The 131,058-nt window shown below is 48.2% G+C and overlaps 5 protein-coding genes and 1 long non-coding RNA gene across 9 annotated transcripts in view; 3 read left to right on the top strand and 3 right to left on the bottom strand.

The window, feature by feature from the left end:
* The window catches only part of MSLN (mesothelin), a 16,139-nt gene extending 1,285 nt beyond the window's left edge, over positions 1-14,854 (top strand). The window contains exons 2-20 of the mRNA XM_044981084.1: positions 75-196; positions 736-907; positions 1,947-2,162; positions 2,272-2,442; positions 3,622-3,768; positions 3,925-3,974; positions 4,431-4,551; positions 4,845-4,930; positions 5,610-5,739; positions 6,963-7,153; positions 7,884-7,974; positions 8,616-8,727; positions 9,418-9,602; positions 9,958-10,104; positions 10,352-10,485; positions 10,872-11,005; positions 11,705-11,799; positions 12,328-12,514; positions 14,787-14,854. Of these exons, the coding sequence (XP_044837019.1) occupies positions 75-196; positions 736-907; positions 1,947-2,162; positions 2,272-2,442; positions 3,622-3,768; positions 3,925-3,974; positions 4,431-4,551; positions 4,845-4,930; positions 5,610-5,739; positions 6,963-7,153; positions 7,884-7,974; positions 8,616-8,727; positions 9,418-9,602; positions 9,958-10,104; positions 10,352-10,485; positions 10,872-11,005; positions 11,705-11,799; positions 12,328-12,514; positions 14,787-14,854 (2,559 nt within the window). The remainder of the gene's footprint in view (positions 1-74; positions 197-735; positions 908-1,946; positions 2,163-2,271; positions 2,443-3,621; positions 3,769-3,924; positions 3,975-4,430; positions 4,552-4,844; positions 4,931-5,609; positions 5,740-6,962; positions 7,154-7,883; positions 7,975-8,615; positions 8,728-9,417; positions 9,603-9,957; positions 10,105-10,351; positions 10,486-10,871; positions 11,006-11,704; positions 11,800-12,327; positions 12,515-14,786) is intronic.
* Positions 14,855-16,898: 2,044 nt separating this feature from the next.
* Positions 16,899-19,817, bottom strand: LOC123343629 (salivary glue protein Sgs-3-like). Its single transcript, XM_044978850.1, has 2 exons — positions 19,169-19,817; positions 16,899-17,468 (listed from the first exon to the last, which is right to left on the bottom strand). The coding sequence occupies exons 1-2, from the start codon at positions 19,794-19,796 to the stop codon at positions 17,386-17,388; spliced, it is 711 nt and encodes a 236-aa protein (XP_044834785.1). The 5' UTR covers positions 19,797-19,817; the 3' UTR covers positions 16,899-17,385.
* Positions 19,818-65,363: 45,546 nt separating this feature from the next.
* On the bottom strand, positions 65,364-76,342 carry RPUSD1 (RNA pseudouridine synthase domain containing 1). 2 transcript variants are annotated; one of them, XM_044978668.1, is made up of 6 exons: positions 76,265-76,342; positions 74,356-74,597; positions 73,167-73,290; positions 70,377-70,479; positions 70,153-70,254; positions 65,364-69,677 (listed from the first exon to the last, which is right to left on the bottom strand). In XM_044978668.1, exons 2-6 carry the CDS (start codon positions 74,535-74,537, stop codon positions 69,277-69,279), a joined length of 912 nt encoding a protein of 303 aa, XP_044834603.1. In that variant the 5' UTR covers positions 74,538-74,597; positions 76,265-76,342; the 3' UTR covers positions 65,364-69,276. The 2 variants fall into 2 exon arrangements, with proteins under 2 accessions (XP_044834603.1, XP_044834604.1); XM_044978669.1 differs by lacking the exon at positions 76,265-76,342 and adding an exon at positions 75,938-76,060.
* A 113-nt stretch (positions 76,343-76,455) lies between these two features.
* On the top strand, positions 76,456-115,721 carry CHTF18 (chromosome transmission fidelity factor 18). The gene is made up of 22 exons (XM_044980749.1): positions 76,456-76,630; positions 77,292-77,567; positions 78,148-78,292; positions 79,059-79,257; positions 79,408-79,497; positions 80,930-80,982; positions 82,853-82,997; positions 83,748-83,960; positions 85,534-85,631; positions 85,739-85,862; positions 86,768-86,913; positions 88,053-88,146; positions 88,241-88,339; positions 88,745-88,875; positions 89,308-89,476; positions 89,820-90,044; positions 90,468-90,617; positions 93,719-93,849; positions 104,035-104,179; positions 108,018-108,146; positions 114,325-114,382; positions 115,396-115,721. The coding sequence occupies exons 1-22, from the start codon at positions 76,546-76,548 to the stop codon at positions 115,530-115,532; spliced, it is 3,042 nt and encodes a 1,013-aa protein (XP_044836684.1). The 5' UTR covers positions 76,456-76,545; the 3' UTR covers positions 115,533-115,721.
* Positions 115,713-128,342, bottom strand: GNG13 (G protein subunit gamma 13). Of its 3 annotated transcripts, none has more exons than XM_044980750.1 (3): positions 127,902-128,342; positions 121,476-121,621; positions 115,713-116,337 (listed from the first exon to the last, which is right to left on the bottom strand). In XM_044980750.1, exons 2-3 carry the CDS (start codon positions 121,571-121,573, stop codon positions 116,232-116,234), a joined length of 204 nt encoding a protein of 67 aa, XP_044836685.1. In that variant the 5' UTR covers positions 121,574-121,621; positions 127,902-128,342; the 3' UTR covers positions 115,713-116,231. The 3 variants fall into 3 exon arrangements, with proteins under 3 accessions (XP_044836685.1, XP_044836686.1, XP_044836687.1); XM_044980751.1 differs by lacking the exon at positions 127,902-128,342 and adding an exon at positions 125,321-125,350 and having other exon boundaries at positions 115,878-116,337; XM_044980752.1 differs by lacking the exon at positions 127,902-128,342 and adding an exon at positions 124,194-124,281 and having other exon boundaries at positions 115,878-116,337.
* On the top strand, positions 117,594-123,765 carry LOC123344480. The gene is made up of 3 exons (XR_006572565.1): positions 117,594-117,686; positions 119,360-119,461; positions 122,689-123,765. It is a non-coding gene; the product is annotated as an uncharacterized LOC123344480 (long non-coding RNA).
* Positions 128,343-131,058: the final 2,716 nt, after the last annotated feature.

Genomic DNA, 131,058 nt, shown 5'->3' with positions numbered 1-131,058 from the left:
CACATAGGGCCATAAGGAATATGATTAAAATGCCCATTCAAACTGTTTCTGCTTTTGCATGTCAACCCTCTCAGCTTCAGAAATTTGCCCAAGATCCAGTCAACTTACAACTGATCAGTAACCTCAGTTTACCCAGGGAGACGGCTGTGTATTACACCTCATTCCTTACCTCTGCACCTGGCTTCCAACTAGCAAGGTAAAATACCACTACTTGCTTCTACAGCTCAACTGTGGCGTACCTTGGTGCCTTGATATAGCTATATCTTTGCTGTCTGCTGATTTTGAGTGGTTACTTCTGATGCATCTGAAAAAGTGGGTTTTTTACCCACGAAAGCTTATGCCCAAATAAATCTGTTAGACTTTAAGGTGCCACCGGACTCCTTGTTGTTACGTCTAAATGATATTTAAAGCGTAATTCTGATCCTCAGATGAACACTGTAAAATTGACCTCTTTGTGGGTCAGACAGAGCCCTCAGCGAATCAGGGGAAATCTGCTTTGTCATGCAGTGCCCTCTGCCAACTCAAAACTGGGAGCACGCAGGGTTATTCTGGGAAATCCACGTTGTGCCCCAGCACTCTGCGGAGATTGGAAGAGCAGAAAAGCCAATAGAGATTGTGGGAAATCTACATTGGCATATAGAACCCCCTGCAGAATCTCACAAGAAACACATTTGCCTTTCATTGGTGGCTGGAACAGACCCTCCTTTAACACGTCTAACTTTTCCCCACTTCCAGCCTCCCGGACAGATTGGTTTGCTACCTCAGCCCCTCTGCCGTGAGCGACCTTGACAGACAGGACGCTTTAAATCTGGCTCGGAGGATCACTAAAACCTGTGTCCCAGGTCCGATGCGCAGAGGCACCAGCGAGGAGAGGCCTGCACCTTCTCTGACCACCGAGGAGCGGCAGGTAGAGCCCTTGGCTAGTGACCTGGAGCTCACAGCCCTGCTGAGGTGTGAGCCATTCTCCAGAGCTTGTGAAAGAACAAAGCTCCCAATGGCTACACCCACATCGCCATGCCCCTGCTTTGCTCTTTGTAAGGGGAGAGCTCAACCCTGCACCATGTTAATAATACTTAGCACCACAGGTAACATTTTGCAAACATTACCCCCCCCCACACACACACCCGAGATGGGGAAGTGCTATTATCCCCATCCTACCAGTGAAGAAACAGAGCCACAGAGACGTTAAGTGACTTGTCCGATCAGTGACTGAGCAAGATGCAGTGTTCCCCACAGACTGTGGACCTAGCTAGACAGAGAGCAGGGATTACATCTTCCTGTCTAGTCGCACGCTCATTCCTTTAGACCAGTGGTTCTCAACCTTTCCCGACTCTGGATCCCTTTCAGGAGTCTGATTTGTCTTGCATACCCCAAGTTTCACCTCACTTTAAAACTACTTGCTTCCAAAATCAGCCATAAATATACAGAAATGTCACTGCCACTCTTACGGAACGATCTCTGACTTTCTCATTTTTACCATTATAAAATATTTTATTATTTTATCATTATAAAATAAATCGATTGGAAAATAAATATTGTCCTTACATTTCAGTGTACGGTCTATAGAGCCGTATAAGCAAGTCATCGGATGACATTTTAGTTTGTACTGAATTCACTAGTGCTTTTTATGCAGCCTGTTGTAAAAGTAGGCCAATATCTAGAGGCGTTGATGGCCTGGAAGACCTCTGCATAGCCCAGGGGTACGAGTCCCCCTGGTTGAGAACGACTGCTTTAGAACACACTGCCTCTTTAACATTAGTGTTTGACTAATCTTCCTGGGAAAGTCCATGGACATGCTACTGGGGCCGTCACTGACGTCTTCTCTGTAAAATTCCAGTGATTAAGACTTCCAAAGACAAGGGAACTGAAATGACCCTCCCCCGGGAGCTGGGTTCACTATCTCGGATATTCTGAATTGCTCCTCTGTCACTGTGGGCTCTTTGCAGGTTGCAACCTTGCTGGTGAACAAATTTGAACAATTCCCTCCTGAAACCCTGAATGCCTTGGGTCAGGCTGCAGTCGGGCTGTCCGTGTCGCAGATTGAGACTGGCATCAGCGACAGAGACCTCAAAGCATCTCTTCCTTCCCTGAGTGAAGTTTATGGCTGGAATGCTGAACAGTCCAGCACTATCGTTAACAAATTATTCAACTCTGGCTATCAGGTACAAAGAGCGCAAGCCATGTGTGCATACTGCATCTGGTCTATCTGTCTTGTAGCTCTAACCCATTGATGGCCAATTGTTTGCCCTTGTCTTTATGATTATGCTGCAGATCTTGGATGCACAAAACCTGGCAGCACTAGGGAGTTTGGTGGCCGGCTTAAGCAGCAGCAGACTTCAAAGTCTGCCTCCAAAAGTGATCTTGGAAGCTGTTAAGATCCCTGGGTTTGTGAAGCAGATAGTGACCGTGCCCTCTGCTCTGAAAACGGCACTTGTGGAAAAGGTGAGGTCACTTTTCTTTTCAAGGTGGTGTCATGTGTAGGAAGAGCCTGAGGAGAGTAGTGACTTTTCCTGCTTGAGAACACCCTGTGTTGTGAATACACAGAAGCGTGACCAGACATGCAAACCTGCAGAGACAATTTTCTGCCTGGCTTATTTATGCACTTACAGCAGGGGCAGGGCTTTGCAATGTGTGTGGTTGGGATGGTCCTGGCTTCCTGCCACGATAGCTCATAATAAAACCTGATATCGCTCTGGGATGGGTCTCGTTTTAGGCCTAGGCCACTGCTCTATCAGAAGGGAGTAAAAACTGAACTAAGCTGGTTCGTGGAGAATTCCACTCCCAGGGAAAGAGTCTGAGATGGATGGAAGGTTTAGGCTTCTAGCATGTGAACAGTTGTGAGGGCCATTCAGAGACCCTCCCCAGGGCGGAGTGATATTCCAGTTTGCTATGAGCTCTGCTGAGCTCCTTCTCCATACGCTGACTAATGGAGATTGGTATATGTGCCACTGTTGTTGTAATTGCAGGGAATCAGCCCATCTGCTGACCCTTTCTGCTGGCCACAATTTTACACCTCAAGTTCACGTGAGAATTATTCCAGACAAAGATGAAAGAGACCGCTGTTAATTCCACACTGTTAAGTGCCCGTCAGGAGAGGCTATGACTTTCGACTGGCATTCAAAGCCAGCTGCTGGACTCCTGAAAGACTGACTTACAGCAACATTCTAGTTTGTGCTGTTCTAATTTGCCAATGCTGTGTGTGAAGAGTTAGGAAATTGTCATGTCTTTGGGCACAATATCACTCATGAACTGTGCCTTCTGGCAGGCTGAGAGATTATCTATGTTGACTCCGATTTCTAGCCTGCCGAACAGCGTTAAGGCACAAAGCCAGGCATTGCAAGAAACTCTTCTTTGCTCTGTCTGCCTGGGCCTCACTGATAGATACACATCGCCCTAGGCCACTGTTCTTTGAGAGAACTTTCAGATTCACCTGTACCACTGCATCGACTCATAGCAGCTTGCACAGTCAGATAGATACGCCAAGCAGAAAACGTTCCTTGGCATTAATTCTCTGGCGAATACCCAGATGATCAGAGGGAAAACTACCTGCCTCCAACCTGTAATTCCCTTCCCAGTGATTGCTGTTTTTAACCTCCACGTGGGGGTGGTTATATTTTTCAGATTGCTTCAGCTGCAGGGAGCCCCGTCAATCTGGTTAAATATGTCCCAGACAGTCTGGCTAGCTACATCCCGAAATCACTGCTGGCTTTTGGTAACGAAACGCCCAGCATTCAGGAGCTCAACCAGAAACTGTGGAGCCGAGAACAAGTAAGCCGTCTCGCCATTGCCGTCAGCTGCAGCTGTGGGCCTGTGTGGTAGTTCAGCTCTGCCCCCAGGAGCTGTCTAAGAATGAAGCTGAATGTAACGAGATGATGTGAACGCGTTGAGTAACACGCTAACATTCTCTTTGGCTTGGTTCTACAGGCCGCCATGTTTTTCAACGATGTAATAAAGACAGCGTCCGACTTCAGCAGGTAGCATTTCTTTTTCTGCCTTTGCTTTTCCATGTGTGCTGAGCCATTGTCCCGATTTGCAGGTGCTCCTCAAGTTCATCCACAGTAAGAGAAAGGAAAGGCCTGGAAAACCCAACAGAATGGGTTTCGCCACAGCGGGCCACTTACAGGTGGTTTGCAACATTTGTCCGTAACCTAGTCTTATTTCCTAAAATGAAGTTCCTGGCCCAGGCCCACTGCCTCTCGAAGGCCTGACCACGGCCTCCTGGACTGCAATAGATATGGAGCAGCATGGAGCCTTTGGCTAGACCTGTTCCCCCACCCCTGCACTTATTCTTGATGACCCCGAGTATGGGGCATTTTAGGGCTTGAAGGAGAGCTGGGAGGGGCATGTTAATTCTAGAAGATCAGTACGAACTCTCTTCTCTTCTGAAGGACTCCCTCACTGCACCTAATTTGCTTCCTTTGGATTTTCAGACTTTCCCCTTCTGTCCTCCAAGGCTTCACCTGCGCAGCAGCCAATGAGATGGAAACAGAGAGATTTCAGCAGCTTGCCAAAACCATGAAGCAGAAGAATGTCAAGCTAGGAGAAGACCAGGTCAGTCCCCACGTGCACCGAGTGCCACGTTGCTGTTGTCATGAAGATGTTCCAAGGCTGAGCCCGTTTACCAAGAACCCTCCTGCTTTAGGCGGGATGTGTCCTAGCTCTGAACCACGTGTTAATCTGAATCGCTGCCATTACTTTGGCAAGGTCAAAACCTGGCTAACAAGGTTTTGCAAGAACCTAAACCTCTTCAAACCTAGCACCATGCTCTCTAGGTTTTTTTTTTTACCCCAGAAAAGATATTTGTTGTTTTTCCTTCTTTCATCTGAACTCTGGTTTACTTTCAGCTGAGTTGTTTGGCTAAGAGGGTGACGCTCAACGGCATTCCCAAGGATTTAGACAACTATCCTAAAGACATGCTGCTGTTTTTAAGGTAACTTCACAAAGGCTTTCATCTTGCTGCCTTATTCCAGCCAAGGAAGGAAGGAAGGAAGAGAATCACTGAATTCCATAAAATACCTAGCGATGCATCAGTCTATATCCATTTATAATGCACACATCCCCATCGTATCTGGGCAGCATCAGCCAAGTAGAATGAAATGCAAGAAGAAAACAAACTGCAGAAAAGATAAAAACTGAATTAGATTTAAAACTTTTTAGTTGTAATAATCTGGGGGGGATGTTAGTAATCAAGGTACAGATTGCTTTGCACAATGTATTTTTGTCTTGATAGTGTCCTTTTTAGAGCACACACTGGATTTTTATTCCTTCCTGGCTCTGTGAATATTTTCACATGCAACATCTAGTGAACTGAAAAGCCAGACTGTGCAGCCGAATTTCTCTACGCTGCCAATATCCTGCTGGGCTTCTGTATCCAGAGCATCAGACGTGAACAACACTAGCTTGGGTTACAAAGCACATTTCCCAGGGAGAAAAATAATTGAAAAGAGACACATTCAGGTCTCTGGGGAGAACAATTGCAAAGTGTTTGGGATGTGAAATACTCTGTAGAATATGGATGATGGGACAGGGGGAGTGTTTCAGCTTAAGTGAATTTGAACTTAACAAATGTGTTGTTTAGTAAGATGCTCATGGAGTGTTTGCCTTTCCAGCCCTTCAGATTACGCAGGGACCGGAAGCTGTCAACAGTACTTCAGTAACATTGGGGAAGCAAACATTGATCTGCTGCAGAGAGATTCCCCACAGCGGAAACAGCTGCTAGTGGAAGCCTTAGCTTGTTTGGTATGCATTCAGTAGCCTGGACGAACAAGCCAGGGTCCCCGGAACTGAATGCTGGGCTGAGAACAATGATTGTATATCTGCAAACAGGAAAAAGGGCTGAGATTTCATTCTTAACCTTTGACGGAAATGAATGTTGCAAATCAACAAAACCCGAACGCTGGATTGTAGGCTCCATGGCGTTTTCCCCAGGTCATAGTCTCCAAGGCTGTCGGCTCACACAAATTGCTCCAGCCACCAGGGCTGTGTGGCTGCAGAGGACAATGTACATTTCTCCTGTACGGAACCCAAGAGCCGTATGGGATTCAGAATGTAACTGTAATGAGACTAGTGTGAAAGTGTCACCACTGCCTGGGGGGGGCGGACTCAGAACTGTTTACCTGTGTGGCATAATACTGCTCAGAGCTAATAGACAATGTCCTTTAGCTCTGTGGTTTTGGAGCAGAGGGATCTGAACTCTGTACCCCGAGGGATGCGGTTCTGAGCGGCCAGACTATAGCAAAGAGACACCTGTGGAATTCTGCTTTAAGTGGCCATGAATTTGGGATAATGCTACAGAAAGGAAGTGCTCTGGCCCATGTCTTTTAACATGTAAATCTCAGATGCTTTGAGAATGTAGAAGAAATGTCACCTGAAAAAAAGGGCTGTAGGAACCATTCTGGATCAGCCCATTTGTCCACCTGGTCCAGTATCCTCTCCTGCCATTGGTCCTGGTAGTCCAGTACCAGAGGAAGGGGTGAGGGAGTAAGTCACCAGCAGGAGGGGAGAACAAGGAAAGGATCAGGAAAGGTGCTTCCACAAGAAGGCAGGCTTGTTACACCAACAAAACTGCCCCACCCCCAGATGCACTTAGCTCAGTGTGCAGTGCTGAACAGGGGAGGGGAAATTCCTTCCTGACCTCTGCAGAACTGAGTCTGTGCCTGGAGGCATGAGGGTTGATTTCCCATATTAGATCCTTAGCCTGCACAGCAAGAAACTCTGCAGAAAGTCTAGAGAGGCCCAAGCCACATCTATCCACAAACTCTGGGGAAGCACAGATCCAAATGCACACATCACACGCCTGGCCTCTGTATCAAAGGCCTGGGGATGAAATTCAAGCCACAATCCAGACCCAAACTCTGTGTCTAGGACGCCCCTCTAAGGAATAAGAATGTCAGCAGCCCTGTGAATTCTCCAGAGCTAGCATTCTTCCCTTTTTACTGACCACATCTATTTTCTGAACCTAGAAAATTCCTGGCACCACGGTGAGCGAAGAAAACGCAGAGATTCTGGGCCACTTGGTTTGTGACCTCGGTGAAGAATACATCAGAAGTTCCAGTGGGAGTTTGCTGCCGCAGTTAAATGAATGTGAATCCTTCATGCCCAGTCAAGAAGAGGCTATCAGAAATGTCCTCAGCAGCGGAAGCACTCAGTTCGGGTAGGATTGCCATTGGATTCGCTTCCTTTGGGGTTTAGCGAGCCGATCAGGTCAGATGAAGCTTCTGGGAACAAGCTTTCCGACCTGGTTCTAGTCAGATCAGAAATATAGTTTGAGCAGCCATTTCTCTTAACAGCCCTTCTGAACCTGCCCAACACCTGGAAAGGCAGATGCAGGACAAACTTGGGGTGGGGAGAAATAAGTTAACCAAACTTTTCGGAACCTCGGCGGTTTTGACTCAGATTCAGGTGGCAGTCTGGATCTAGGCTGGATGGGCTAATAGCTAAGCAGCAACCCGTGAGCTAGGGAGACCTGCAGTTCTAGTCCTGGCTATGACCCTGCCTGCTGTACGGGAAGTCACTGAATCTCTCTGTGCCTTCCCCCATCTAATGGGAAGAAGCAGTAATTTCTCTGCCTGCAGAAAGTGCTTTGTGATCCTTGCATGGAATGATCAACTATAAACATTCAGAGTTCTTCGCTATTCATTCTTTGTATTAATTTAATTATTAAAACTGGCTCGCCGATCCTGGAGTTCATGTCCCCAGTGATGACGATTAGCCATGCCCTGTTGGAGAAAAGTGGGGAGAGGATTATATGATGCAAACATTTCCATTTTTTTTTCAATCAAAATGTTACAAGGGTATAAGCTCTGCAGCTCCTAGTATGAAAAGGATCCCAAAGGAGTTCTCCCTCTTCTGGAAGCTGATCAGGCATGATTTTGTGTTTTCAGGCCCCCTTCAGAGTGGTCAGCTTCCACCCTGAATGAGCTCAGTGGACTATTCCGTCTATTTGATCGTAATATCCTGCAAAAGATCCCTCAGGTATGTTACAAACGGGCATCTTGCTGCTTCCTGAAGTGTCCAGGATGTATGCGCGAGGCCTGATTTTGCTCCCAGTAAAATCGATGGCAAAAGTCCCATTGATGTTACCAGTGCAAAAGCAAGCCCCCGTTGCAAATAGCTTTATTAATGAGGCTAATTAGTGGCCAGGCTTGGCTTTATAGCCCCAGTCTGTGTGTGTCGCGAGTGATGTTACTGCCGCAACAGGTACCAGCTTTCCAGTGAAATTGGCAAGAATAGAGATCTAGATGATTATCACACTGTAGATTGAACACTTTAAAGTAATGCTGTAGGTGGTGATTGGGAAAGTTCATGCAACGTTATTTAAATAGAACAGGAAGTACAGGGGGTAGCGATGCTTTGGTGAGTGGCTTGTGTGTGTGTGTGTGTGTGTGCACCACTGCCCGGCCCCTATAGTGGACAGAACACACCAGACCTGCTTGAGCCTTTGAAAGTCTCCAAAGAAGGGTCGTTAGCTCTGGAGCAGGCGGTGGTGATTTCTAGTCTCCATAGTACTTGTAAACACTTAGCTGAGTAACAAGGTTCCTGGCTATGTAAGTGGCCACAGAAAAACACACAGGAGCTGCAAACCTCACACCCCTGTTGATTTATTTTCTTTGCAGAACGTTTTAACCCCTTGGCTGAAAAGCTTTATGCATGATTCACCATTGCCGAGAGAGCAGCTGGCCTCCATTGTTAAAAACCTCCTGCCTTCCAGGTGGAAACGCGCTGCCGGTACGTGAGATGCTACCTGGGCACATCAATTTCAGCCTGACGCTCGTTTGCGTTTAGTTATCCTTGGCCCTAGTGACAGGGCTCAGGCTTGGTCTTGTGGGGCCTCCTGGGAACATCTAAACAGAGCTTCTCCTTGCACCTGCCACAACCCTGGGAAAACCCACAGCCACCTGATGACCCAGTTCCATGGAAGGGCCTAGTGGGCTGGGGGGCTCCTGGCTATTAATAATACCCTGAGTTAGACCTTGGCATGTAAAACTGAAGAAGTTGTGCCTGGCTTCGGGTAGGTACACCAGGAGATTGAGAGGGCCAAAAGAGGCCTTTTCATCCACAGCGTTCGTACCCCATGGCAGAGCTGGGCATATGCCCACAACTTGGAAGGGCTACTTGTGTCAGGTCCCATGGCTGGTGCTAGACTCCTCAGAAGGAACGGGGAAGGGAAGATCCTTCATCCACCCCCGCCCTTCACTCATTCAAGGGCAGTCTCCTTCTACATTCCTGGAGGGTTTGTGCAACGGCTGCTGGATTGGTGATCCGCAGCGCCCCCTAGAGGCACTGTTTAGCTCTAATTGTCTTATCCCGTCTTGGGTTTTGGGGTAGCCGATAATGCAGGATTATGAGGCTGTAATTATTCAGTGCTTAAAGCAAAAGCCCTGTAACGCTGGAGATGTCTGATACTTGCTTCCACAGGGTGCCCGGAGGGTAAGAATATAACAGAGGAGATGGTAAAGGATGAACTCATGCCTATTTACTATACCCCTGAGGAATTACAGGCCTGTTTGCAGGGTGTCACCCTGGCGGACCACCTGGACCAAATGGCGCAATACCCCTTCACTGATCAGCAATTGGCTGTGCTGAAGAAGAAGCTGGATGAGGTAATGCACTGCAGAAGGCCATCAAAGCATCTACTCACGCATTTGTTTATAAGCTCTAGCTGTCAGGGAAGAGATCCAGAGAACGTGTCCAGCTCTCTTCTTCCCAAGACGGCTGGTGTGATCGAGGGGACGGAGCAAGCTTGTGTCTGAACATGACCAGATGGCGAGTGTGGGTGTGGGTGATGCAGAGAGCATGTGTGGCCATGGGTGGGGTGCTGGGGAATGTGCAGGGAAAGAGAACACATCTATTCATCTGTCGACCTGTTGGTCCTGCTTCTCCATTGCCCTACAGCCCTCTTACACCATCAGAAAAATATAGCGAGTTACCATGATTATAATATCTGTTTGTCCACAGCTGTATCCCAATGGATACCCTGAGAAGATAATTCCCAACCTTGGGGCCATCTCTTCCTTTGTCACCACCGATGACATTAAAAAATGGAATATAACCTCAGCACATACACTTGCCTTCCTGCTAAGCAATGAGCCTCCTGATGAGCAGGTAATTAGCTGGCATCTCAGTGCTTACCTGTTTCTTTGGGTTTGCTCCATGGTTTAGGAGATCCTTATTTTCGTGGGAGCCGCTTATTTTATTCAAAGTTGGGTGGCCCATCCTGGATCACTGGACCAACCTTTTTTATTTTGGTTTTGGTTTTGTGTGTCGTGTACATTTGCTTCGCTCTGGGGGGCAGGGGCGGGCGGGAGGAATGCTTCCAGGTGATTCAACTTCTTTTTAAAAACATTTGTAGGCTGCTCTGTTTATCACAAAATACACTGACTTGGGAAACCCACTGAACATCACTGCTCTGAATGCAATCGGTACAAGATATATATGCCTTCTGAAGGAGCCCCAGTTGAAAATGATAGAGCCCAGCAACCTCAAGTGAGTGAAGGATCTGATCTTTTTTGTTTCTATTTTCCCAGCCAGCCAATGCAGGTTCCTTTTCTCTTCATCTAACACAACCTAATCCAGGAAGCAGTGTTAACCACAATGGCGGTTAGTGCCCAAGCCTAGATGTCAGGAACTGCACTCCCAACTCTGCCACTTAGCTGATGTATGACCTTTGGGCATGTCACTTGTCTTAACTTCTCTCTGACTATTAGCTTATTTGTGTCTATACGACCCTTGACTTACTTCAGTGGGTATTGGGGCATAGGGTTCTCAGGTACAGCAAAAAGAAACTCAGATCATTGTTCATGATGGTGCAAGATTTCCAAAGGGAGAAGTGATGCAAGCTTTTATCTCCCCAAATCTTCACTTTTCTGCAGAATGGCCAAGTCGCTGGACCCTTCAGCCTGCCCTCAGTCTACAAAAGACATCCTGTACCCCAAAGCTAAGCAAGCTTTCTCCGACCAACGCAGCCAGTTCCCGGCTTATTACAACCTCATCAAGCCATATCTAAGTAAGCAGAAGGACTCCATGACCAACATAAAGCAGTACTGACAGTCGAGATGGGCTGAGCCTTCCGGTTGAGTCCAGATCAGAACTTCTGCAGAGTTTGAGGGTGTTTGGATCTGGGGAGTGAAGGTTCGGGAGGGCTGGATCAGAGGCTTTGGTTTCAGGCCCTTTTCTATTTTACAGCTGTGCAAAACTTTCACAAGAGATTGGGGGGCGGGGTGCAAACCTGCCTGATTTGAAATCCCCCCGAAATTTGTACATCAAACCCTGATGGACCCAAACTTACATCTCTGCTGGGCTCCATGTGGATGGGATCGGTCTGTATTCAGTCTGATGGGGCAACTGGAAGCAGGACTAGCACTAGGCGTTGACCCAATGGGTTAGTCTCCATCTCTATGGGAGAGTTGTGCTGCGGGCCCCAGCGCACGAAGGCTGCCTACACCGTGAAGGTGTAAATACCAAGTCTGGGCCACATGATCCACACGACCTGGCTAATAAGGTCTATGCAGACTACGAACTGTTGGCCCTTCATGGCCTCACAGTTATTCACACGCTGCACAATCACTGAACATCTGGGGCCAAAGTCATCCTTGGAACGACCCCGTTGATTTCCAAGGGATTGCCAGAGAATCCCTGTGGGTTTGTCTCAGAACGTCAGCCGTGCTTTCTGGGTTTGCTTCATTTTGTTTCTTTCCCACCCCAGCCGGTGCTCCTGGAGAGGACCTAAGAGCTCTCAGCAAAGATAACGTGAACATGGATATCGGAACTTTCATGAGCTTGAAAAAAGACTCCGTGCTGGTGAGTCTGACCGTACTGTGAAAAGTTGCTCCCTGACTCACATCTGAGACGCATTGGCTGGCTGATTCTGATCCCGCTTACACTGGTGTCTATCAGGAGTCACTCCACCACACTCAGAGGATTGACTCCAGTGTAAAACCATTGTGAGATTGGAGTCAGGCCAGAGTGAGTCACTCCATCAGTGGAGTGACACCAGCGTAAGTGAGATCTGAATTGAGCCTGGGGGATGCTGCCTCCTAAGGGATGCAGATTTGGTTTGGAGCTTCATTTTGGATGTTTATCCAGATGTCAGGAATCTCCCAAGATCAGGCTCTCTAGCAGTAGTAGCAGCGGTAGAGACCCCATTGTGCTAAACACTCTACAAACACTTATTTTAAAGTTAATGCCTGCCCCCAAAAGGGTACTTCCCAAGCCTTCTAGCTTTGGGCTGGGCCAGAAATATTATTGGTAATTTTACATTTTATTTATAATACAGAAGCCCCTTTCGAAAATCTTGCCCTCAACTGTTCTAATTTGCTTTTCCCCTAGAATCTAACAGCTGACGATATCAAGGGCTTGCTGGGACTAAATCTTGAAGATCTGAAAAAACAACAATACAATTCACCTGTAAAGGACTGGATCCGACTACAGAGACAGTCTGAGCTGGATAAACTGGGCATTGGGCTCACTGGGGGAATACCAGATGGATATATCAGTATTCCACCCAAGTTTGAAAGTATGAAATACACGGCTTTTGGTTTCCATCAACTGTGCTTAGATGCCCCTTTTTCTGATAAAGTGGGGAACAATCGTGATCATTTCTGGTTCAGAAGTTTCACAGTTGTGTAACACCGACAGACCCCAGTCGTCGTCAGGCAGGATTGAACCTGGGGTCTCTGGAGCTAAATGCATGAGCCTCTACTGCATGAGCTAAAAGCCATATGGCCCTTAGCTAAGGCTGTACAGCAGATGCATTAATCTCTCTGTAAGTGGTCTCGGGGCCAGTAGAAGGGACAGAGCACCACACCCAGGAGGCATGTAGGTTACAGTTACATGTCAGTAAAGCGTATGTGACTGCATGATGCTGTGCCATAATTTACCAGGACTTTGAATCTATGCAGTAAGGCCCCGTATTAAGATAAATAATCCAACAGCTTTATTGAAAACATCCATTCTGTCTGGAGAACTCAATAGAACCAGCTAAACACTTCAAAAATGTGTTGGATGTTCGGTGAAACCTGGGATGGATAATCTGGGAGGGATATTTCAGTTGTCCCAAAGTCCTAGTCAGGGGGTTGCAGATCTTCCCTGGATGTTACCAGAGAGGACAGGAAATGATGGCAGCTGAGTGTTCAGTTCCTTGGCAGTTACATTTTGTCTCGTTTCTCTAGATCCAACATCAGCCTCTCTGAGGACCAGCGTCAGCATGTTCCACCTACTGCCTGCATTGCTCCTAAGTGTTCTCCTGACTTCATTCCTGTCGTGAAAAGCTTCACCCCAGCAAACAGGAAAGGGGAACTAAATCTTGGTTTCTCTACGGTGTGTCACAGGAAGACCCAGAAACATACAACTGCAGGGAAAACCCTATATCAGCAGGCAGCATGTGTGGGAGCAGGAGCCAACTTAGCTGCTTTCCTTTTTTTATTAATTCAGTTTGAAAACAAGATTGTGAGCTCTTCCGGGCAGGGACCCTCTGCTTGCTCTGCATTTGTACAGCACCTAGCGCCACGAAATCCTGGTCCATGACTGGGGCCCATAGGTCCTACCACACAAAGCAAATAATAAATAATTGTAATCTTACTACATACATGGTATTAGCCCAGTAGGCCAAGGGGTTCGAGGATGGGCTGGTATTGGGATATCGTGCATGCTTAAGAATTTATTGAAAGCTTGCTATTTGCCCGCTGCAAGGCTCTGTGGACAGGGCATGGAAATCATTGGGTGGTTTTTAAAAAAATATAAAGGAACTGGGTTGAAAATTGCTGAAGCAAGACGGCAGGATTAATAGCGCCATGCTCCGTTCTGTGATGCACAGACCAGGGTCTACATTGTACTGTGAGTATTGGCCAAAATAAACAGTCAGGAATCCCAAACGTGTCGGCTACTCTTCTCTCTCGCCTTGCTGGCGAAAGCTGAAGTTTTTCAGCCCTGGTCTCTTTCCGGCTGGGGAGAGTTTAATCCTCTTCTCAACACTCAGCTATTTTGCACCTCAGTGAGCACTGAAAAGGTGGTATTGTCCCTACCAGCCTCAATGAGTCACCTAAGCGTGTCCGACCGGCTTTCCCAGGAGAGGAAGAATGCGCTCAGGAACCTCTGCTTGGCATGAGCCTGAGACGTGCACTGACTGACTAATTATCATGCCCTGAGCCTTTTGCCTTAAATCACACACACCTTTATTTAACAAGACAATATTATTATTTTGCCATGCCCGGAGCATGCCAGTGCCTGCTGGAAGGGGAAAGGAGATGCAGAGCCCATCCTACCAACCTCAGAGTCTAAATAAGGCCACGGCTCAATGAGTGATTGTGACGAACCCTGGGGCTGGAATAGGACGAGAGGGCAAATGTAAGATCGGGTTGTTGTGTGCACACCCGGATGGTCCTTGTAAACACAGACCTGTGGCTATAACCAGGCCTCACTGCACGCTGCATGTTCTATAACCCGAGAGAGATGTGACAGACGTTAGCCATGTTTTCCTCTTCTTTATGGGCAGCAGGTGTGGAATATAGAGTACCTGGGAGCCATTGAGATCTGGTGTCACTGACTAGTTTCCCTTGGCTTGGTTGGGGGCACAGAGATGGTAAGAAAGTCAGACAGCCCCTGGCCTCCTACTCTGCTGCTCATGCGCTCAGAGGATCAGGATGGGTAGTTGGTGGCCAGCCAGGATGCTGTCATGAGGATGCCACTCACTTCCTGTGGCCCCAGCCAGGGTCCCCTAGCCCGAGTGGTGGTGGAGTGGAAAGAAGCTCAGTTGCCCCTACTTCTCCGGTGGCTGATGTCACTTGCAGGGGAGCTGAGGACAGTCCAGATGTTCAGGAAGCAGTCAAGGGTCTTCCTCACCAGGCACAGCCTCTGAAGCCGGGCTGCAGGGTTAAAAGCAGAGCTGGCTGGGGAATGTTCAGTGCATCAGCTTTTCATCAGAAAACATTGATTTTTGTCGAAACAGAAACTTCATGGCATGTACCAGGTTCAACAAAACTCTCAGTGGGAAGGTTTCTCAGGTCCAAGATGGAATTTCTGGTTAAAACCAGAGAGAGGAAGAAAAAATTTAAGGCATTCCAGAGGGATATACCAATTTATTTCATCCAAGCATATAGCTGTGCAGGCTAGACCTTTTGCTTCCCATTAATGTTGTTTAAATGCCTCGTTTTTCTGATAACATAGGAGGAAATGCTCATGGGTCAGTGAGAATTTCCAGCTTGGAAGTGTCACCGTTTACACATTTGTAGGGTTTCACTGAGTATGAGAGACAGTGCTGTGCCACAGGTCACCACAACTTTGAATACAAAGGATCTCAGCAGTAAGGTAAATAATTTTGCAGGTTTATTGAAATGGTCAGTCCTAGCTGGAGATCTCTATAGAACTGACGAACAGCTCCAAAATGGCTTGTTCCAGCATGAACTGGACATTGTGCAAAACCTGGGATGGAGTGGTGGTGATAGACAGCTATCACACTCACACCCACGTGTTTTGCCTCTGACCACTTCACTTGCACATTTAATGAAAGCCCTATGAGTCACTGCTCACTTCTGGCTACACTGTGCAACCTTTCCTCACATGGAAGAGCACTCGCTCAGTCTACTAGCCCCATTGACTTGCCCTCAGGAAGAAGATGTATAAGAATCTCTTCAACCCATGATGTAAGAAACCATGAAGGTAGAGGACCTGGCGGGAAGAGACCAACTCTGAGGTTCCCTTCCCAATTTTTCCCCTCTGTTCACTTCACTGGGGAGAATTTATAGGAGAGTTATTGGAATATAAGACTGAGAATTCAAGCCTGGTTGGAGGAGATATACAGAAATAGCAACTGCATTTCTAAACAGGTGGAGGAACTCAAAACAATCTCTGAAAGGAACTGGTATATTTTATTAAAACTACGCAGCAAGACAGCTTAAACTGAAAGCATTGTACACATCGGGACATCTATGGTTAGGAAAAAGTAAAATACTTTGCCTGACGTTGCCTATACAGCAGTAAAATGATAATCCATATACACTCTTTTTCATAAATGTTCCCACCCAAGTGGCTTTGGCATGGCTTGAACAAATCCTGATCAAAGATCTCTCATAAGTCCAAACTAAAAAAATTAAACACATCTATAGGATTTCTGGCAGAGCTATCAGATGGACACATGACACTACTGTGTTTATAGCACAAGAATAATAGACACAATTCTGCGCCTCTTACAGTGGGCAGTGACTTACTCCATGAGTTTCAATTGTGTTTCCAATGGGACTACTTGTGGGCTCAAGTACTACTCCATGTAAGTAAGGGTGGCAGAGTGGAGCCCCTTGTCAGATCAATATGGAGCCCAACCCAACCACAATACAACTGATCATAGTATTATGACTAGTATTTATCTAGTAGGAATGTGTGTCTTCCAGGCTCATGCCTGCCTCGCAGCCTGAAATCCTAAAGATTTCGGAACTGAAGCCAGATAGGTTCCTGTTAGCCATATGGTGACACTGATGCCCAGCGGATCAAAGACCCCAGCATGGTGGAGAGGTCCAGGTTGTTGTAATGGGAGACTAGAACTCGCAGTCATCTGACTTTATTTTGACTTGTATTTTTTGGCTGGAAAAATGGTGATTCCCTGTGCCCACCCCCGATAACATTATTCACTGGTGGTGTAAATTCCTGCAGCTCCCTTAACTTCAATGGCAGTGCGGCAATTTACACCAGCCAAGGACTTGGCCCGATCGGTTTTATTTGTAACCATGCTTCGTTAACGTGTCGTGCACAGAACAGTGGGTCAAATTCATCGCTCGCTTCACTCTGTTGAAACCAGTGGAGTTACATCAGCAAAGCATCTGCCCACCATAGCCCCCTGTTTATTTCAAACTGAATCAGTATTTCAGCCTGTGTCCGTTACCTCCTGCAACCTTCCCCATAACTGGACTTTCCTCCAGGTAACCCTGTGGGCTGGCTTCACCCTTGCTGACCAAGGAGATGCAGAGTAGGCATTGGGTGCTGCTCCTGAGGAGGGCTTGGCCTTGGGAGTTCAGCTGGAGAAGGCTTTGCATACCCGGATGGGGCAAAGTGAGTCGATATGAAGGGTCCTTTGGGGCTTTTCAGCATGCTGCTGCTCCTGGTCCTGGTGTGAGATTCTTGTACTGCTCTCCTCTCCGAACAGCTGAGCGACAACACCCACAGTGTGCTGTTTGGCGTAGCGCTAATGTGCTTTCCCTTTTCTCAGGGATGATTGCATTGCCCCAGGGAATCAGAGTGACGGTGCTTGATATACTGTGCGTCTTTGCTTTTCATGGCATCACTGCTTCCCTTGGGGGGGGATATGAAATGTCTGCAGCTGCCCTCTCAGCTAGTTTGGGTCAGGGAGGAATTAAAGGCAGAGGGAACATGGTGGAGGCAGAGCCTGTGGCGGTGGCATTAGAGAAACCTGCTCAACAAGGAGATTCCGATGGTAACGGGGAAGGCATGCAGCAAATGGAAAGCTGGTTTGGATCCTGATGCTGGATGATGGAAAGAATAAAAATCAGAATTACTTGGCTTGTCCATATGATCAGCGTGGTCAGACCCAAATGCCCAAAGGGGTGATGGGAGCGGCATTGTGTTTGGCATTCAGACACTCCTGGCGGGATTTTATGTAGCCAGAGAGGAGTTGCCTTTTGGCCTACATCCCCTATTGTCCCTACAGGCCCCTAAGGACACCCAGCTGTGCAACAGCACCCCACAGCTGGTAACAGGTGGGGAGCGTGGTGGAATAGAACTTATGCTACATGAAAGGACGGGTTTTCCTCTCACACTAGGCCACGGCAGCTGGGGTGGTGGTATTACAGATGTAAGGCAGGAGTAAACCCACTGAACTCAGTGGAGCCACACCAGTCTATACTGTTGAGAGAAGCCGTCTCTTTGTACTATATGACAGCAGAGCATTTTCAAACAAAAGCCATTTAAGAATTTGTCCGTGTAATTCCCCACCTGTGCTCCAGCCCGGGTGTGACGAGGCTAGCTCCAGTTCAGCTCCCGTGGCTTCACCTCCCAACCCCGTATATTATACACCCGCTCCATAATGACCAACAATACTGTCTGATTCAGTGGGCCATGTGCAATGAGTCTGGGGTATCAGTCAGGCGGGTATATTTGAGCGAACAATATTATAATGTGTCATTCGTGGATCCCGTTGCAGGCGGCCTTAGCAAAAAGGCCACGGGCTGCCGGTCAGTGGACACTGATCTCCCCTCTGTCTCAGAGAGCGTTTCTTCAGCTCAGGGATGGGCCCTTGGCTGGGTCAGTATGAGGACGCTGCCCTACAGCAGCTTCAGCCTTTGATATACTTGGTGTGTGGTTAGGAGACCCTAAGGGCTTCAGGAGCACTAAATACACCAAAAACATGGTCAGCAGGTGTAACTAGGAACAGCTCCACTAAGGTCAGTTAAGCGATACCAGCTCACATCGGCAGAGGCTGGGGCCCCAATATACATCTATGTCTGCACTGCACAATTACCCTGGCACCCTGCTCAGCCCAGCCCAGGCGTGAGCATCCCCACTGCAAAGCCCTACACGCATTCCCGCTTCCTCACTCGCCCGTGTGGGCCTGGGGGAATGGCACTGCGGCGCGCTAGGATTCTTTCCCAGTCAACTGTGTCAATTGCAGAAGGCTTTGTCTGTCCTTCCAGGGGGGTTGTGGGAAAGCATTGGGGGACTACCAACATTCAAATAATTATTCTGGAGCCTCACTGCAAAGTGGGTGGATTCCAGCCCATGTGAACCTGCAGCCTAGGCTCAAATCCCCACTCCCCCAGCCGTGTCAGCCAATCTCAGCTCAAAGCACGTCCAGACCCTGGTGTGAGGTTTTTCGGTGTGGATGGCAGGGGAGTTTGCACTTGCTAAGAGCCCATGGGAACTGTGCAGTGAAGACATACCCAGAGCATGTGTAAATATGTCTAAGACGTGCCTGACTGGACTGCAATGCACGCGGTATCTGGTGGCAGCACGTTTCATACTGTGAAATGATAGCACTCCCCAGTGAGGTGTCATTGCTTCATTTGCCAACAGCTCTAATGAGTGCCCTTACTAATAACAGAACGCATATTCTGGTGCTGGTCATCAAGAGACTCAAATGACCGTTAGTCACGGGGTATTTTTTCACCGGGATTGTTTCCTGAGACTTTCCTTCTTCCTAACTTCCATGCATTGTACAGATACATACCGGTGACCGGTTCAAGAATGATGTATCCTGGTGGTAGTGGCTTTGGTGGCCATGTCGTATTGGTAGCTGGTTTTTTAGTGGCTGTCTTGGGGGTGATCATGGTTGTGGAAGACACGGTGGTGGCCGGTGCAGGAGGAACAGCCGTCTTGCCAGGGCTTGTGGGAGTGGTAGCTGTTGAGGTAGGGGTTGACTTGCTAGTGAATGTTGTGGTGCTGCCAGCTGGGGTGAGGACAGTCTTTTGGGTGGATGTGGAGGTGATGGGAGATGGGGTGGTGGAGTTTGGGGTGGGCTGGTGTGGAGTGACAGGCTTCTTGGGGGAGGTGATGAAGGTGGTGTTGTGGGTGGGGCCAGGTAGGGAGGTAGCAGGTAGGGCTGTGGTATTGTGGGTGATGCTAGTTGGGGTGATAATAGCAGTTGGGGACATGGTAGTGTGGATAGTAGCAGGTAGGATGGTGATATGGGTGGTAGCAGGCGGGGAAGTGGTGTTGTGGGTAGTAGTGGTATTGTGGATGGTAGCAGGTGGGGAAGTGGTGTTGTAGGGGGTAATGACATTGTAGGTGGTAGCAGGTGGGGAAGTGGTGTTGTGGGTAGTAGTGGTATTGTAAATGGCAGAAAGTGGGGTGATCATAACAGGTAGGGAAGTGGTGTTGTGGGGGATGGTGTCATTGTAGGTGGTAGCAGGTAGGGAGGTGGTGTTGTGGATAGTAGTGGTATTGTGGATGGTAGAAAGTGGGGTGATAATAGCAGGTAGGGAAGTGGTGTTCTGGGGCATGGTGTCATTGTAGGTGATAGCAGGTGGGGAAGTGGTGTCGTGGGGAGTGGTGTCATTGTAGGTGGTAGCAGGTAAGGAAGTGGTGTCATTGTAGGTGGTAGCAGGTGGGGAGGTGGTGTTGTGGGTAGTAGTGGTACTGTGGATGGTAGCAAGTGGGGTGATGATAGCAGGTAGGAGGGTGGTGTTGAGGGTGGTGGTGTCATTGTAGGTGGTAGCAGGTGGGGAAGTGGTATTGTGGGGGATGGTGTCATTGTAGGTGGTAGCAGGTAGGGAGGTGGTGTTGTGGGTAGTAGTGGTATTGTGGATGGTAGGAAGTGGGGTGATGATAGCAGGTAGGGAAGTGGTGTTGAGGGTGGTGGTGTCATTGTAGGTAGTAGCAGGTAAGGAAGTGGTGTCATGGGGGGTGGTGTCATTGTAGGTGGTAGCAGGTAGGGAGGTGGTGTTGTGGGTAGTAGTGGTACTGTGGATGGTAGCAAGTGGGGTGATGATAGCAGGTAGGAGGGTGGTGGTGTCATTGTAGGTGGTAGCAGGTGGGGCGGTGGTGGTGGTATTTTGGATGGTAGCAAGTGGGGTGATGATAGCAGGTAGGGAAGCGGTTTTGAGGGGGATGGTGACATTGTAGGTGGTAGCAAGTGGGGAAGCGGTTTCGTGGGGGATGGTGACATTGTAGGTGGTAGCAGCTGGGGAAGTGGTGTTGTGGGTAGTAGTGGTATTGTGGATGGTAGCAAGTGGGGTGATGATAGCAGGTAGGGAAGTGGTGTTGAGGGTGGTGGTGTCATTGTAGGTGGTAGCAGGTGGGGCGGTGGTGTTGTGGGTAGTAGTGGTATTGTGGATGGTAGCAAGTGGGGTGATGATAGCAGGTAGGAGGGTGGTGTTGAGGGTGGTGGTGTCATTGTAGGTGGTAGCAGGTGGGGCGGTGGTGGTGGTATTGTGGATGGTAGCAAGCGGGGCAATGATAGCAGGTGGGGAGGTGGTTTCGTGGGGGATGGTGACATTGTAGGTGGTGGCAGGTAGGGAAGTGGTGTTGTGGGGGATGGTGACATTGTAGGTGGTGGCAGGTAGGGAGGTGGTGTTGTGGGTGGTGGTGGTATTGGTGGTGGTAGCAGGTGGGGAAGTGGTGATGTGTATAGTAGTATTGTGGATGGTAGCAAGCGGGGCAATGATAGCAGGTGGGGAGGTGGTTTCGTGGGAGATGGTGACATTGTAGGTGGTGGCAGGTGGGATGGTGCTGGTATCAGGGGTAGCGGAAGTCCCAATGCTAGCTGTTGCCATTGAGACTGGCTCTGACATTCCCCCGTGCAGACCGATGCCCAGGACGCTGTCCAGTTCCGACTGATAGTGCCTCTGGATCCAGCTGGTCACGGATGGATGATTTTCAGCTCGTTTTAGATCAGGGAGGTTTACACCAAGCAAATTTTTCACATTCTGGACACTGAGGGTCTGCAATGCATTTGTGAAAACAGTTCAGCTTCACAAACAGGCAGTGTTACTAGAGGCTACTTTTTCTAATATGATCACTGACAAAATAATAACATTTAAAAAAATATGTATTAAAGATACAGCATCCCAAATCCCTCCCATTCAGTTCTGATTGGGCAATAGCCTTGACGTTAACACGTGCTAAACACAATTGTGCGGCCTCTTTCCTGTGAAGTTACATTTTCGATCTACTTAGATCGTCAGCACCTCAGGACAGTGAACGTGTAAAGCTTTCTACACTCGTCAGTGGTGCTACCGGCATAATAGATAATACAAACCCCCTTCTCTGTGGATCCCTCACTCCACTGGCTGTTCTGTAGCATTGCATTGATGGACATTCCTCTAGAGATTCTGACCATAGCAAGACAGCTGGAAGAGTCTCTAGCAATGGAATTGGGGTCTTCTACGAGGCATTAGCCAGCAGTTTGAGGAGCATGCAATGAATGCATGTAACATACCTGCAGTTCGCTGGGTTTTAAGGAAGTAAATGTGTCAATATCCATGGCAATATTTGATCTTGCTAAGTGTTCCAGGTCCTTTATTGGAGCTCCACCTTAATAAAAATAGGTAGGGTTTCTAATAAACTTGCAGACGCAGTAGCATTTTCCAAGCAGGGAGCAGGGTTGTTATTACATGTTTTTTATAAACACCAATCCTGTGTTTAAAAAGCTCCCCCATCTCTGCTAGTTATGGCAATCTATGGAGGGGGCAGGGGAGGACCAGTCCTGCATCAACTGCACTAGAATAAAAGAAGGGAAAAGTTTAATACCTACCTAAATATGGCTGAATTAAAGGGTAGTAAGCACTGGTTCCAGTTTGGCTAGCAAATGCATCACGGGCTTTTGCATACAGCCGGTCCTTCTTGCTTTGGGAACAAGAAGAAATGTCTAATTTCCCAGCAGTCCTAGGTGAAGAGAAAGTCGCATGTTACAATCTGTGGCGCCTGCCCAGAATGAGAGCAAACAAAGGCCCAATCCTGTGACCATATGAACCCTCCCAAGATCCATAGCTAACTGAACAGATGATTGACTCCTTGATCCTAAATATGGCAAGTGACCTAACCCTGTGAATATGGGCTAATAAACTGAGAATGGTGGCAGGGCCAGCGGCTCCCGGTGGCCACTCTGCAGAGTATGAACTCAGCACAGCAAGCAATCTGGCCCATGATGTTTCTGCATGAACAGCCCAAAATCGCATGGCTTTTTTTTGCTACCATATCAGAGTGCAAGCACGTATCTCATTAATTTTTTGGCATCACCCCAAGACTCCCTCAGAACGACTGTTTGCCAGTTAGCTCACGCCCATTGTTTTTTGGCATTTTCTCTCCAGGTTTATTGCAATTTTTCGTTCCTACCCATAGTTCTAACCTCTGAGCAGGGCTGTCACTACCGGTGGAGAAGGTGGGGCAAAGGGGACATTCCCCCCAAAAAAATATCTTCAAGAGGCCCCAAATTATCAGAAAGTCCAAAATATGTACAAGGGTATCCAGTGTTAAGCAGTGGAACAGCAGCAGATTGGAGAGTCCTCGTCCATTATAGAAATGATGAATCATCGCAAATACCGACGCAGTATCCACATTTTACTTTTTAAAGCCCTGAAAATACCAGATTTTGTAGGGGTCCAACTAGCCTCTGGACTCGGAATGTTGTTTGTTTTTTAAATAGCTACACACAGGCCCCAAAGTACCCACAGCGCCCCCCTCCCCCGTAATGGGATCCTACAACCAGCCCTGCTCCATAGCACGCAAATCTTGCAACTCTTACTAGCACCAGTATTCCTTACTCCAAGGGATCAGTTCCTTGGCAAGGGTTACTTGTGTGAAGGCACAGAGAGGTTAAGTGATTTGCCAATGGTCACACAGTGAGTCAGTGGTAGAATCACACCTAAAACCCAGGCTGCCGGACTCCCATGACCTCTCCAGCCCAGCTTTGTAGACCCAAGAGGTGTCCAGAATCTGGAGGGTTTTCAGGAGCCCTTGTTACAACACACCCTGAAAGAGTGGAGTTTTGTCCAACACTACTCAGCACTAACGTGAGTCGTGAAATTAAAGTGCCCCTTCCATTTCTAAAGGTGATTTACCCAATTGCTTCTGGGCTTATTTTATTAATCTGATCATCGTCCAGACCACACAGATCTCTACCACCAATTTTCTGAAGTAAGGGTCCAGTTAAGGTGCCCCCCAGGTCCGTGTATCTAGTGATCAGTTGCTTGGCCTGGAAAACAAAATGAAAGAAGGTGAATTTATTTAGGGAATACAAACCCTCTCTATAAAAACACACAAGAGTAGTATAGTAACGGCTACAAATACTGTATCCTTTCAATGATCAAAGCTGTGGCTGTCAGGAACAGAGAAACTGACTCATTCTAGCCCATGCAGCCAAGATGAAAAGAGGAGGAATGTAAATCCAGACTCTTCCCCATCTACGCCTGTTGGCCAATGCCCCTGGGAGAGTCTCCTTGGCCCTCTACAAGTTGTAGCTGCATCCCCTCCATCAAATACCTCTCCCCAAAACTCACCTTTCACACCAGGCCTGTTAAATCGAATCCTGTGTTGTAACCATCTTTCTAAATATTGGATTCTTGGATTCTCTATTCCTGTTCCGGTTACTTTGCTCTGCTGCGTCAGAACAAGATGGTAGAATCTGGCCCTAACCGGGCAGTTGAAGGTTCTCCTTGTGTAAAGGAAACCAGCACATCTGGCTCCTACTTCCATTGCCCCTCTGCAGCCTGGTCTAGGGTGCAGTGGGGGGCGGGGGAGTGTGCCCGTGCTACATCAATTCTCAATGGGGGCAGAGTCGCATGGAGGCAATAGCCAGCTGGAGTAAGGTAGAGCAGCCCGTAAGCTGCTCTAAAGCACGCTGATAGGCCGGGGCTGGTGAAAATGTGCCATGAGAATCCGTGCGTGGAGCAGGAGAGAATTGGTGCCATTGTATTTAAGAGACTGAAACTAGCAAGAAAGCAACAAGGCCAAAACTTTCACTTCTGTCAGCAAAGGACACTGCACCCCTTAGACTTGCAAACCCCTCCATATACTTAATGCCATCCTCTCCCTTCTCCCGTGTCTATCATCTGCTGACTGTGGGATCACACTCTCTTGCTCTAGCACATCAATAGCTATGGTAACAGCCACTGGCATTTTTACCCCGGCTGCCTTCCAGCGTCCGCCTGCCGGATCCAGTAAGGCTAATAGTGTGTCACTGGACGTCACTCTCCACGTGCTGATCTCGTTCCCATCGTAGCGGCGTGATAACTGACCAAACAGCTTTAACTGGTCCTCTGGGATCCCAGCGGGGTAAATCTGGAAGGTCCAGGGCGACTCATTAGCAAAAGGAATATTACTGAATGTGCTGAACAGCTAGATGTCTGTGAAACATGGATATCTAGAGCAGGAGACTAATTCCCACTGGTTTAAAGTGTAACAAGAAATCCTGTTTCTCTCTCTCTCGCTCACCCCCGGACACAGCATCCTCTTGGCTTCTATCCCCGCCTTACTTTTACCACTGCCTTCCTGCTCCCCCCGGGGTGCTGTCTCCTTGTGATCGCTTTGGCTTGATTTCTGATGGTGAATCCCTGTGGATACTGAGCTGAGGTGCTCTAGTCATATGGGCAGCAAACCTCCCGAAATCAGACACGGGAGTAACATTGCAGACTACCAACATCTACCCAGTTAGACACCCAGAGCAGGCTCCTCTGGACCACTCTGTGCTCATTCTGGCCCATTCTCCAGCTCTGATTTTCCATTCGACTCTCACTTCCCTTGGTTCAGCTCCTCGCTTCACCTCCCAACCATTCGACTTCCTCTCCATGAGACCCTCTTCCTCCTCCAGTGCTAATCACCATTCTCTCTTCCTTCCCCTTCTCCCACTGATCTCCACAGCCCTCCTCGCTTCTCTCCAGAACTCTCCCCCACACGACTGCCCCCGGCCCAACCCCACCCCCCTACAGCGAATGATGCCCAAAGAACTACGGATGATAAATGTAGACCACAACGTTGTTTAACAAGAGATGGACCCGAGCTGCAAAGTTCAGCCTGGATCCCTCTTTGAGCTCAGACATGCTGCTTTTGAATGATTTCTGCATCATCCCCCTGGCAGTTTTCATCATCGCTCAAATTGTGCGACAGCACCGAGGGGGCAGGAGAACTTGGCCCGAACCGGACTCTCTTCATGTTCCTTACAGTGAGGAGTGAACTCATCCCTGAGGGAGCAGGTCAAAAAATTGTGCCTCCAGACAAGGTGCCTGGAGTAGCTTTCAGCAACTGCTTCTCCTCCAGCATCATGACTCCAAGGGCCGCAGAAGAGACAGTGACACAGAGGATGCACTCTGGTTATGTGACCTCGTGATCTGTTTAGTAGGGGTTAGCACAGGAGGGCAGAGTCCCCGCAATAAAGACATAGGCCTGAGTTCAGTAAACAATAAAACCACGTCTATGTATTAGTGGGAGAGAGGACAGAAGCACCTCCCTTTATGCTTCTGGTGTTACTATTTTCTTTCTCCCAGAGGCAGGAAGCACAGAGAGCCCTGAACCTACTCCCAGAGTTACTTCCTCAGGCAGTGGTCCTCCCCATCCTTGTAAGGGCTGGGTATGGATGTGCTCAGAAACACCCGCTCCCCCAGCCAGCACATTGACTGTTATAGTCCTTCAGGATGTAGAAATGAGCATCCCAACACCCCCCACCCAACATGCACGTACTCTGCTCTTGTCAGAAATCTTTCCCCACAACACTTATTCCCAAGGATGAAAATCACCTACAAACTGAGCTCTCCCTGCCTGGAAAGGCCGTGTATTAACTTGGAGCTCAGCTGCCTGTTATTGTCTTATTTCGTGATAGTCTTTGTTACCTCACTGAGTTTTCTTTTCATGATATCAAGGTACTCGTCTGTGAGAGGGTGCTCCAGCAACGGAACCAGGTTGGCTTTCAAAACCTCGTTACTCAAGCATGCATCAAACTGCCCCTTAGTGTCATAATACACAATGAAGAGGGGGTCTTGGATGGTGCTGGCGGTGATAGGTTCAGACTTGCATTCTGTTGATAGAATTAGTAGACAGAGACAGGTTTCACAGATTCATAGATTCTAAGACCAGAAGACAGGGCCATTGCGATCATGTAGTCTGACCTCCTGTATAACCCAGGCCAGAGAATTTCCCCCAAATAATACCTGGAGCAGATCTGTTAGAAAAACATCCACTCTTGATTGAAAAATTGCCAGTGACTCAGAATCCGCCCTGACGTGGTAAATTGTTCCAATGGTTAATTACCATCACTCTCAAAACTTTATTTCCAGTCTGAATTTCTCTAGTTTCAACTTCCATGCATTGGATCGTGTTAGATCTTTCTCTGCTAGACTAAAGAGCCCATTATTAGAGATGTGTTCCCCATGTAGGTACTTACAGGCTGTGATTAATTCACCCCTGAACCTCCTCTTTGTTAAGCTAAATAGTTTGAGCTCTTTGAGTCTGTCACTATAAGGCAGGTTTTCTGATCCTTTAATCATTCTCGTGGCTCGTCTCTGACCCCTCTGCAATTTATCATCCATCATCCTTTTTGAACCAAGGGCACCAGAACTGGACCCAGTGCTCTAGCGGTGGTCGCTCCAGTGCCAAATGCCGAGGTAAAACAACCTCTCTGCTCCTACTTGAGATTCCTCTGTTTATGCATCCCAGGATCACAATAGTTCCCGTTACGGAACACTGCAGTTTTCCTTCCTCCATCCCCCACAAGTCCTATTATGAGATCTCATAGCCCTGGTAGAAAAATCTTATAGAATTTAACAGGGAATGACAACAGTTCTATGTGGGTTTTTTGAACCATCCTACAGAAGTGGATAGAGAATTATCTCCCTGCTGCAGAAACCATATGGGAATCCTAGTTCATAAAAATGCTTTATTCTCTGTTTCATTCTAGAGCTTTTGTCATTATTTCTATAGACGTCCTACTACATTTCTACAGAACCTTGATGGTTTTTCTCCCTGTTGAATTCAATAAGATTTTTCCCAAGAGGGAGAGATTCTTCCCCACCCTATGCCCGCAAATGACCTTGGGGTGTGGTCTGCCCCCCAGGCAGGGTCTGAAGGAGTTCAATGCAGGCCTGAGAGGCCAATTGTGCTACTTAGTGCCAGCTGGGGGTGGGGAGATACAGGCTTAATTAGAGATGAAGCTCAGGTGGGGAGGGGCTGGGTGGTGGTTATAAAGGACTTGGGTCCTAGGTCATGTAGAAGCTTTTGAAAATGCTACCCCCAGACCACTGAGCGATTATCCGATCTGAGCCAAACCCGCGATTGGCCCATTGCTCATTTTAACGCCCCTCCACTTACGTTCAGTGGCACGCTTAGATCTGGGAGAGGAAGCTGATGCGGATCCAATAGATTTTAAGAGGAGCATGGTTTTCTCCTTCTGGGACGCACTTTGGGTTTGGTACCCAGCTACAAGACTTCTGAAGAAGGCCTTTCTCACAGCCTGGGGAAAAGGAAGAGAAAGAGTTCCTAAGTCACTGATGAAGCTGGGCAATAGCCCAGAGGTCTGCTGGCGTTAGCTCACAAGAAGCATAATCAATTGCCCACTGAAGTCCATGGGAGTCTATCCATTGACTTCTTTGGATCAGACCCAAGCAGAGAGGAATTAAAAACGATCAGGGTTTGCCAAAGAGGGAAGGATGGAGGCCCAGATGGCAAGACTGGTAGAGGAGAAAGCTCAGCTGACAGAACAATGGTAAGATCTGTGAAGGGAGAGAAGAGGTTGGTGATAGAGGAACGGAGGAAGCAGGGAGAGGAAGAGAGAAAGGCCAAGTGCATGAGTATCTGCTGCTCACAAAAGGATTTCACAGTGTGGAACCTAGCTCACAGCTATAATATACAATAACATACACTCTTATGCAACCCAGTGCATCTCAGAAGCAAGCCCCTGTTTCCCAAAGAGTGAACTCAGCACATCTATCTCCCTAACAAGCTGCCTAGGTGGGTAACCTACCTCCTTGACTGACCTCCAAGTTGTCCGGTTCAGATACAAAGTGAGCGATCCAAGCCTCTGCAAGCTCCCTAAATCCCAAGATAAAGGAGCCCTGCACCACACAGGAAAAGGCAGAGTTTAGATAAGTCACAAACAGTATTCTGTAGTCAAACCCATACACAAATAACCCTCCATTTCAGGGCTGATTTTGTTCTTTCCAGAACAGCCCAAGGGGAAGCGCCTACCCGTCCTGGCTTTCCCCACTGCTGAGGAGAGCGTTGAGAGCAGCTTTCTGTGCCCCTGCTAGATCTGGACAGAGCTTCAGATTCTCCAGGATCTGAGGGTCGGAGTCTGTGATGGCTGCTGGATCCATGTCACACACCAACCCACCGAGGCTGCTAAGCTGCTCCTTGCTGAGTGTGTTATTCATCCTGCCCTGGGGGAAAGGGCAACACAGCAGGTGTCAGAATTCTCTTATAAACCAGGCAACTCCCCAGAGCCGGGCGAGTGAGATCCCTCAACTCGGTCAATATGTTTTGCAATATTTCTGAGCGAACTATTCAAACTTGTTTTCCTTCAGTATTCACCTGGCTTACAAGCAAAAGGCTGTATCTGACCACTCTATCTTACAACAAATAGTAACTTACTCAATTACTCAGTGAGTAAGTTATAACTCAACATTAAAGTAGCAGGATCTGGCCCCAAATATTAGCAACTAATATTTGCAAAGAAAGGAAACTAACTGGACTAAGTTTACTCTGGGACGCTGATGTCGTGCGAATAGATGCTACCGCTAAAGCACTGAACTGATCATTAGAGCACTGAGAAGGTGCACTTGAAAGGTAGATTGTAACTTACCAGGCACACTAATGCATTATTCAGGAGTTGTGTCCTTTGGGCCGATCCATTTGGCAGCAGGTTTAGATTCCCTTGGGAAGCCAGACTGTAAAACTCTTTGCAGGTGTGATTCTGCACTTGGGTGAAACTGTAAGGAATGGAAATTGTGTAAACTACGGGGGGGGAACAGACCTCAGAAGTGACAAATGTGGTTTGCGGCATGTGCGCCTTCTTCAGCAACTTGTCCCGGAGGAGGTCCCTGGCACGTCGGGACAGTAATACCAGCGGCTTTCCTGAGCAATGAGCTAATGCTGCTCTGAGCGGGATGGGCCAGAATCTAAACCCTGGGGATCCTCTGGTGTGACTTAGAGAGGAATCGGGCCCATCAACTTCTGCTCCATGCTCTGCTCTCCCCATGGAGAAGGCACGTAGTGCATCAGGGCTGGTGCCATTGCATCCTATGTTCTCCCAGCTCCTAGACATGCTCTCATTGCCAATGGCCTCGCATTGCCACAGAGTGAGGCAGTGCCAAATGCCCACCTGGCTTTCTAACAGATAGCCAGAACTAGCATTTATTACCAGCCACTTGTGGCCAGCGACCCTCACAGCTCTACATTAAAACAAAAACCCAACTTTACTCCTGGACTTTGAGGATTAAGGCCTCAGTTCATGGAAGCATTTAAACATGTGCTTAACTTTAAGCATGGGAGTACTTCTAGTGACTTCAATGGGACATTTGTGCTTAAAGTTAAGCACGTGCTTAAATACTTTGCTGACTTGGGTCTGAAGTTCTCCATCTTGCTGTCCTTATTCAGAAAAAGCTCCCACTGAAACCAATGGGCAGGGCTTAAATTCTCACCATGTATTTCCTGGAGCTTGGGGCTTCAGCCTCGCAGATGTGCCGGGGCTCCCACGGGTTTAAAAATATTTACTAGAGCTCTGCTCCAGATGGCTCCAGCTGAATTTACGCCCCACGGATGGGGATTTTTAATGAGTAAGGGCTGCAGGATTGGATCTGAGAGCCCAATTCTGCAAACCTTCCCTCACATGAGTAATCCTTAGACACATGAGGACATAATTGGCCTTGAATCGGGGCTATTCTCATGACTGAATGCTACTGCCTCAGGACTTCTGTTTTCTCACATGGGAAACGAGCCCTTATGCCCCTCTGAGATACTCACTCAAAGAAGAGCAGCACGTCTGGTGGGTAGCTGGTGAAGTTTGCTGTCAGGTTCTTTGCAGCTAGTATTTTGGCCATGCAGGATAACTGATGGAAAGAAACAGGCAGACGACTGTCAATATTACCTGCTTCTCATAAAACATTTCAGTACATTAACTAGAACTTATCTTGGGCCGTAGAGTCAGAGAAAAAATGAAAATAACCCTGTTTACTTAAGTGGGAATACTGGGCAGCTCTTGTTTTTAAATGAAATGATTCATGCCTCCTGCTGCTTCCCAGACACATATTCATCAGTCTGGTTTTGCTTTCGCCATTGCTTTTCTTCCCCACGTTGGTTTGGTCCTCTGTGTGTATGGTTCAAATCCATCCCCAGCTGAACTCCGCTTGGAGTGAAGGGAATTACACTGAGGCGATCAACTGATCCTGGTGCCGTGTTCCCTCAGTCGTCCCTTACGCCAGTGCCAGCTGGACATACAGTGCTATCATTCTGGTAATGCCCACTTGGAACTGGGGTAAATGACTTTGCCTGGGTGCAGGGCATGGGAGAATCAGGACAATTATTTTTAAAATCTCTGCTGGTGGGAGGTGCGAGGTAAGTCCCATTTCAGCCAGCTCCCTTTGTGAGGTGTGCAGTACCACTCAGGGTCAGGGCCACTGTGCTTTTCGGGGTAACCCAGCTGCATTGTTACTCATTCCACAGAAGCATGCCCCAGGGGGATTAGTTAGGAAACAGGTTCCTAGCAAATCGAGGACCATAAGCTTAGGAATGACTCTGTATTTCTGCAGTGCCGATGAAGCTTGACAGGCAAGTAAAAGGAGCATGTGAGCACATGACAACCTTTAATGGCTGAGCTCTTATGTGGCCTGTCTTAGGGTGGGATGTCTCTTTAAGAGGACTGGGTTTAGCCCCCACTTGTGACTGATCAGCTGCCTCCCAGCTGCTGAGATAAAAGGCCAGCGAGCAGGTCACATAAGGGAGAGTGAGGTGCAGAGTGCAGGGAGGTTTCTGCAGCAAACTCTGGATCAGAGAAGGGGCTGGAAAGGGGCTTATCAGACCAGTTCGATGGATCCTGACTGGGGATAGGTGCAGTGTCGGGAGCAGTAGTGGGAGTTCAGAGGTGGCAGGACCTGGCTGACCTGTCCTGACTGATGTTGAGCTGTGTTTGAACAATAAATGCATCCCTCAGAAAAGAGAATGAAACAGTGACTCTGCTGGGAGTTTCACTGATGCACTGGCCTGCCGGCTAACACGAGAGTAGGGAAACTGAGGCAGAGGAAGGTTCTGGATGCTGGGCTTGGGAAAACCCTATGACAGGATTCATTTCAACCAGAGTCAGGCTGAAATCCAGGCCCACCTCCTGGGGCACTGCCATTGCAGGACAATGCAGTGTTTTGCGGGGGGCTTTGTGCATTTCTACCTACACTTTAAAAAATATAGCCTGTGACTTTCCGTGTAGTGATTCCCTGGAATGTGTGGCGCATCTACCAGACAGCAACATGTTACACACATGTTAATAACATGCTCTCCTGGCTTTCTACCCCAGCCAGCGTTAAGACAAGGAACCTCCTACCTGGTGAGCGCTCAGCACTGCGTTTTTGTTTTTCACATGTTCCACCAGCGACGAGATCTTGTCAGGCGACAGTCTGCTGGCTGCGCCGCACTGGAAACCTTGGAGCACTGCTGCTGAAAGGCTAAATTCAGGGTGGGTTAGTTCTTCATGGGCACAGGGCCTTTGAAATGAGATTTTACTCACAGAGGAAGCTTGCTCACAAGCCAGTGGAAATTCCAGGCTGCCTCTAGCCCCTACGATCAATGGCTGTGGGTTTGTCTATATGCAAGAGACCGTGACCATAAGCTGTCACAATTGGAGGGGAATTATACAAAACATACCCTAGGCCATGTGCTGCCTTCTGTCCTGACATGAGCCACCCTTCAGGCCTTTGCTTTAACCTAGGGTGAGGCAAACAGCCTACACCTGGATTTTGGCTGAGGGAAGCCCTTGTATTTGTGTTTGGATTTAAAGGGAGAGGGCCTTCTTTACACTTCCGTTTTTGTTCTACAATAAAATACTACACAGAGGTATTTAAACTCCACGTAGGCATCCAGGACCACATGTGCAAAGGCATTTAGGTGCGTACGTACCTTTGAAATCTGGCCCACATCCAAGCAGCCTGTCACACTGATCCTTAGCAGTGTCAGAAGCACATACGATATGGCACCATATAAGCCATCTACTGAGATTATTTTACCTACCCACAAAGCTTGGAGTTCTGAAAACATAGTACTTACTCAGCGTAACTATTGGTAGCATTCAATACATCCACAAAAAACACAGCTGCCTGTGAGGGAGAACGATACACACTCAGACAGACAAGACATGGGGGAGACAAGCCAAGAGCCATGCGCAACCAACCCCACAGAGAAAAGAAGAAAGCTAACATTACTGTGTGATTACATGTCTTGTTGAGGGCTCTGACCGCTCCATAATCATTTTTATAAGTGGCAAACAACTCTCTTAACGTTCACATCACTCAGATTTGTGCAGGTCACCGAGATGTCTGAGAAACCACGGGTAGTTAAAAGCAGAGCATGTAGATAAAATAATAATACACATTTATACAGTGCCTCTCACAAAATGTCCCCGGGGCCTTCACCTCCCACATGTAGTTAAATGCAGCCTTAAACCTAATAGACTCATCTCTGAATGCAGAGCCCAGCCCTCACTCAGGTCAACCCTCCACTGATTTAACATATAACCAATTCTAGCATCAGCCTTAAACACCCTTCTGGGAATGAAGAGAATGAGACAAGCCCTTAACGGCACCTGCTCTGGTGACCATTGTTTCTCGTTGATTTTGCGAAGATCTAGGAGCTCGTCTCGAAACACCAACAATGGAATTGGAACCTGGTCCACCAAATCGTCTGGCACGTTATTTAAAATGTCATTCAGCGATGAGGAATTGGAGATGATCTGCAAGGGATACCGTCAACTTATCAAAATACATGGCTTTGTCTTCCTGAGTGACTTGCCCCAGAAATGCTTTTAATGCATTGGGATGAAAGAATCAGGCCAGTAATAGCCAGATGCCCAAATTTTCTGATGGGATCTCCACATTTTGCAATTCCAGTCCCAGAAAATTCAATGGCTTGGGCTGCGGACCTGGGTTTCTGGCTAATCTAGACTACATTTTGCTTGCCATAGAAATGTAGGACTCAAAGGGACTTTGAGAAGTCATCTAGTCCAGACCCTTGCATTGAGGCATGACCAAATAAATCCCTACACTATACTTGACAGGTAAAAACCTCCAGTGATGGGGATTCCACAATGTCTCTTGGAAACCTATTCCAGAGTTTAGCTACTCATACTTAGAAAGTTTTTCCTAATATCTAACCTAAATGCAGATTAAGCCTATGCCTTCTTGTCCTACCTCCAATGGACATGGAGAACAACTGATCACAGTCCTTTTGATAACAGCCCATAACATAGTTGAAGACTGTTATCAGGTTCCCCTCAGTCTTCTTTTCTCAGGACTAAGCATGCCCAGTTTTTTTAACCTTTCCTCACTGGTTGGGTCTTCTAAACCTTTTATCTTTTTTGTCACTCTCCTCTGACTCTCTCCAATTTGTCCACAACTTTCCTAAAGCGCGGCCCCCAGAACTGGACACAGTGCTCCAGCTGAGGCTTCACCAGCGCTGAGTAGAGTAGAGGGAAATTTCCTCCTGTTAATACACCCCCGAATGATATTAGCCTTTCTCACAACTGCATCACAATGTTGACTCATATTCAATTTGTAATACACTATAACCCCCAGAACCTTTTCAGCAGCTCTGCCATCTTGCCAGTTATTCCCCATTTTGTAGTTGTGCTTTTGATTTTTCCTTCCTAAGAACACTACTTTGCACTTGTCTTTACTGCAGTTCAACTGGTTGAATTTCGACCAATTCTTCAATTTCTCAAGGTCATTTTTAATTCTCATCCTGTCATCCATGGTGTTTGCAACCCCTCCCAGCTTGGTGTCATCCGCAAATGTTATAAGCACTCTCTCCACATTGCATACACTTCATTCCATTATCCAAGTCATTAATGAGAATATTGAATAGTACCAGACCCAGGACGGAACCCTGTAGGACCCTGCTAGATATGTCCTTCCTGTTTGACAGTGAATCATTGACAACTACTCTTTGAGTACAGTTGTGCACCCACCTTATAGACTCATAGACTTTAAGGTCAGAAGGGACCATTATGATCATCTAGTCTGACCTCCTGCACAACGCAGGCCACAGAATCTCACCCACCCAGTCCTGTAACAAACCCCTAACCTGTGTCTGAGTTATTGAAGTCCTCAGATTGTGGTTTGAGGACCTCAAGCTGCAGAGAATCCTCCAGCAAGTGACCCCTGCCCTATGCTGCAGAGGAAGGCGAAAAACCTCCAGGGCCTCTGCCAATCTGCCCTGGAGGAAAATTCCTTCCCGACCCCAAATATGGCGATCAGCTAAACCCTGAGCATGTGGGCAAGACTCACCAGCCAGCACCCAGGAAAGAATTCTCTGTAGTAACTCAGATCCCACCCCACCTAACATCCCATCACAGACCATTGGGCATACTTACCTGTTGATAATCAAAGATCAATTGCTAAATTAATTGCCAAAATTCGGCTATCCCATCATACCATCCCCTCCAATTACCTTATAGTAATTTCATCTAGACCATGCTTTCCTTATAAGAATAATCTGCTCCCAGCTGTCAGAGGGACCCAGGTGCTCAGTAATAAGAAAGAAGGCAGGTTCTCACCTAGCAGTTTTGCTTACCTTGTCCACAAAAGCTCTCTTTAAATAGCCAGGAGCCTTCTTGATGGCTGTATGGAAATGGGCATTCTTAGCCATCTTCATCGCAGTGTCTGCTGTGATGTTACTGAAGATGCGACTGGGGAGGCCTGGCACCAACGTTCCGAGTCTCTGAAATGCCTCTGCCGTATCAAACTGCGATGAGAAGAAAACACAGAGCAGACCCGACTAGAACTCTAAGGTGCAGCGTTTAGTGGAGACTTCCCCATCCCGAACCCTCTGCTCAACCCCATAGAAACTGACTTTTCAGCTAAAAGCCAAGTCAACGGGGAGTGCGCCAACTCCACTAATGATGAATGTGCAATCAAAATATATGTGCACTAGATACAAAATGGGCAAAATAACATCAGCAAGAGATGCTCTGTTCAGACCCACTTAACAAGATGACAAATTCCTACCGTGAAATTACTGCTGATTAACTTATTCATCAGCCCTTGAGATTGTCCCCTATCCCAGCCGTTGACTTGTCCAAGCGACTGCAAGGCCAGTGGATCTGCTATATCCTGTGCTCTGAGTTCTAAAATCTGCCCAGAGGTCAGCCCCACGGCTTGCTGCCCCAAAGCAGCCAGGGTCCTTGCATCAAAAGTAGTGATCTGAGCTACGAGCATAGTTGCAAGCTGGAAGGAAAGGGAGATGAAAATTGTAAATAATAATTGACAAATCGCTAATAACTAAGTCCACCTAGAAAATTCTGTGGAACATTCACCTGAGACAAAATTCTGTTCAGGAATGTTGGGGTTTTTTTACACTATGGCCTAGAAGCCAATCTCCAGATGATCAACCTACATTCAGACTCTGGGTCTGGATCTAAACTTTATAACTAAATTAAGGGTCAAACCAAAACCACACAGATGACTGGTTCCAAAGCCAAACTTCCCTGAAATTTTGGAGTGTTGGGATTCAGCCTTTTCAGAGAGAGGTTTGAGCTGCAAACTCCGATTCAACACTTCCCCAGAGCCTTGCACCTGACCTCCCCCTAGAGTTACACTCTGATGGGATGTCCCTCTGGTTCTGAAAAGCTAAGAAACATCACACAGACCTCTGGATACTTACCTGGTGGTCAGTGGTAAAGGGGTCTTTGAGTTCTGATGCGTTTGAAGGGCCACAATGGAGGTTTATCCTAGCAATGATGCTCAGTGAAGCACTGGAGTTGAGCAGGCGTATTGTAGTAGAACGTCTGGCAAAGCAGAGGAGCTGGTCTGGAAGGCTTTGAGCAAAGTGAAATGAAAAACATGTTAGTAGGGTAGGTGGGTGGGTGAGACAGAGAGAGTGTCTGCAATTGGCTATTATTTATACAGCTGGTCAATATTTCTCATTTGAAACTTTTTTTCCTATTAAAATGGACTTTTTTTTAAAAATGAAAATGTTCATATAGAATCTTTCTGGTTTCTTTTCAAAAATTTCTAATTTTTCAACCAAAAAACCCCAATTTGATTTTTTTTCAGTTTTAAGGTTTCATTTTGTTTTCCTCTTTCTTCCCCACCATCCTTCTTCAGAGGAGGGGGGGGGAAAAAGGGAAGGGGGGACAAAAAACTGAAAAACGAGAAAAAAAAAATAAAAAATCAAAAACATTAAAAAAAATTCACAAAAAAATCAATAAAACAAAAGATTTGTGTGGTGGGGTTTTTTTCATGAAACTTGCCATTTTTCACCCCACTCTCATAAATATAATGAGCATGTGTATAAATTTAAATGAACAATAGATGCTCTTCTATAAACGTTTGCACAGTACATGGAAGCAAACTCACCATCTTAATTCCTTTCCTGCAAATTTTCTTTGTTTTTAGTGCTAATAAATATTTCTTACTCACTTGACAAGACTGAAGTTTGAATTCTTGGCAAACAGCGCTGTGGCATACAGCTCTGCTACGTCCTTATGGATTCTTGTGTGGCTGATGAGTCTCAGATTGTCTGGGTTTACGGCTAGATCCTGGAGCTAGGAAAGGGTGAATGTGTAGTCTCAGTCCACACTCAGTGTGATTTTCAAAGATGCTGAGCATCTGCTGCTTCTGTAGACTTCAGCAGGAACTGACAGCACTCAGCAACTCTGAGATTAAGCCAATAATTTTTTTAAAGCCCGCTAGTGTAGGTCCAAATACAGTACTTCTTAGCACAGGAAACACCTGTTGGAGTATGCGACCCAGAATACTTCTCAGGAAGTTGGGCTGGGTGTCTGCTTGGAGTGGGAGAAGTAAAGCGTGTGGATTGTTGGCAGCAAAGATCTTTGTCTTTTCCCTACAGGAACCCGCAAAGCTAAATCTCACATGTGCACAGGTGGATTCAAGGCAGATACAGACTGTGTCACTGAGTTCTTTTCATGGTATATAGTGCAGGGGGCCCCAGTGAGCACATGGGGAGTAAGTCTGGGTAGGATGCTGAGTTTATTTTCCATGCCTGCCAAGGCTCCGTGAATGTACCTGTCCTTGTCAAAAAAAACCTTCCCTCCCACCCAGGGAACTGGAGTCCCAGAAGAACCTGGCTCTTGGACTGCACCTTAACTACGTAAGTGGAGACCTTCCCACTTTGAAGGATGTCAACTCTCATAAAAGCAACAAAGAGTCCTGTGGCACCTTATAGACTAACAGACGTATTGCAGCGTAAGCGTGCGTCTGACGAAGTGGGTATTCACCCACGAAAGCTCATGCTCCAATACTTCTGTTAGTCTATAAGGTGCCATAGGACTCTTTGCTGCTTTTTACAGATCCAGACTAACACGGCTACCCCTCTGATACTTACCTCTCGTAAACTCAACTCTATAGGAGTTGTGCTTTCTCCCCATGCTAACAGGTTCTGCCACTGTCTGAGGTCCAGCTGTGGTTGGCAGAGCTGTTTTGGAGCCTGGTAGCTGCCTTGACCATGCCACCAGGGGGAGCTCACAAGCCTGTGCTCCTCTTCTCAATGGTCCCGCTCCACACCCATTGAATTCAATGCGAGTTTTACCCCTAACTTCAGTTGGAGCCGGATCCAGGCCTAGAATCTCATGCTGTGGTAATGTCCATGTTGGCTTGCATCGCACTATCACTATCACACTGAAGCCCCCAGCCAGCATACTTACAAGTGTTGCGTTGTGGTTGATGAATGATCTTACATCGTCCGCACTGCTGTAGTGGATGGAACGCCCAAGGTAAGCAGCAAACCAGTTTGCTGTGCGTGGGTCACTGGCATTGTAACATCTGGGCCTAGCACTTGTTGCTGCATAATAAATGACAGTTAAATCATAAACCAGGTGACGCAGCTAGAGATAAAGCTCTGTGGCTATAGATGTCTGCGCTGTCATGAGAGTTCTACTGCTCAAAGTTAAAATCTCTTGCAAATACTTATTGCAATTCCACCACTGCAGAATCCAAACTCAAACCCAGCCCAGATTCTGCCTTGAACCTGACCTCTGAATTTCAGCCTAAACCAGATCCAGGGCAGGGTTCAAACATTAACTTCTCACTATCACGTGAGAAGAGAATACAGGCTATTCTCTAGCAGACCATCTGCTCCTAGGCCGGACGTTGAGACTTACCGGTGAGATAGGCTTTGGTGAAATTATAGATCTCTTGCTGGCTGACCTTGAAAGCTGTAATGTTATTGCTCAGTTTGCCCATGCTGTATGGAGAAACGGAAACAAAGGAGTAGTGAAGATTAGACAGCAAAAGCAAACACATCCTAGAAACGGGGAAAGGAACAGGTATGCAGCTAAGCAACAGGATGGCTTCCTCATATAGACCGGGAAGCTGGTACTCGAAACAAAGATGGAACAAGGAAATGTTAAGAAATGTTCTGCGACTCTGAGTATTTTGTGTTACAGACCCGTAAATGTCAAGAAATTTGTTCAGATAAGGATCAGAAATACTTGTGACACCTGTGCTCTGCTGAGGGTGCTTACATCTTGCGGAACGCTGTGCAGCTGGCGTTCTGGGTCCCGCTGAAGTTCAGTATGTTGCCTTGGATAAAACTGAAATATTGCGACAGACGTGCGCTGAGCCACATGTCCACCACTGTCTCATTGTCACTCCTCAACACCGCAGGCCACACGCCAGCCAGCACGGCCGTCCTGGTTTCATTTGGGAGGGTGTCCTAGAGAGAAGGCAAAGGAAAATGGCAGCAATATACCCTTCTTTACTTTAGTCTGTGCTAGATTATTCAGATTGCACCTTGGAAGATATTAATGGAGCTCTTGGTCCCACAGTCATTTTTAGTTGTAGATGTAATTTTTTCTCCTTTTTTGTCCTTCCTATATTATAAAACCCAATAAAATACTGTCAATTTCCAAAAACACTGTGCAAGATCCAATATATCCCAAAGACAAAGAGTTTTCTGATTTTTTAGTACTTGCAGTGTCCAGACACATTTTCAATATCCCTTCCCTGCCTCTGGAACTCATTGAATTCTCTTGATTTGGACCCCTGTTAATTCAAGTCACTGGTGGGTGTTTCTGTGCAAAACCCATTACAGTATGGAGGTTCATTTGGACTTATGGAAAGTGAGAAGCAAATATCTGACCTACCACAATGCTCCTCTTGTTAAATAGGTCAATGAAGGCCCCTCTCCTTTTATAGTTCTTCAGAAGAACAGTCAGGAAGTTGTTGTCATTGAGAAAGTCGGAACTGGATAACAAATCAGCCAGTGCAGCTGGGGCCATTGTATTCACAATCTGGGATGAAGAGATAAGGATTAGGCTGCAGAAGGCTGATGGTAGCGACTCTTAGACAACAGGAACTGTTTGCTGTGACTGTTGTATGAGTGATGGGTGCTGGATTGACAACCCTGAAGCCTGTTCATGTACAGAATGGGTATAAACCACAGAGCTGGTAACTTCCCTCTGCTCTCTCCTGCCAATGTGCCCGACGCTGAACTGGAATGGATCACCCCTAGCAATGAAAGTGGAGTTCAGACTCAGTGGCCAGTTAGCCCTTGGCCTCTCGGCTGAGATTGTCAACAATGGAGTCAATTAGTGCCACTTGAAGTGGTGGTTTTGGTAGTGTGGACTGGACAACTTGTCCACTAAGAACCAGATTCAGATCTATCCATTTAGGGTCCAGCTCTGTAAAGTTACTCATAGGAGAGATCACTTGAATCGCCCCAATGTGAGTACAGGTAGAACTTTCCAAGGCCAGCCTCTTATTTCACCTGTGTGACAACAGGCTGTGTAAAGCGCAACAGAAACTTTCAAGAGACTTAATTAAACATAGGTCAACGATGAACAGAGGAGTGGAATGGGGCAGTTGGCTCAGATACAACTGTGATTGGTCCCCTGTAAATACGAGAGAGAGAGAGAGAGAGACGTGCCACTAGCAATTGGACTAGTAACTGAGGAGAAACTCTAAAAGAAGGAGGTACGTCTGGAGGCAGAATGCCCCCTCCTGCATTAGGCAAAAAATAAATGTGGAGACCACGCTCCGAATACGTGTACAAATTCACAGGATTGTTCAGGTGGGCTGTGTGTGTAAATGGGGGTTGTAGCAAGATTGCGAACACATTTCCTAGCTATTCCAGTACCTTTGGGATTTCAGATGCTGGAACGATTGAGGCGAGATCTCTCAGATTCAGAAAAGCAGCAAAGCCCTGAAATGTCTTTCTTAGATACATGGCGAAGCTAGTGTTTGTGGCGTAGCACCGTAGGGAGGAACCTGAAATAACCAGAGGGAAAAGGACAATGGCTTAAAAATAATGCATGGGAGTGGGGCTCAGAGGAGTGGAAAGAACCAGTTACGATGAAAGGTAAACGTTTTGTCAAAGTTGAATCGTTCAGTGAAACCTTTTCGTGAACAATGCTCCTTACCGGCTGTCACGTTCAGTATCCCGTGGTAAATGCTCTGTCGCGTGGTGTTGCTGAAGTCGGTGATGGAGCTATTAAGCACAGTTACTCTGTAACACAGCAGATACATCACTTAACTCATTCCAGTTAAGCATCTTAGCAACCCCCTCCTGGTACTCAAAGGCCTAATCAAACTCCTGTTGAAGTTCCCATCAAGAGTCTGAACTGACCTCAGTGGGATTTGGATAGGAGCCCCGGTAAACTCAGCTCGGGTACAGTGTATTCTTGGGAGGTTTTTCACTCCACTCTCCAGCTGGGTTGACTGAGGCATGAAGCCCAGTGACTTGGCTGGGAAACTCCACCAGGAGCCAGGGGTTTGGACCCTGGGACCAGATTAAGGTTAACCCCTGTTTGGATGGACCAAAAATATCAATATGCCAATCTGCTTGTGTATTTCATGGGAGATAGAGATGAAAAATTGGGAGGCCCCTTGGAAACAGGGAACTCTGAACCTGTTCATGCTTTCGGGAACGAAGGGGGGAGGGGGTTGGCTGGAGATTCAAAAGATGCACATCTCTACATGGCAACAGTCTGGAATAGCCAGTGCATTTAATCTAGGCTAGAATCCACCAGTTGCTTGTGTCCATAATATAACACCATCATCATCATCACAATATTCTAATGCCCAGACCCTGTGTTATTAACAGTGCTGTATTTTAGCAGCCGTGCAGGGTTCACAGAAATAAACTGCTTTCATTACATGTAGATCTGGCTTCAGTGTAATCTATACAATTTAATATAACCCCCTTCCTCCATAAAAAAACAAATCAGAACAATGTAACAGCTCTTCAGGGCAGGAACTGCGTCCTTATATACCTGCACCTAGCAGTGGGCAGCACGGTAAGAAATAATACGCATATAATCAACAGAGGATGTAAAATGATGTCCTGGTTAGATCATAGGAACAGGAGTCAGGGCTCCTGAGTTTTATGCTTAGCTCTGTCACTGCCTCGCTGCATCTGCTTCTCCCTCTGAAAAATGGGAATCATAATAGCCACTCATCTTTGTAAGGTGCTACTTGAGGTCCTTGTCTGAAAGGTCTGCACGTGAAAAGTGTTGATAATAGGGGTGGTCAGAAGTTTTCTGTCAAAACTGTTTTTTGACAGAAAATTGGGTTTTTGAGGAACCATTGTCTACACTATGACCAAGGACACCCATGATGTACCACACTGGCTCACCAAGAGGGCAGTCCAATGTGCATCAAGGGAGATGTAGTCCAACCAGGGAGCCTGGCGCATAGAGGAGAATGGGAGTGCGAGGAACCTGAACTACAGCTCCCATGAAGCACTGCAGCAGCATTTCAGAATCAAAGTATGTCAGGGTTTGGCTGACACCTTTTGGACTTAGATGTTTTGCTGAAAGATCAAAACTTTCCATGGGGGAGCGGGGAATAACCTTTTCCAACCCAGCTTTAATTGATGATAACAATAGTCTGAGCCAGTCCTATGATAAACAGGGGAAGGAAATAGCTCCTACACAGCGTTGATGGCAGAGCAGTTTCTAGATTCTAGACCGCTGAAAATGAGTGGGACATGGGTGCTGTTCAGTCCTGAGATCAAGCCTGCAAGGCGAGGATCCATCCAGTGCACGAATTCAGCATCATCTGCCTTCTGGAATATTGGCTGGGCTGCAGCTAGGACGTGCTGTAGCATCGTGGCTCTGATGTCTCCCTTCAGACTCAGGCTGGCCTGGAGCAAATGGAACCAGAAATGGAGAGCTGTAGGGGGCAGGTCCTCCGCTGATGTGAATTGACATAGCGCTGCTGAAGGCAAAGGAGCTAAGCAGGACACCAGCGGCAGATGTGGCCCAAGGTGTCTTGGATTCGAAGCCGCTGGGAAGGGAGCTGGTTATCTCATTCCAATAGGTCTCTAGTCTCTGGAGAGCCCGGCTTGCTTTTAGAGTCCCCCTCTGCCTCTTTTCCACTCCCATCCTCACACCCTCGCCCAGGTGCCCAAGGGAGACACACACTACTTTGAAAATAAAAGCACAGTTCTCCCGCTCCCAAATTCCTCCCAGCTGCAGTGTCTCACCCCAAGCCTCATCTTCCCTCTCCGTATCCACATGTTCCTTATGGAGAAATAGGGAACGTGTCACCCATGGATGCGCACGCAGAACAGATACCGTATTGTACCTACCCTCCCATAAAAGTACCCCAACGTTTTTGAGGAAGTTGAGCCTATCGGGGCTATGAATCCTGCCATGGGTTTTTGCATAAAAGTTCCACTGCCTTCAATGACAATTCCTCCAGTGGCAGGCTATGGCCTGGACACTGGAATGACTCTCACCAGCCTGACCTGTCTGTTCAATTCATCGATGTACTCGGTTACTGTAGAGGTGGTCACAAAACTCATCAGTCTCTGAACATCTTCGGGGGTCCGCAAGGTCCCCTGGGTGGCTGATAACTGCGCACGCTGCTTCACTGTCAAACCACTGAGCACATCAAGCTAAGAGAGAGGCAGAGTGAAAGGAGAAGGGATAGGAATGAAACATCTGCTTTAGGTAGGGAGGATGCCCAGGGCAGCAATTTTAGTGACTCAAGGCAAAACACACATTGCTCTAGTTTTCAGAAAACCCTCCGTGCTGGTGAAGGATGGGGTTGAGTTGATTTTCTGCAGAGCTTTTGATGTCTGCAGGCTCACGGCTTGTATTTATCCACACAACAGGCACCACATGGACAGTAACAGGGTAAGTGTCCCCCACACTCGCTGATACCGATGTGTTTCAGCCATCGGCCCCAGGAACGACTCCTAGAGTAGTTCATTCTCCAGGGCACAATCAAGCACTGACCTCTCTGCTGGGACCTCCACCAGGGAGCCGTTCAGCGCTGGCAGTGACAACGAGGTTTCTGATTATTAGCACCCGTCTGACTAGGAAGCAGCCTGAAGCCAGCAACTCATTTAGAACAGGGTCCTACCCCCAAAATATAACCACGCCTGACTCTATATGTAGGAATAATCATAGCCACTACTTACCCCATTAAATCTGGAGTTCAGAGAGAGCAAGTCGTGATATGCGGCGTGTCTGCTGAAGTTTCTAAAGTTGGCCGTTAGCCAAGCAGTGCTGGTGTTAAGGCCATCAACACATGCTGATCCTGCAAGAGAACAATGCACAGCCATGGGGGTGCCTCCAGCAGCTCAAATGAAATGTGATGCTGAAAAAATGATGCTTCACTAGAAATTGCCATGAGATCAGACGCTGCTGAGGCTATTCAAAAGGCCAGGATCTGCAGGCAGGAGGTGCTAAAACTCCCCCCGCCCCAGCACCACTCAATAAAACTTGAAGAGGCTTCAGCAAAAATATCCAAGTTCTAAGTCAGCATTGAAAAATGCGCTGGTTTCTGGGCTGCCCATGCTTGTATTCCAGGGCATTCGCAGCCTCTTTGCCAGGCAGCTCTCTGCATAAACTGAGCTCTCCAGCAGGAATCACTGCCTACCTGGCACTCCAAGTGTCAGAGCCAATCCACCAGTAAAATCTCCTGAAAACATCCAGCGTTTGCCTTCCCTTACCTGCAACGTTTAACCCTTTCAGGTAAGGAAGCTGGAAAGCACCGTAGACTTCCTCTTGGGTACTGTGGCTCATCTTTTTAAATTCCAGATCCAGGCCTTTAACTCTGGAACAGGGAATGATACATCACAGAGAGAGAGGGGGCAGATTAGTTCTCACAGGCAAGATGTCCCATTCAGCTTTTTGCCTCCCAGTCTTTGATCTCAATACGGCTGTTTATCACAGATTCCACTTAAAGGAGAGGTCACAGAATCTCCTCGCCTGGCCGTGAATGTTGTACACAGGATCAGTACACGCTGCTCTCCCACTGTGGGTACCATGCCCACACACCAGGCTCTGAACCGCTGTCTTACGTAGCTCTCACTCCACCCTTCCCTAACATTCTTCTCTCTCTCTCTCTCTTTCCCTGATTAATCTCTCCAACTCGCTCATCAAAGAAGCAGATGTTACCAAATCTAAGGTATCAGTCATTTCTATAGATACAGTATCTATCTATCCTGCATCCATAACCCAGGAAGGTGTCGAACTCAGATCCTGATCCAGCCTGATGCTCAGCACTTACTACTTGGTGCTAAGCACTTCCAGCTCGCACCGATATAAACGGCAGCAGACAGCACTCAGTCCCCCATAAGCTCAGGCCCTCAGGAACACTATTTGAATTGAATCCAAGTCACGGATCCATTTCTAACACAGAGAGTTGGGAGACGGGAGATATTTACTAATGAGACTAGATATAACCAGTGAAACATACATTGCTTGATACTGCGCGCATCCCAAGGTCTCATTCTGAAGGCACTGGAGTATGTTGATAGAGACTGCAGCTAAAAAAGGCCTTAACCTCTTCAGGAACCATGGCTCCACAAACTCTGTCTTGTTATAAAGGTCTTCATTTCTCAGCTTCCCATCCCATAATGCCTCCAGTGCAAAGCCTTTCCATTCTGATGGGATCTGTGAGGAGTTAACAACCTGCAACATAAATATTTTATCTTTGATATTGGGTAACAAGCAGCATCCCGTACATCACCCGGCTATAGCTCCAGTCAGCCAGGGATCCCGAGGAGTTTCACAAATGCTAATTCTTTAGGCCTCACAACCAGAGATGGACAAACGATTTGTCACTAGTAATACTAGTTATGAATTTAGCTGTTTTTTGTGCTAGGAAACCATTTGTGAGCTGAAGTTGGCTTATCAATCTGTCATCATATTTTCTTTCTATTCAACCAGCTTTACTGACAGCTCCCTGCACCCCATGAGAGAGGGCAACATTTTATTCCTACTTTACACATGAGGAAAATGGGACACCAAGAAACACAGTGATTTGCCCCAAGCCAGAAAGCAAGTCAGGGGGAGGAACACAACCTAAGCGTCCTGGCTCACAGTCTTGGGTTACATCATTCTCTAGACTGCACTGCATCCTGTTATAGCGATGGCTGCTTTCTTACCATTCAGGTAACAAAAGTATTGGCACTCTGCAGAGGGTAGAATATAAGAAGAGTATCTGTAGTTTAACAGCCAACACAGAACAATAACACAAGGGCAAGAAAGGAGGGAGAAGGTGATGTTCCTTCTCAAAGTGCTAGAGTAAGACGTGTCCTTTAAACAAATCCTGCACTTTCTTCATGGAGCCTAACTCAAAGTGCTAGTTTACCTTGTCATTAAATTCTTCCAGTGCTTCCTCCAGCTCTTTCCCATTCACTTTGCTGACAAGGAGCTTCAGAACACCTAGCTGTAAATCAATGTCTTTCTTCAGCAGGAACTCAAATGCTTCACTGATAAAGGAACTGTTCCATGTTGACAAGTTGTGTAGCTGGAGAAGAAACAAATCCATTGACCTAGACAATAAATCATTTTCTTTCTTTCTTTCTCCAAAATGACATCATCACTTCCTGCTTGACATGATAGCAATTAACCCCAAGTTATTCATAGAGTTTAAGGCCAGAAAGGACCATTTGATAATCTATCTGACCTTCTGTATGACAGACCCTCATTGGCCACTCAGTTATCCCTGTATTGAGCCCACTAGCTTGTGTTTAACTAAGGTAAATCTTCCAGAAAAGGCCCCAGTCTTGATTTGAAGACACCACCACTTCCCTTGCTAATTTGTTCCAGTGATTAATCACTCTCCCTGTTAAAAAACTGTGCCTTATTTCTTATTGGAATGTGTCTGGCTTCAGCTTCCAGCTATTGGTCTTCGTACGTCTTGCTCCGCTAGATTAAAGGACCAGGCATTTTCTCCCAGTGAAGGTATTTACACCCTGAACCTGGCATGGTTCTGGTATGGCTATTACCTAAATTTATGCTACTACTCTGGGAGAGTAAGGGAGAGCAGGGCCGCTCCTAGCTCCCTTGTATGGCCTATGGGCATCCCACGTCACTTCCATGGGGCTGCGCTCCCCCCTCCTTCTGCTCAGGGGCGTGAGGAGAAGTGCAACGGTGGGTAGCCTTGTCTCTGCCCCACCAGTGCACTGGCCAGTATGGAGGGGAAAGTTCTGATAAAGACTCTCCCTTTGGAGCAGGGGGTGGACCAAGCAGAGGACTGTGACTCTTAGAATCATCATTTCCTTGTTATCAATGCCCATAACGTCCTAGCAAACTCAACCAGTTTGAAATTATGGAAGCTAGCAAGATGTTAACATTGCAGTGAAATAAGGTAGACTGGAATAGGAAGGATATTTGCAACCTCTTGACTAGCACTTTGTGATACTCACATTGTCACAGATTAAATGAGTGAAATACGAGGCCCCTCCAACATCATTACTGTGAAAAGAGAGGAAGAAACTGCAATGTACTCCACAAGAGAAAACACATGAGTGGAACGAATGTTAATTCAGTGTCTTTAGTGACTGGCTAACGAGCTGCTTCTTTTTCAGCTCAGAACATATGGTATGTGAGTTCAGCTTCCACCGAAATCAATGACAAAGTATCAGTGTGTGCAGACAGTCTTTAAATACATGTTTTCTAACTACTAATATAGGCTGCGCATTGAGTGTAAACTGGTCAGAGAAAGGCTGTAAGAGGCAGAGTGCAGGGGCGGCTCTAGACATTTCGCTGCCCCAAGCATGGTGGCATGCCGCGGGGGGCGCTCTGCCTGTTGCTGGGAGGGTGGCAGGTGGCTCCGGTGGACCTCCCGCAGGCGTGCCTGCGGATGGTCCACTTGTCCCGCGGTCCGCTGGTCCCGCGGCTTTGGTGGACCTCCCGCAGGCATGTCTGCGGATGCTCTACCGAAGCCGCGGGACCAGCAGACCCTCCGCAGGCACGCCTGCGGGAGGTCCACCGGAGCCGCCTGCCGCCCTCCCAGCGACTGGCAGAGCACCCCTCGCGGCATGCCGCCCCAAGCACGCGCTTGGCGTGCTGGGGCCTGGAGCCGCCCCTGCCAGGGTGGCATAACTTGTCCCAGGCTGGTTGAACAAATTCATCTTTGGCATAAGCAGGTGCAGCTCCCATTGTGATCTGTGGTTGTATCTGGCACCATTAGGGCAGAGCTGAATCTGAGTGTTGGGGATGGTGGGGAATATATAGTGTGAGAATATCCTGCTTCCTCTCACAATCTCCCGTTTGTTGCTTTCCCTGATACATTCTCTTGGCGTGCAAGTTACACTCAGTATGTGAAATTGGTGCAAATACGTCCATATTCTGACCAATTTACACCCAGTGTGTAACTTACCCCTCTGTTTAGGTCACCACTGAATATGGCTCAGGGACTTTAATGGGAGTTGCACCCACTTACTGCAGCTTGATTTTGCTTGCTAGCCTTCTCCAAGCCCAATACATCAGACCTTGGTGATGCTGGAAGGACTCGTTCAATCAGTCTTTGCAAACAAGGGCTTCACCAATGCGATGAACCTGGATTTTGCCTAGCCTTGGGCTGGCTCATCCTGAGATCATAGTCCTCCCATACTAACTCTGAGCACCCAATGAGCCAGATAGGTTTCCCATTTGAGAGTTATCATAATCCAGAGCTGAACCTTTAAAATAGGGGTTGATTATGGACCTGTCTATGATTCCAAAGTGTAGGGGCAGGAAGATAATCTCCTCCCACCTCTGATTAAGCTGACTTTGAACCTACTCTGGGAAAGCATGCAGCAGCTAAACTATGCTTCCAAAAAAGATTTTTCCAGTTATTTTCTGCAAATACCTGGTTATGTTCTCGCAAACTTCTGTTGCTGATAAAAGAGGAAGAAAAAGAAAAAATTAACAATGTTTCCTCCCCACAAGAAACCTTAAGGCTTATCACAAAATACAATGATAGACTGAACACGGCAATGACATACCATTTATCTGAATGCCAGGAGCAGGACACTAGAGTGGGAGGGGGAAAAAAGGCAAACAAAGAAATTTAATCTTTCACTTTCTTGCATGAGTGATTGACATGGTCCTACCACAGACTTGATTATGGTTACAATCCCATATCTTAATATAATACCAAGAGTATCTTATATTGTAGAACTTCTTTCCTCCTTCAAGGCGGCAAGTCATTTCACAGACGGTGGGCTGGATGTTCTGGGCTGTGACACGGGAGCAGTGCAGGGGAGATTGGAAAGCTGCTGGCTCTGACAGAAGGGGTGTGGCCGGAGTGTCACTGCTATCAGCATTCTACAACAGCTGGAATGGCCCCTTGAGGCTGTGGCCAGCTGAGAAGAAATCACAGCCGCTCTGGGGCTGTTCAAAGTTACAACAAGGGCCAAGCAGAAGCCCAGACGCAGCATTGGGGACCTGCAAAGGTGGCAGAAAGTTACTTTTTCTATCCTCCTTGGGTGCTGCATGTGTTGGCACTCAGCCAGACCCAGGCCCTCGCTATACAGAACTAACTGTCACCCACCACCAGAATGCAGCAACACCTTGTTCTCAGCATGTTCCTCCATTGCAGTTCTCACATGGCATTCCTCAGCCATGACACATCCAGATCGTGGTCCTCACTCCACTTACTTAGAGACAGAATATGCTGTGGGACATGAACCCACAACAGAGGCACAAGACAAACTAGTGGGCTGGATTCAGGATGCAAATATCTGTACAAAATAATTGTTTATTTTCTTCATGCAATTACTATGATTGCATATGCAAATTAGCTAATTACACACGATCTACTTTAGTACAGCGTCTAGCACAATGGGGTCCTGGTCCATGACTCAGGCTCGGAGACACCTTGGTAATGCAAACAAATAATAATAATTATAATAATTAATAATTCTCTCACCATAACTGCACCTACTTTAGATGTGCAACTGGGTGTTCGTTTATGTACCTACATTTTTTTTAAATGTCAGGTCCAATGCAGCTCTTTTCCTTCTACTTTATAGAGCCTTAGAATTATCTTTGGTTTCTATTGCATGGGCCAGTTTCAACATCTTATCATCCTAATTTCTTATTGCCCTGTTTTCACCCTTCTTTTGGAGGTCTCTGCTGATCTCTCTAGCATTGGACTATCTGGTAGGGTTTGCTGAGCTACCTGAAATACCTCATTGTTAGCATTCCTTAGGAGCTGCGTTAGTGTCTTGATGATATTTAAGCAGATGGCAAAACAACTTACTGATGCAGCTTTCACCAGGTCCATTGAAAATCCTGCAGCAAATTGGAATAAAGTTAAAAATAGCCCATAGTTATTTATACAAGATGAAATAAAAATTCTAAAACTCCCAGAGGAGTCTTGTAAAGCATCCCTTAATTTATAGTCTGTGACAAGGAGTCTTTTCTTCACCTCCTTATTGCTAAGTCATTTTGATAAGCTAATACAGCTACTATACTCAGGAAAATACTATTTGAAGGATCAAAAGAGCATATTCTAAAAATGCAGCAGCCTAGAAGGCTAAAGTCACTTTCAAGGAAGCAGGACTCAAATAATCTAACCCATCTATTGATTGTGTGTTGGCCAGTTGAAAAGAGAGTGAGCCGAGTGTCTATAGGGACAGGGTGGGTATACTCTCCTCTGGAAGAGTGTGAATAGTGCAATAAATTTCCTGTCCAGTGCCCATTTAGTCGATGGAAAGATGCCCCTGGACTTCAATAGGGTAGTGGAACGAGCCCTTAGACAGAACTCTTCGACAGTTTCAGTGAACTTGGGAGCAATATGGATTTGTAAATTAAAAGTCATTGTAACCTAAGGCTGTGTGGAATAAAGCAGACGACATACTATTTAAATCCATGTTTGAGAGCCTGCTCTTCTGACAGTTTGCTCTAGCGAATGGATGCACTGATTATACATTGAGAAAACAAATAAACTCACCCAGGCAAAGGGCAAAAGCCAATATGTAGGAAATGCAGCTCATCTTGGCTGTGAAATGTCTTTCTTCTCAAATTAGGTCTGGAAAACAGAATATACACAGAGCACGTATTGAATAAGCTTCTATCACACTGAAGCTCTTTAATTCCCGTGGGATGAATGCACCATTCATGTAAACTAGCAACACTACTGACAACTAATTTGTGTCCCATACCTTAGCCAGGGAATATGTGCAAAACCAAGACCCAAATCAGTTTGCTTTACATAAAAGTAATTTGTCTTACACGGGAGCTGATGATATCCCAGACACATTAGTGGCTTAGAGCAAACCTGCCGCCAGCAATGAATCACGCCGCTAGACTGTCGCACAAGGACCCAGCCTGTCGTTAGGTGGTGCACTGTTGTGCTGCCCCAGGAGAATCTCCAACTAAGAAACTGGGTCTCCAGCAGCCACAATTCACATCTTGTTTCCCCCTGGCTCTAGGCAGTGGTAATTTGCAACTGGCCTATCCTAGCTACAAATTCCCACCCCATTCCCTGCACTGACTCAGCACTCCGGGCTGGCATGGTGCAGTGCGAAGAGGGGCCACCCACCTCCAGGAAGGGAGTAACAGGCAGCGCCGACTTACTGCTGATCACCCAGCTCCAGCACATGGTCCTGATTCTCCTCTACCCCAGTGTACCAGGAGGAACGCCACTGAAACCAGTGGAGCCCCAGTGCTGCATGAGGGCAGAATCAGACCCATTCTCTCCACTCAGTGAGTACGACCTACCAGAAAGCAAACCAGCGTGCCTTTCACATGGAAAGCAAGGCAGAGTGAGCACTGTGTCAAGCTTTTGGTGCTGTAGGGAGGAGAGGAGGCTGGTGTCTCCCCAGGCCTTCATTGGGGTGTCAGCCTGGAGAATATTAATGTAGTAAAGGGTGACATTCCTTTAGCATCAGATGAGAGTATATCTGGCCTAGCTACTGAGTCTGTGCAGTCAGTGGCATGACCCCTAAAGTAACTGACAATAATGAGGTAAAGCAAATCATTTGCCGCCTTAAAGTCAAACACCCAGTGCTAATTGATATATCTGAGAGAAAGAAAGCAGGGCACAATCATTGATTTCAGGGCTTCATGACCCCTGATTTGAATCTGGGATTCAGACGAATGCCAGAACCCAAAGGACCACTTAGCTGAACTCGAGTTTTTCCTGTGTTCTACCCAAGCCATAAATCTGCCCAGGTTCACACAAAGCTGGGAGCGTGTGGAATATTGGTAACAAAATGCAAAATAACTTGAAATCAAAGGTTTTCACATTTTGGTAGGAACTCGGACGATGTGGAGATTTTTCACGGCAAAGTGGGTCTATTGCAGGCAAAAATGGGATTGTTTTTTGAGTGAAGTTGGTGACCTTCCCATTGCAAATGTGATCGTTTGTGTTTTCCTGGGGTTTATATGAGAAAATTGGCCTTTTGCCTGCCCTGCCAATACAGGGAAGGAGGGAATTTGTGCAAATGAAGTGGGAACAATTTGAATGCAAAATCTACAAAACAAATATTGTGAGATATTTTGTGGCTTGTAGCAGCTCAGTCTCTTGGACAATTGGCTTTTTTGTGAGCCTCCGGGAAACCTTGAATGAATCTGAGATTCTGAGCAAGTTACGGACGGTAACGCAACCAAAAACCGGACAGGTTCTGATGTTTTTGTGCTGTTTTCATTCCAAAAGGTTTGCACAACTCTAGTCTGAGCCTTTCAAAATGATTATTATTTATACCACAGTGTGCTGGTATTGTGCAAACATAGAGGAAGAGACAGTCCCTGCCTCAAACAGTTTGCAGTCTAAGACAAGACACAACCAGGGTGTGTAAGAAGTAGAATGAGATAAGAAACCTGTGGTTATGTAGACACACTATGAGCACTCTGGTATTGTGGCTGGAGTCACTGGCACACTTCAGTTGCTTTGTGCTGCTCTGACAGTACAACACAGATGTAAACCCTCTAGAGTTGGCCAGTTATGTTGGGTTTAAGACTGTTTTGTATTGCTGGAGGGCTGCAAAGCAGCCAGAGTATATTGCTTAATCTGGCCCCTCAAGCCAAAGGTTATTTAGATAGAAATAAAATAAAAATATTCAATTCACAGATTTTAAAACCAGAAGAGACCTGATGATGATACAGGCTGACCTGCTGTATAACACAGGGTGTAGAACTTCACTCAGTGATTTCTGCATCAAGCCTATAATTACTAGCTGAGCTAGTGCATATCTTTGAGCTGGCAACAGGAATGACAAGGAATCACTCCTGTTAGATATTACCCCTGACTTTACATGCCTTTTGCCGGCTTTTGCGTAATAGCAGCATCATCTTTCAAACCTATTTGTTCCCCTTGGATATAAATGGAGAAAACATCCCTGTGCCTTGTGTGTTAAGCGAGGAAAGCTGGGTGGTGAATCATGCAAAGAGTAGTTAAAAAAATAATCCCTTTGAGCTGGGAGCCAGACTCACATCCACTCTCTCTCTCTCTCTCTGTCACACACATATAGCAACCTGTATGTAACTTGGAGGGAGGAGCACAGATTGCAGGAGGGAAGAGTTTGGAGGATGCACCAGGAAGTCAGTCTGTGAGCACATGGCTGGAATGTCAGCTACAGCTGCAGCACTTCTGTAAACAGTTCTTTCTTTAATATACTGGGACTGACATGGCTACCACAACAATGCATACTCTTAATAAAGAGACAGTTTAGTTTAGAAATGTGGAGTCCTCTCATGTAATTACCTCAGGACATGGTCGATGAAACATGGTGGGAGCAGGGTAGAGAGAACCATAGCAAGGAAGAGGGTGTAATTAACAGGAAGACAAAGCAGCGCCTAGAAATAGAGCAAACAGGCAGCATGGGGGGATGCAGAGCACCAGGAATGCTGGATTTCCAGGCAAAAGCTTGTGCATCCATGTATGCAGGGGAAGCAAGAATTGGATCTGGAGACATATATGACAGTGGGGGATAAAGACCAAAAAACGAAAGTAAAACTGTTTTACAGTGTCACTGGGGAGAAAAGATGAGAAGTGAGTAAGACCCTGTTGCCAGGAATAATACCTGAAACACTGAAACAGCTGATAAAAGTGTCTGATGAGTACTGAACAGAATGAGACTGTAGACAGATACTGTTTCTTTACCCAAAACCAAGAAGCAGAAGAGAAAATAGATACTTCCATCACAGAGCTGAGAACTCCAGCATCCACATGTAACTTTGGAGCCTTAAAAGATTCCCTAACCTGAGACAGGATCATCTGTGGGACCTGGGATTCCGGCTTATGGGACAGTGTGCCGGAGTAGGGAGCGGGGTGGATTGACCTGGGAATGTTGCGTGGGAGTTTTATTGAGATTGTCTGCACTGGTGATGGGATACCAGGGTGACAATACCTGAGCATGTAACCTGACCCCAGGAGGGGGGTTGGGGCCAGGTGACACCTTTTGCCTGGTAAACTGGACAAAGGCCGGGGGAGGAGGCGGGGGCAGTGGCTGGAGGAGACTGCTGGAGGGGTTTCAGTTCAGAACTGGCTGGGGAAGCAGAGGGAGCCCCAAAGCTGAGGGATAAGCTCCCTTCCCCCCTGGGGACCTGATTGAGGGGTCCTGGATGTACCTACAAGCTCTGTTTGGGACTGTGTTCCTGTCGTCTAATAAACCTTCCGTTTTACTGGCTGGCTGAGAGTCCCGGTGAATCGCAGGAATTGGGGGTGCAGGGCCCTGACTTCCCCACACTCTGTGACAGACAGATTGTTGAGACAATCAGATCTAACCCTAGAGAAATGCCTCCAAATAGCAAGAGCACCTGAACTGCCTAGGCGGGACAGGATCAAAACAATGGCCACTCGTGCAGAACAAGTACAGGGGCTCAAGCTAAAGGAACTCAGAAAGCAGGACAGAGACAGACTGGCCAAGAACGCAGGCGTCAGGGTCCAGCGTCTACACTGTGGAAAGCAACACGCAGGGCAGAAAGAAAAATGCCCAGCCTATGGGCAACGGTGTAACAGGCTGGGAAACGGACCCACTTTGCGCTGCAGCTACCCCCGGAAGACAAGGGCAGCGGTACATGCAGTGAATGAGAATGTAAAGACATCCAGTGAAGAGGAGCATATCTGCAGTGTGACTTTAGCAGCTCCAAAGACTATTCTCAATGTGCATGCACTGCAGAAGGCTTCCAGCCATTCAAATGCCATTGTTCACAGCCAGGTTATTCAATCAATCACCAATTTGATTCCAACTGGATTTCAGAGCCCTCTGTAATGTAATCCCGGCAACATGGACAAGCAGCAATATTAGACTGTAGAAATGTGACCAGGTGCTGGTGTTGTACAATAAAAACCATTCTGAGGACAGTGGGCAGATGGAGGCTGTCAATAAGAAACCCACAAAACCAGGGACACGATTGCTTGGGAGATCATAGTAGTTGACACACAGACAGGGTCATGGCCAGGACAAGGAGGACAAAGAAAGAACCTCAGCCATCAGCTGGCCGGAGTAGGGGAGTCAGAAGCAACTAGGAACATGAGCAATACAGAGGACCAACAGGCTGCCACCAAACAGAACAGGCAGCAACAGGGTTGACGCAAGTCCGCCCACCCCCAAGCGATAATGCAATCGAGAACTGGGAGACTGGTTTGACGACCAACACACTTGAAAGACTGAGCCCTGAGAGACTGCAATGGAGTGGCAGTCCAGGCCATGTTCATAGGATGGGATATGTACTAGTAACCTCTGGTTCCTGCGGGTCAGCAAACACAAACGACACAACATCAATTGTTAAAAGGAAAGATGTAGCAACCTGCATGGAACTTGGAGAGAGGAACACAGGTTGCAGGAGGAAAGAAGTTTGAGGAGGCACCAGGAAGCCAGTCCATGTGCACATGGTAGAATGCTCCCTGAGGTTTCATATCCCTTCCAAAAAGAATAAAATAATAATAATAATAATAATAATAATAATTAATAAAAGCATTATTGCTTCTAACTCTAGACAGTCTTGTTATCCATATCAATGTCAGTCCCTCTTGGAATCATGCTAAGTTTTGGCTTCAGTGACTTCCTGTGGCAGTGAGTTCCACAGTCTACTTACAAGCTGAGTGAAAAGCATTTCCTTTTATCAGTTTTGAATGTGACCTTTGCTCTTGTGTATTATGAGCCAGGGAGAACAGAAGCTCCCAACCATCCTGAACCGTTCATTATTGTATATACTTTCATCATGTCACTTCTTACATGTCTCCCTTCTCAGGTAAACAATCCAAGTCTTTTCAATCTCTCCTTAGAGCAGCGTTTTCCCATGCCCTTAGACACTCCTGGCACCTGTCTCACTGGTCCCACTGAAGATGCTCAGGACTCTCTGGCTTGTTAAAGGGTGGTCTGTGAGACGGGATAGGATTACACCGCCTTTCAGTGGAGTTCATGCATTCCTGCCCACTCACTCAGCTGCAGGAGCCTGTGCCTTTCAGAGCTTTCCAAACCACACCAGAGGTGTTTGTCATGGCCCCCAAAAAGTCATCCTGCTTTTAGCACACAGCGAGAAGGCCCAAGAATTCCAGCCAAACCCCACAAACAGGTTAAGCACCTGGGGTTGTTACACTATGAACCTCGCTAAAGAGATCCCAAGGCAGATGCTCCACTGAACTCAGTGGACCTGTGCCTGTTTAGACCAGCTAAATCTCTGGCCCTCCCTGTTTTCCTAACACACAAGCAGACTCGGTGTCTTGTCCCTGGAATTCACACGGGAATTTGTGCCGCGTATTTTCTTTGCCAGATAATCAGTCATCTGAATAAAAATTAACATTGCAAATGCAGAACTGTTTCAAAGGTGTGATTTCCCTGGGGCGCTGGGACAATGTGTATAGTGGGGGGGCTGAGAGCCACTGAACCAAACTGTAAACCCTGGATATGATGGAAACCTCTTCAAACCAGGGGTGCAGCACCCCCTAATTCCAGCACCTATGGATTTCCCATTTTTCCGCTTTAGAAGGAATGGGACAAATTCTGCTAGCAATCACAGGGCAATGCACCTGTGAAGCTGAGAGCAGAACCCTGCTCATCATCTCTAATTAGCATTCCTCATGTACTAAACAGAGATATTTATCGGCACTCTGATTTGGCTATTTATAAGGGTACCACATATTCTTACGTACCACTGGCTCTGAATCTAAATGACAGATCAGGAGTAACTCCACTGTAGTCCATACAATTATATCTGTATAAAACCAGTGTGAGACCACTTAGGTGTCACATCTCCTCTTTACCCCAGCTAGAGACAGGCAGCAATCAGATCAACTAGAAATAGCTAGTAGAAAATAAAAAGCTAGAGTTCAGATCAATAGGTTGTTCACATATTCCACAGCATAATTATTTCATTGCTACCCCTCTGAAACAAGCCATGTTAGTAAACTTTCCGCTAAATCTCATTACATTCTAACTACTCCATGGTACTATTGGCTATAAAGTTAATATTGTTTCATTTTCATCATTGCTCTACTCTGGGCATTTGTTCTCTCCTGCTTTTATTAGAGTGAAATTTCTTTAACCCAAATAAAGATGTTCACCCACCTGTTGCCAGGAGAGCTGAAACCCAGCTTCTGCTAGTGCCTGGTGTCCCTGGGATGAGTATTGTTAAGGAACAGGTCTGTCCTGGTCTTATCACTCCAGGGTGGGGGATGTTGCTCTCAAGCAGGGGGTGTGACAGGTCAGTTTCTCAAATGGTGCTTTGAAAAAGATCCTTTTAAAAAAAACCTGTTAGTTTGAACTTCCTTGAGAGTCAACTAGTTCCTTCATGAAACATTTCAACAGGTGAGAAAGGGCCCAATCCTGCTTTCCCTAGTAAGTCCAAACTTTCCTGGAAGTCAGTGGAAACTCTTTAAATTGTTAGAGATAGAGTTTATATATTGCAGGCAGAGCTGTGGTGTGGTACTGCATTGGATTGGATTGTATAGCATTGCATTGTAGTGCACTGCTTAAGAGACCTAAAGAGTTGTCAGAGAGTTTTTATTTCTTTCCACCTGCTTTCCAGATTGCAGGCAGCATATACTCTCCATTCTCATAGTCTGCTCACAGAGAGTTCCTACTCCAATTCTGGAGTAGGCTACATATTGTATATTGTTCCCTGGCCTGGCATCCCAGGCTGGATTCTGAGCTCATTTACACGGGTGTGAATACACTGTTACTCCACCAGTGTAACCGAGATCAGAAGGTGCCCCACAGTCTCTGATCTGGATTATTAGTTTGCTAGACTGGAGTCACTGTGTTAAAGAAAAAGGGACTAATTTTCAGCCAGGCCTCTCAGCCTGTGCACGCTCCCGTCCGCATGCTCAAAACCTGCATCTGCTTACAAAGAGCTGCTCGTTAGACATACAATTACCTGATTTGCATGTCAAGGTGAAAGTGTGGGAGCAATTTAAAAGGCCCTTAAAAATTTGATGGCTTGTAAAGCTAAAAACTGGCTGGAAGCAAAGTGTTCGGACAGGACAAATACAGAATCCCTACCCCTTGCTAAGGCATCCTGAGCCATCCTCCTTTGTTACCAGTGAGTCCCTGTGGTGTCTGCTTTTCAGGAGGTGTTACAGACAACAAATGATTATAAATAGAAAACGGTTGTGCTGGGGGAGGGTGGCGGAGAGATGAGCCTCTCCCATGGCCTGACCATTGGAACGAGCTGGCCCATCCTCCACCGGATGAAGAAAAAAGGGGGTTTAGAGCTGAAATACAGAAGCCGGGGAAGGGGTGTGGAAGGGAAGAATGCCAATCCTTCACTCAGGCCACCCCATGCTCCCAGGGGTTTGTTTGTATCACAGTCCCTTGGGAGACTGTGTTCCTGGCAGGTCCAGCTGCAAATTCATCCCGTGAAAGAGGAAAATTAATTCTGGACTGAGTAGCCTGATGGAGAATATGTCTCAGTAAAACAACCTATTAATAAAATATAATGATAATTACACCTCTACCCCGATATAACTCTGTCCTCGGGAGCCCAAACATCTTACCGCGTTATAGGTGAAACCGCGTTATATTGAACTTGCTTTGATGCACTGGAGGCCCCCTTCCCCCCCTGGAGCGCTGCTTTCCCGCATTATATCTGAATTCGTGTTATATCGGGTTGCGTTAAATCGGGGTAGAGGTGTATAATAATGAGCTAGACCTGGAGAGGTCATAGATTCATAGATCCCAAGGCCAGGAGGTACCACTGGGATCATCTACTAGTCTAATTTGCTGTATGACATAAGCCATAAAACTTCCCCCAAATAACTTCGAGAGCAGATCTTTTAGAAACATGTCCGATCTGGGTTTAAACATTGTCAGTGATGGAGAATCCACCACGCCCCTTGGTAAGTTGTTCCAGTGATTAATTATTCTCACTGTTAAGAATGGACACCTTATTTGCAGTCTGAATTTGTCTAGATTCAACTTCCAGCCACTGGATGATGTTAGTCCTTTCTCTGCTAGAGTGAAGAGCCCATTATTAAATATTTGTTCCCCATGTAGGTAGGTAGAACGTTTAAACAAGTCACCCCTTAACCTTCATTTTGTTCTTAATGTTTACTCAGGCAATACTCCCACCGAAGACAATGAGTTTAGCCCAGCAGTTCGAACAATGATGAATAAGACAGACTCTTCCTAGCCATTGAGTTTGGCAGCCTTCTCCTGATTTTAATCAGTTTTTGCATTACTGTAAATACTGGAAAGTGAAAGAAAAGCGTGTGTGTGGTGGGGCGGGGGGGGGGGAGCTCACAGTTGTGAGGTGCCTCTGGCTACTTTTAGCCATAGAGAACAGATGGGTGAATCACAATATCCTCCTGTGTTGTTTTTGGTGGCATCACCCTTTGTGAACAGTTTGTGGGCACGAGGGGTCAGCTCCTCCGCTGGTGGAAGGTGGGTGTAGCTCTGCTGAAGTCCTGAGGATCTGGTCCCATAATTCCCGCTCTGTTTGCAAATAGAATTAAAAGGGTAAAGCAGCAGGAGGGCCGGGGGCGATGGGGGACACGATGGAGGAAGCAGCAGGGGTCAGGGCAATGGAGGGGGGTGAGTCTGGGGCCAGAGCCTGCGGCTGGGGGACGGAGCCGGCCACCGCATGGCCAGAGCCTGCCACCCACCACCCCAGGGCTTGTGGGGAACTCACACTGGTCACCTGCAACTACAATGTTTGTGGCTCCAGAAAGGGGCAGGGATCAACCCCTGCTGGTGACCCCAGAGGAGGGGCTGCTGCTTTGCCTCCCCTGTCCCAAGCCCCCCATCACTACCCATGAGGCAGTGGCAGCAAGAAAAGCCCCTGGTGGCCGCATTTGAGAAACAGACACGACAATGTTCTCCAGTGGGACAATGGGCCTGGTCTTTATTGAGGCGAAGGAGGTCTGGGTTCTTCTTTTCCGCCCTGTTACGGGAAAGGATGAGCAGGTTATTATTTCAGCTCCCCTTCTTCTCTCATTACCAGACAGCTCCTAGCAGAGACCGTGATAAGGACCAATGCAAAGCACTCCTTTTAGGAAGGAACAATCAGTTGCACACATACAAAATGGGAAACGACTGCCTAGGAAGGAGCACGGCGGAAAGGGATCTGGGGCTCATAGTGGACCACAAGCTAAATATGAGTCAACAGTGTAACATCATTCTGGGCTGTATTAGCAGGAGTGTTGTGAGCAAGACACGAGAAGTGATTCTTCCGCTCTACTCCGCGCTGGTTTGGCCTCAGCTGGAGTATTGTGTCCGGTTCTGGGTGCCACGTTTCAGGAAAGATGTGGACAAACTGGAGAAAGTCTAGAGAAGAGCAACAAAAATGATTAAAGGTCTAGAAAACATAACCTATGAGGGAAGATTGAAAAAACTGGGTTTGTTCAATCTGGAGAAGAGAAGACTGAGAGGGGACATGAGAACAGTTTTCCAGTACATAACAGGTTGTCACAAGGAGGAGGGAGAAAAAATTATTCTCTTTAACCTCTGAGGATAGGACAGGAAACAATGGGCTTAAATTGCAGCAAGGGCGGTTTAGGTTGGACATTAGGAAAATCTTCCTGTCAGGGTGGTTAAGCACTGGAATAAATTGCCCAGGGAGGTTGTGGAATCTCCATTACTGGAGATTTTTAAGGGCAGGTTGGACAAACACCTGTCAGGGATGGTCTACGTAATACTTAGTCCTGCCATGAGTGTGGGGGATTGGACTAGATGACCTCTCGAGGTCCCTCCCAGTCCTGTGATTCTATGATTCTGTGTCTCCAAGGTAAGATTCCTAGCACAGCCCCGTTAAGCCAGAGGGTGCTGCTCTCATTGTTTAGCTTCTTGTCTGTCGGCGGAATGACTCACAGGCCAGGGACACCAAACCTGCCCAACTGGTTTCCCAGAAGCAGCATGTTAGTCAATACCGGCATTTACGTTGGTTTCTATTTTAGAATGATCTCCTGCAAAGATAGCTGCCTGGCAGGATGATTAGGCTACAGAAACCTGTTTGATGGGATATTATTGACAGGAAAAGGCCTTTGACTGCCTAAGGCTTGCAACCTGAGGTCAGGTCTAATATTGGGAACGAGAACACAGCACAGGGACCTTGACAGCTCATTGCTTACATGGCAGGGGCTTAAAGCGTGCATGGTATTGAGTAGACATCAGTCAGCATAAACACAGCAGTCTTAACAAGGACCCCCACACACACTGCCATGTGCACCGTCAGCCAAATGCTGAAGACCCTTCTAAAGATGAGTGCCCCTTTCTGTATGTCAGTGGGGAGATGGGGACAAGCAAATGGAGGGTGAAAATGGAAAGTAAGGGGTCGGGGCAGTAGAAAATGTAATCAACCCCCCAAAGAGGTTGGGTTTGGATTGTAGGGAAAGGTTCTGGGACCGGGTCCTATTTTATCCCAGCTGCTTCTCCTGCTCATAGATAATCTGTTAGAAGATGCCTAATCAAGACTTCCATCACAAAGGGGTCTGTGAAACCTGCACGAACCCTGAGCAATATGAATTAAACCCAGGAAACTACACTCTTTAGGGCCACTTTCCCCTGAATAAAGAACCTGTGATGTACCAAAAGCATTACATGTGAAAAAGGGGTATTATGAATAACATCCCCATTGGCAATTTCCTCCCTGAACTAGCTGAGCACAAGTAAAACAAATCTCTCACCTCTCTATCTAGCTACCTATGGCGGTTCCAGTGTGCCAATCACCACGTCTGTGCCCCCAACAGATGGTTAGTATGTTTAAATCCAGTTACTTCAGTCTCGTTTGGCTCAGGAGAATACTAATATGCTGGTATTGTCATGGGACCATTCTGCCTACAGTGAAGTCCATTTTTTACAGTAATAATATTAAAGGTTATTAGTGAACGAGGCATCATTCTCCAGGTGAGGAAGAGCCTGATGGCTGCATATATAACAACTCTGGAGGAAAGCTTCCAAACAGCTGCACCGGTAGGTACCTATCAAGATGTGAGCCAAGCGGACTCTTCGGAGATGCCCCAAGACAGCGAGTGCCACCTGTGTGGCAGGTTACTAAATAAGGGCCAATTTCTCCACTGCTGTAACTCCATTGACTTCAGTAGAGTTACCCCAGAAGGGCATTTGGCCTGTTGGGTTTAGAGCTATGGCCTATTCCTGCCTGGGAAAGGCAGGTGCGAGAAAGGGTTGAATTGCAGACGTTTGAGACGGGAATGGCCCCTGTAGGCAGAGCTGAGCAAATAACTCAGAGAGGACAACTGATGCGTCCAATTTCATCTCCTGCTCTGAGTTCTAATCCCAGTTCTGACGTTGACCTGCTAGTGTATCACTTACTTTCTCCGAGACTCAGTTTCCCCATCAGTAAAATGGAGGCCTATTATTTGATAGCTTCACAGAGGCATTGTGAGGCTTAGCTCAATAGTGTTATAAAATGCTGCGTACATGCAAAGTACTCAGAAACCTAGGCAGTGGCATGTCTAAGCACAGGACTCAGGAGTTCTGGGCTCCCAGGCCTAGGCTCTGAGTCTAGGGAGACAAACACCTTCTCCTCCTCCTGGAATTCACAGTCACATCTCTTGTTGAAATACTGCATCAAAAAGAGCCTCATGGTTTTTTGCTTCCCTGTGAAAAATTTCACCAACCCCTCCACTGATAATATATGGTCTATAAGGTAAGGATTCCATGAAACTAACTAGTGGAAAGTTCTACACATGGCCACCAAAGGAACTGGTAGCAGGATGTGAGGCCTTTCACGGATACGTGTCTGGTTCCACCCCCAAACATGGCTGCAAACTGTTTATAACACCCTGCTACCAGCCTGTGTGAAGTCTGGGGAAGTCTCAGTCCAGTTTCCAAGGGACATGTTGCCAGGTTATTAAAAGCCCCATTGTCATTTGTCCCCCATGCTGACAGAATCAGTAAAGAGGACCAGGACTGATTAGCTCTGAAGAATGATCCACTCCCAACCCCTACCCCACTTCTCAATTTTAAAAAAGAGCTGTTTTTTAAAGGCAGATGCGGATGGGAGATTTGATCATCATCTAGTGACGGGGGGGCATTAATAGAGCCCTGTGCGTATACAAATTTTGAACCTGAATCCGTCCCGGATCCACAAACATGGTCCACAGAGATTGGCAGATTTGCAGGGCTCTAGGCATTAAGGGTCTGAACGGTATTGTGAGCATGAGGTACAATGTAAATCGGTCCAAGAAACCAAAAATCATAGGTGGCATCTTTGCAGCCAGTGCTTCCCATCTGGTGGGGTGGTGGAAAAGCGATGCACTGGGATCTTCTCGTTAAATGCTTAGAGCCATTTTTCACCTCCCTGAGTGCCTTGCCTGGCTTTTTCTCATCGCAATTTGCTAAAAACTGTTTAACAATGAAGCCCCTTTGTCCATCTTCCGTGCTCCAGTCACTGCTGACCAGGAGGGCCTTCACCGGCAGCTGCTATTGGTGGGATTTCCCTTGAGTGACTGACCTGAACTAAAGCCTGTGTTTTCATAGCAGGTTTGCCAGGTTGGCGTGAGCAGTTGGGAGAGTCAAGATATTCCAGCCTGGCCAGTATGTGCTCATTCCTCATTCCTCCTTAAAGCCCCTCCTGGCTCGTCTGGCCTTCCTTGATACTGCAAACAATTGCTCTGCCTTCCACGGTCACTAGGCTGCACACAGCCCTGCAGCCAGTTGCACGGGACTTGCGCCGTGTGTGTATGTGTGTGAGAGAATCTCCTGTCACTTACTGGCATCAAAGCCAGCTTCTAAACCACTCAAAGGAACCTTGGTTTGAACGTGCTTTGGCTGCTCAGTGTAGACGGGATCAAACGTCATTTGGAAATTTCAAAGCCAAACCAGTTACAGATTGGTTCAAGCGAATGCAGGCCAAGCTCCTGTGTGGAGAGGGCCAGAGAACTAGGAGGGACCTGCTTTTGCAAGGAGGATGACGAGGTCGGGCTCGGATTGCTGAGGTCACATTTCGGGCATTCCGAGGGTTAGGAGCGGCCTGGGCAATGCAATGCAATGCAATGGGGGTGGTGTGCAGAGAGCGAGAACATTCCTGCTGCCCCCTCACTCAGAGCAAGGGGCTGACGCTCTGCTCTGACGCATGGAAATAGCATCCTAGATGCACAGTGACTCATCTGAGCTCGTGTCTGAACAAGAAGAACATGAAGTTTGATGGGCTAGACTCACCCTCCAGCTCCACCTCCAAAGAACCCATGAAGCTCAAGAGCAGGTTGGGGAGAGCATGTTCCTTCCCCGCCTGTCGCTGGCCTGAGTCTGGGTGACCGGGTTAGGCAAATCACAAAGACGGTCAAAAGTCTCGCTCTGTGTACATGATATGGAGGTATCTGGTTTCAGCTAGTGTGTGTGTGGAGGGGATGTGGGAGGAGGGTCGGATTTAGGCCATGAATACAGGTAAGAGAATAACTAGGGAAGATTATCAAGTATCAGGGGGGAGCCGAATTAGTCTGTGTCCACAAAAACAACAAGGAGTCCGGCGGCACCTTAAAGATTAACAGATTTATTTGGGCATAAGCTTTTTTTTTTACCCACGAAAGCTTATGCCCAAATAAATCTGTTAGTCTTTAAGGTGCCACCGGCCTCCTTGTTGTTTTTTTAGGGAAGATTATGGAGACAGTAACTGGGCTGCAATGAACAAAGCACCCCTTTAAACTATGCTTCATTCTTACTTTCCCCTCCAAGATCACTATGGAGGGAATGGTTTATCTCCCTGAGGTCCTTATTTGACCCTCATCACTGGAGGTCTCCCAATTTTAATGAATGCATCCTCACAACTCCCCTGTAAGGAAGGGTAGCACTGCTACTATTACTCAGGTGGGGAACTGAGTCACAGAGCGACAACATGACTCGTCCCAAGTTCACACAGGCAACCAGTGGGGGAGCATGGAATTGAACCTACCCACGGGACCCTCCTTGGTGTTCCATAGAGTCTGTTCCTTTAGCAAAGAAAAGGAAACGTGTCTAGTAGCATTTGTAGAATGGAGATAATTCCTCGTCAGGATACCGGAAGGAGCAGCGCAGAAAGCTTTGCCTTTATTTAAGGGGCTAAGGACACTGGCTATTTATTTTTTTTATATGGCAGCATCCTTTTCATGCAACACTCTGTTTGTGTGAATTAAACAGGCCATTGGTACAAACACGGTGCACACTTAGTGGTTTATTACAGGAATGTTCACAAATGCATTAACAATAAACAACAAGGATTATTCTAAGGTTTACAAAATGTCACAAAACACTCCCACAAAAACTACCCACACCACATTATAAATATATAAATAGATCAACTTAAGGCTCCTAGCAAATTACCCAAGGGAAGTAACTGTCAAATCTCTACCACACGATAAACACAGCTGAGGATCTAAAGAAGAGCAAACACTGTACAACAGGGTTCCAGGGAGGAAGCAGTGTGAAAGCGTTACTGCAAAATATATTTCTCAATCCACAATTCATAAAATTTCAGGAAAAAAATATTCATCTCTGATTCCTGCAACATTGGACAAAAGTGCAATACATAAAGTCTAAACCCTCTCGGGCGTGCAGAGCAGTCAGGGGATGCTGTGGTCTGTGCAACAACATTTGGTCCACAGGGTTCTGGATGGAATGTTTTCAAGACTTTAAACATTTAGGACAAGTTTCATCCATCAACCGGTGAACAAACACTAGGCTGCGCTCACCTAACCAGTGAGGTTGCCTGTACAATGGCTTAATTTCCTCTGCGTGTATGTGTGTGGGTTTGAGTGTGAGTGTATGTGTGTGAGTTCTGGGTCATCACAGCGAAGACCAATTGAGATCTTCATGGCCAACAGGCAGCCACGCTCCAATGTGAGCCAAATGCCGATGCTGAGGTGGTAGGATCTATGCTGAGCATATCTCAGCTGGAAGACCCTTTCTAAATCTCTTACAGGGCACAATTCACCCCAGCTTACGTGCCCTGCACAAGGCCCTGCGTGAAGAGCATAAAGTGTTGCCGAGGACTTTGTGTGTGTTCTCTCCACCACAGTGCATTTCACCTTCCCACACTGATCAGGGAAGTCACTTAGTCAGTATACTGGTGCTCATCACTGGCTTAGAGCTGAAGGAATCTCATCAGGCTACTTCCCAACAGGCTCCACTCCCTATGCTTCTCCCTTCACTGTGCATGTGTGTGACAAAGGTAGGTGAGACTGGGACCTTTGGTGCAGACATTATTGATAAGAGTCTTGGAGGTTTTGTCCACAGAGCTTCTCACCCCTGGTCCTCTACTTCCACAAATATTCTGTCCACCTCCAAATGGGCAGCTAACATTAGACGGCATAGCAGCAGTGTGTAACCTCCAGCCAGTAATGCTGATAATCAGGACTGCCCTGATCCAATGCTAATGCTACTCCGTGAATTGCTTCTCAAGATCATGACTCCTACGATCGTGCTTCAGCCAACTGATGCACGTCACGTCCTTTGACTAACACAATCTCCAGCAGTCTCTGGAGCCAGAGATACGTTCTCTATTGGATGAGACTCTGCCTGCCTGGCAAAACAGCAGCAGCTGAACTAGGATACTCAGTGGGGACAGTCAGATACTAAAGCAAAAGAAGCTAGAGTCTCTGTTTCCTGTAGCTACTAAAATTTGCTGAACGCTTTGCTCCTAATGACTGTCCCTCAGGGTCAATTCACATTCATCGATCAGCAGATCACTGCTTCAGATATGAGTGAGAACAGTATCGGGAAGAACCATGAAAAATAATGACCCACCAGGTATTATCTGGCCCTAACTGCCTGTGACACACGCACAAAATATCAAGCAATAAAGTGCCAAAGAGGAAGATTCTCCTAATAATGCATCAAAAGCTCTGATGATGAACTGTTATCTCGAAGACCCATTTCATGTCAATTCCATACAGTTACTGGAAGCTGCAGACACATACGTGCATCCACTGGTGCAATGAGAGGTAATTCGACAAAACACAAATCCTCCTCCCGATGGGTGTGTCAGTCTGAGCTACATGTGCTCCAGAAGGGGAACATACCAGCTACACTGCCGGAAACAAGCGAGCCTGCCTGCATTACATTGGCAGCTGAGACTATACTGAGGCAGTATCAATGGCATCCATGGAATTAGGTGGCCAGAGCCATTCTGAGGGGCAAAACCCAAGCATGAGCTAAGTGACCCAGCAGAATGTTTATGTTTCCATGTCCCGGAAGGAGCGGCGACGTTCTTTTCATCTCCCAGTAGATATATTTGTCATCTAGGGGAACAGACAAGGTGGCTGAGGTAATATCTTTTACTCTGACCTTGAGAAAAGCTCTGTAGAAGCTCAAAAGCTTGTCTCTTTCGGAAGTTGGTCCAATGAAAGATATTCCCTCACCCCCTTTGCCTCGCTAATATCCTAGGATGGGCACGGCTATAACAACACTGGAACAGTGTGCACTGTCAGATGCACAATAGGCTGGGGATTAAGGGATCCTAAGGGCATGCACCAATGTGACAGCTCAGGGCTTGGATACTAAGGTGACTGGTGCGATATAAATAGCTAAGATACACAGGTCACAATAGATCTGAATGGGCTATCGTGGTTTATTGTCCCAATAATCTATGGACTGTCTCACAGAATTCCATGACAGGTTTATTCCATTATTTTAAAACTACCGTTAAAAGGAGAAAATTAAAACACAAACATGGCAAGCACAGCAGCACTGAAGGTTTGAATGAGATTTTCAAAGCAAGGAAATTCTCGGTTAAGGCTTCTCTTCAACTCTTGACTCTCCCAAAACAGGGCCACTGAATCCAAGCCTTCCTTGCTATGGTTTGTGTGCACCAGCCCCTTAACATTCCTTTAGTTTTGTGTGTTTTTCCTCTTGTCTCACTGCTGAAGTCCTAAAACCATTTAAGGAAATGGTCTGTGATACCTGAGACTGCCTATGGCACCATCTAGTGGTGAACGCTAGGCAGTGCCCTGTCACAGACATTACGAGAACAAGGTGAGTCTCATGAATTTACCTAGCTGAGAACTGCCCGAAATGCACATTTTTAGTCGTAGCTGGAGTGACGTGCATCTCCAGGCAAGAGCAGGCTCTTAAAAAAGTAACATATACGTAAAGGGGGTAATAAAATCTCACCACCCGTAGGAAAAAGTTTTGGAGTGTTGGATATTTTTAATGTGCTACTGGTGCCAATGTACTAGACATGTGATGTTACAAACATCTGAGACCGACAGCATTGCAGAACTGCTGAAGGACTGTATTCCGTGTCAAATTTCCTTAGAAAGTTTAAAATTCATTAGTATTCCTCAATTAAAAACCTTTTAAAAATACAAATGGTCTAAATGCAGATTTGGGAAAGGTAGTAAGTCCTACGCTCCAATTAGAGGACCCTCCCAGCAGCTCTGTTTAACTGGGGTTTACCCACATAGGGATTTATGGCAAAGCACATGGCTGGTTGGCATGACTCATCCTTTCAGTCGATCAATGCAAAATGCTGCATGATATTTCTTCATGCCCTGCACTGGAAGACAGCAATAGCTAAAAGGACTCAGTGAGTGGACATGGTCATTCAGTAGGTGGGAATGGGGAAGTGAAAGCAGATCCAAAGATTCCACCCAGAAAGGCCTAAGGTCCACACCTTCTCTCCTCCATGACTGATTCCCTTTAAATTGATTGTATCTTGGCAATGTTTTAGTTCTACAGGTTTGAAAGGAGCTCCACCGTTCTCTGCATGAACATCATCAACGGATCAGCTCTGCTGATGCCCACCCAGCAGTTTAGCACTAATACAAAGGTGCAGTCCACCGGGGCTTCTGCCTCATTTCTGATATGGTGCACGACATTCAAATCCCATAGCTGAGTTGCAGAACAAGGAAAAGTGCATCCAGTGGTGGGGTGGAGCTTGACTCATGAAAAACAAAATCCTACTTGATGCTAAAATAAGTCACATTTCAGACCCGGAAATGAACCCTTGGAGGATTCATTCTAAGATAGCTCGGAATAAAAAAGTGCGGACGCGGAGGCGGCGTTGGGTCCGGGACGGGGGGTTGTCTGTCATGTCCCACAGTGAGCAAATGGAATATTGGGTTTGAAATGCACAGCAACAGCAGCATCTCATGCCAAGGCCCACTCCGCCAACCACTGCTCACACTTGGCTCGTTCTTCCTCTCTCTCCAGGGTCTTGGCTTTGCTCCCCATCTCCTCTCCTCCACTACTAAGCAATGCTTCCTGGTTCCTCTCCTCTTCCTCTGCCCGGATAGTCTTGTCCTTCAGTTCCTGGATCGTCTCATCCAGTCGGTGCACAATGTGGTGAGGGACCCAGTTGCTATCCAGAGAGGTGAGAAAGGGGTCCGGGGCATTCACCTCAATCAGTTCCTTCCTGGTAGGGATCCGCAGGTAGTAGGCATGCAGCATCATTCTGTACGGGTTACTGTCCTTCTTAAAGCTGTACGTGAAGTCTCCCACTATGGGGTGTCCAGCAGCACTGCAGTGAACCCGGAGCTGGTGCGTCCGGCCTACATGGAACATGGGAATGAAAGCGTAAAAGGCACAGAGTTCAAATACTGCCACTGAATCCCTGGCTCTTGACACCCGTGCCGTTGGGAGAGAATGCATCATACTCTTTGACCTTTGGAGACTCGGGCTCAAGACCCAATTTAGGTCATGACTGACAATGAGTTTGACTTTCACTTCATCCTAGCCCCTAAGTGCTTCTGGTCCACAGTGCAGAACCAAATCACAACAGTGGAGAAAAGGCCGAGGACTGCAAATGCCAGATGACTAGGGTTTCTCCCTGCAGGATATCCTGCTCCTTCCCTCTAGCTCTCTTGCCTCAGAGAGAGACTCAATATTTTAGCTGATGAGACCCACCCAGCACCACTGTCAGGGTGAGTCAGCAGAAAAGCTCTGCACCCTACTCAAGGCCCTACAGCCTGGTTCCCCCTAATATAAGAAACAGGGCTGGGGTTGCCTCAGCCCTCCAGCACTTACCCGTCAGTGGCTGTAGAAGCACTTTAGTTACCGGGTCACCACTGTATGAACCATGCTCAAGGACGCTTAGCTCTGACTGGCAAGGCTTTGGATTTTCACAGCCTAAAACAAGATGGGAAATAGGAGTTCAGCCATATCCGTCATAGCTGCCAGTCTCGCGAGACAAACAATCATGATAACAGTGCAAGGAAAGGACACAGGGTCTGATCTATGAGCAGGCTTACCTTCTGTCCCTTCAATACACATCATGTGGGTCATGCCTTCTGTCGTGTTCTTCCCTATGGCATAACGGATTGTCATTCTGCTTTCGCTCACGTGGCCCCTGACCTGCAGCACAGAAGAGTTCGTTAGTTAGTTAACGGGACCAACCAACCCCTGAAACTCAGATCAGAACAATTCCAGGTCACTGAAAAAAACAAAACCTAGTAATAAATTGCAATTTAACAAACTTGGAACCTCTTCTGGGCCATCAACTCTGGGCACAACTGTTCCCCCAAGAAAACGGAAACTCGACACAAAAATCATGCTCACACAGAAGAAGGCAAAGTCCCAGCCCCCAAGAGCTTTGATCTAAGGTTTCGATCCTGGAACTGACAGTGCGCACGCAGACCACTGCATCTCCGTAGAGCCCACTGGACTCCAATGAAGCTACCGTGTGCTGTCACTTTCAGAATCAGAACCTGAGTACCCGATTCTACATGTCAATGGCTGCAGCATCCGCTTGTTAATACGACACAGAAAATACAGTTCAGACACACGATTCGCACAACGAATACCCACTCTGAAAGCAATACTAACATAGCCACGTATATACGCACTCACTTATATACAGTATATATAAAATCTTGGGTGGGTTATCAGAGAGACTGTTGATCTAGTGCTTCCTAACACCTGCAACATTAACAGTGGGTATCAATAATTATCTCCAGAAGCACCAACAGTGCTTCCTAAGATGCCTCTGCGAGGAAATGTTTGACATCCCTCAGTTCCGCTGGACAAATTGATTCTGTCTCAGAAGCAACGCCAAGTGACATTTACTCAACACATGTTCGTTTTCTCCTGCGACACCATCCAAATGTCACTGATAATAAGCCGTTTGTCTGCAATTGGCTCTGAATTAAGAACTCGGCCAGATTGCTAGGCAGATGATTCCCCTCAGCTCATAGCTATAAACACAAACCATATTCACATAACAGTTGTCTCTGAAACATCTGGGGCTAACAACAGCGGGAAAGGACTTCCTTGCTCAGTATGAAAAAGGGACATTGCATACTGGAGCACTGGAGCTGATCTTCGGCATTTCTTTCACTCCTGTCTCCTTAGTGTCTATTTTAAGCATATGGTTAAATCACATCGACTTCAAAGTTAGACACGTGCTTAAATGCTTTGGTGAGTCAGGATGTAAGCACTAATTACCACCTTTTTTCAACTGTGCTCGCTGCTGTTATTAAAAAGCACAGATTAGAAACATTTCATGAAAACCGAAGTTCAAAAGAGAATAACACACAAGAGCACAGGCAATCACACACGGTTACCCTCAGCTACTAAGACGAAGGAATCCTTGTATTTAAGGAATTAAATAATCTTGGCGTATTCCCCCCACCCCAACCCGGCTGCCTTCACTCAAGATTGCTTCAGAACCAAATTGTTCTGATGTCTGCAGCGCCACATCTCCTCATGGAAAGCCCTCTTCAGGACTAGCATCATGTGTTCTCTACTTATGTAGAAACCCACAATATAGAAAAAGGGCACAGCTCATGGTCCATTGCTGCCTAGAGAGCTGGTGCCACAGTGCGTGCTTGGAAAATTCACACTGGGAGGCTCAACATGAACTTTGTAGAACAAGAAATAATGGCCTGCCTGCTGGAAATTGCACCTCAACCAAAAGCCAGCAGGGATTGTATTTGACCAAGCTAGGCATTAGCTCTGCAAAGGGCAGAATACTAGGCATTCAACAGCAAGGTCTGGGATCCTCCAGGTGTAGAGACTTGGCACATCTAAGAAAGAGCCCTAGTGACATGATCAGTGACAGATTAAAAAAAAAAACTCTCCCCAAACTAAAGCTGATTATATATCTCCTGGGCACAATTGGCCCCGGGGTCAAGAGATTAATGCAGACAGGTCACAGGGAAACCATCATGATCCACAGCCTAGAAAAAAGCTGAGCGTGGGTAGCCCCGAGCAGCACTGTGGGCCTGTCTTTTTGGCTGAGATTCCTCAGGGCTGATGCTGGTCAGGTTCGGAGAACACTCCCCCTTCGTGTGTGACAGGCATTGCTCTGAGCATGCTCAGGGATGTAAACCTGACGTTAGATGCATAGCTGGATAGCAGGGGTGAAGGCAGGGAGAGGTTTTCCTCTGTGCTAGTCATGGTGGCAGCTGAAATCACCATGTTAAGAGAGATGGAGGGATGAGGACAGTCTGCGGGCAGAGGATCCATGGCCAAAATCGAATCAAAGGACAGACCCATTGTAACAACTAGTCCCGTTCTCCAATAAACAGGCGCTGACCTGTACAGCGCAAACAGCTGCAGAGACAAAAAGTTCCATTAACTCAAGACATGAAACACGTAGCCTAGTCAGACTCTGATTGGCAAGAACGGAGCTAGGATCAACCTCTGTATCGGTTTTTGCTTTCTGAGACCCTTCGTCCGGAAATGCTGCTCTTGATGGGGCGATTCCACAGCCCCTAGAAGGAAGGGTCAGAGAAACCAGTGTGGGCCCTGAAACCTGGAGCGAATAGGAACAGGGAGGATTAGGATGTTTAAAAATTAAGTCAGTCCCCGATCTTACTCTGAGGTGTTAGCCGAGCCTTCTGGTTTAGTTCTAGCACCTCATCACCGGTGCTGCTGCTGAACAGCTGTGAGCCAGATGTGCCTTCAGAATCCCAACCTTCATAAAAAATGGATGAGGATACACCACCGGTTTATAAGCCATTAAAAGGGCAGGATGCAATGAATGGTGGCTGAGAAGACATGGACCATGACAGAGCCCATGCAGAGGGGGCTACACTTACCAGAGCGAGGTAGGCCTTGGTCACCATCCGTTCCTTAAAACACTTGTACGCGCTACCGGCAGCCGCTTTATTGAGAGCAACGCAGAGGGCCCCACTGGTGGAAAAGTCGAGCTGGTGGCAAAACCTAGGAGAGATAGATAGTGCAAGGGAGGGTCAGAAACGCCCTCCAGGGGATTCTGAAAAGCCACAGCTGGCTCCTTCACCCACACAGCAGGAGTCTGGTGTAACGCTTTAAATGTGGGACATTGAGTTTGGGTGCCTGACTCCCATAGGCTACTTTGAAAATCCCACCCTAAAAGGCTAACCTCTGGTGCTCGGGTACATCTAAGTACATGCTGGATCTTGGCCCAAGCTCAGGCCCACACCAAGAGCTTGTAGCCCAGATCTGCCCAGCTCTGAAGATGCAAAGCCTTATGTAAGTGCTCAGCATATTATCAAGACAACCCATTCTTAAAGGGACACTGGCAACTTGAATTTGCTTTTACTGGAATAGTTACAGTTAATCCCCATTGCTGGTAGAGCACCATTTCAATGGCGTGTCTTGTACTTTATTTATCTATATTAACGGTAAGTGCTTTTAATTCTCGGTTCAGATTTTCTGCAGTGCCCATTATCGCAGTAGCTAGGGCAAGCGGCTCAGAGGATGGAGGCTTTCCCCTGAGATGGAGCCCCGCTAAAGTCAAAGGGATTCCGAATGGCCCAGTAGCCAGCCCACCGGGAGCAGTACTTAGAACTTCATCCTCAAAGGCGCATCACTTCTAATGATTTCAGTGGGAGTTAGGCGCCTAACTACCATTGAGGATCTGGGCTCCAGTGGATAATTTAGATCCACCAAGCACTGACTGTGCGCGATGGGATTCTGCTCTTTGCCGGTCCCAGGAGCGGTTCTAGCTTTACCGTCTCCCTCTTTCCCCTTCTCTTTGCTTTCTTGGCTCCTGTTACAGTGGGACACAGTCGCATCTTGGAGCATGTTCTGAACTTGGCCAGGTTTTGGTTCAGACGAATCTGCTCTGGTAGCTCATTTCAAAGTCAACTGCCCCGGCCTGTGAACGTTTCATCCCTGGCTCTCTAGGTCCTAGTCTTGCAAGCTGCATGTTCCTGGGACATCACAGCTGTCTCGGAGAGGACGTGCACTGGGATAACATCTCTGTCGAGCTGAGATGAACGTTGCCCTTCTGTGCTCACTTACCTGAAGCCATAATACGTGTCTGGGTCAGCCAGCTCTGGGAAACGGTACTTCAGCTGGCTCTGCAGGGTCAGCTTCTCATACCACATCTTGCTGTCAATGCGAACATCCCAGTGCTTGTTGACCACAATGAAGTCAGAGCTCTGGTACAGGATGGACAAATTATCAATGCTGCCCGGCTCCATGGCCCTTTGAAGGGAAGTAAGCGTTCCACCTTGGGACTGTGCTCTTTCGTTTATAAAATCCTTAAAAACAAAACAAAACAAAGCATCAGAACTGATCAAACATACACTGGACTGCTGGGATGCGGTGCAGAAGCACTGCCTCACTCCAGCTGTTGAAAGCTCCACACCTCCTTTCGTCCACCTTCTTCGATTGTTTGTTACACCCTCCTGATGTGTCTTCTCATAGAAAGACAGCAAGCTCCTTGGGGCAGGGACTGTCTTTTATTGTGTTAATACAGCAACGATGACTGATTGGAGCACTATCGCAACACAGGTAATTAATAATAGTGAGTGCACCCACCTGTTCTGGGATGTACAGTGATGTGGTGATGTTAATGGATTCCCCACTTCCAGCTGTGTACAAAGGGCAGTGAACCCTCTCACATCTACTCGCTATGCAACATTTGGGAGTCACAATGCGGTTGTACAGCACCTAGCACAATGGGGTCCTTGTCCTTGGCTGGGGCTCCTAGGTGCTACCACAATACAAATCATTTATAATAATGAATGCACCCATCTGACGTGGGATTTACAACTAACACACTCTGGGGGGCAGATACACTGCACTTGATGAACTTCAGACGGGCTTTTCCACTGGCCATGATTGAAAGGATGCTGTCAACTCAGACTAGACCCAAAATTTAGACCGTGTAAAGCAAAGCTTCTACAAAACCCACCAGAAATGTTACTGTGCCATTAAAAAATGTATAATCCATGGGGAAAATATTCAGATACATGTATGTGCCGATCTATTTACATCCCTGTATTGGCTGAAACTGAAAAACTGCAGCCCTAAAAACAAAAGTGAAAGTCACTTCATCGATCAATGCAAAATGTAAACAAAAACCATCCCGAGTGAAAGGTTTTTAAATCCTTTCAGTTATTACAACCTAAGGCTACGTCTTTGCACTACAGACAGGAACTGCTGGCACCTGAATCAGTGTTGTCAGTAATATAGGCAGAGAATGGTTTGTTTACAATAGATTATTTTAAATTGGACGGTGTGCATTTAACGTCAGAAACCAGTGCGATGGGAACACAACACGCGTTGTGCTCCTTCATCTCCGCATCACGGATTGATTTTTAGATAAAAAATAAATCAGCTGCTGTTCAGGCGGAATGACTGGAAATGGAAAAGATTCCACCCGCTAACCCGTCCATCACCCGCAGGGCACAATCCAAGATTGTCCCCTGTACAGTATAGTCTCCTGGATAGTTGGAGCTTGCTTTGGTAGCAGGCAGCAGCCAGTGATGTACAGCAGGAGAAAAGAAGGATGCAGGCCCCAGCTGTTGTTGTTACCCACATCCCGTTGTGGCCCCCAGGTAACAACCCCCTTCATCCACCGCTTCTTGTCACTGACCCCTCGCAACGGCAGACCCGCCAGCGAGGGGAGTTATTAACTGATGATGAGGCCGATTTCAGGATAACGTGCCCGCGGCAGCCCTTAGCTTAGTCAGTGCGTCCTCCGGCCGCCCCCAGCAGGACTTCTGAGCAACTTCTTCTTGAGACAGCCGCTCCAGCTGCAAAACCAGCACAAGCACAGGGGTGACGGTCCCTGCACGGGACAGAAGTGAGGGAAATCGTGCAACCGTCCCCCCACCCCGTGCTTTGCGCTAGCCCGGGGGTTCCCCAGCAGCGAAAACCTGCTTCCAGCCCCCACCCCCGAAATGCACCGAGCGCGACCAACCTGCAGCTGCAGCTGCTGCTGCCGGGCGCCCGGGGCTGGCGGAAAGGCGCCGCGGCTACATTGTTTCCAGCCGGGAGCGACACGAGACAGGGCCGCGGCGCGTGAAGGGCGAGGCAGCCAATCAGCGGCTCGCGAGGCGGCGGGATGGAACGTTCCCCGGAAGGGCATGCGCGGCGCGCGCCCGGCTTCCAGTTGCAAGCGGAGCAGGGGCTGGCGGCGGTGCAAGGCTGGTGCGGGGGGTGCAGGGCCCCGGGAGGGGAGCGGAGCTCGCGGCCCGTCTCATGGAGGAGCCGGAGCTGTATGGCATTGAAGATGAGTTCGATCAGCAGTTTGCAGACGAGCTGGAGGTGCTGGCAGAGATGGAAGGTGGGTGGCGCTGTCCGCTGGGTGGTTTGTTTGTAATGTGTTGCAGCCATGCTTGCACTAGGGGGGTGGGAGAGGGACCCCCCCCCCTCCGGTCTCTGGCAGAGCTGAGTTCAGGATGGCAAAGACGGAGCTGCCTGGTGCCTCAGGAGATTCAGCCTTGATCCATTAACCACTTGCCCCGGAAAAGGGTTTCTCATGTTCTGGCGGTTACCTAATGGCCTTGCACAGAGTGTTGGTCTTGGATGTTGACTGTGCTCCCTGCAGGCTTTAAACTTGAGGAACAATGAATCTTAGCTGAGGGTTTTACATGCCAATAGTGTGCGTGGTACATTTCTTCATGCAATCACCGATACTGAGGTTCCATCTCCCTGGGGCAAGCAACCATGTCTAAACGTGCTTGACTGACCTGGAACATGGCTTGACCTGCAAATGTAGATGGAACCCAGCTGGATTTTAAAAGAAATCTGTTCAAGCTCAGTTGGGCTAAAGGACCAGCTGCTTTAGTTCTATGCCTGCTGGCTGGCTGGTTTTGCTGGCTGGTCGGTGTTGCAGTCTGGTTTGGCATCTCCTCTGCTAAAATCAGGCTTATTCATGGCTACTTCCCCCATGCAGATGGGGATCACATCATCATATTGTCATTTTAAAAAAATATCTTTTTCAGATGTCCCATCTCAGCCGTCAGCCCCCAAAGTCTCCCAGCTCCGAAGCAGAAAGCAGACATTTGAAGAAGCTCTCACAGCCGGGGATGTGGTTAAGGACTCTGCTGCTCTAGATTGCGAGCCAGGCCAGGAAAAGGACTCTCAACACCAGACAAATGCCGTGGAGACCACTGGGGAGGCTAACTCTAAGAAGCGGCATCTAGAGCGTATTCTGTATGAATCCGAGGAGGAGGAGTGTGCGAAGAGCTTGCCCCCTCACCAGCCTCTTGCTGTGCTCAGTATGTGTTGGAAATGCTCTTTGGTTACGTGTAGGCCAAGGCCCTTTTGTGCCTCCCTTTGCCTCCGCTTGGTGGTGTACCTTAAATGCTCTTCTTAGATGCTGATCCCCTTTGCAGCTCAGGCTATTGGTGTGACGCTGGATTGGCCAGTTTGTCATGTTTGTTCTAATCTAGAGGGTAAAGCGGATGCCTGCCACCCCTCTCCCAAGCCCGTGTTCCTCTTTGAGGCAACTGACGTTCATTTCTCAGGGTGTCCCAAAGGTGGGCACTGAGCAGGCCATTTCACTGAAAAATTTACTGTACGGAATTTCTCTAATTCAGGAAACATTAGTGTGTGTCCTAGCAGGACGATCTTGGAAACTCGGACTTCCAGTTTCTGTCTCTGGTGTTGACTCTTTGGGCAAGTCAGTTTGCCCTACTGTGCCTCAGTTGCCTGTCTGTTAAAAGGGGATATGAAGCTGTGTTCACTAATGCTTATAAAGTGCTTTGAGATCCTTGGATGAAAAGAGTTGTATTAGCTCTCAGTAAATACCCTGCTTTGATCGACATTCCCTCCCCCACTTCCCTTTGTGTCAAACAGCTCCTAAGCCAAAGCGACGAAGACTTGAAGCCGTTAAGAAGCTGAACTTTGGTGCGGAGGACAAATTGGCCTCTCCTGATTTCCCCCAGGATGACATTACCCCACCTCCTTCCCCTGGGAATTGCTCCAAACCGCAGAGTGCCAGGTTAACAGGGTTTGAATCCCTTTCTCATTATTTTGTCACCGTTGTGAGGAAGGCCCTTGACAGTCAGTAATTTTAAATCTTGGCGCTAAACTTATGCAGTAAACAAAAGGTCTTTGGAAGCTTGGGGTCAGATGTCCGTTGAGGTTACAAGGGAAAACTTATTGGTTGGCTTTATCCTAGTGTCTTTTTGTGTCCACTTCACAGAACGAACAGCACAGGCAGTTTCTGCTCAGGAGAGACCCCTCGCTGTCTAAACCTTTATACCATACTCATTGCAGTGATAGCTGAGTGCCTTACGTGGGCATGTCAGGAGCACGAGGTCAGGTTCAGGGGCTTTGCCAGGGAGGGAAGAGAAGGACTGGGCTAACAGGAGATGAGGGGAGTCACGGTGGAGGGTCAGCAGAGTGGTGTATGGAGGGGACTGTAATATCAGGACAGAATCGGTGCAGGTGACTAGACTACAGAGTGCTGCAGACCAGCCTGTAGGGACATTGGCAGAGCTGTGTGGAGGGTGCCCAGTACTAGAATAGCTGGGAATGCTGCCTGGCAGGCTTTGTGTGGATGACAGAGCTTGGTTGGGGGAAGTTTGCAGAGCATTTTCCTGCTTGTATTTATTGCCACTTTCTGGTGACATAGGCCCATGAAATCTGTTTTTGAGCATATTAGAGTCTGATGTTTTGGTTTTGAAGTAAGTTTTGGTACGTTGAGTTTAGCCTGCTGGGAATGGGATTTCATGGGCACTTTCTCTTGTGTCCCTGTGTTAAAGGAGTCCAAAGTTCCTGAGCCCAGATAGCCTGGAAGTGAGCGACATGGTTCCGCTACGCATGACGCCACCCCTTGACAAGGACCTGAAACGGGTTCTCAAGCGCCCGCCCATCCTGGAGGACTATGTCAATGTGACTTCTGCTGATGGCACCAGAGTCTTCATGGTTCTGAAGGAAGATCACTCCAGAATTGGAGTGGAGGTAAGATCTGGCAACTGGAGACTGGGTTGGGTAGGTTTGTTCTGTGGCCGCCGATGTAGTGATGGAAGCTGAGTACTCTAGAGTCTCTTGCTAAGGGTGAAATATGAACCTGTGCTTTGTAAATACTAGTGCAGTCTCTGATCTTTACAGCTCCCCAACTCTCTGGGCTGGAACGCACAAAGACCACTTCATTTACTGGGGGTTCCTTTTTCCTACCTAAAGGAGCAAGTGTCTGAAGAGGTATGGTACCCGATTCCTATTTCTAGCTCTTCCTCTCAGCTAGCAATTGATATTTCTAGGGTCAGGCATCAACAACCTGAATTCTCAAGTGTTTGTTAATTCTGGGTGCCTCGATCTTTAGTTTCGATACAGCTTCAGCTCCTGCAGTTCTGACTGTAGTTTGTGGAACGTGTGAAAGCATTAAGCTATCGGTGTGTCAAGCTGGGTACCCAGAATTAGCAGACACGCCTGAAAATCAAGGTTCCAGATGTTCTGAAGTATCGCCAGCAGCTGCATTTTGCTGATCTGCTGCTTGCTTCCCCTTTGATGGTAGAAGTTAGAAATGGAAAAAGACTGGGGTAACATTTCCAAAAGAACGTGAGTGACTTAGAGCCAAAGTCCTGTTGGCTTTCAATGAGAATTAGTCTCCTAAATTCCTAAGTCACTTTTCACAATGGGATGTAGTCACTTACATGCTTTTGAAAATGTCACCCCTAGTAAATTTATTCCTGGCATTATGTTCTTAAGTGCTTTGCCCTCTTAACATGAATCAAATAATGTGTGAGATGGCTTCCCCCACTTCCTTTTGAGTCTGTTCTGTTGGACTAACCCTTCTCCCTCCTTTCCCATATGAAATGTTTGGTTTCCAGGCATGGCTCCATATAGATTACCATCAAGAAAGCAGATCCTTAAGGGGCGTGGTCTCCGGGCAGAACGAGCGCCATGCAAATCGACCTCTAGCTAGGTCTTTAAGACGGTCTGGCCGCATGTCCAGTCTGTGTCCATCACTGGTGAGCCAAGGTTTCATTGGTCACTTTCACCTCAGCAGCAGAAAAGCTCTTGGCCGTTTCAGCTACCAAGACAATTGACCAGATTGTCGCAGGTGCTCCCGCTTCAGTGTAAACACCCTCAGGATGTGAACTCGCCAGCCCCAGAGGGACCATATAGATTATATCCAGCAACAAATTTACATGATTCATTTTTCTTACTTGTGTGGATAGAACACTGAGATCAAAATGAGCTAGGAGAGGGTAGCACTCTTTAAATTAGCTTTTTTTGTATACTGTAGATCCAAAACCTGGTTCTTCAGAATTGGCCAGACGGCCTTGAGGAACATGCAGTGTATGAGAGCCCAGCCTCATTCATACTTGCACCAAAGGACCCATCAGGTGCACACAGATTTTTTTATTGCAAGCACAGACAGAGACCTTTCGAAAATGTAGCCTTAAATATCGTGTCCCTGAACAGCCAGGTCTGGAGAATGCCACCAGGGGAAGTGATGTATTTTAATATATGGATTTTAATTCTTGGACTAAAGCAAAATAAAGTCATCTCAGCATAACCTCCTTGCCACCCTGCCAGGCAAAGAGCATTAGTTGTGAAATCCTTGCTAAGTCACCAGCCATGTATTAGAGCAATTCTGACCCCCATCGCACCCCTGTTTGTTTTTAAGCGTCGGAGGCGGGTTTTGGAGGCATCACAGCAGCTGACCGAAATATTAAACAGGTGGGTCATTTTGGCAATTCTCCTCCTGTCCTTGTAGCATCTACTGCCAGGGTTCTCACATGTCACTCTCTGGTACCGCTTCCATCACCACAATGAGGCCTCTGTTGGGATTGAGCCACTGACGCTGCCTGCTCATTGGAGCCTGCTCCAGGGTGTTTCTTTAAGTTGAAGAATGACCTTGTGGTCCAGGGCATGAACTGGAAGTCAGGAGATCTGGGTACAATTCCCAGCTCGGCCACAGATTTCCTTGGGCAAGTCACTTAATCATGCCATGCCTCTGTTCCCCATCTGTAACACGATAATCCTTTTTCACCAGTGGTTTGCCTCTCATGTCTATGTAGACTGTGAGCTCTTTGAGGCAGGAACGGGCTCTTACTAAGTATATGTACAGCAGCTAGCGCAGTGGGACTCTGATCTCAGATGAGGCCTCCAGGTGTTATTGTAATAATATTACCAGTGGGGTCCTGCAGGATGTATTCTTGGCCTGATGCTATTCAAGATTTTTATCAATGACCTGGAAGGAAACATAAAATCATCACCGATAACCGCAGATCACACACAAATTGGGAGTGTGGTAAATAATGAAGAGGGCAGGTCATTGATACAGAGTGATCCGGATTGCTTGGTAAGCTGGGCGCATGCATGCACACGATATGCACTTTAGTATGGCTGTATGTAAATAAATCCATCTAGGAACAAAGAACATAGGCCATACCTACAGGATGGGGGACTGTCTCCAGGGCACCAGTGACTCTGAAAATAATTTGGGGATGAGGGTGGATAATCAGCTGAACATGAGCTCCCAGTGCGATGCTGTGACCGAAAGAACTAATGTGATCCTGGGATGCATCAACAGGGAAATCTCCAGTAAGAGTAGAGAGGTTATTTTACCTCTGTATTTGGCAGTGGTGTACCACTGCTGGAATCCTGTGCTACAAACGTGCCATGCAAATGTCTGTTCTCACTTTCTGGTGACATTGTAAATAAGAAGAGGGCAGTATTATCTCCTGTAAATGTAAACAAACTTGTTTGTCTTAGCAATTGGCTGAACAAGAAGTAGGACTGAGTGGACTTGTAGACTCTGAAGTCTTACATTGTTTTGTTTTTGAATGCACTTACATAACAAAAAAAAAATCTACATTTGTAAGTTGCACTTTCACGACAAAGCGATTGCACTACAGTACTTGTATGAGGTGAATTGAAAAATACTATTTCCTCTTTCTCATTTTTACAGTGCAAATATTTATAATAAAAATAATATACACTTTGATTTCCGTTACAACACAGAATACAATATATATGAAAAAGGAGACATCCAAAATACTTAATACATTTCGATTGGTATTCTATTGTTTAACAGTGTGATTAATCGTGATTAATTTTTTTGAGTTAATTGTGTGAGTTAACTGCGATTAGTGGACAGCCCTAAAAAATACCCACAACCCCATTACCTCTATTTATCCAGTGCAGTCTGTGATCTTTTGAAAAACCTCGACACTGGCTAGGCAGCAGTTGCTCAGTGGGCTAGTATGGACCTGCCATGACCTGGGGCAGTAAGAGAAATGCGGTGAAGGGAGAGCTAACTGCTCAGGTGCCTGGATTAAGTTAGCTGGATTTAGGATCTCTTCATAGAATCATAGAATCTGAGGGTTGGAAGGGACCTCAGGAGGTCATCTTGTCCCACCCCCTGCTCAAAGCAGGACCAATCCCCAATCTTCTGTCCTTTGGGTGTGGGATGTTTTGTACCTAGGCTAGTGTTTCTATTTCTCTGATGACTATTGCCTGATCTTTCCTTTGACTCTAGTACAGACTCTCATGGGGTGGGCACTTTGTGCTCTGAGGTTTTTCATCTCTGCCTTGTTTCTTGCAGTCACCTCCATGGAGAGGCTGGAAATGAGACCTCAGAGCCTAACGAGGAAACAGACGGTGCTGACGATGAGGACGAATCTGCGCTGCACTGCCTGTGGGTCGACAGATTTACTCCTAGACACTACACGGAGCTGCTCAGTGATGATGTAAGATCCCTATATAAAGTGGACCCAATGGGGTTTTTTGATGATAGTTCTTTAATCCTGGGGGTTTCTGGTGCCAAATTATTGTTGTTTGTGTTATAGCAGCTCCTGGAAACCCCAGCTGAGATCAGGGTCCCATTGTGCTAGACACCATCCATAGACATAGTGAGAGATGGTCCCTGCCCCGAAGAACCTAGCATTTAAGTGGCCAAGCGAGGCAAAGGGTGGGAGGGAAAACAGACACGGAGGTGGGAAGGGACATGCCTAGGGTAACCCAGCAGGCCAGTGACAGAGTAGCACATACAACACAGGTCTCCTGATTCCTAATCCAGTGCTGGGTCCACTAGATGGTGCTTGCAGCTCCAAACCCAGATGGCATCTTCCATTCAAGAAGATTAAAATGTCATATGCCTGAGTTGGTTAATTATATCCATGTATTGGGACACACACACTCTGTGTTTGTGTGTTTGAGGCAGGGTCAAGGTTGGGGTGGGGAGAAATCCCTACGGCCTCCTGACGGCTCAAGTCTGATCTGCTCAACTCTGGTTGTTTCATGTGTGCACACAGAAAAGAACCTCCAACGAGATCTGTACAGTCCATAAACAGGAGCTTTTTAAGCTACAGAGGAGGATGCTTTCAGCTCAGACATGTGCAAGAGAGACTCCCATGTACAGTTTCTCATTTTCTGCTCAGGCAGATCCTTCGAGCGCCATTGATTATTTATCCTGCCCCCTTTTCTCCTCTGTTGTTCAGTACACAAATCGCTGCCTTCTGAAATGGCTGAAGCTGTGGGACGTGGTGGTCTTCGGGAGGGAAAAACCCGTGAAGAAAGCAAAACCGAGCGCTGACGCCCGCCCTCCATTCAAACAGCCCAAGGAGCAGCAGAACAAATGGAGAAGTAAAGCACAGTTCACAGAAGAGATTCTGGAGGCTGAGCTGGATCAACACAAGAGACCGAAATACAAGGTGTGGGTTAGCAGCTGGGCCCCTCCTCTTCCAGCACAACCCTGAGAAATTTGGATTCACTTTTTAGAATTTAAGTGAGTTCTTGGGGTTTTCCTGTCAACTGCTGCTTGCTCTTGCATTTTGCAAGTTTAAAAAGTGGGATCGCAGCTGGGGTGAGGGGAGATTGTTCCAAGCACAGGCAGATTAAATGTGCTAGCTGCAACTCGGCGCAAACTTGTGCTTGTCCTGTAGTTCATTTTTGTCTTCTGAAAATCACCTTCACTAGAGGGTGACATTACATACACTTAAGCAGGCACGATTCCTTCCAGCAGAGGGCAGTGCTGCACATATACATCATAGGAGGATGAAATTATACACTCAGTTTATGATTTTATCTGCTTAGCTCTGTCCCATAAATGGATTTAAAGGGAAAATAAGAATAGATACTCAGCAGCAGAATAGCACTGCATGCACCTCCTCTGTTGGATTAAACAGCAAGTTAAGGGATATAAATTAAAGTTATGGCAAAGATTGTTTTAAGTTAGGGGTCGGCAACTTTTCAGAAGTGCTGTGCCGAGTCTTCATTTATTCACTCTAATTTGTTTCGCATGCCAGTCATACATTTTAACGTTTCTAGAAGGTCTCTTTCTATAAGTCTATAATATAGAACTGAACTATTGTTGTAGGTAAAGTAAATAAGGTTTTTAAAATGTTTAAGAAGCTTCATTTAAAATTAAATTAAAATGCAGAGCCCCCCCCGGACCGGTGACCAGGACCCGGGCAGTGCTAGTGCCACTGAAAATCAGCTCGCGTGCTGCCTTCAGCACACGTGCCATAGGTTGCCTACCCCTGTTTTAAGTAAATACATTGCTGGGCTCTTAACCACTTATGCAGAATGTGTCACCCTGAAGGGATCTCAAAGCACTCTACAAATTTAAATATACCATCCTACGTATTGCTGGCACTGGTGCCTATAGTTCAGGTTGCCTTATGTGTTCCATTAATGGATTCTCCCATCGCTTCGATGAATAAGTGAACTGTTTCCATTTGCTTTTATAACTTGGCCAAACTTGGGTGTGTAAAATACATAGATATAGCAATCCGTGCAGCCACTTCTAGGGTGGAGCAAGGGTGATGTTTAACAGCAGTACCACAGGATCATTTAGGGCAGGAAGTGAAGAATTATTTCATTGAAATGACAGGAGTTAATAGGCAAGCTTACAATGACCCAAACTGGGATTTGATCAGGCTACTGGGCTAGTGTTGCTGTATAAAGCACCATAGGATCTTAATGCCAAGAAGTTCCCGGAGCCTTGGGAGGTAGAAGATGGGGCAGCTTTAAAGACAGAGCAGTTTTCAGGGTGTGGAGCTTTGGCCCTTTGCAAAATAGTCCTTGTTTGATATTGAGCGACTGTCTCCTGTGCTTAGGGTGACCAGATGTCCTGATTTTATAGGGACAGTCCTGATTTTTGGGTCCTTTTTCTTATATAGGCTCCTATTGCCCCCGCACCCCTGTCCCGATTTTTCACATTGGCTGTCTGGTCACCCCGAGCCTATGGTGTGCATTGTTCTGTATTCCCACTCTCTGCTGCAGGTGGCGCTGCTGTGTGGCCCTCCAGGTTTGGGGAAGACCACGCTGGCCCACGTGATTGCCAAGCATGCAGGATACAATGCAGTTGAAATGAACGCCAGGTGAGTCGGTTCTCCTGCCTGGCCTTCCGGTCTATCCTGGTAGGATATCACCCAGGCAGACTAAACGCAAGAGGGATATAAATGGCTCGAAACGGCTTTTGTTTCAGTGACGACCGCAGCCCGGACATATTCAAAACGCGGATTGAAGCTGCTACTCAGATGAAGTCCGTGCTGGGGGCCAGCGAGAAGCCCAACTGCCTGATCATTGATGAGATAGACGGTGCGCCAACTGTAAGCCCCGTGACTTGTGAGGGGGGCCCAACCTTGGGTTTCGTGGCTGGGGAGATCCTACCATTTCCTCGTCACTTGCTCTTCTGTGTTGGGGGAGCAGGGATGTGACCGAGACACTTAGAGCCAGATTTTGAAAGGTACCTAGGCACCCAGTGATGTTTTCGAAAACACCTACTTGCCTGACACCCACTGAAATCAGTGAGAGTTCAGTGGCTAGAGGCTTTTGAAAATCCCACTAGACGCTTTAATACCTTTAAATATCTGGCCCTTGGTGGTTTGCTGCAGGTGTGTTTAGTCACCATCGCTCTGCTTGGCAAGTCCAGACTGGTCAGTAACTTTCTGAGAGAGGAGAACTTAGCCTGGCTTCTCCCTTGGCTGGGCCCAACGAGAGATGTCAAAGGCTGATGCCTAGTGGTGGCGACTCATGTCTGCAGTGTGTGCCGCGGGTAATGGGGGAGAGGTCGAGAGGGTTCTAAGCAAGTTGGAAATGGGAGAGAGAGTTCAGTTGTAGAACGGGGTGAAGCCTTTAGCTGGGCTGTGTGCTTGTGGGCTTCCTTCCAAGAAAAGCATTTGGGACACTTGGGCGTCTTGGGGAGAGGATACGTACAGGTCTGTAGAGCTCAGAGATTGGATCGCGGCGCCCGCCCCCCAGCCAGGCCAGCATAGAGCCTCCCAATAATGGACAGATCTCGTACTAACATCAGTTCTGTGCCTGATCTGGGGCAGAAGACCCTGAGGAAGAGAGATCCAGCTGATGAGTGCCCCACCCAGCGGCACTGGAGTCCAGCATCCTGACCCACCCCCAGCTTTCCCCATAGCGGAGAATTAGCTCAGTCGTATTAAGTCTTTCCTGCATCCCTCAGTAACTGACGTTCACTCTTTTTCCCCCCACCCAATTCTTCAAGGCTTCTATTAACGTGTTGCTAAGCACCATCAACCGTAAGGACACGGAGACCGAGCCGGCAGCTAACCCTGGCGGAGCAGGTGGCAGAAAAAGGAGACGGGAAGGTGGCATCTTATTAAGGCCAATCATCTGCATTTGCAATGACCAGTTAGTATCTTTCATTTGGGGCCTTTCACTCTGGGTCAGGAAATTGAAGATAGGCTCAGGCGTAAAACCAGAACCAATCAGCAGAGGGTTGCTGGCTGGCTGCTCCGTGAGCTGGGGCTAGAATAAAGAACGGGGGTGTTTCGTTTTACTTCTGAATGCTTTGCTTTGCTTCCTTCTCTGCAGACCACACTGAGTACATGGTTTGTGTGGTGTGACTGTGAAGACCAGTGGTCCCCAAACTTTTGCAGGTTCCCCCCTCCCCCATTGTCCACGCACCCCTGCCAGGCCGGAAACGGGGCCATGGCTGGAAGGAGCTGGCAGGTGGATGGGGTAAGGGAGCCGAAGCTGGAATTGCAGCTGTGGGCAGGAGCAGAGCTGCAGCTGCACTGTGGTGGGGGCCGGCAGCCGGGCCCGTGGCCAGGTGTGGCTCCGCTCCCGGCCTTGCCCTGAGCCAGGAACGGAGCCGCACCAGGGATGGGGATGGCGCCAGGCACGAGCTGGAGGGCGTAGCTGGGGGCAAGACTGGAGCAGAGCTGGGGGTGGGGAGAGGCTGGGCGGCGCTCCCTCCCCGCCCCCATGGGGACTGGCCCAGGCCCTGCCATGCACCCCAGGATGTTCCTCTGTGCCCCCTTTGGGGGATGCGCTCCACACTTTGGGGACCTATGGTGAAGACAGTGTGATTCATGATGTGAAAGCAATTCCGCCCCCCCCTTCTCTCTCGCTCTCCTCATTCAACTGTTTCTTTCTCCTCCAGCTAAATTACAATTGTAGCGCTGGTCGGGAGAGATGCTGGCACATTTCTGGTCCCACCACGTTCTCGTGAGCAGCCTCTGCCCACCACAGCATTCCCAAGGCAACGTAGTGACTTATCAAACCTCCCCAGAGAAGGCGCCTTTTAAAACTCATTCTTAGTAGCCTTTCTTAAATCACAAAGTCCTCTGTTTGTGTGCGTTACAAACCCTCACCTACCCAGTAGGTGTAAATGTGTGCTAGGGTCTGCAATAGAGAGCTCCCTATGGACCAGACTTCCACTGAAGAAAGGAGTTAGGCCTGGCCTGTAGCTCTAGGCTCATTATTTGGGTTGGTTTCTCTCCTCCGTACGAGTTATCCTTAAAGGCCTCTGTGTTCCCCTTTGGCAGGTATGTCCCCTCTCTGAGGCAGCTGAGACAGCAAGCGTTCCTCTTAAATTTTCCTCAGACTGCCCCCTCCCGGCTGGTGCAGAGACTGTACGAGGTCGGTATACACTCAAAGCGCCCTTCTGCCCGGATTATTTCTCTGTGAGGCCTGTGTCACACGGGAGCTAACGCACTAACTCCCTTTTCTGTAGATTGCCGTCAAGCAGGGCATGAAGGCAGATACAGGGGCGCTCACGGTGCTGTGCGAGAAGACAGAGAATGACATCCGCTCGTGTATAAACACCTTGCAGGTACGGCAGAGCTGGCACTTCCCACAGGCCCGTGGGTGGTATAGACTCTGTGGCTCTCGACAAGGGGGTTGGGTTCCAGCTGGCAGTTTAGAGGAAAAGCTCTGTAACCCATCACTGGGCCTTTGAAATGTCCAGCCACTTAATTTCTTTAAGCTCTCCTGTTAAGCAGATTTCCCCCTTTCTGGGATCACAGCTTAGCATCACCCTGTAGACAGAGTATGTGAAATCAGATTCGGGTGCCATTAACTGCCATTTTTATCAGCACAAGCTTGGAAGGATGGATGGTCAAATGCCACTAAAAACCCCTTTCTGCCTTGCCCCTAATTGTCTTCCTCTTCAGCAGGGACCCTCCCTCACGTTCTTCATGGCATTGCCTATAATCAGACTTCTTGGTTGTGTTTCCAGTTCCTTCATGGCCGAGGCAAGAAAGAGCTCAGCATGAGGATGGTGCAGACAATGAAGATTGGCTTGAAGGACCAGAACAAGGGGCTGTTCTCCATCTGGCAGGAGATCTTCCAGCTTCCAAAGGTTCAGAGGTAAAGGGAGTGCTGGTTATGTCTCCACCATGGAGAAAGCAGGGTAGCATAGGAAATAGACTCTCGTTTGTTCAGAATGTGGGAAGAGGGGGTTTCAGGTACCACTAAGGCTGCAGAAACGAGTAGCTATGTGCATTTATTTGCAATGGAGAAATCTGAAATCTCCATTACAATGCATAGGCCATAATTCATATCCTGCGGCACGGAGGGCTTCATTTAAGCAGCTCTTGGGTACCTCGTATTCTTGTGTTCTCTTGTGCCGTCTCCAGTGTTGGTTGTAACTTGGATGGAGGGCGATGCCAAAGCCATTCTGAACAGCCTGAGCGTGCTCTGCTAATCTCTTTGTCTTTGGACCTCACCACCCTTTCTTCAGGGAGGATGGGGTTTATTATTCACCCACGCTCCCTCCTTTGTTCCTTTGTCTCTCCCCAGACAGAGGATTGGAATGGACCCTTCCTTGCCAAATCAGATCCTCCTGGGCGGTGATGCTGACCTGTTAAACATATCGGGGGGAAGAGCTGGTCTGAACGCATCCACCCAAAGGTTCCATCACATCCTGCACCTCACCACCTCTTCTGGGGAGCAGGAGAAGCTCACTCAGGTACAGCAGTTTCAGCAGGAAAGCCAGGTGCTGTTGCCTCCACCCGCCCAGGATATTTTCCACCCAGGTTATGAGGCAGAGATCTGGCTAACACCAGCTACAGCTGGCATCGCACCAGGGAGGTCACACAGTTTTAGTCTATAGGACCACATCTGTTGCCAGCTGACCACTCTAAAATAAGACCAAGCCAGAGGCTGCAGAATGGAATAGTGCAGGAGGTTGATACGCAGCAATTGAACTACATATTCGTGGGAAGCTTGAAACCGTGACTCCCAGCTGTGAAGGTGACAGGCTGTCTAGTCAGGATCAATATGTAACCGTCGCTCTGCTCTGTTCCTTCCAGGGCCTGTACGACAACTTCCTGAACATGAAGTTAAAGGATTCCAGTTTCAGCGCGGTGTGTCTGGCTCTGGAGTGGCTGGGCTTCTCCGACATAGTCAGCAGCACCGTGATGCACCACCAGAACTTCCAGCTGATGAGATACCTGCCCTTCCTCCCTGTTGCTTTTCATCTGCTCTTTGCTGCTTCCAGCATCCCCAGACTAGCCTATCCCAACAGCCAGTACGAGGCAAGTCCTGAGGACTAATGGGCCCGGCCGGTGCTTTGGAGCCTACGAGGGAGGGTTATTGGCTTCCTGTCTGTAGGTGAGATAGTTACAGCTGTGTTGCTGGAAGGAAGCAGCCGTTGGAGCAGGGGAGCGTGACTTGGACTCCTGGGTTCCTAAGTGATTTGCCTTTGGATGTAGAGGGGGAGGGATAGCTCAGTGGTTTGAGCATTGGCCTGCTAAACCCAGGGTTGTGAGTTCAATCCTTGAGGGGGCCATTTAGGGAACTGGGGTAAAAATCTGTCTGGGGATTGGTCCTGCTTTGAGCAGGGGGTTGGACTAGATGACCTCCTGAGGTCCCTTCCAGCCCTGATATTCTATGATTCTACGTAAGTGTGTTTGCGAAAACACAGTGGCTCACAGGTTTCCTGCTCCGTCTTAAACCAGGCTCTGACCAAACTGAACCAGATGCAGAATCTCGTGGCGTCCATGATATCGGGGATCGCGCCCAGCTCTCGGAGCCGCGTGGGGCCGCAGTCTCTCATCCTGGAGGCACTCTGTCTGCTCTTAGACATCATCTCCCCAAAGCTCAGGCCGGTGAGTGACCCCTGGCAGGGCAGTGTCTGCACGTGTCTCCACGCCGGTGGCAAGTGCTCTGTGCTTGTCCATGGGGCAGCGGGAAAGTGTCCCTCGCACAAAGTGGGTCCCAGAATGCTCTGAATAATTCCGAGCAGCAGACGGGGATGGGGTATGAATTGCAGAGACTAGAAATGGGCTGGGCCTGCCACCCCAGAGCCTAGTGCCCCAAACTTTGGGTTAGCTTTAAAGCGGGGCTGCTGTGATAGGACATCCCAGTCCCGATGCGGGACATTTGGGGGCTGTGGGGTAGTGCTGAGTGCCTACTGCTGAAGTCAGAAGGAGCTGCAAGAACTTGGCACCTCTGGTAATCAGCCCCTTGGGGAGAGGGGTGTTCACGCACATGTCAGTTCTTATGCACTTGGGTGTCAGTTCTCACTTCCGTAGGTGGGACATAAACAGTCCTGGTAAGTCCCTGGTGCCTAAAGAATTAGGGTGTCTGTGGAGGTCAGATCGAAGCAATCAGGCCCGCAACACTGGGAAAGGAGCAGAGACGTACAAGCAGCTGGCCAGTGAGGGGGAGAGACAGGTAGCCAGAGCTGAAGGAAGAGCTCTTGTACCAGCAGAGAGAACAGAGCTGGTTGGAGCAGAAGCGGGTTACAAGGCAAGATTTGGTCTGTGAGTGCAGCCGGAGAACACGCTGTTGTGTTAGGACGGGATCAGAGCACCCCCAGTTGATTCTGGCACACTAGTGCTTTCCTCTCCGATCCCTCTTACAGGCCCTAGTGTCTGCGGAGGCTGGGTCTGACTTGAGTCAGCAAATGCTGCTCTTTTGCACTGGCACCGGAGAGCAAGGGGCTCTGTCCCTACCAGCCAGGGGGAAAGTGACACAACCCTGTTCGGCGTCTCTCACTCCAACCCACATGGACATTGCAGTCGCTGAGGAGTGCAGGCCTCTTTCTCCCTGGATGGCCCGTCTCCATTCAGCAGCTCTTGTGTTGTACAGGGGTTGCTGGTTTCAGTTACCTGGGCACTCAGTTAGATGTCATGGTGGATTTTCCTTTTGGCCTGCTGAGAAGGCTCCCCGCTTCATCAAGTACGTTGTGTCCCTAATAGGAAACTCTTCCCCTCCTCTCTCACTGCTTTAATCCTCCTGGGTATCAACTGTCCTCCTTGTATCAGGGAAAAAAAATCGACTTCATGTTGGTTTTGTGTTTAAAGGTTTTACGGGTTGATTGCGCTCGTCCCTCGGTTAACCTCACCTGTGTTCCAGGAGCATCCCCCATGGTCGGGAAGCTAAGGCTGGGTTGTTCGGTGAAGGGCTTGTAACTGGCATTGCTAGGTTGCCGTGCTCTTTGCGTGGTTGAAATACAAGCAGTGACAGAAGGCCCAGTCCTGCGAGGTGGAGGTTGTTCCTTTATGCTCTCTTGTTGAGCAGATCTTCCCCTTTCTGGGGGGCTCCTCACTCCCAGCTACACCAGACTAGGATCATCCTGTGGACAGAGCACCTGAAGTCAAGAGTCGTTAGCTCTCAGGGATGCTCGCTGCGACCCAGAGTTAGCAGCGCCAAGGCTGGCTCCCTGTAAAGTGCTGGCATGTTCTGTCCTTTGCATGTTTGATGGCCGGCTTCGACCATTCACCCAGAGGAAGAAGGAGGGGAGTGGTTTAGTGGATAGGGGGCTAGGTTGGCACACTGGAGAGCCAGGTTCAATTCCTGGTTCTGCCACAAACTTCCTGTATCTCCTTGGGCAAATCACTTAGTCTCTCTGGACCTCGCTTCCCCGTCTGTAAAATGGGAAAAATCACAGCCCCGCTCTGCTCAAAGGAGAGGTGTGAGGCTTAATACATTAAAGGTGCTGAGGCCACCAGTTACCAATAATGGCGGGTGGGGCACCGAAGTACCAAAGGGACGTAGATTGTCCCTTGGTGGCCACAAATGAGTCTGGGGAACAGCCTGCCAGTCCTGCAGTGGATGGACCGAGTGTGGCTTCTAATCCCCACGCAAACCTCTCCCAGCCAGGTTTTCCCAGCCTCATTGTCACTGGGTCGAAGCAAACAGGAAGTCGGTCTCTTCCTCCCTCTTTCCCCGACTGCTGCAAAGTAGACGTGTGTCTTGCTCTTCATCATGCAACAGGCAGCTAATTGCAAAGGGGAAGGCCCTGAATGGGAGCCCTGGTGCCTGGTCCTGGAGAGTCCAGCTGCAGGAACTAGGCGATAGGAGCCACGTTCAGTCCTCCGCTGAATTCAGTGGAGCTGCAGTTGCTTACAGGTAGTGGGCTCAGGTCAGCCTCCCTGTGTTTGCCTAGGGAAGATTCTCCGCCAGCAGGGGCAAGCTCAAATTGAGCCCCGTTCCTAGAGCAGTGCAGCCCTCGATGGCAAGCGAGACTGGGCCGTGCTCCTTCAGGAACCGGGGGGAAATGCAGGCTCTGTTGGCGGAGGGGAGCAGGCAGGCTGGAAGGGGGAGAAGCAGGCTGCCGAAACGGAATCCCAGACCCAGCCGTGGGGCTGGGCTTTCTCAAGCCCTCCCGCATGGCTGATCCCTTTGTGCCAGCCGGTGGGGGTGTCCATGGCAAACCCTGGCGTGTTCTGCGTTAGTGCTCTGGTGCCGCAGGTTACCTGCACCCGCTCTGCGCTGAGTGAGACACACACACCCCCGTTTCACTGCCGCTTCTGTGGTCCTGCTGAAATCCCCCCTGGCTGGGGGTCGTGATGGAAGAGGAGGAGGGGGAGGGTCTTTCTTTAGCGTGTATAATCTGGCAAACTGCTGCCTAATTGAAGCCTAGCTCACAAAGGGGTTTGACTGACCTGGGACCCTCTCTGTTGTCCCTCTGTGAAGCTGTGAGAGGTGTTTACATACAGAGCAGGCATGAGTGAGACGGCAGTTGTGAGTGTAGGAGACCAGGGTTCCAGGCCCTGCTGTTTCACAGACTTCCTGTGTGACCTTGGGTAAGTCACTTAGCCTCTCCCTGCCTCCGTTTCCCCAGGTCTCCAGTGAGGATAATGCTGCTCTGAAGATTAGAGGTGCTCAGATACTTTGGTGGTGGGGGCCAGCTAGGTACCTTCGAGTGACAGGTAGCTAGCTCTTGTGTGAAGGGCTCTCAGTTTGGGTTATTTCTTTACAGGTGAACACGCAGCTGTACAGTCTCAAGGAGAAGCAGCAGCTGGCTGACCTGATCAGTACAATGCTGGCCTATAACCTGACCTACCACCAGCAGCGCACTCCCGAGGGGCAGTATGTCTACAAACTGGAGCCGTGAGTATGCGTTGAGCAATCGCGTGCGATAAAAGGCATTTGTGACACACACACTTGATTGCGATCGCCCGGGGTCGTTAGGTGAAATGGAAAGGCAGCCGATCCGAAAGGGAGAAAAGGAAATAGTTCTTCTCTCACATGCAATTAGCCCGTGGTACTCATTGCCACAAGCGATTGGTGAGGCGAAAGATCTTGGTGGGATTCAACGTGGTATTAGACATTTCAGTGGCAATAGAAATACCCAGAGTGAGAATAGCAGCTGTGAAAAATAAATTCTTGTTTATTTTTCATGTTTGAGGGCATAAGGCAGCCTTCTGACTACTGGAGGTCACGTTTCCGTGGGGGAAGCTTATGCCATAACTGTGAAAGAAACCTTCCTCAGAAGCAGCTGGTGCTAGCCATGGGTGCAGACAAAATACTGACTAGATTCTCTGAGCCAATCTGGCAGTTCATTTTTAATAACATTTCAGTTGAATGCGTTGTCCTCAGAGTTGGTCCAAACGATTTCCCTGTTTTGGCACGGAAGCTGCATTAGATCATCCAAAAGTTTCAAAGCTCCCCCCCGGAAAATGCAGCTAATCAGACTCAAGAGCCTTCACTCTTTACAGTCTTGGACATTTCCGCAGTCAGCGAGCGCTTGGATCTTTTCTGTGCTGCCTTCCCTCTCTCTGTCTACAATACAAACCGTTTCCAGCTTTGAAAATGCTCGGCAATGTCCCCTCAAGATTCAGAACAAAAATTGCCAGAGTCAGAACAGTGACAGGACATCCCAGAGCTGCTCGGTTATGTCATCAACGCAAGAAAGCTCTAGGACTGGGCTAAGCTCTCGCTCCTGGCTGCAGTCTTTGGGAAAAGCAGGTATTTCAGAGGTTAGGAGCAGACAGCAAACTGGCGAAAATATCACATTCGTTTCTCTGCCTGGTGACTTTAAACACAACCCTGCCCCCACAATACTCATGCTCTTCCACCCCCTTACTTCCCTCCCACTTGCTAATCAGACTTTGTTTTATCCTCCTTAACTTTCTCCAATCTGTCTTGTCGCTGGCTTTTTTTTTTTTTTCTCATTTCTGTAGAAGGTTCTTTCATGGGTATTTCGGGGTTAGGCCCTCTCTGCTTTACAGCAGGCTTCTAAATCTGGCGGCTGATGCTTTGCAGTTAACTCTTTAATAGGCGGGAGGGTGTGAACAGCTGCTTGTATCTAATCCCTGTAAACAGAAACCCCACTTTGGTTAGCAGATGGTTAATGGGTGTCATCTCACTGTCCAGAGTGGATATTCCATTCTGGTTGTCATTTGTTAGACATCATTGGTTTTTAACTGCAGTAAGAAGGAATTGCTTGCATTATGATGGGCAAATCAGAGCAGATGTTGATATAAGCCCCATGGGAAGAATATGGTCACTGGGAAAGGTGTGGGTCTGAAAACTTTTAATTCCTTTATCAAGCTGTACAAAAAAACCGTGCGTAGGCTGGACAGGATTAGCGGGAAACCGTTAGTCATTGGTAAATGTCGATTTCACCTGACACACACACATCGATGGTAGCCTGTGAGGGCAGCTTCCCCTGCACGTAACACCTGCAGGGATCCAGTATCCCGTCCTTGGCCATGCAGGGAGTCCCCTGCAAACCCACCCACTCACTTCAGGAACTGTCCGGCAGCAGAGTGGTCTCTCCCGCGGCCAGGAGCTCGTCCTTCTTGTTGTGGTTCTAGGCCTGCCCGGAGGAGCTCTGCTCTGCTGGGCCAGGACCTCAGCCTTCCCCACACCTTGTGTCAGGTATCTCAGGCCCCTGGGCCATGCAGGGAGCCCCCGGCAGTCCCGCTGTCAACATCTACTGTCTTTAAATGATTGCCGGATTTCCACCATCACCCCTTAATGTCCCACAACTGTGAAGATTCTAATTGATAAAATCCAAAATTTCACATAACTGATAAAAACGAAAATTGATAAAAATAAAAACATGCTTAAAAATACAACCCGATATTATCCATCGAAATTGCAGCCAAAGCAAAATCCGCTTCTGCCACCCTTGCCTATAAGGCAGTCGTTGGCTTAGCGGCACGTGACCAGGATTCATCACCACAGAATATCAGGGTTGGAAGGGACCTCAGGAGGTATCTAGTCCAATCCCCTGCTCAAGGCAGGACCAACCCCAACAAAATCATCCCAGCCAGGGCTTTGTCAAGCTGGGCTTTCAAAACCTCTAAGGAAGGAGATTCCACCACCTTCCCAGGTAACCCATTCCAGTGCTTCACCACCCTCCTAGTGAAACAGTGTTTCCTAATATTTATTTTGGCCCAATCCTCTAATTTGTCTAGGTCACTCTGGACCCTATCCCTGCCCTCCAGCATATCTACCTCTCCCCCCAGCTTAGTGTGATCCACAAACTTGCTGAGGGTTCAATCCATCCCGTCATCCAGATCATTAATGAAGATGTTGAACAAAACCGGCCCCAGGACCGACCACTGGGGCACTCCGCTTGATACCAGCTGCCAACTAGACATGGAGCCATTGATCACTACCCGTTGAGCCTGACGATCTAGGCAGCTTTCTGTCCACCTTATAGTCCATTCATCCAATCCATACTTTTTTAACTTGCCGGCAAGAATACTGTGGGAGACCGTATCAAAAGCTTTGCTAAAGTCAAGGTAATGCTTAATGATGAAGTGATAGTCTATTACGAGTCCTGTCTAGTCTTCCAAAAAACTTGCCATTTCAAAGCAAAGGAATGCAAATAAATGGTGGCAAACCTCGGAAGGTTCAGGAGAAGCAAAGGTTCCGGTTAGAACTGGTTGCCAAATGCAAAAGCTTTTTGCAAAAGTTTTTCTTCTTTTTCCCCCCCTCCCCCATTGAAAAATTGAATTTTGGAAAACTTTGACAAGTTCTAGTTCATCTGCTCAACCCTACCTTCTAGAGCTTTTCAGCCAGGCTACCAACATGTATCCAACGTATATCATAATTCTGCTTCCAGTCGTGGCCGAAAATGGGAAGCACAGCGACAGATTTAAAATTAAATACACCTGCTCTCTGAGATGCACAGTTTGGAACACGCTAGAAGTCTCTTAGCCTTTTCTAGAATGCTGGCTGCAGTTTGTAAGCTGAATTTAGCAGAGAAAAACCCTGTTCGTGCTGATCCTACTTGGCTATGTTCAAATTTTTTTATCAGACTTTATATGGATTCCATTTATAAAACAATTGGTAGATGTTATAAGCATCTAACAGATATGAGTAGCTTTTTATAGCTGGTTATAAGCACATGAATAGAAGGTGTTATATTTCAAACAAGAATTAATTCTGGGAATCCTATGACTTGTGTCATTTAGAGGTCAGACTGGATGATCACAGTGGTCCCTTCTGGTCTTATCTATTCCCAGTTCTGCCACTGACTGATCTGTGGTGGGATCAAGTCCCTGTAGCCAGCTCTGTGTAAAATGGAAGGTAACACAAATGCTCTGTAAATCGCTTTCAGATGCTCTGATAAGAAGTACTAAAAAAATCCAATTAACACATTTTTGTTTATATAGTGTGTTAATTAAGCCTCACACCCCCAATGAGGCAGGAAAATGTTATTCCCATTTTACAGGTGGGGAAATTGAGGCACAGCAAGGTTAAATGATTTGCCCACGGTCACAAAGTGGGTCACTGGCGGAACCAGGGATAGAACCTAGGTCCTCTGCTCTGACCCCCAACTAAAGTCCCTTTCATTTGGCATTGCGCAGAACTCCCCTGGGAGCATGGACCAGGATTTCACAGAGAAAGAAAATGGCTCAAGAAGGCTAATTTAAATATTTGAATTAATTATAGAAGTTGGGTGAAATTTACATGCTGATGTGCTTCCTGTGCTGTCAACTTTGATCATTTTAATAATAATAATTTTAAAAAACCGCAAACCATACATAGCAGCAGTACTTGTGATTTACAGACAGGTGGAGGGAATGGCTGAAATTGAGCAATAAAGATTTTCTAAAGCACCGAATGAATGCAGGAGTTGACGGCCCGTGGAAAGGACTTGTACTATGTTATCTCTTATCTCTCTCTTTCATTCAAGAAATCTTTTTGCAAAGCTCCTCCCAGGTTAATTCTGCTGAAATGTCCTGTCGTTCCAAATCCCTTATGTATCTAAGGGGCTTAGTGATGTTTTTTCAATATAACCCCCCTCTTTTTTGTTGATGGTGGGTCTTACTCCCTTTCTGCATCACTGAGCCATCTCTTTCCAGGAATCTATTAAAGTGTCACAAATCCCCCATTTTCTCCACATGACGTCTCGGTTTTTTCTTCCCTCTTGAGAACAGCAGAAATGGAGAGTGGGCAACTCTGATGCATTTTGTTTTCCCACCACCTGTCTGATGTTTGCCAGTTTCCGCTCTCTCCCTGGGAATCCACGGGAGCAAATGCTGGAGTGAGATTGTTTGCTTTAATCGGATTAAAGGAGGGGAAACAGCTGCCTTTCGGCTTTTAACAGAGGGGCGTGAACAGCCGGCAGAGAGAGAAACCAAAGATGCCCGTGGCTCTTCTTTTGTCCAAGGAACAATAGAATGCGGCACGAACTTCTGCTCCTATGTTCCAGGCTCGCTGCCATGAGACTTGGTTCATCACGGATTGGGGAGTGCCGCTGGTGATTGCGCTGCTCCTTCTCGGGTTGATCTATCTGTTCATTTACCTGCCCGCCACGCTCCAGCAATCCACCGGCGATGAGACCGTGAGGAACTTAACAGAGAAGTATCGTTACAATGGCCTGAACTTCGCCAAACAGGACTGACTCCTTGCTCTTGCTCCCTGTAGGTGAGTGACCGGTTTGACAAGAGACAGGTCTGCTCCACCTCTTGTTCGCTGAGATGGGATGGAAGCAGCTGGTGTGGATGGAGAGAGAGAGTTTTGATTTATTAGCCATGGGATGATCTGAAAAGGAGAACTCGATACAGCAAACTCCTTGAGAGCAGCTTTCCCAGGACAGATTTTGTGTACTGTGCTCTGAGATTCTGCGTCGCTCTCTGCAGTCATCTCCAGCTTGCACTGTTCTGAGCAGGAACAATGCAGGATTGTCCGCCCTGAATCGTATTCTGTGCAGTGTGATTTTTAAACCTGGCTTCTCAGTAAAAACAAGTTTTGTCCAAAGACAAGTTAATATCATCTTGCCAGCGCAAAGCAAATGAAAGGGGATCCAGCACTTGGAAACATCAACACTGCAAACAGAGAACGCGACCCACGGGCAATGATTGACTTTCACTGTGAACTTTGTGTCGGGTTAAATGTTGGGGGTGCGTCTGGAAGTCGAGGCTGGTTTTGGTGAGAGCGGGGGGCAGTAGTTTTGAAGATGGTTCTGCCCAAGGCAAAAGGTCCTATGCTTTGTCAGAGATTCAAAAACAGAGCTTTAAAAACAAGGGATGTATCTAATAACCTGGAGATTTCTCTCTGCATCAGGGCCATTCCCCATTTAAATTCTTGTCCACAAAATGCAAAACCGTAGGAGAATGGCATCATTCCGGTTGCCAGAAACGTGTGTCAAGTTCCATAGGCTAATATGGAGTAACTGGGGGTTACAGCAGAGGTCTCCAGAAAAACGATGTGTAGCTATGACTGGAATTTTGTGAACTGTACGGTGTCTTTAGCTTTGCAGCTCATGTAGGTGGAATTCAGTTTGTAGATTTCAGTTGCCAGAAAGGGAGAGGGTTATTGTTAATATGTGACTGACATTTCTGTTCACATGCACGCAGGAGATCAGATTCTACCTGATTGCACCAGGAGTAAAGCCAGTCATTTTTTGCACCAAAAATATGCTGCTGATTCACAGCCTTACCTAAGATTTGAGTTCTGTCCACCTTGGTTTGTGTTACTACTTGATGTAACCTCACTGATGTCAGTGGGGTTGCACCAGGAATGAATCGGTCCCCTTGTTATATTTTTATTTGCTGAATATTAGTAATAATAGTATTCGGTTACCAGGCTACAGGCCTAATAATTTTTAAATATTCTGCTTTAAGTAGGTACAGTACGGTTCACACATCCAAGGTGTTGGGAATACGTTGCAGCGTAACAACATAAGACTCAGACTATAGCTCAGACTTGTGCTAATGTAGTCTCCAAGTTAATATAGATAGATAGATAGATCCAGAGTTTTTTAAGTCATACACTGTATTTAATTATAACAAAACCTTTTTCAAGCGACAACCCAAAGAACTGGAAAATTTGAATTGGTCTTCTAATAAAAGAGAAGCTTAATGGAAATGGATCTTCTACTGATGGTGAATTAGAATTGTACTTGGTACATCTGAGGATATTTTGTGTGATCTTTTAAAACAGCAGTTGTTGGACGAACATTTTGCAAAGGTTTCACTCTGCATCTTATTGCTGGCAGTTACACTATGCGGTAGGTATTTAGATTTGTTTCAAGTGATTCCTTCACCTTTCTTGAAGCGGCACATGTAGATTTCACAACATGCATATGGAAACAATGTAGAACTGACTTAATACACTCTGGTTGTAGTGAAATGGTATCCTCTCCCCCATTGTCCCTGGTTTGGGCTTCTAATTGAAAATGTTGCAGTGTGGAAACCACATGACATTAAAAGCACCATTTGGTGCAGGCATGTGCTAGGATGATATTTGATCTTAAGTTTTGAGGCTGGACTGTGTCTTCTTTTGCTGGCATTTTCTGCAATGTCCTGTAATAGTTACTGTAACAATCTGAAAATGCATGAAGGTGTGTTATGTCCTGTTTGCACTTTTGGCTGTGTGACCGTGGGTTGCTGGGAAGACAAGACTGACCAATGCAGCTGTTTCTCAAAACTGCAATAGTGGCCATTCTAATTTCAAATAGTAAAATCTTTCTACATCTCATTTTAAGCCGTAGAAACTTTTAAATGAGAGGAATAGTTGAAATGACAAGCACAACATTTTAAAGCAAAGCTCTTTGTTAGAAGTCCTTATTTTCCCTACGGATTCAGTCAGATGTCTGGCTTATGACTTTGTTGCCTGTCTCTGAAGACAGCAGAGAGGCAATGGGAAGACTGGAAGAAGGATGCCTTTTGGATAGCTCAGTGGCCTGAGCACTGGCCTGCTAAACCCAGGGTTGTGAGTTCAATCCTTGAGGGGGCCATTTGGGGATTGGTCCTGCTTTGAGTAGGGGGTGGAACTAGATGACCTCCTGAGGTCCCTTCCAACCCTAATAATCTATGATTCTATGAAATAGCAAATTGGACAGGAAGCTAGTCTCTAAATCACTGAGAATTCTTCTGATGCATGGGGGTTTTTTTTGTGCTTTCTCACGAGAAATATTATCAAGTGCAAATAAGACACAAACTATTTATAATTGTTATACAAGGAGGTTAATCTGGTTTCTAAGAAATTCTCTGTCTGTGTTCATGTCTTAACTGCTCTGAAAAAGGCCTTCCCTCCCAGTCCTGCGCTCAAATCCTGTTAGAATAAAACTGCTTTGCTTAGCCAGAATGACTGTTTATAGCCTAGCTCAATAAAATAAACACTGGGAGTTGGTTAGACTCTTTCTCTCCTTTGTTGCATTCAGTCCTGAATAGGAAATTGGGGCAGGAGGTTTCCCATGCAGCTGATGTGAAGGATGCTTAATTAAACCCCTTCAAGTGGAGTGGGTAGAGATACTTTGATACAATAGGCAGGGTGGTTGTTTTTTAATAAAGAAAAAGACGTCCAGTACAACAGGAAATGCTCCGTCAGGTTGCTGTAGCTTGGAATGCTTTATCTTCCGCAGACAGGCAGATCAGCCAATGCAGATCGTTTGCCAGTGGGCTGATTTATTGGGGAACCCTGTCAGCCAAGATGGAGAAATGGTCTCTCTGAAATTGAATTCTCTTTCATGTTGCAGTGTGACACTGGGGAGTTAATTCTAAATACATCTGTTGTTCAAATCAATTGAAAGTTGTTGGACTTATCTGCAAGTGTGTAGATCTGTTCCTGGGGTTATTAAATCCCGAAACGTTACTTGTGCTGCGTGTTTTAGGCCTAGGATCCAAAATCCTTTGAAATGGATGGTCAACAACATTGACCTCCCTGAGCTTTGGATCAGATACTAAAAAGCCCAATGAGGGATCCGAGAGGAAACTCCAGCAAAGACCAAACCTCTCTTCTTGTAGCTGGTTCTTACCTTGTCTGGGATTAGATGCCCACCCTTTGTTTTGCAGGATCGGGTAGGAAGTGTAGTGAATAGGCAACTGTCTGACATATTGGTTGTAGAAGTCTTTTGACCGAGTTTGCAATATATGCAATAAAATCTGTCTCACATGTTATTACATTGTCTATTTCCTTGTCTAGTCCATCCTTCCTCCTATATTCCCTTAATCCTTTTAATCCAGGATTTCTCACTGAATAATCTTCAGAAAATATTTTAAACCCAGACGACCTGCTTTATTTTAGCTTCTGCAACTCAATGGGCAGAGCACTGGAACTAGACAGAACAAAGCTGAGTGAGCTTTTTCTGAGGTTGAATAATTGACATTTCTATCAGAGACACAAGGCGTGTGAAGCAAGTATCTTTTAGTGGATCAACTTTTGGTGGTAAAAGAGACAAGCTTTTGAATTACACAGAGCTCTTCTTCAGGTAGCTTTCACCACCAAAAGTTGATCCAATAAAAGATACCCACCCACCCTTGCCTTTCTAATATCCTTTGATCCACACGACTACAACAACACTGCAAACAACAATGGAAGATTTCTATCAGATGCATTTGCTATAGATACTGACCTTGTGCATCTCAGGTGTCAGAGCCCTTCCTGATTTTGCTCTCTGTTCGGTAGGGCTGTAGATATGGAGGCTTGAGCATGAGAGATAGTGAGTCGTAACTGAGGTTGACAGGTGGACTTGATCATTGGAAATAACTTCCACTCGTGCAGGCACTTCTCAATTACTAAAGGGCTCTGTAATTAGACAGACGAAGGTCTGAAGGCTGGAAGTTGAAGCTTGACAAATTCAGACTAGAAATAACAGCAAGGTGATCAACGATTGGATCAGGTCACCACGGGAGGTGGTGGATTCTCCATCATTTGACGTCTTTGAATCAGAATCAGCTGGCTTTCGAAAAGATACGTCGTGGATCAACCCCAATTTATCATGCTCAGTACAGGCATTACTGGGTGGCTATGTTACGTACAGGCCAGGCCAGACCTGACCAGAAGAGCGTAATGGCCCCTGCTGACCGTGCATGGCTAGGTGTCTGTCTGAAGATAGACCTGAACAGTGGATATTTGGTGGGTTGGGGATGGTAACCGAGTGCAGTGCTTTGACTGTCCAGGTCACTGGGCTGCATGCTGCCCAGGGTCAGTGGTCTCTGTGGGTCAGCCTCTTAGACCAGTTCCTACTGGACCATACAGTTGATACTAACTGGCGTCCGTGATGGCACCGGTGGCAAACAGAACGAGAACTGGATTGACCATGGCAACTGCTACCCCGGCTAATAGAGGTCGCTCTTTCTGAGCTGCGGTGGAAGTGTGTTGACAGAGCAATGGGCAAAGGGTCCTTTCACTGCTGCTGCTCGTGCAGTGGCTAAACGAAGCTCGGATAGGGCAGGGCTGTCAATGTGGCTTCTCGCGCAAGCGTTGCATTCGCTGCGTTCACATTAAAACAAACGGGAAGAAGTATGTGACCTGAATGAACGTCTCCCTGGTTTGGAATCCATTGACATGACCTTGCTCTGCACTTCTGGCACGTTTCACTAAGTGGTTTCAAAGGGCTTCTCAGACCTCTAAACCTCAGCATGACCCTGGGAGGCTGGTAAGTTTTAAAAATGGGGAAACTGAGGTACAAGGAGACAGTTACTTACCCAAAGTCTCACACACAGAAAGTTACAATGTTGGGGCTAGAAGCCAGGTATCTCGACTTACCCTATGGCCCGTGAGACAGCGCTTCCTCCCAATAAATTAAAGGTTTATTCTGAAAGGAAAGATAATAGAAAAGCAAGTACTGAATTTTGAATGAGACTGGGATGATACAAAACTCAGTTCCACAAGTCTGCAGGTCAGTTTAAATGAACCTTTGACCCTAGATTTTGAGGGTAAGATTTTCAAAGGCACAAATGGGAGCTGGCTATTCAGCTGCACTCTGAACCTTTCTAAAAATCTTCCTCTTTTAACAGCAGCCAAAGGCTGTCAGACAGTACCAGCCAATATTAACTGGCTGCGTTTCATTTATTCCCCAAAATCTGTTCTTTTAAAACCCCCTAGAAACGTGGAAGACGTCTGTAGATTCCCGGACCTACCGGCTCGGAAACCGTTGACGTACCAGGCCAAGCAGCTCATTGCAAGAGAAATCGAGCTTGAGAAGATGAGGAGGACGGAAGCTGTGCTACAGGCCCGCAACACCAGCCAGGTAGGAATGGGGCACTGATAATGGGAGACGGCCCGAAGCTTAAGGGGAGCAAACGGGGCAGATTCATCAAGCCCCCTGCGTGGCCCAGGCATAGCTAAAGAGGGACAGAGCGCCATGTTGAGTGGGGGCAGGTTACACAAATTGTAGGGGCAGTGTGAGCGTCAGCAGTGTTCTCTGTCCTGTGCGCAGAGGCCAAGACTAATGATTCTGGAAGGCTCGTTATACAGGTGTGCAAGCCCTAACGGAGGGAGGGTGCTCAGCAATGGCTGGAAACCAGCCCCCTTTATAGTGACTTAGCTTAAGTTGCTGCTGTCTTGTGTTATTAAAACTCCAGTTGCCTCTGCCCGGATCCTCAGCTCTGGCCTCTCAGTGGGATTAGCTGTCTCTGCCCCATGGTAGCAGCGGGCAGGGGAAAAGCTTTGCCTGGCAACTTTCCTCTGAAGCCAAGTGCAACGTGAAAGCTTTCCTTCTGCAAGTGAAAATCCCAGATTAAAACCTCCCTCCACCATCAACGGTGTGTATGTCGTGCACCAGCAGCTTTAAGGCTGTCCTTGGCTTGCACCATGTGAAATGTGTGACATTAGCATTGGGTCTGACCGAGCCAAACAGCTCATCTTTCTGCAGGGACCCCGGTAATAAATATCACTGAAATTTAAAGTGCTGAAAAGTGATTCTGCAACAATGGCTGAGGTCATTCTGATTGTATCCCATCTCCTTGCAGTTTGCATGTTTCAGTGAAGCAGCTGCCCGTATAGATAGATGCTCTGGCATCTGCTTGCTGCTAGATAGTCAATGACGTTATTATTGGTCCCTTCTGTTTCACCTTTCTCCCAAAGATCCCAAAGCACGCCAGGAACATGAGGTCGTTTCATCTCTCACTGAAACAGCTGCCTTCTGCAGCTAGCCATGATCCCCTGGCAGCGCATGTGTGCTTGGGTGCCTGCTGCATCCTGGGCAGTCCTCTCCCCCTTCCTCTCTGAAACCGAGAGCAGCTCCCAACGTCAGCCAGGAGAGGGACCTGGGTTAAATCCACAATTGGGCCTGACAGGTTCCACGCAGTAGAGGGCAGCAGTACGCGCACACAGACAGATTGTCGCTGCGGCTGTAGGGTATTGCTAATGTGTCTAGCAAAAGGTTGCATTGATGTGGAGGGGAGGGAGAGAGGTGAAGTGAGGCACAGCTGGGACGGATGTTAAGTGCCAACAGTGCTTCTAGCGCAGCAGAGAACACAGAGCCAAGGCATGGTCCTTACCCCGAGATGCTTAAAGCCTAAATAGCTGTCGGCCCCAGGAACTGGTTTCCTGTGCTGACTGCAGTTGCCTTCTGTAATGCTAGCGTTCTGCGCAGCGCGTTGGTTTTCCCTGCGCTGCGAGCAGCACGAAGGCTCCAGCTGAGGCCGCGGGTGCTGTGCTCTCCTGCCAACGAGCCACGGCCCCGTCTGTCAATTTCTGCTCTTGCTGCATTCGGGGCCATTAGCGCCGCTGCAGAATTCCGACGGGGAGTCGCCCCCATCGCGAGAGCCGTGGGTCGTGTGTATGGAGCGATGAGGGAGGGATGGGGAGAGGAGAAGGCTCGGAAATGGCATCATTGGGGCTCATGTGATTCCGATTGCCTCCCTTGGTGCAGCTCGGCGAGATAATTAATCCTTCAGAGCTGGCGACTCGCAGCAGAGGGTGTTTTTCGGGGAATGCAAGTGGGGAAAACCTCTGGAGGATTCTTGTTTACATGATGCCATCGGGGAAATGCACACGCCAGTGATCGAGAGGCCGAGCCAGGCTGAAACGTTCAGAGTTCTTAAAATGATGGCAAATAATTGCCACGGTATTAGGATATCGTGGTTTTTTAAAAATTGTCATATTTTTTTTTATGACACATGTTTATTACAGCAGTGCTGAAGGGCCAACCATCACGGGCTGCACCGTGTAGTGCAGTCTGGGTGTGTTAGCACGGCTGTGAGCCCCAGGTCCAGCAATTGTAAGCAGGGCTCAAGCATGGGCTTGAAAACACAGAGTCCACGAGCCCGTGTCCCACAGACAGTGCAGTGTAGACGTGCCCTTAAAGGGAGGCTTCCAAAGGCACAAGGGGCTGTTAGACGTCCACTGACTTTCAGTGGAAATTGGGCACCTACCTGCCCTTTCTGCTTTTGAAAGACCCCTGGGAACAAATAGGAAGGAGGCAGCAATAGGAAATGGTCAACAAGGCTGTGACCCAGACGCCACTGGGCCCTAAAGCGGTTAACGAGCCTGTGTTTTAGGCCGGTTCTGAAGCGGGCGTCGCGGTGAGGAGCTGGGATGCCCGTTTGGTCGGCCATGCTTAGCGGCAAGAGAACTGGAGCTTGGAGCTGCCGCATGTTGTAACGCAGGCGGGCGAGGGCAGCTGTGGCCATAGGTTTGCCTGCTGCCTTCATAAGGCTGGACTGGATGGCAAAGAGGGAAAAAACTCAGGTGTCCTGGCCAGACTGCCCTTAAGGAGGGATATAGCTGTTACGTGCTCAGACGCCACGGTAACGGACACGGCGTCTTGGGGAGAGGTCAAGGTGCCCCCACTCCTTTGATAGGTCCCCTCATTCTAATTCCGTCCTCCAGCCAGGAGAAAAGAGAGAGACACTTAAGGAAAAACACCAATGTACCCTGTAGATCTGTAGGTAATTGGAGGCTTATCCCCTGGGCCAATGCGTTCTTCCTCCGCTGCAGACCCTTGTGTCCTGCTGACAATAGGCCGCACTAAACACAACTAGGTGAGCCCTGTTTCATGTGAAAACGGCTTGGCAACTTCTCTTATCTCACTTCTCAAGGAAGGATAAACCCATTGAAATCTCTCTCCCTGGTGGTTTGTCATCTTCAGGCTGGTCCCTGAGCTTGTGTGTTAGCTCAACAGCCAGGCAGGAAAAAAAAGTAAACTAAAATTAGAATTTTTTTTCCAGGCCGGTAGAAGCTTGTTATAACCTCACGTTGTATTGCAAAAATACCTAAAATTCCCAACTCAGCTCTGGGTCCCGTTGTGCTAGGTGCTGCACGTACACCGAGTGAGAGACAGTCGAGACCCTAAAGAACGCCCAATCTAAATAGACAAAACAGGGAAAGGGTAGGCGGGAGAAGACGGGCACAGAAAGATGAAGTAATTGGCCTCAGGTCGACACAACACAGCAATACCAGAGCTGGGACTAGCACTGGGTCAGTTGACAACTGGTTCAATGCCCCAGCCACGAGACTACACTGGCTTCTCATTGTAGTTGCACCTACAGCCCACCCAAGAGCTGCATCCCCACAGCACAGCTGGTTGGCTGACTTGGGGCCTTTGAAAGGGTGATACTGCCGAAGCAATTAGCACTCCAGTGTTCCCATGCAGAGGCTTCCCAGAGCAAGTCCCATGTGAAAGGTGATGTGCATTGCTGAGTTAGAACCTTGGGGGTGGGATACTCAGTGATTTTAGCATTGGCCTGCTAAACCCAGGGTTAAGATGTCTCGTGCTGTAATGGAGGTGGGCCAGGGTTGTGAGTTCAATTCTTGAGGGGGCCATTTAGGGATCCGGGGCATAAATCTGTCTGGGGATTGGTCCTGCTTTGAGCAGGGGTTGGACTAGATACCCCCTGAGGTCCCTTCCAACCCTGAGATTCTATGATTCTGACAACTGGATTTGTAACAGAGGATGTTCCTTAACCTGCTCTTGCACTTCCCAAAGAGTATCCTGGTCGTTTCACACTGAATTTTATGAATGAAGAAGGAAGAGGTTGCTCCTGGAGAGCAACAGGATCAATGGTTTGTCTCCAAGAGAACAATTGAGAAGGAGGAACTGTAAATACAATGTGGCTTGTCCAAGTAAACCTCCCTCATTGCAGGTGTCAGATGAAAGCCTCGGTGAAACAGAAGATAAACCAAGTGCAAAGCCGGGGATGCCCAAGTCCAGCGTCCGCAACCATGAGCAGCGTCTGGAGCACATCATGAAGAAAGCCGCTTTTGATGAAAAGGTGAGACGGAAGCCCTTCCGCACTGGAGATAGATTAAAGGGGGTTGGCTGGCCCAGGGCTGGGGCAATGACACATGTTGCTGTTCCCACGCTGAGGTCAGTGGTTCAAATCTGGCCCAGGTAAAGTTGCTCTCATCTGGCTGCTGCTTGTTGGCCATGATGAAATGAGTTGTTGGGTTGCAGTCAGGACAGGCTCTGAAGAGGTGCTTGCGATAGCTTTCAAAGGCCTGGTCTACACCTAAAACTTGTGTCAACCAAGCTACGTCACTCAGGCTGTGAAAAATTTCCCACCCTGTGAGATGTAGTTCAATTAACCTAACCCCCAGGGTAGATGGGGCTAGTTTGAAAGAACGTTTCCTCTGACCTAACTGCTGCCTCTCACGGGGTTGGATTAACTACAAAAACAGAAACACTCCTTCCATGGCTACTGCAGCGTCAGTGTAGACACCCCCTAATTGGAATGTCGTTTTTCATGGCATTGAAGTGACTGTATTTGCCTCTTATTTGTAAAACTATCAATCTCGCCATGTTCTTTGACATCAAGGCAACCACTTTCCCCGCTGTTGCCCACCTGGTAACATGCTCCTTTCCCTTCGGTAGGACTTTGGCACGGGCTCTGTAGCATAGGCACTGAGTTTCCAATCTGCTGGGGGGTGCTGCCCCCAGCTCTGCCCAGGCCCTTCCCCACCCTGCTTCTTCCTGCCCCCCCGTCCCTTCCCCAGCCAGTTCTGCCCCCTCCCCTGAGCATGCTGTGCCCTCACCTTCCCCCCCTCCCCCCGCCGGGCACCTCCTGACACTGCAAAGCAGATGATCCACAGCAGGCAGGAGACGCTGGGAGGAAGCGGGAGGTGCGGATTGGCAGGGGGAGGTTCTCGTAGGGGGGCTGCTGTTGGGTGCTCAGCACCCACCATCTTTTTCCTGTGGGTGCTCCAACCCCGGAGCACCCACGGAGTCGGCGCCTGTGCTCTGTAGCATAGCTAGACAGACTCTCTTTTAGAGGAAACACTAAACCAAGATCCCCTCCGTGAGCAGGGAATAACCCTCCCACGATATGTGCGTGAGCTCTTATGGAGCTCGGAATGGCTCCTGCAGCTTCTTCCTAGCTGATCGTCACTTTGCACCGAGCGTTAGGGTGGTAAGATACCACGAGGACGGGGGCCGTAGAGAAGCCTACTGGATCACGCTAAATTAGATTCAGATTCTGTTTTGCTTTTCACCACTGATGGGGGAGAGCTTTAGCTGGTGTAAATCGGCCTAGCTCGCTTCGCCTTAGTGGAACTAGGCTGATTTACCCTAGCTGTGAGTCCGGCCCCGATGTTTATAAGGCATATCCGTATTTTTGGTGGAACGAACACAGCGTGCTCCATGCACGACCCGTCTCTCTGCAGTCGGAGCACTGGAGGGCTTATCTCAAGGCGCCGGGTTTCAGGGGAGGTGTAGCTTAGGAACCCAGCATCTGTTGCCTGCGCCAAACATGCTTTGGGATTTGAACGTCCTGGGAGCCAGGAAAAAAAACATCTGCTGTGACCCAACTAAAGCCCCACCTCCCGAGAGGGCAGGCAGCGTTGCTGGAGTGCCAGTGCCGCTGACGCAGATTGCATGACCACGTATTAAACTGCAGCACACGCTGCTCCACGCTTCGAACTGCTTTCTCCTCCATTACACTCAGGCTGCTGCAGCAATGAGGGCGTTTGGCTTCATACCCTAATGCTGCCGGTATTGTGGGGGGGTTGGGGGGGGGGAATCAACTGCCTGCGCGTAGCGAATAGACCGTTCACAAAGGCATTGCGGGAGAGGGGAGGTCGATAGTGGATATTTATAAACCTCTCTTCCTCTCTGCAAAAACAAAGGGATTCAGTACCATGCTTCCCTTAAATGCATCAGTGATTTGTATAGTGCATAGAGCTGTATAATTAAATATTGATGGCAGAATTACCTACATGCCAGGCACAAGCAAAGTGGCAGCTGCACCATTAGCAATGTTTATGAGCCTGCGTCAAAGTCCTCAGGGTCAGATCCTCATCTGGTGTAAATCATTGAGGCTCCATTGAATGCTAGGGAGTTCTATCGATTTGGGCCGTAATCTTTCAGGGCAAGGCTGAAGGTGGGAACCCTGCCGCTGGTTTGAGGGGTGTGGGACTTACGGAACAGATGGTTGGAGGCTTTGGGAGGGTGGGTGGGTGACCTTGGGAAGCTTGCCATGAAGTGCAGAGTAGCGCAGCTCCCTGCTCAGATCAGCACAGTATCTGGGGCCGAGGCTCCCAAGAAGGGGGCCCCGTCGGCGTCAGGCTCTGTAATGCGAACCCCCATGTGACATTGTGGGGCTCGCCCAGAGCCATCAGGGGTTCTCTCTGCCTGTCTTATAACTTCGGGTGCCTTCATGCTGTGCTGCCCGGCTCAGGGCTCTGGCACCAGTTGATTCACTTGCTTATTCTTTGGGGTTCAGATCCCCTGTTCTTCCATTGGGGTGTCTGGGGCTGTGGACACTGCTGCTGAGGCTCCCAGTAAGACAGCCACTTAGCATCAGTAATGTGAACCTCTGTCTGCTGGACCCTGAGCTGTGACCTCCGCCCCAACTCATTTCACCCACGTCATCAAACAGCCACTGGGGCTTCCACCCGGTTGTCTTGAGCCAGATTGGGTTTGAATCGATGACTGTTTGGGAGAGGCTCTATATCCATCTACCAATCTCCTGAGCCATCCAGTTCCCCTCCTGCAGTGCCATTGGGTACGTAACAGGGAGTGCAATGCTTCCAGTGCAGCAGCAATGCCCAGAATGTGTGGCTGTTACCAACCGGAGAAATGCTTGGAGTTGTTTCTAATCCAGTAGATCATTATACACCAGTAATCTCATCCAGGGGGAAATCAAGTTAATGGCAGATAGAGAGTATAAGCCATAGGAAAGATAAGCTCTGTGGCTTTGAGGATGTGAAATAAAACCAAGAACCAAAGACCACATTTTAAAAATAACAAATAAATACATTCAGAACCATCTTGGTTTGTCGAATCATTTTCCTTTTTAGTCTTCTGACCTTTTAGGCTATTACAGGAGGACCTGGCTAATTCACACTAAGCACAGGGAGACCTGTCGTCAACTACTAGATTCTAGGAGCTAGGGAGTGAGTGAATAACCACAGTAGGAAAAAGAAAATGGAATGCATTGGAATACACTTTGCTTCTTGTTAAACCTGTCAAGAGCACGTGGCCTCAGAATGTATTGTTGTTCGCAGCCTTGGGGTCCATGTGAACTGCTTGCTGCTCTTTGGCACCTAAATCACCAGGAAGAAAATATCGCACTCATCCCTCCGGCTAGAAGTTTGCACCCCAGACCCCGGTCACAGAGCTGGCCACGGTGACCCATGTATTCATGGCCTCCAGGCTCCGTTTGTTGCAATTCATTATATCTAGGGATGTAACCCCAGTCCCTGTGAGAGCAGCACCCAAGTCAAAGTGCAGCAACCCTTCTACAGCAGAGATTGCCTCAAACTCCTCACCCTGGTGCCCCCTCTCTCTGCTTTGAGTCTTTCTTTCTTTTCCAGAAGTCTGGAGCATTCGCGCCTCAGTTTAATAATGACCCCTCCTACTTCCTTTTAGCTTGGCATCTAAGCTTGTAGAAACATCTCTGTGCGTGTGGGTGTTTGTGGGTGGTTGGGGTGAGACGAGAAGGAGGTCTCTGAATTCAGATTTCTGATGCTGAATTTGCTATTACGGAGAAAGCATCCAGTGGCCTGACCTAATATTTCATGGAGCTTTCTTTACTCAGTAAGCGTCGCTGTTGAAAGAAATAGCAATGATCAAGTCAGACTGAGGGCTTGTCTACATGGAGGCATCCAGGAAAATTAATCTGAATGAAGTAAAAATGTAAATTTGAAGTGGATTTGTTAAACTACATTAAATCCCTGTGTGGACACTTTTTTGTTCAAAAATAAAGTGGTCTTAATTCAGTTTAGTTTAATTCACTTTGGAAGTAGATTAAGATAAACTAAATTAAGGCCACTTTAATTCTGAATTACGGTGTGCACATAGGACTGTAATGCAGTTTAATCCACTTCAAATTCACATGTTTAGTTAGTTCAGATTAATTTTTCTGGCTGTTCCCGTGTAGACGAGTCCTAGGAACGTGAAACTGCACAAAGTTGTGCTCTCCCTAGGTATCAGAAGATGCAGCAAGTTGCTATCATTCTGCCTACAATGGTAAACGTCACACTATCTGTTTTAAGATTTTCTCCTGCTGTCCATCACCATAGTATCTAAGCACCTTCCATATAAAAGCAATAGCAATAGTGAAGGTCCTTACGGACAGACAGATGTATCGTTTCTTGCATGCCCAAAATCATGAGCCTGGGTGCCCAATGAGGTCTAAATATTTTTCTAGATGAAAGACTTTTGGCCATTGGGAAACCATCCACAATTCAGAGATGTTTTCCGGAGCAGAGAGCGCCTAGCTCAGTCTGTGTAATGGCGCTTGGAGTGTTTCCTGGCTTTCTGTCTCATTGGGCCATGCTAGTGGGCTGAACGTTGATGCCTTGGCACCATTCACTCAGTGCAGCATCTCTGTGCTCCAGGGAACAAGTGGCACCAGGAAACGGCCCTTTGGACCTGAAAGCCGGCCTCTTCCCAAGCTCAGCCATTTGGAGTGAGGAAAGGGCTGCCCGAGGCTGTTCTCTGTGCCCCAGGGAGGTTTCGTACAAGGTGGTTCTCTGCTTTTTAATGTTTCCTCTCCTTCGGCAGCATTAACATGCACAGAGCCTAGAGGGAGACAGGCAAGGGAAGCCATCGCCGGTCTGTCCAGGTTTGCGGAAACTGGATCTAGCTAGAAACAGCAAGCCACCATTTGAAGGCTGGCCTAAATGTGCTCAGTCCAATCCAGCAAGTCGTTACCATCCATGATAAAACTGACTTTCCATTTCGGAACATCCCACTTCCCTTCATCTTCTGCTCAGCCTGGCTAACTCATCCCATCCCTGCCTGGCCAGAGTGCGCCCTCTTCTGAAAGCTGGCCTCTGTCCTGCAACATGGCTGAACCGTGAACCTTTTGGGTCCAATCCCAAGGTGTTCAGCTCCGCCAGCTGTCGAGTGGATGTTGAAGGCACCTCAGCACCTCGCCATGGACTGGGCACCCGCTCTGCCTTTCTGTCTCTCCCGGCAGATGAAAGCAGCTGTAAATAACGCAGTAGCTGCCTTCAGCCAGTGAAGCCAAAGGAATTCCTTTCCCCCCTCCTGGGGCAGTGGCACTGAAAGAGGTGGGAAGGCCGGAGCTGGGTGTGACTCTCTAACACACGACAGGGTCCTCCCCTCACTTTCCACTCTGCGGAGATGATAGCGTAAGCTACTGCTTGTAACAAAGCCAGTCGTGGATTCACATACCTGGACTGGAATGACCCCCCCCAGTGGCCGTGAAGAAGCGAGAACAATAAAACACAGAATGTGTTTCCCGCTGGATCATAGAGCACGTGCTCACGTCTGTTCTTTATTGTGCTGAACTTTGTTAATCTTCATCTGCAAGTAATGGGCGGGCTGTTGAACTGCTGTGTTGGGCATGTGGTAACTGGCATTGGTGGTGCAGCATGCATAAAATATCTGACCAGTGCTCCTCAGCTGCACATACTGTATAAGGTTATATAGGCAAACTAACTTGACTGGTGCAATCCGAGCTCCATTGAACTCAATAGCAAAATTCCCATTGAGTTCAGTGGAGCCAGGATTTCACCCGATTATATCTGGGTGTTTTATCCCATCTGCATTTCACAGTGAAATCAGACCAGTCACTTTCACGCTTTGTTTCTAATCATTTGCATTCTAGTTCCCATGCACGCTTGGGTTTCTGGACCTGTGCAGGCTATTTGAATGACTAAAGAAAGGGGACTGAAATATAGAGTGATCTAAGTCTACTTAATCCTACCTCCGTGCAAGGAAATGGTCTAGATGACCTCTCCAGGTCTCTTCCAGCCCGACATTTCTGTGCTTCTATAACAAAAGGAAACATTTGTACTGATAAATTGTGTAATTTTTTTTCTTAATGAAGTCACATTTTGGGTTTGTAACTAGATAAAAATCCCATCTGATGTTGAACTGTGCTGGGCTGGCACTATTCTCTTTAAATACACACTATAACCAGTATGTACCCAGAGATCTGCTGAGGAGGAGGATACTAAAACCATTTTGATTTCTTTTCACAGCCAGAAATGGACTTCTTTGGGCGCCAGCTAGTTAAGAAACAGGTGTCTCCATCAGCAGGTATGTGCAGAAAAGGCATGATATTGGTCAGGAGAGATGGAAGGAAACTGAGAACATATGTTGTAGTGGAAAGCTTTGCAATATCTTCTGTGGTTCCATAATGCTGAAATCAACCTGACTGTGGTTCATTGAAAGGGTGGATGGAGCTGGGGAACAATTTCCATGGTGTGTTTTGCAACTGTCTGACAATGTTTATGTATAAGGGAGGATTGGAAAAAAACTTGGGCCATAAAGCCAGGCCAGTCCCCTACATGGAGCAGCTATGGTAGGATATTTCATTATGGAAGCACCCGAAGACCCAGTTAATAGGTAATAAAGATGCCTGCGGTTCTGCTCCTGCAAATGTTTTAAGCAATAATTTTACTTAGGGCATGTCTATGCAACAGCTGTGGTGCTGTAGCGCCATAGCGTAGCACTTCCTACACTGACATGCATCCGACGAAGTGGGTATTCACCCACGAAAGCTCATGCTCCAAAACGTCTGTTAGTCTAGAAGGTGCCACAAGACTCTTTGCTGCTTTTACACTGATGAGGGACTTTTCCTGCCACTGTAGTTCATCCATCTGTCAGAGAGACACGAGCTAGGTTGATGGAACAGTTCTTCTGTTCACCTCGCTGCGCCTGTGCCAGGTCGACCGAACTGTTGTGGGCAGGGCGTGACATTTTTCACACCTCTGAGCGACGGAGCCAGGTCGATCTACTTTTGAAATGTTGACCCGACCTTAGCAAAGTTACGCAAGACGCTTAAGTGTGTGTAGGCTCAGGGGCTTTTGAATGTAAGAACCTAGTTCTGAATGCACTTAATGTGGCGTGCTGAATTGACTATGGAACCACCCGTAGTAAGAACTATGCCCAGCAGTAATGTTTGCTGTTGCCGTCCTTTTCAGTGTCTTACTGGTACTTCCTTGACAGTCTGTTGCCTAAACTTTGACTTCCCCATTTTAAGTCCCTTGATTTAATTGTATTATCGTATCTTCTCTCCCCACCCACCAACCTTCTCTGGTTACCATCAGCTAATCAAGCGTCCGAGCACGACTCTGTTGAAAAACAAATCGGAAAGGCCGTTGGCAAGAGCGATGTTTGGTTCCGATTTAATGAAGGGGTTTCGAATGCTGTCAGGCGGAATATTTACATTAAGGATTTGCTCTAGTGATAATTTAAAGAAATAAAACTGAAGAAACAATACATACAGAACAGAAAGAAAAATTTGACTCAGCCTTCTAAAGAACAAGCATGGTTCATGAGAACTTTCCTGCTTTTATTTTCTATTCAGCTGTTTGTAAAATAAATAAATAAATAAGCAAAATAATTTTTTTAAAACTTTGTGACGTATTGCTTTGTTTATTTCATTTGTAAACCCTTAGTTCTCATATTTCACTGGCGTTGCTGCAAAATTGTATATTCTACAATATACAAAAAAGTATTGAAATTTTTTTTATAAAAGTGTTTTTTTCTTTTACAAGTTCAAAAAGGCTTTGTAAGGTTCACAGAAGCATAGTTAAGCGCAAGCTTAATTGAAAACTACAGGATTAATCAAGAGAGCCCTTTTGCCTGTTGTTTGACATTGCTTTTCAAGTCCCCACTCGGACGCTGCTAATCAGCTAGTCTCCAATACATTGCGTCTCTTACCAATTTACTCTTTTATGGCCTGTGCTTTTTCAGTATAAAAAAGAATCGTTTCTACTAATAAAAATAATAAGACAAGATGAGGATCGTGTTTGTACAGTTAGTCATATTAGGAAACTAATAAAAAAAATGTACATTCAGAGTTAATGCAAAATTGAATATCTCAGGAGGAAGCCATTTTGTCAGCCCCGGCCGCTTGGGAGTGAAGTTGGATTTAGGGGCATTAGAGTATGGTACATTTTCCTTTTTCCACCCAAGGGTTGCTTTTCATCAGCTCTGGATTCAGAAATGGGTCTTCTGGAATGCTGTCTTCTATCCACTTCATCAACCTACAGAGAAGAGAGGAGAGGCGAGGCGGTTAAATGGCTCTGGGCATTTCTCATTGTCTTATTCTGGCTGAAGTGGAGCTAGAACGTTCCTTTTCATTTTTACACAATAACGAGACTTAGTATTTCCATGGCATCACCCAGCCGTCCCGTCCTGTCCCGTCAGGTAGGTAAAATAATAGTATCCTCAAAAGACAAGGGGGCCAAGCAATTGGGAGTGCGACTGAAGAGAACCCAGCATCCCACCTTCTCTAACGCTACACCCTCAACGCCCAGACTCTGCGTTTCCCAATGCTGTGGGGTTGCTGCCGTCAGGATGAGCTGCATCAGCTGCAGGGCACAGCATTGTCCAGAGTGGTGACGAAGCCCGATGAGCTGTTCTGTGGTGTGGGGAGCAGGACACTTAGCAGGGGAGCAGTGGCTCTTGCATTTATTTGGCTCTTTAATTTTGTCCGTCCCTCGCACCTAGTCTCAGCCGGCCGCCTTTGGGATGGCTGAGTGGGTGAGCTGCCCCCAGGCCTCCTGGCACCGGATTCAGCTCCACTTGCCATTCGCTCTCCATCTGTCCAGTCTTCTCACTACTCTTCTCTCACTTTTCGGTGTATTTTCCCTTTCACGTGTCTTGCTGTCTACTCCCCGTCCCTCTCCTTATTCCCCCCACTTACCCAAAGGGTGTAGACGGTCGGAGGCAGAGCACAGAGACATGTGGGATGGCAGGTCGCTGGGTGAGCTTCAGAGCCTGGGCATGTGAGCTGTTCCCAGAGCCAGATCCATGAGGGATCACAGGGAGGGAAGGTGGGTGGCTTCCACCCCTTTATTGACAGAAGCAGCAGCGTATCTGCTGTGTGTTTGTGTACGTGTGTGGGCCTGAGATCCTGTGGCTTCCCCACCCGCAGGGATCAGGCACATGCGTGATGCACACACACCCTGTGCTGATCTGGTGCCTTCATGATGGGGAAACTGGCATAACTGCAGATGCTACAGGCATAAAAGGTTCCCTTATGCATTTTACAGTGTTAGGCAAATAATGTCCCTAGGTAGCCAAGGTGTCACATCATCCTGACCGGGCGGCAGGGACAGGCTGTTACAGCTGTATACGTTTTTCATGTATAAAGAGTCTTACATCCCAAAAGATCCTAGAGAACTAGAGAACAAATAACAATGCTACCTGATGTCTGACCTATACAAAATCTGAATATTTTTAAAAATCGGCTCCCTCCTCTCAGCTGCTGACTTCATCCTTTTTTTGTCTCTTTAAAAGTTGCCACCTTGAGCAGACCGGTTTGGAGAGCCATCTTAAGTGGTGGTGGTGCCCCTGATGTCCTACAGTGACCTGGAGACCCCGGTCACGGGTAATTGGAGAAGACAAATGAACAGCTAATTTTTCAGCTACTTTGTTTCCAGATGGGGGGTCCTCGACTACATCACAGTGTGGGTCACATTTTAATAACGTGATTGTCTCTCGGACGTCTCATTCCCTTTCATGATTGCTTGGACCTACGTTCCCCTGCCATTCACGATCACCTAACACCTCCAGGCTACAGTGTTCATATGGGAAAGTAACAGCAGTGAAGCATTTAAGGTCCTCCGAATTTCTGCTAATGTGAATTAGCAGCTGAAAATGAGGAGTCAACATCATGTGGCCTGTCGGCCTTCTGCAGACCACAACTTGAGAACCTCTGTTTTAAAACTTCTTGGCTTTGCACTGTCCATTCACACAGGCAATCGGTTGCCCATCCAGGAGGTTAATTTTTTTTAATATGAGCAGGTGTATTCTAAAGCTTGGAAGATCACTGCCCAGCATGTGAAACACAAAGGTTAAGCATATAGCACAGAGTGGGGCTGAATGTCTTTATCACCAAGCTGTGGAGGAGCTCTTAACAACGCAATGCATTTTAATGAGCATCTCTCATTTCTTTTATCCCGCAGGAAACCGCTGGCCTCTGCTAGATTTGCCATCCTCCTCCCAGAATGCATCATTCGGTGACGCCATTGATACCAGAACCATCAGTTTCACCTGATATTCATGGCCGTCTGGAATGCTGCATTCTGGAGCACAGTTGGAAGGTTTCAGAGACTAATCAAACTACTAATCAGAGTATTTCTGGAATCTGTATTTCTCCTTCCACAGCCTGGTGAGGAAAAGTATTCAGTACGCAGGGCTGGGCCCACTTCCGATTTCGCCACGGCTTTGTAGCTCGCGTTTGAAAGCAGCTGTTGTTAAACTTGCGAGCACTGTCTCTGCCGCCATTCGGCAGTGATTATCCCATGGCCAGCACCCCCGGCACGGAATGTCGCAGTCAGAACGGGGCCTGGTGTGCGAGTTTGGATTGCAGCCCTTTGCCATTAAACATAGTGTTCAAGTGCTGGCGGTACCGATTTGAGCAGGGCACGGTAAGCAGGCACCGTCCATGAACCCGCTGCTGCATCTCTGCCAGTGCATCTCTCCCTTTTCTTCCAGACCTGCCCTCTGCACAAACATCCAGCAAAGCACCTCAGTTCTAACTTCCAGCCCCCTCTGTTATTCCAGGCCTGAGACAGTCAGTCATGTGCTGTTACAGCCGCTTATGGGGTGGGGATTTGGGGCCTACACCAGCCAACTCGCATTCGGAGGCGAGCGAGTGTTTGACATTAGTACCTCACTCACCGTCTCTGTATTCTTGTGGAAACACCACTCTGGGCTCCACGTGCAATAGCCATTCTCAGAAACAAGGGGCCCCAAAGTTTCTACAACAAATTTCTTCATCCCGCAAAGACCAGGCTTGGCTTTTTCCTTTTGCAGATGAGTTTCTAGGGTAGGTTTCACTATATTGTTAACGTGTATTGTGCTAGTGCTGAGGAGCGCCAGTCAAGGACCATGCGCTAGGTGCTGTACAAACACAACAGAGAACTTAGTCTAAGACGAGAAAACAACTGGCTGCAGACAGACTGGGGCGTATGAGGAAACCATGAGACAATATTGGTCAATGTGATGGGCAGTGATCGCAAAACACCAGTTGCCTAACCGCTGTAACATCTGTTGTAGGCTTCACAGAAGAGAAGAGTTTTAAGGGGGGAGCTGAAGGACAGTGAGATGGCTTGGTGACTGGAGAACTGGAAGGATTGTGGCATCAGAAGCACATAGGAAGTGAGTAACCGGGCAAGGTTATGATTGTGTGGGCTTTCAAATCTCTGCTAACAATTTAGCCCCCGACCCCTCTACACTTCAGCTGGAGGCTGCAGTGTTGCCGGCTCTCTTGATATTTGGTATTCTGTTTTTAAAGCCCCCCTCCCAGACTCAGGTGATTAGGTGCGAATCACAGCTTTCAATCAGCACACAACCCCCATAGCAGCTCAGAAACCTGGTGGCAAATAAAAAGAGCCCGGCTTTTCTTATTTTCTGGGCAGGCTCCATGTTTGAGGACTTGGAGCTGATGATGTTACAGATGAGAGATTTCTCAGCATCCCTCTGTGGGGAGCAATCTCAAAGCCCGAAGGGGTGGGAGCTTGCTGTGGGGCGGAGGATGATGCAAAGGCAGCTGCATCTGATGCTATGGGAACATCAGTCTGGAAGCAGTTGGGAAGGGGGCATAGGTCAGTGGTTTGAGCATTGGCCTGCTAAACCCAGGGTTGTGAGTTCAATCCTTGAGGGGACCACTTAGGGATCTGGGGTAAAATCAATACTTGGTCCTGCTAATGAAGGCAGGGGGCTGGACTCGACTCAACTCAATGACCTTTCAGGGTCCCTTCCAGTTCTATGAGATAGGTATATCTCTGTATATTTATATTTATTTATTACTTCTGCTATCTAGATAGGTCTTGGATTGGATTCTTAAAGCTCCCAGGGCTTAAATGAACAGTGCACGGCTCCTTTCTCAAGAGAATTTGCACAACACCACAAAGATTTGGAACTTAACAAAGTCATTAAGTCATATGAATTTTTCCAGAAGCCAGGAGAGGTGCCTAGAATGGAATAGGTCCTGCGGCATGCACTATGGAGTTGTCCCCAATGTAATCAGTTTGCACGTGAAGGTGCAGATTTTCAAAGGTAGATGCAAGTTCAATGGCAGCTCCCTCACCCCCCCTCCCTTGCACCAGCAGACTCCTGCCTTTACACACTTGTTTGGCACAAGTGTTGCTGAGCGACTCTGTTGTACGTGCACTTATCCAGGCTGTGGGCGCAGAGAGGGGAAGTGATGTTTCTAGGTGCACCTCCAGCATGACTGCAGGGAGCGCTATCTTCAGGCCCGCTGAGTGGTGTGGGGTGCATGGCCATCGTTAAATATGGACTAAAGCAGGAACCCTGCAAGCTACCACCACCTCGAGAGCAGGTCACCGAAGGGGAAGGGTCCTTTCCTTTCTAATCCAGGGGGAAAGAACTGAGAAACAGCTGATCCAACCCAATCATGGCTAAAACAAAGCTAAATTAAAGTTAGGTGCAGACACATGTTCACCTAGCATTACCCTTATCCTGGTCAAATCTTTCCTGCTGGCCTGGAACCCCAGTGCTTAGGCTTCCTGGAAGATTGGAGACACAGCCCACTTCTCTCTATGTATCAGTGCTTAGATCCTATGACGATGATGGTTGCTGGAGAAAACTGGCCATGCTGAATGCTTTTGGCTCTGCCGTCCTCCCCCAGTATCGGTGGTGCTGCTGGTTGTATAGCTAAGGTTAGGAATTTATGCCTAGATTCTCTGAGGTAATTAGGTGCTTAACGGCAATTAATTTCAAAGGTCCTAAGTACTTTGGAGAATCTGGGCCCAAGTATTCTTGATGCTGATTTATTTCTGGCAAAGGGCACTGGAGTCGAGACCCTAGAATCTGCCATCCTATTCAGGGCCCACGTCCCACAGGGCCTGCCAATGCACCTCACTCCCTCCAACCATGCGGAGCACCTAGAGGGATTTTCCTGTCTCAGTGGCTGTCTCATCCTTAGCCTTTCTGCTGAGGCTGCTGACAGAGAGCAAGATGCTGAGCTGGTGCATATCAGCCTGGCTCCATTGACCTGACCAATTTATATCCATGTGGTCCAAACGGCCTGTTAGTGGCCTGTTTGAGATGAGGGCGTATCGCCACTAGGCCTTGGTCTGAGACCCACCACCTCATTCCGTGTGGGCTACTGAACGGCCGCCAGAAGGGGCCGGGGAAAGCATTGACTCACTCAGGTATCGTTTTAGAAGACATTTCCCTCTTAAAAGCCAGTTGGTATTTCAGGCTGTCTACTTCCTTCTTCCACTGTGGGAGGTCCCATTCATCCATGGTGGCAGGTCTTAGCGAATGTCCTTCTTAAGGTGGAAGCAACCTGGGCTGAAAAACAAAGGCAAATTTGCGCTCGTTAACCCTCCCCAAGCCCGTTCCTCCTCAGGTGCGTTTGTTGTAGCTCGTGCCCTCCCGCTCTGGCCCTTCATGGCTGAACACGTTAGTGTTGGACGGCCCTTGGAAATGAGCTTTCCTGCAGGCGTGTCTCTTCCCTGGAAAAGACCCTGCCCGGGCGTTCACAGATCAAGTGGCTTGTCGAGAACGCGTCAAGGCTTTCGGTGCAGCCCGTGCCTTTGCCCCGGGCCGGTTGGGTGTAATGGGCATGACAGTTACCCGGTGATGGTGGCTCCACCCGTAGCCCTGCGATAAGAGTTCAAACAAAACGAACTCACAACCTGGGGCTTAGGATCTGCTGATGCAGAATCCCCACTTCGGCATATTCACCGCGCGTGCGCCACGGACTCGGGCTGTCGTCACCACTGGGGGTTGCAGATGGTCAGTGAGGTCATGCCAGGAAGCTGAGCTTTGGCTACCCTTCATCGTGATCCCTGGCTCTGACCCCCGCCCCGTCCCCCAAATCTGCTCCTGCCATAGCTGTTAGATGTCCTTTACCAGGGGCTTATTGTTTGCAGCTCCTTCACTGCCACCCAGCCCCCCCACCCCACCCCAAACGTGGGAGAAGGCCACCTCGTAGGCCAGAGTCACATCATCGTTTGATCGCTGTTGCCCTTCGCTCTTCTTTCTGTGATGCAACTGTGTCCTACTAGGGGTCCCTCCCAGGCATTAAGGGTCCCTGCCATGGCTGCTGCTCAGTCTGAACTAGGTCGGGCTGGTGTGTTCATTTGGAAGTAATTCTCCCCCGCGTTGTTCCCCCTCCCCTCTGCAATTTGCATAGTGCCTCATACGGCATTATCATTTGACTAACAAATCCTTTTGAGTGCTGCATGGGGCGGGAGAGCCGGCAGCTGGTCCTGACCGATGGAAATGAAGGATTTAGCCTTGATGTAAATATCTGCCTTTGAGGAGGAGTCTAAGGGGGGGCTAAGCTCCAAAGTGGGTCGGACCCATGGTACTTGCTAACCACAACCCCTTTGTTCCGAATCCTGCCTTCCCAGTGTGAAACCAGGCCTGGATCCTGCTGACTGAGAATCCTCCTGGCATGGTGTGTCTCAGGGTCAGAGAAGAGCCAAGTGTACTTGTCTCAGGCATTAGGACAACACTGACAAGTGGCATGTGAATATAAGCAGCCTGGGATTCAGATGAGGGGAGGCGAAGGGTTCACGAAGAGAGCTGCAACGAGTGACTTCTAAGGGAGACAAACCAAACGCAATTCTTTCTGAATGAGCCTGGGGAAAGTTTCCTTTCGGACACCTCGGAGAGACCCACCAATGTTCTGATTTGGGCAAGTCGCTGGTGCCACATATGCAGATACCTGCTAAGTCTGGATACGAGAGGGGAGACAAACTTCACGTGAGGGGCTTTCAGACAGCTGGGGAGAGGCCCTGGGTCAGAGGAAAGAATGCTGGCTCAAGCTCCGAGCCAAGGTTGAGATTCCCTTGGCATAGGGCTAATCTGCCAGTGGACACAGAGGAGGTCCAACCACCAGAGACAGCATAAGCCGTTCTAACAGCTGGCTGTTGGCAAACACAGCTGAGCACAGCTTCCCATTGTCTAATCTCTAACAAGGCAGGTAGGCTGGAGGAAGGATAGTCCCGTGGATAGGGGGTTAGGCCGGGGCTTATGCCTCGTTCTGCCTCAGAGTTCCTGTGTCACTTTGGCCCAGGCCTTCAAAGGTATTTGAACACGTATCTCTCATTAATTTCAATGGGAGTGGGGGCTCTTAAATACCTTCCAGGATCTGGGTCCTTGTCTCTCGGGGGCCTGATTCCAACACGGAGGCGGAACCATCGAGTTTGTTGCTATAAAACATAGCGGGGGGGTTAGTTTGCTGTCTGCCTCACCTAGAGTTCTCCTGCTGTGTCACAAGCCCAGGAGGCCCCTTTGAAGCCCCAGAGGGGAAAAAGCATCGCTTTCCTGCAGCGCATGCAAGGGATAGTTCAGAGAGTCCTCCTGGATCTAACAGGACTTTAAGGGCCAGATTCTGGCACCCTTAGCCTGAACCATATATTACAAATAGCCTCACTGAAGTCAGTGGAGTAAGGTGCTATTCAGCACAAGTAAAGATACCAGAATCGGGCATATGGTTGCAAACACTGGGCCAGACCCTCAGCTGCTGTCAGTCAGGCAAGCAACATTGAGTTTAGTAGAGCTGCAGTAATTTACATCAGCTGCGGATCTGGCCCATTGGTAGCACAATGAACAGAATGATCTGTTTTGGACCATTTTACTAAGGGTGTGTGTGTATGTGTATATATATATATATATATATATTAAAAAAAGAAACCTTGTTCTCTCTCTGTCTATTGACCTGTTTCTTGTGCCTGGGACACTGTGAAAGCTCTGAACCCCATCTCACAATCCTACCTCGGTGACATTTATATTAAATCGGGCACAGATTGAGATGTGCTGGCTTCATGGCCCTGGTTCTCTGCGATGCCTCGAGCAGCTGCAGAGCAAACATCCCTCACACCCTGTCCTACCAACATGCTTCAGGCCTGACCTGCGGGCTCCCCCAACTAGGTCTCACAGTGGGGTTCAACGTGCATAAGTCAGTCGGTCCTTGATTTCTCTACCAGCATGGGCGGTATGGAGTGCCAGTTGTCACGGTGATGGTTTGGTGATGTAATATGGAGAGCTGTCCATTAGGACCTGCACTGAGACCAACTCATTGCACACAAGTGGGCTTGGCAGAATTTGATTCTTGTTTTGTGTGATTTTGACAGATAATATCAATTTTTGTTTTTAGATTTTTATCTATTTAAATCTTCACCGTTGAGGGAAATTCTGGGAGGAAGGTCAGACAAGGGCGGGGGAGGGGCAGACAATTGTTTCATGACAGCGGACGCTGAGATTCCAAAAATTAAAGCTGTAACTGTTGAAACACAAGTGCTCAACATCACGTCAGAATATACAGTGTAAATATCCTAAAAATCAAACTCTAATCCCTTCTCTCAAACAGCATTTTTCTTACCTTGGCGCTCGGTACATTTCCATCCTCATGGATGGAGGTGGGTGGGTGTGTGGGTGTGTGTATGGGTGTGTGAAATTGATCTTTATCGATATTTACTGATAAAAATCAAATCCTTCCAAGCCAATACCAAACAGCCACTAGCTGAGAACAACGTTGTCTAACACCAGCCAAGCCGGAGTCCCAGCCCGTGAACGAAAGGTGAAAAGTGCCTTAACAAATACCAATTTCCTGAGTCATCTTGTTCACACTCCCCCCACCAGCTCGTTCCAAGTCCAGTTCCCATTTCCTCCTTCCACCTCGAAAGGAAAGGTTCCCGGAGCTGCTGGGGAATCCAGACTCCGGGATACCTGGAGAGGTACAATTGCGGGGGCCTGAGGCCCCGCCTCCCTGTTCACAGGTGCAATCTGTGCCTGCAGCAATGAATGCGCAGGCACCAAATGGAATATTTGCCCTTCTCCCTGCACTGGGTAGAGATGCAGACATCCAGAGCTGCTCCTGCCATTCAAGTCTAAATACAACATTGCAGGTACAAAGTGCACCTGCCTGGGAAGATGCTGCCCTTCTCACAATCCGGCCCTTACTGTAAAGAGCGTCTGTCCCACTGCCCGCTGGCTATTGCATTTGTCTCCGCATCACAATAGCAGCCCCACACCTACCTTTGCACAGGTCCTAGTCCGCCAAAGTCAGAGCTAAGCTGTGGCATAAATTACACAACAGCTGCTCATTTTATAGTGTGGGCTAGCAGGTTTTGTGCTTTGCATACGCTGCCAGAAGCATTAGCTTTCAAATAAGTAACCGGGAGAACCAGGTCAGCTTTGATTGCGATTTAGATTCTGTGATGCCCTTAGGTGGAGCGTGGCACACAGCCACTTGGACACTATAAACGCAGCATGTTTGAGGACCGGGGAATACATTATCTGTGCTGAAAGGCTGTCACAAAGGGTGAGCAGGTGGGACGCAGTCCCTGAGTAAAGAGACCAGGACAAATTTTGCCTTCACTAAGAAGTCATTGACCCTTGCACAACAGCGGAAGACAATGAATTACTCCTGTTTTACACGGATGTAAGAGAGATCGGAGTCAGGGCCGTGGTTGGGTTTGGGGTCGATATGCACTGAGGGTTCCCTGCAGGCTCTTGCAGTTGGGTTCATAGGCTTGACGGGGCCTGGCAGGATTGTCCCCCACTGAGCAGCATAGTGATCTGTCTCAGGGTGATCCCTGCCACCTGAACATCCAGCGCTGGTCAGGTTTCCAACATCTACTGCCCCTTGCTAGCCAACACCAGTAGACACATGCTTAATGGTGGGCAGTGATAGACTGGAGAGGCTGAGAAGAGAATGGGAAGGACTGCAGAGAGGAAGAGAATTTAAAGGCGAGGGAAGAAGGGAAACAATCACAGAATATAGAAACAGGGAAGGAAGAAACATCAGAGCCGAAAGACAAAGGAAATGTACACTGCAATGTCTGTCTCTGCTCTCATGCTGCAGCTGGCACCTCTAGCTCATTGCAAAGATGAGGAAGGCAGTATTATCCTCCCTATTTCACAGCGGGGGAAACCGAGGCACGGAGCATTGACATGGCCTAAGGTTACACAGCAAATCCATTACAGAGTCCAGTTGAGACCCTGGAAGTCCTGGTGCCAAATGCCACAAGGAGTCCATGATAAGCAAAGCTGTTTCACATCTGAGGAAGGGGCCAGACGACCCAACCACCTGACCTAAGCTGCTAACGTTTCTTTGCACAAGGCCCCTCTGTCTAACACCTCAGCCCCAATGGCTGGTTGTCCCTAGAGGGTCCCTGCTGCACTTTGCTGTCAAACCGAGCTGCATTGGTCAATGGCGGGGGGTAGGGTGGTACCCGTCCAGGTCGATCGCCCCTCGTCCTGGTGTGGCCCGCTGGGCAGCCTGCAGCAGTGTGTGGACAGCAGCATGTAATGCAGAGCCGGGCAGCACTGCAAGAAACCATTCGTGCTGCTAGAGCAGGCCGGCACTTGGGCAGCAAAGCTGCCGACGCCAGTGCCAATGATCCATTTGAGGGGGTGCCGAGATCACCCCCACCCCCGGGCTAAGAGAGCGTTGGGATGCAGGCACCTTAAAGGCGAGCGAGCTGTCGGCCTGCGAGGGGGTAGCGGGCAGGAGGGACATCATCAGAGCAGGGTTTTGGAGGTGGTCAGACCCATCAGCGCCATTCCGCTCCTCCCCTAACCTGAGGCAGTCCCGGTGCTCCGTCATATTCGTCCATCTGCCTCTGGGCTGCTTCGAAACCCAGCTGCTTGTATGTGGCACTTGCCCCCAAAGACCTAAAGCAACCCGGCGCAGAGGCCACCTCCCTTGTCACAGTGTTCAGCCCACCCACTGCATTCGCTAGGGGGGCAGCCCCGGCCTTTCGGGGTGGGGGGGTCATCAGCACCATGAGGTGTGCGCTCACCCCGACACACACACACACACGCTCTCCCCACGTCTAGCCGCCAGCTGACCCTGACCCCCTCAACGCCACACACGCTCGCCCCGTACAGCCAGAAGGCCAGCGCGGCACTGAACTTAGCCTCAGTGTTTCGCTGATAATATTTGGCGGCTGTTTTGGCCCTGAGACCGACGTCCCTGCTGACGAGCCAGCCAAGGTGCGTGAGGTAACCGCTTTTATTGGACCAACGGCTGCGGGCAAGCGACACAAGCTTTTGGGCGTACACGGCTCCTCTCACCGATCATGTTCATCTACCGTGACAGCAAACGCCAACCATCGCCTCAAAAACAGCCACCCGCCGCAGGGATCCCAGCAGAGCAGCGCTGAGAGGCCACACACGGCTAACTTTAAACACAGACACACACACCCCATCCCATCCCCCAACAGAGCTCCCCCGGCTGAACGGTGCGAAGGCCCCTGCTTTTTTTTAAAAAATGGCAATGCAGCGTGACCGAGACTGAGACGCTAGCCCCAGACAGCAGCTGCAAGGGGCCGCTTGTGCGGGGCGAGTCCCATCTCCCTAGACTTTTTCAACAAGCCGCAGCCGCACGCGCCCCTCGGGTGCCAGCAAGCAGGCGATGTGTGTGTCTGCTGTTGTTACAAAGCGAGGCAGGCAAAGCAATAGCAAGGCATACAAGGCAGCTTTGATTTAATCTCTCACCCAGCTTCCCCTGGAGGGAGTGTGGGGGGGGAATCATTCCTCCCCCATCTCCCCTCCCCTGCCAAAGCCTTTGTCGTGCTGCTTTTCAAATAAACGCATCAAATCAGCCACCTACCTTGTAAGAAAATGTGTAACCGGGAGGGGAAAAAGTACAGGTCCCTCCTCGAGGATGCGTCCTCCACTGGCTCGGCGAGACTCAGTGGCCTGTTACCAGAATGGATCCAGCTAAAGCTCTCTTCCCTGTTAACAATCGCAAATCCTCAGTGTAATCTATTAATGTACAGCCAGGCCAGCTGCCTCAGACACAGCGCCGAGCGGGATAATGAGCCCGTCTTTTCCCCACCCCACCCCAGAGGATTTGGCTGGCTAACGGTTTGGTCCTGAGCTAAGCTGAGCGTGAGCAAGTCTGTCCCTCTGGCGCCCGTGCGGCTCACTCCAATGCCCTCTGTGCGGGATACCGGGTTCTGCAGAAAGGCCTTGGATGCTGATGCTGCTGGCTCATTAGTTCTTGACCAGGCTGTTTTCTCCTGACTGCCGCTGACAGTAACAGCTAATGGTTGGATACCATAGTTACCTTTGCCTAAAGACTGGTGCCTTAATTGTCTCCCTAAGGGAGCAGGGAACCCAGGAGCTGCTGGCGAGAATAACACGGTGTAATACAGGCGTGACTGTAGCGCTCAGACACAGTGATCATTCCTCAGGCTTTGCTGGAGACGTTGCACAAGATTTCCTGGTTAGTATTTGCTGAGTTATTAAACCAAAAAAATCTAGTCCCACTGCCGGCTTTTCCACTGTGCCCTTCACGCAACTGGTGCAAGAGCTGTCGTTCTGGTTCAGCACCAGGTCCGTGCTTATTGCTGGCACCGCCGTGAAGCCGAGCGGGCCACAGCGCCAGCAGAATGAAATGGCTACACTACATGTTTCAAACATATTTAAATGAGACGCGGATTAAAAAAATAAAAAATAAAAAAACGCAACCCCCCGCTCTCTGAAAATCAAGGAAGCTAAACTGCTAAGAATTAAAGTAACTAACATGGCCACTGTTTTAATTACCGTGAAACAAAAACTGAAATAATCCCACCCAGGTAAATGGAGCAGAGCAGTCATGTAAGAAGTGTGAGCGTCTGGTATTGATGCGCTAGGCCAGGGGTGGCCAACCTGAGCCGGAGAAGGAGCCAGAATTTACCAATGTACATTGCCGAAGAGCCACAACGATACGTCAGCAGCCCCCGCCGTTCATCAGTCCCCCCACGCCCGCTCCCAGCGCCTCCCACCCACTGGTCAGCGGTTTTGTGGCATGCAGGAGGCTCGGGGGGGGGCGAGGAAGAGCGAGGGCACAGCAGGCTCAGGGGAGGGGGCGGGAAGGGGTGCAGTAGGGGTAGAGCCTAGGGCAGAGCCAGGGGGTGAGCACCCCCCGTCACACTGGAAAGTTGGCACCTGTAGCTCCAGCCCCGGAGTTGGTGCCTAAACAAGGCAGGGCCAGCTCTCACTTTTTTGCCGCCCCAAGCAAAAAAGAAGAACGCTGCCCTGCCGTACCCCCCCGCGAGAGCCACCCCGCCGAACCCCCCCCCACGCGAGCGCCACCCCGCCAAACCCCCCCCGTGAGTGCCATGCCACTGAAACCCCCGCCCCCGAGCGCCGTGTAAGCCCCCGCCTCCCAGCACCTCACCATGCAAGTCTCCGCCCCCCCGAGCGCTGCTCTTCCCGAAGCCCCCACCTCTCCAAGCGCCACACTGCCCAAAGCCCCGCCCCCCCGAGTGCCACGCCGCTCAACCGCAGCACTGCCTGAAGCCCCCACCCCCCTCAGAGTGCCACACAAGCCCCCACCCCCCCCGAGCGCCGCGCTGCCCGAAGCCCCCACTGCCCTTCTGAGCACCGTGCCGTGCAAGCCCCCCCCCCGAGTGCCATGCTGCCCAAAGCCTCCATCCCCCCTCCGAGCGCCGTGCAAGCCCCCACCGCCCCCGAGCACCGCGCTGCCCGAAGCCCCCACTCCTTCTCTGAGCGCCGCACAAGCCCCCACCCCCCCAAGCACTGTGCCATGCACGCCCCCGCCCCCCCCGAGCGCCGCGCTGCCCAAAGCCCCCACCCTCCCGAGTGCTGCGTTGCCCGAAGCCCCCACCCCCACTCCGAGCACCGTGCCGTGCAAGCCCCCTCCCCCAAGCGCCGCGCCGCCCGGCGCACCGCCACGCCACCGAAACAAAAAAACAACAACCCTCCAGCGCTGCCCCAACGAAGCAAAAAAAAAAAAAACCAAAAAAATCCCAAGTGCCGCCCGCCCCAAAGGTGCCGCCCCAAGCACGCGCTTGGTCAGCTGGTGCCTGGAGCCGGCCCTGATACAAGGAGCCGCATATTAACTTCTGAAGAGCCGCATGTGGCTCTGGAGCCAACGACTGGCCACCCCTGCACGATGGTCTAGGATAGATGACTGGGATTCGAGCCTTCTGACTTCGCTGCTGCGCTGCTGGAAGAGAGTCTGGGCTAGTAGCTAGAACGAGGGCGTCCGCTTTACCCCAGCACAGGTCACTTCCCCGCGTCAGGTTCCCAGCTGTAAAGCAGGGCTATTGACCAACCTGCCAGGGCCGTTACAAGTCAGAATTCACTCAGGGGGTTGGTTGGTTGTTTACACGCTTGGAGCTTTCTGGGTGTAAGTTGCAGTAGAACTGATAATATTAATGACATTGAAAGCCTGGGCTGAAAGCTGCTCCACCAGGGCCCCGTATCATATGACGCTAGTTTCGGTCTTTCGCTCCCTTACGTGCTACGACGGCGGCCTCAGTTCTAAGGACACCAGCTGAGCTCACGGGAGTGTTTTTGGCTAGACTCGGTAGCTCTTTCACAGTTACCGTCTGGGCCATCTCACCACTGTGGCCAGTGGCCAGGCCCAGGCAATGAGCAAGCCAGCGGCTAGGAGCAGATTAATGCATTCATTACCACGCAATTAGCGCATCCCTGCTGCATTAGACACGCAAACTGCATTCAGCTGCAACACAACAGTGATCATGAACCAAGCACAAAATACAGCCTGGCACGTACACATTCAGTACCCTACTCCTAGCACATAGTACATACGGTAAGTGTATGATTATAGGGAATTACCCCTTGTCTCAGCCATTTGTATTATGGGCCAGGCTGGCAGCTGCTGCTTGTTGCCTGATACGGCCTGTTACAACACCATGTTTTCAGTTATTTAAAATGTTGCCAAATTTTACCAGTTTGGGCGGAAATGTTGTCATGCTGGCTGGCCTGGGCGTCTGCCTCAGGCTGAAGTGTTT

This window comes from Mauremys mutica, chromosome 11, assembly GCF_020497125.1.
Source record: "Mauremys mutica isolate MM-2020 ecotype Southern chromosome 11, ASM2049712v1, whole genome shotgun sequence".
Lineage (NCBI taxonomy): Eukaryota > Metazoa > Chordata > Testudines > Geoemydidae > Mauremys > Mauremys mutica.
This window is presented reverse-complemented; position numbering and strand designations above follow the sequence as displayed.

Excerpts from the sequence above, each read along its gene's own strand:
- LOC123343629 (XM_044978850.1), bottom strand. The coding sequence starts at position 19,796 with ATGATCACCCCACTTTCTGCCATTTACAATACCACTACTACCCACAAC. Across the intron at positions 17,469-19,168 it reads CATTCTTGAACCGGTCACCG|CATCAGGATCCAAACCAGCT; the intron begins GTATGTATCTGT and ends TCCATCATCCAG.
- RPUSD1 (XM_044978668.1), bottom strand. The coding sequence starts at position 74,537 with ATGGAGCCGGGCAGCATTGATAATTTGTCCATCCTGTACCAGAGCTCT. Across the intron at positions 73,291-74,355 it reads GACACGTATTATGGCTTCAG|GTTTTGCCACCAGCTCGACT; the intron begins GTAAGTGAGCAC and ends TATCTCTCCTAG. Across the intron at positions 70,255-70,376 it reads GTGTATTGAAGGGACAGAAG|GCTGTGAAAATCCAAAGCCT; the intron begins GTAAGCCTGCTC and ends ATCTTGTTTTAG.
- CHTF18 (XM_044980749.1), top strand. The coding sequence starts at position 76,546 with ATGGAGGAGCCGGAGCTGTATGGCATTGAAGATGAGTTCGATCAGCAG. Across the intron at positions 85,632-85,738 it reads GCAGTTGAAATGAACGCCAG|TGACGACCGCAGCCCGGACA; the intron begins GTGAGTCGGTTC and ends CTTTTGTTTCAG. Across the intron at positions 104,180-108,017 it reads AGGCCCGCAACACCAGCCAG|GTGTCAGATGAAAGCCTCGG; the intron begins GTAGGAATGGGG and ends CCCTCATTGCAG.
- GNG13 (XM_044980750.1), bottom strand. The coding sequence starts at position 121,573 with ATGGATGAATGGGACCTCCCACAGTGGAAGAAGGAAGTAGACAGCCTG. Across the intron at positions 116,338-121,475 it reads TCTTCTAAAACGATACCTGA|GTTGATGAAGTGGATAGAAG; the intron begins GTGAGTCAATGC and ends TCTTCTCTGTAG.